The 144,179-nt window shown below is 35.6% G+C and overlaps 1 protein-coding gene across 1 annotated transcript; it reads right to left on the bottom strand.

The window, feature by feature from the left end:
• Positions 1-27,172: 27,172 nt before the first annotated feature.
• Positions 27,173-138,427, bottom strand: FAT4 (FAT atypical cadherin 4). Its single transcript, XM_070949150.1, has 18 exons — positions 136,792-138,427; positions 133,136-136,734; positions 84,434-84,565; positions 82,456-82,717; positions 80,587-80,937; positions 75,747-76,669; positions 75,078-75,252; positions 62,450-62,630; positions 59,301-59,551; positions 53,869-58,218; positions 51,590-51,694; positions 48,694-49,001; positions 42,263-42,348; positions 40,468-40,647; positions 37,908-38,032; positions 37,232-37,449; positions 35,574-35,835; positions 27,173-29,194 (listed from the first exon to the last, which is right to left on the bottom strand). Exons 1-18 carry the CDS (start codon positions 138,425-138,427, stop codon positions 27,312-27,314), a joined length of 15,027 nt encoding a protein of 5,008 aa, XP_070805251.1. The 3' UTR covers positions 27,173-27,311.
• Positions 138,428-144,179: the final 5,752 nt, after the last annotated feature.

Genomic DNA, 144,179 nt, shown 5'->3' with positions numbered 1-144,179 from the left:
GAAATATTTGATCCATGTCTTTAGGAAAATAAAAATGTATTATGTGCTAAAATAACAAATAAAAATATATGTGACTTTTATATATTTTTGAAGGCTTTAGCAATGAACATTTAGTAGAATTTTTAGTAAGAAACTAAATACTTGTATGATGTTAGGGGAATCATATATTCCATAGAAAAATACAATTCAAAATTTATAGTGTTGTCTAGATTGAATACAAAGAGGACGAGAACAGCTTGTAATACTAAAAATATCTAACCCAGAATTCTGTTTCTGTTGCCCAACAACTATTAACATTTTAATATCAAAAAAACCTGGAAGCTTCAGAATACTTGTTCCTTTTATTGAACAATATACTGTATGTCTTGAATTTGGTGTTTAAGCTACTAAAATAATAATTTAAAAGCCAGCCTAGATATATTGCCAAGAGATCTGCTTTTATTTAAAGGATTTTTGTTTGTTTTACATATGATTTTATGTAAATGTTCACTATCACTAAATGTTACTGAAGTAAGATACTTGCCTTCAAAGAAGCATTGCAGAAATCACCCTACAGGTTATCCTACTAAAATATCTTTCTATCTTTTCTTTATTTGGATTTAAAAACTGTTGAAAAAAATGTCTCTTTCACATGAAAAGCAAGTAGAGCAAGGAGCACTGACAAGAATCAGTAGTATTAGTAAAACTGTGCTTCATTGAAACTCTGAATCCAAATGAAATTCTTTCTCTATGTGAAATTTAAATGTTCAGTTAAAGCATTGCATATGTACTTTATATTACCTATTACATACAACCGAAAATATTTGCCTGATTTTAATCAGAGCAATATTTCTCCAACATCACTAGGAAAATCAAGATGGATGGATGGAAGGAAGGAAGGAAAGAAGGAAAGAAGGAAGGAAAGAAAGGAAGGAAAACACTAAAATTTCCCCTGCTTGTCAGATATTAAAAAAAGCCTACATTGTGAAATTCCAAACTTGCTGTTACAATGAAGATTGCCATCTGCCATAGTAAAATGAGATATGACACTACATAAGTTTTAATTATTATCCTGCTACTAACCCTAACCATCCCGGGGATAATGTAGTCATCATTACATTATATCATTTGTTATAATAATAATAATTATCCCTTATGTTGAATATCTCTGTCATACTGAAATATTTCAGGGTTAGATACAATTGTGCATTACAGTTAGTACCCCTTTGTACTTGGTGAAGTATTTCCTATTGTAATATTGACTTTATTTTATCAAAATTAGATTGTCAGTTTAGCAGAATTTAATTCAACTAGCACAGCATTGGATTAAGGGGGGTAATTTGCACATTGTTTACTCTGGACAGAGGAATAGCCTCATAAAGTTCCCATAGGGAAGCAATGGAGATAAATCATAGCTTTACCACAAAATAAGGGCTTAAAAGAAGAAGAAAAAAATCCCTGAAAGGGTATAATAAACAGCAATTAAATGCTAAGCAAAGAAGCCTCCCAGGAGAAAATACTAGTGGGTTAAATGCTAGAGTTTTTGTTGTTTTTGCTTCAAATGAGCTGGAAGGAAACAAAAAATTGCAACAGGTCTGATTGAGAAAATGGGTTTGTGAGAAAGAAGTAGAAGATAGCTTCACTTAATTAGTGAAGTTATGTCTGCATAACACTATTTAAGATTATAAATATGTGCCGGTGTTTACGTTTTGTTAGTAACTTTATAGTAGATATTAAATTAAGAATATGGCTGGCAAAATGTCAATACATATTTATTGTTTTGCACAGAACATTCTGGAAGTATTTTCACCAATAAACAACATCCATGAAAATTTACACTGTATAGCTTCCTTTGAGTTTGGTTGAGATGATAATTCCATGTATGAGCAAATACTCATGTGGGCATTATAGATATTGTTATAGAAAGAACAAGATGTACATATTGGAGAGAACTTAAATACTTGAGTATTTGCTCAAGTATTTAAGTTCTCTCCAATATGTACATCTTGTTCTTTCTATAACAATATCTATAATGCCCACATGCAACCATAGTATTACAGAATTAATTTCAGAAAACTTCCTTTCTGCTATACTTCTCATTATAAAAATAAAGCAAAATACAAAGTAAAACAGAATATGACAGTTAACTTGCATCTTTCCTGGAAGATAGAAAGTTAAGACTGTAATCTGTAGAAAAGTACAGATCACTCTTTAAACAAATCCTTGACTATTACTTTTCATGAGAATTTTGATGAGATTATTTTCTTATTTAAAAGAAACAATTTTCTTTCACTAGATTAAATATTTTTTTTGTACAACACTAATTTAATCCTAAACCACAAAGATGGCTGCTAATATTACTGGTCCTACTCCTTAAGTGTATTATTCCTCAAATATATATATATATATACTCTGGACATTAAGATAATTAAAAACCTTGCTTTCTGATATTTATTCATTGGGCACAACTGTATTGCCCCCAAGCTATGAAACACATTCCCTTGGGACCTGCATGAGTTTTACTTTCAGGAAAGAAGTCAAGGCCTATTCAGTTTCAGTAAGTTTTAATAGTGATAATAGTAATCTTAAGAATTTTAAGAGATTTAAATATCTTTCTTTTCCAATTGCCTTAAGAACAGAAATGAAAGACAGACATTTCATAAATAATAAATAAAGTACATTCTTATAGCCTGGGAATCACAGGGACATGAGAAGAAAATGATGAAATGTGTATTGCAAGATTATGATGTAAACTCTGTCTTTTTTACATTAGTGTTGCAATACCACACCTAATACCTACATGCTGATAGGCCCAGCTTGACACCTTTTGGCCCCTAAGCAAAGTCATAAATTGGTGCTTCCTGTGGTTTGGCTTATCAACCGATTTGCAGAACATTTTTTCCTTTTCTTTGACATTTCCACCCTCTTGTAAATCAAAATACATTATTTTAATCACATCACTACCCACTGTTGCCAAATGGCAACAACTCAGCAAAATTAAATTTAATGCTCAAACAAGTGCACAGGTACACAGAGTGTGCTATTACAATTTTTTTCTGAATATCACTTTGATAAACTGATATTCATAAGACTTACTTGCTCAATATCTTCCTATATGATCTTTGTCTTGTTTTAGTAATAATATCAGCTTCCTGAGGTCCATAGCTGAAATAATATTTGTGTGTGTTTGTGTATGTGTGTGATTTGCAACAACAAGTTTATGAACTCCTGACTACTACTCCATTGACTTTTTAAAAACAGATGATCAGATTTTATTCCTATGTTGTACATATCGGAAATCTTCTCAATTTTGGGACCACTAAAATTTGATTGCCTAGGCCTAAAACTGTCCCTCGTGCTGGAACTTGTGTCATAAAATCACACTTCATTATTTTAAAGATACCTTAGCTTGACTCCTGTTTTTTTGACTCTTGGTTGTCAATTTCTTATGGATCACTGAAATAGCTTTCCCGTCTGCCTCTATTACCTAGAGATCTCAAGCAAATCCACACATAATCATGTATAAAACACAAGCTGTTGCTTACAACATAGTAACAGACTATTGAAAAGTTGCTTAAGAGTGACAAATATGCATATTTTTGTTGTGACAATAACTGCTATCTCAAAGGTAAACTTAATTCTCCTTTTCTTAAGGAAAAAAAATAGTTCCTGTATAAATCCTTTTCCTAAACATTTCTAGTTCAGTGGTGGGTTGCTCCTGGTTCACACCGGTTCACAAGAACAGGTAGTAAAAAATTGTAGTAGTTCGAAGAACCGGTAATAACATTGGCTGGCCATGCCCCCGAACCGGTCCCAGGCCCAGTCGCCGTTCGCTTACCCCTCCCACCCTATCAGAGGCTTTTTTTAAAAAAACCTTTTAAAAGCATTTTTTCTACAACTTCTTCGGCCGAAGAGGTTGTAGGAAAAAAAAAATGCCTTTAAAAGCTCTGGCGATCCCAGCTGAGTGGCCTGATCGTCAGAGGCTTTTAAAAGCATTTTTTTCTGCAACCTCTTAAGGTTGTAGAAAAAGTGCTTTTAAAGGTAAAAAAAAAAAGTTGGCCATGCGCACCCAGTCACATTAACCCCCACCAAGCCACACTCACAAAATTAGCCATGCCCACAGAACCGGTAGTAAAAAATTTTAGAACTCACCCTTGCTCTAGTTATAAGGATGCCGAAAAATAATTACCAACATCTAAAAGGTCAATTTTGCTGGAACTCTTGTAAGAAAAAAGGAGACATTGATATTTGGAAAAGGGGGATTTAGGATAAAGACCAGAGAACAATTAGTAAACGAATGATTTGCTTGTGATTGGTTTAATTATTACAGAATTTTTGAAAGATTTAAATTTGATTTTTAAAGTTTTATTTCAGTTTAGTCTGAACTGAACGATCATTTATGTTCTAGAGATGACCACTTGATTTCTAAAGCATATAAAATGTTACTCAAGTCAAAATGAACCTAGAAGATGAATATGTTAAAGTGTGTATGGTAAAATGGGCATTTTATTTTTAGTATAATATAATTCACATGGTGACGGCTGCAAGGATTGTACTTGCCAAGAAAAAGGGATGCCGACTGTTGAAGAATGGATTTAAAAAAAAAAAAATTGAAGAATGGATTTTGAAATTGACTGAATTTGCAGAGATGGTGAAATTAACTGCTTTTATTGGAGATAATGGACTAGACACTTTATAAAACATTGAAAATTTGTGGACTTTCTACATGCTAAATATAATAACAGATGGCTAACAGAGGGATTTGAAGATTAGTGTAATATTTAACTCAACCTGTTGATTGCTTTTTCTTCTTTCTTCATGTTTGTGTGTGTGGAAAAAGGGAGGAGAATTTGCTACTTTTTATTTTCTTTCAGCTTTCCAGGGTGGATCCTATATGTTAAATGTTAAATTTAATTGATCACTTCTTCTTCTTTTTTTGCACACTATTTTTTTTTTGTTGTTGTTGTTAGGGTTGAATGTATACTTCCGTTTTGCTTCATTTTGTTCGTTTGTTTTACTGATTGGTATTTTATTTTGTAGAATAGAATATAATAACAGAGTTGGAAGGGACCTTGGAGATTTTCTAGTCCAACTCTACACCACTTCAGATAAATGGTTATCCAATATCTTCTTAAAAACTTCCAGCGTTGGAGCATTCACAACTTCTGGAGGCAAGTTTTTCCACTGGTTAATTGTTCTAACCAGGAGTGAAATGTAAAATCTGTTACTACCGGTTCTGTGGGCATGGCTTGATCGGGGGGGGGGGGGGTTTAATATGACTGGGAGGTGTGGCCACCTTTTTTTAAAAAAAAACTTTTCAAAGCATTTTTTCTAATGCTTTGAAAAGTCTCTCTGCCAATCAGGGACTCAGCTGGGATCATCAGAGAGGCTCTTTTAAAAATACCTCTCTGCCGATCAGGCATCTCAGCTGGGAGTTGCCAGAGACTTTTCAAATGCTTTTCAAAGCATTTTTTTTACCACCTCTTCAGCCATGAGGTTGCAGAAAAAAATGCTTTGAAAAGCCTCTGATGATCCCAGCTGAGCCGCGCGATCATCAGAGGCTTTTTTTTTTACTTTTAAAAGCATTTTTTCATCAGAAGAGGTTGTAGAAAAAATGCTTTTAAAAGTAAAAAAACGGGGCATTCCTGAACTTGGACGGATTGGGAAATGAAAGAGGACGCTGCGAAGCCTCCTGGCGTTGCGCTGTCGTCAGGGAGGACGAGCGACCAACCTCTTAAATTTGTGGAGAAGAAGTCGGCCTTTCCGGCAGACAAAAGTGATGGCGCCCGCCTAGACTGAAGCAAAGAGTGGAAAGCAATTTCAAGTGACGGGCAGAAAGATCCCCTATAACAAAGGCAGTAAGCAGGAGATGCGCAACCAAAGTGGAGGAGGAAAATTGGAGCTATAACAGCAGCGGTATAAAGGAGAAAGGAAAGTGGAGGAAATAATACAGTGCGGAAGAGAAAGAATCCATAGAATGACTAAGCAAAGATAGGAGACGGAGAAGGAGCGCTTGAAGAAGATGAAGGTAGTGGAACCCGAGCGGAAGAAACAGGTTGCGGAATTTGTGAGCATAGAAGATTTGTTTGGACTTTGGATTTATAACGATTTAAACTTAAAAAGACTTGAAAATTGAATGCAGAGATTGAAATATCGGGACTAGTAAAAATGACATAGATGGACATAGATCACAATTTAATAACTGAAAAGAAATTGAAGAAGGGAAGAAAAAGAAGAAGGAAAGTAAAGAAACAAAGAAATATAAAATTAATCTAAGAGGGAAGTGAATATTATTCTTGAACTATTTAAAAAAAAGAGCTAATACTTAAAAGCTAATACGTTTAATATTTAAAAGAATTACATATAAGTAATAATATATTTATAAATGTAAATTATATTGTGAAATTATAAGCGGTGGTAAGAGAAAGATAATGAATTACTGTTAGAGCGATTGACTGGAATTTTGATATGAAATAGTGAATGAGCTGATTATATTCTTGGGACAGATCGACTGATAAATTGAGCAATTGAATAGATTGGTAATTGGAAAATTAGGAAAACTAAAAACTGTGATTGATTAAATAAGTATAAGTAAATTGATTTGTATTGTGAATAGAGATTAACTGACTAAATGGGGAAATTGAGAAACAATATAAATAAGTCATGTGGGGAATAAGTGGTTTTGTGAGGGAAAAGAAAATATTAAGAAATAATCTAAAATTTTATGTTAAGATGGGAAAACTTTACACGAATATTGAAAATGTCTATAACATCCACCATAACAAAAACAGGGGAAAAAACCTACAATAAACATGACAGTAATGATTCCCCACCCCCCCACTACAACAAAAAACAATAGATAGCATGGTAGGAAAAGAAAAAGAAAAATTGGAAATGTCACCAAGTGTAATACAGAATATGTTTCAAACGATTCAGGAATCACTACTCAGAACACAAGAAAAAATAGCGGAAAATCAGGAAGAAATGAGAACATTCCATGCAGAGATTAGAAATAAAATAGGAAAAGTTAAGAAGGACATCAAGACCATGAATGAAAAAATTGGGGGTATTCAACAATCTATAGTGGAAAATTAACAGAGAATTAGGAAAGCGGAAACAAAAATAGATCATGTAGAACTAAAAGTAGAAGCAATGGAGCAAAAAACTTTACAATTAAATAAAGAAATGTCAGATTCATTAACCATGCTCGAAATGGAAAAGTCTTCATATTTTTTTGCGCTTTCAAAACATACCAGAGGAAAAAGATGAGGATTTAGAAGGAAAAGTGGTGGAGATCATCTCAGGAATGACTCAAAAAGACCAAAGGGAAATAAAAGGACAACTGGAGGAAACCTATCATGTACAAACAAATTATATAAGGAGGCATAGATTGGCGAGAGAAGTCCACATTAAATTTTCAAAAAGATCTACTCGGGATGAAGTCTACAGGAAATCCAGAGAAGAAACAGTGACTTACAAAGATAAAGAAATCATAATCTTAAAAAAGATACCCCAAAGAATAAGAAACCAATGGCAACAATACCAGTTCTTAACATCATTATTGATCAAATATAAAATAATGTACAGATGGTTGCCAATAGAGGGGATCTTAATTACGTGGGAAGATAAAAAATACAAAATAGACACACAAGAGAAGGCAAGGGAATTTCATAGCACACATTTTAGGTTGGAGGAAGAGCAGGAAAGTAAGGAGGAAACTGATAGTAGAAGTCAAGAAGAAGAGCAAACAGAAACGAACCTAGAAAAAGAAATAAGAAAGAGGCAAGAAAAAGAAAGGGAGGAAAGAGAAGGTGCAAAGGCAAAGACACGGATGGAAACAAGACACACAAAAAAACAGATACAATAGGCAATGGACGAACCAATCAAACTCTTCTCGGTAAATATTAATGGATTAAATGCTCCAAAGAAAAGGAATCAAACATTTACAAAATTACGAAAACTAGAAGCAGAAGTGATATGTCTGCAAGAAGTACATGTCCAAAAAGAGCATCAGAAAATTCTAGAAAACCCCAAACTAGGAAGATTATACACATCCCTGATCCGAAAAAAGAAAAAAGGTGTAGCGATTTACATAAAAGAAAGAATACAATCTAAGTTAGTCTATGTTGATGAGGAAGGTAGAGTGGTGATGGTAGAATTAGGAATAGGAAAGGAAAAAATGTTAATAGTAGTGATATATGCACCTAATCAAAAACAACAGGAATTCTTTAAGGATCTACATACAAAACTAGCAGAATTAGAATATTAAGATATCTGTTTAATTGGTTATTATAATGCAATAGTACATGCAAACAAGGATTATAAAACTGACAAAAAAAAAAGGATATACTTCCAAAAGAATTTTTTAATATGATTGAAGAATTAAACTTGAGAGATGTATGGAGGGAAACACATGAAGATGAGGCCCAATACACTTTTTACTCTCACCCACATAATTCGTGGTCAAGACTGGACATGGCCTGGATGACCCCAAATATCAAAACAGCGGTAGAAAAAATCGAGATAGGCATAAACCAATGGGCAGATCATAATCCACTATTCATAACCTGGAAAAGGGAAAGTAGGTTCAGGAGATGGATGATGAATCAAAGAATATGTAAAGAAAAAGAATTTAATTTGATGTTAGAAAAGGAAATAAAGATATTCTTTCAGATAAATAAAAAAGAGGAAACTTCCTTACAAAATACATGGGATACTCTAAAAGCATATATAAGGGGCCTGGTAATTGCATATACGGGGAAGAAAAATAAAGAAAAGAAACAACTAGACAAATTAGAAACAAATTAGAAACTAAAACAAATAGAACAAAAATTGTAGAAAGAACCCCAGGATAAAATAATAAAAGAAGAATGGAAAATAATTAAACAAAAACTGAATCTGATAAACCAAAAGGAATTAGCCCAAAAAATAAAAATGGCGAAACAAAATTATTTTGAATATGCAAACAAAACAGGCAGATGGTTAGCCTATAAATTGAAGAAAGAAAGGAATAAAAGAATGATACACCAATTGAGAGATGATAAAGGAGAAATCCAATATAATAGAGAGGCCAAAAAATAAAACATTAAGAAATTATATGCGAATTTATATAAACAAGAAGTAGAAGAAGAAAAGATAAAACAATATATAGAAAAATCTGAAATGCCAAAAATCACAGATCAAAGAGAAATGCTCAATAGGCCAATAACTAAATTAGAATTAGAGGAAGTACTGAAAAAGCAAAAAAAATAATAAAACTCCGGGACCTAACGAGATACCGGTGGAGGTATATAAAACAATGCAAGAAGTACTGGGAGAAAATATGTTGATGTTATATAACGAAGCCATGGAGAAAGCCAAAATTCCAAAGACATGGACAGAAGCGATAATCACAATTATACCAAAAGAAGATACAGATCTTCAGCAAATTCAAAATTATAGACCTATCTCATTACTGAACACCGATTACAAAATATTTGCAGCAATTCTGGCCGAAAGAATTAAATTAGTACTAAATACATTTATACATGCAGACCAAAATGGATTTCTGCTGGGACGCCAAATAAAAAATAATATGAGAATAATACTTAATACTTTAGAATATTATGAATTACACTCGGAGAAACAGGCTTCATTGGTTTTCCTTGACGCTCAAAAAGCATTTGACAACCAGAATTGGAAATTTATGATTAAACAATTACAAAATATGTAAATTGGGGAAAAATTTGGAAAAATCATAGAAGAAGTTTATACTAACCAATCAGCAAGGATAATTATATATAAATATAACAGATAAATTTAACATAATAAAAGGACAAGGTTGCCCACTCTCTCGTTTACTGTACATCTTATCATTGGAAACTCTTCTGCAAAAAATTAGAGAAGATCAAGGAATCGAAGTTTTAAAGATTAATAAAGAAGAATACAATGATGATGACCTAATGTTTATAACAGAAAATCCTATGGAATCTATACCAAATTTGTTTCAAAAAATAGAAGAATTCGGAGAAGTGGCCGGACTAAAAATCAATAAAAGCAAATCGAAATTAATTGTAAAAAATCTCACTAAAAATCAAGAAAAAGAATTAACAGATAGTATTCAAATCCAAACAACGAAAAAAATAAAATACTTAGGAATCTGGTTGTCCACAAGAACTTCAGCAATAAAAGAAAATAATTATGATAAACTATTAGAACAAACAAGGAAGGATTTAGAAAAATGGAAAAACTTACACATTTCACTCCCAGGAAGAATTTCGGCCATTAAAATGACTATACTGCCTAAATTTTTATACCTGTTTCAGGTTATTCCGATAAAAATAGATAAATCATTCTTTGAAAATTTGAATAAAATGACACCTAAATTCATATGGCAAGGGAAAAGGCCATGAATAAAATTTAAGCTGCTTCAGGACACAAATGATAGAGGAGGAGCTGCATTTCCAGATTGGGAGACATACTATCAAGCAGCAGTATTGTCTTGGGTCAAAGACTGGATAGAATTAAAAAATTCTAGAATTTTAACAATTGAGGGACACGAACTTCAAACTGGCTGGCACTCTTTTATGTGGGACGAAAGATACAAACGCATTCATACTTCAAAAGACATACAATAAGAAACTCAATAATACAAATTTGGCTTAAAATTAAAAAACAACACTATATGAAAATACTAAGTTGGTTATCACCGGTAGAATCAATTAGACACCCAAATCTAACAGATAAGACAAAAATAATTAGATATAAAGATTTAATTGACTATCAAGGTAAATTGAAGACAAAACAACAATTGGAGACAGACATAGATAGGGAAATAGATTGGTGGACTTATACTCAAATACAATCTAAATATAGAGAACACATAAAAATATATGAAATTCATAAACAAAAACAAGAAATAGACAAAATTATATTAGATTCAGAAAATCTAATTAAAAAAAATACCTCTCTGCCGATCAGGCATCTCAGCTGGGAGTTGCCAGAGACTTTTCAAAGCATTTTTTTTACCACCTCTTCGGCCATAAGGTTGCAGGAAAAAATGCTTTGAAAAGCCTCTGATGATCCCAGCTGAGCCGCGTGATCATCAGAGGCTTTTTTTTTTACTTTTAAAAGCATTTTTTCATTGGAAGAGGTTGTAGAAAAAATGCTTTTAAAAGTAAAAAAAAAAAAGGCTCTGATGATTGTGCGGCTCAGCTGGGCATGGGGGGGGGCAGCGCAGGGATTTTTGCTACCGGTTCTCCGAACCATTCACCGCCATCGCTACCAGATTGGGTGATCCCGTCCGAACCGGAAGCATTTCACCCCTGGTTCTAACTGTCAGGAAATTTCTCCTTAGTTCTAGGTTGCTTCTCTCCTTGATTAGTTTCCACCCATTGCTTCTTGTCCTGCCTTCAGGTGCTTTAGAGAATAGGTTGACCCCCTCTTCTTTGTGGCAGCCCCTGAGATATTGGAACACTGCTATCATGTCACCCCTAGCCCTTCTTTTCATTAAACTAGACATACCCAGTTCCTGCAGCTGTTCTTCATATGTTTTAGTCTCCAGTCCCCTAATCATCTTTGTTGCTTTTCTCTGCACTCTTTCTAGAGTCTCCACATCTTTTTAAAATTGTGGTGACCAAAACTGGATGCAGTACTCCAAGGGTGGCCTTACCAAGGCATTATAAAGTGATATTAACACAGTGATCTTGATTCTATCCCTCTGCTTATGCAGCCTAGAATTGTGTTTGCTTTTTTGGCAGCTGCAGCACACTACTGGCTCATATTTAAATGGTTGTCCACTAGGATTCCAAGATCCCTCTCACAGCTACTACTATGAGAGAGGTATCACATATACTGTACCTGTGCATTTTGTTTTTCTTATCTAAATGTAGAACCTTACTTTTTTCACCATTGAATTCAATTTTGTTAGATAGCGCCCATTTATTATTTTATAATAAAATAATAAATAATATTTAAAAAAGGAAAAAAAATAAAATTCTATAGTGATTTTGAAGGAACCAATTATTGCATCGTAATGAACATGACTTGCAGGCTGCTTGGTCTTCCATAACATTAAAAAAAAATCAGTTTATTAACACCTATATATTAGTGTTCCAATTAATTATATCATATGAGTTGGACTCAGATTAAACTGGTACATTGTTCAAAATTGTCTCAGTTTTAAAAATTTAATAGTTTAGTATTCACATTTTGAGTTTGGAGTTTTTTAGAGTTTACAATCTGGCCTGTTGATTCTTTCTTGTAATACAAATTGGATCTTTACAGTTAGGCTATAAACCCATTGTTAAGGCAAAAGAAAACACACATACTATAGTTCTTTGCCAATAAAACAGCAGGATGCATTCTGAATTGGTCTGCACTAGATTCTTAACTGGTTTCTCTTCTACTGAACAGATTTCCAAGTGTCAATGTATTCCAGAAAGACCAAATTAATTGCCTTTATACATGCAAAAATGTACTTTTTAAGAACTATATACACATTCTTGATGTGTTTTAGAATTATCTCAGACAATCAGATTTCTGTGCAATATAGTGTTACATTGACTGCCTAATCATACATAATCTTTTAAATATAATATAATCATCTTTCCTTCACTAATTGAAAATGGAGAGTGCTGATTAGACTTTCCATTTAATTTACTTTACTGCTTTGCCTTTTCATAAATTTGTTTTCCATCATTATGCAGGGATAAAGATATGTACATACAATGTAGAAGACCCATCCTGCTGCATTGTAGTTCTTCCCTTAGGGCTAGGAAGTTCAGAAACTAATGTGTAATCCTCTTAAGCTGAATGTAGTTACAGTCATTCATGAGATCAAGCATCTTGATTGCCCTACATTTCCCAATCATGTGAAGTTTTTGAAATGCATCTGTCAAGTAAGATTACAATATAACCACAGACTTTAACCCTCATAGTGGGGATTCTACATTGCAAGAGCAAAGCCAGAGAAGCTATACATTCTATTTCTTCTCCATGAATAAGGTGAATGTCAGTGGTGGGTTGTCCCTGGTTCAGTCCGGTTCTATAGAACTGGTAGTAAAACTGGAGGGAGGTTCCGCCCACCCACCATGACATCATCGGTAAGTACATGTGCAGAAGCCCGCTCACACGAGTGAAGCACACACACACACACGTGCTCCCATTGTAAACCGGTAGTAAAGGTAAGTAGAACCCACCCCTAGTAAATGTGTTAAAAATGTACAGGAAGTCCTTGAATTAAGACCACATTGAGGCTAGAAAATGTATGATTAAGTGGTGCAGTCATTAAGTCACGCATCATGTGACTGTGTCTGATTTTATAACCTTTTTGCTTATGGTTATTAAGGAAATCACCACAATATTTAAGGGGTATATAACATGATCACAACTTATGATATTCACTGCTGACTTTTCCATTGAGTTTGCTAATAGTGCCAATTACATGACCACAACATGTAATTGTCATAAGTGTAAACCAGTTGCAAGTTACCTGACCACAGAAACACTGTGATAGTTGTAAATGTGAAACTAATTGTAAGTCACTTTTTTCAGTGATTTTTTTCAGCGTTGTCATAAGAGCCCTGGTAGCGCAGCAGACTAAAGCACTGTTATTAACATCAGCTGCCTGCAATTACTGCAAGTTCAAATCTCACCAGGTTCAAGGTTGACTCAGCCTTCCATCCTTTCTAAGGTAGGTAAAGTGAGGACCCAGATTGTGGGGGCAATAAGCTAACTTTGAATAAAATATACAAAAATATGAAGGCTATTGCTTAATGCTTTGTAAGCCGCCCTGAATCTCCGGAGAAGGGCGGCATATAAATCAAATTAAAAAAAAAATTTGGGGGGGGATATTCTCTGAACAAGTGGTCAAATCTTGAGGATAATAACATATTACATACATTTGTACCATATAACACATAGCAGATTTCTTCTACTTCTATTGTTTACATTGTTAAGAATAGAATAGAATAGAATAGAATAGAATAGAATAGAATAGAATAGAATAGAATAGAATAGAATAGAATAGAATGGAATGGAATGGAATGGAATGGGATGGGATGGGATGGGATGGGATGGGATGGGATGGGATGGGATGGGATGGGATGGGATGGGATAGAACAGAACAGAATTTTTTATTGGCCAAGTGTGATTGGACACACAAGGAATTTGTCTTGGTGCATATGCTCTCAGTGTACATAAAAGAAAAGATATGTTCATCAAGGTGTTCCTTAATGTGATCCTTGTAAAGACACATAAGCCATCTTCAAAGATGATGCAGCTTTTATGAGAACAAAATGGGTAGGAAGATGGCCGTGCAGATTTCCTGAAATTCTATCCCATTGTTATTCTAAGCCAATAAAATTTAAGGGGAATTATAATCTCATATATTTGATCATGAAGACAGTTCTTCTTCAAATTACCTGTCTGAATACAATGACATTGCAGATGTGAGAGAAATAGTTACAACAGTGTTGAAAACTGCATAACAACTGTAATACTTAGCAATGGAATTGCTAGACAAGGATGTCCTGAAAAGAATTTACGAAACTATACATTTTGCATTTCTGAATCCATGTACATTTCTATAATTGAACCCAGTTTGAATGAAATGCCCCTTCTAATACCTAGCTTGTTAACAGTACTTGTGAAAACAATCTTGGAATGTGAATTAGCATATGTAATGTAGCTTAAAAAACAAAAAAGGAGAATACAGATTTAGGCTATATCAACAGAAATCATGAGAAATAACAGCTATACTTTATTCCAGTTGGCAAGGTCCCATCTTGAACAGTTTATCAAAGAAATTGGAACATATCCAGGGAAGGGCAGCATGGGAATATTAAACTATAAGAGAAGAAGATTGAAAGTGATACGGTAATATGTTGAGATATGTACAAGTATGTCACCCAAAAGAATCTTGAAACCTAATGTGAAAATATCTACAGACCCCTCACATCCTGGGCATAAATTGTTTCAACTTCTACCCTCAAAAAGACGCTATAGGGCACTGCACACCAAAACAACTAGGCACAAGGACAGTTTTTTCCCAAATGCCATCACTTTGCTTAACAACTAATTCCCACAACACTGTCAAATAATTTACTAAGACTGTATTACTATTATTCTTCTCTTCCTTACTAGTTATCTATCTCTTCCCACTTATTACTATAAGTTGCATGTTGCTTGTATCTTTCAATTATATTGTTTTATTTGTTTCCTAGTACAATTTGATAGCTTATTAGTAACCTTGACTATCACTAAGTGTTGTATCTTTTTATTCTTGATGAATGTATTTTATTCTCCTTATGTACACTGAGAGCATGTACACCAAAGGCAAATTCCTTGTGTGTCCAATCACACAATAAAGAATTCTATTCTATTCTATTCTATTCTATTCTATTCTATTCTATTCTATTCTATTCTATTCTATTCTACTCTACTCTACTCTACTCTACTCTACTCTACTCTACTCTACTCTACTCTACTCTACTCTACTCTACTCTACTCTATAATTCTCTAGAACACAGAATAATAGGCCAATGCATTCTTCTAGATCTGATGTAAGGTATCATTTTTAAAGCAATACATGACATGGGACAAAACTGTTTACAGGATATCTTGTTTCTTTGGTTTCTGCTTGTCCTGTATGATCTGGCAAAGTCAGCGTGTTTTGGGTGCTCTCAATTCACAAGTGTTGTCTTTTGGTATCCAGAAAGTACATCTTCACAGCAATGCCATCCTCCTGGAATAAGGTCTCATCTGAGATCCATATGGCTCCCATTCTGATAATAGTCTGGAAATCCTGGCTATTTACCCAGGCCTTGGGCTGCATCATCATCCTGTTTGTGATATTTTATATTTTCTTTGTTGTTGAATTGCCCTCTTATGATTATTTTGTAGCTATTTTTGTAATTTGTTTGGTTACGGTAATTTTTGTATTTTGATGTTTTAGGTTATTTATTGTTGTGAACTGCCCAGAGTCAGTTATAATTGGGTAGTATTCAAATTTGTTCTGGCAAATAGATGGGGAAGAAATAGAGGTAGTGACAGATTTTATTTTCCTGGGCTTCAAGATCACTGCAGATAGGGACTGCAGCCAAGAAATTAAAAGACGCTTGCTCCTGGGGAGGAAAGCTATGGCAAATCTAGACAGCATAATAAAAAGCATAGACATCATCCTGCCAACAAAAGTGTGTATAGTCAAAGCTATGGTTTTCCCAGTTGCAATGTATGTGAAAGTTGGGCCATAAGAAAGGCTGAGTGTCAAAGAATTGAAGCTTTTGAATTATGGTGCTGGAGAAGACTCCTGTGAGTCCCTTGGACTGCAAGGCAATCCAATCGTTCAGTCCTAGAGGAGATAAACCCTAACTGCTCTTTAGAAGGCCAGGTTCTGAAGATGAAACTCAAATACTTTGGCCACCTAATGAGAAGGAAGGACTCACTAGAGAAGAACCTAATGCTGGGAAAGATTGAGGGCAAAAGAAGAAAGGGATGACAGAGAATGAGATGGCTGGCAGTAGGCATGAGCTTAAATGGACTCCAGAGGATGGTAGAGGACAAGAAGGCCTGAGGAGCGTTGTCCATGGGGTCATGATGGCTCGGACATGACTTTGCAACTTTGCAACTAACAACATAAATTCAAACTTAATAAATAATGAAATAAGATAACAGGAAGATAGATTCACATCAAACATTAGAGAAATAAAAAATAGAATAGAATAGAATAGAATTTTATTGGCCAAGTGTGATTGGACACACAAGGAATTTGTCTTGGTGCATATGCTCTCAGTGTACATAAAAGAAAAGATACGTTCATCAAGAATCAAAAGATACAACACTTAATGATAGTCATAGGGTACAAATAAGCAGTAAAATCATGTTAGGAAAAAGTCAAAATAAACCGTAAGAATACAAGCAACAAAATTACAGTCATACAGTCATTGGTGGAAGGAGATGGGTGATAGGAACGATGAGAAGATTAATAGTAGTACAGAGTTAGTAAATAGTTTGACAGTGTTGAGAGAATTATTTGTTTAGCAGAGTGATGGCATTCAGGAAAAAAATAATTTTCAATTCACAAGACCAGTTTCATCATGTAACTCAAATGGTGGAGCTAGCTTTCAATGAACATGTACTTATGAAAAAAGAACATAATACTTCATAAGAAATTATTTAATGTGATTCCTGGCCTGAACAAGGGATTCAATTCAGTGGCCTAAATTTTGCTATAAATTATTTTATAAATATACGGAACCACTTTAGAGACAACTTCTGTGCAATGATTCTTAGCAGTCTACATAATAACAAAGACAAGTACATCAAAATATGTTCAGAGAATATATTCCATTATTTTTTCATTCTTTCCCTCCTTGAATATCCCAACAGATTTCAAAATACTTATCTTCTTTGGTGCTCATACAGTGGATGGTGGGAGGGAGGGAGAGGAGTTTGTAAGATGAGACAAAGTAGTCACGAAACAAGCATTTGACCACATGTAGTTTAATGGTTTGATTTACGGCGGCTTCACTCTGGAATCTGTGTGTGTGGTTTTCTTTTTCTTGCTGACTTTAGTTTGCTGTATCAGTTTGCAATCTTGGCAAACTTTGCGAACATTCCTCCCCCCTCCAAATAAAAGTAAATGTGCTCAGTAGGCAATTTGCATCTTGCTTCTGTCTAGTCATGAGATCATGATAATCAAGGAACAGGGTCCCTAGTAGAAATCTAGGTCATTTGGATGCAATTTATTTTTTCCAGCAAGAGGAATAAAAGAATGGCACAGCATCTTTTATAGCAGGCTGCAGCTGTGGAAACACAGAGTCTTTCATACTTTCAAGAGCTAAGTGCCACTGCAAACCCCCAAACACACTCCCTTTGAGTGATCTTATAATCGCAGCATTATTTAGATTAATTGCCTTGAAACTGCACAGATTTAGCAGAAAACTTGATTAGGAAACCAAAATTGTTTGAAGGAACAATGTAATGAGAGAGATCCTAGTGTAGTTAAAATGCGTTTTGATATCCTGTTCCAAGCAAAGGACGGAATACATTTTAACTGACTAAACCTATGATTTACTCATTTGGTCAAGGGAAAGAGTACATGAATCAGAATAAATCTAGTCAAATTTGGCGTCCATATTATTGAGGAATTATTTTGTTTCTGGATTTAGATAGTTTTTTTATTTATTTTAAAAAAATCATTATCCATTTATTAATATCTTTTCAATTTCAACATTGTTTCCTTGCTACATATTTTTAAACACAAGATTCTTCAACACACACACATTTTACCGTAAATGTCAAATATGCCTGTGTACTACACACATACATAATTTTAACAGGACCACAAATTATATACATTTTAATTTTTTTGCACAGAACTGAGATACATATAGTATTTATATGCTCATCACACTACTCATAATAACAAATTTTAAGCAAAGTTTTAAAAAAATAAGAAATAGTAATAAAAAATATTAATAAATAAGAAAAATAAAAGCTAATATACCTATATTTAGTTTATACTAAAACTTTGCAAAACTTTTGTTTTTGCAAAAAGCTTTTACTACTATGAGATTCATGTACAACTTCATACATTATGTACCTTATTCTATAGAAATTTCCCAAGAGAATGGACATTAGAATATTATAAATTGATTTAAAAAGGGAATTTTATATAATTTGGCCTTTTTCCGCAAAAAGTTTGGGATATTCTGATAATCAAAATCTGTAAAGAATAACACAACACATACATTCTGAATAATTAGATAATGCTTATTTGTTTACAATAATTCTACAAAAGTTTTCTTATTCTGATGCATTTTGTTCAGACTTTCACTAGAATGTTTCTTATATGTTTACTTGATTATTCACTCAATATTTAAAACAAATTATTTAAAAAAAGTGATTTTTAAATTGGCAATACTTCTGTCCAGTCCAATTTATACTAAACATTAATATTTTTAATTGTGGGGAAACCAAATGTGTCCGTTCAATGAATGAAAGGTGCATGGTAATTGTAAATAACTGAGAAGACTGATAGGTACAAATTTACCATTTGATACAGGACTGATAAATTATTCATAGAAAATATCCACCAAAGGCATAGAATAGGCTAAAATATGATGTGAAGAAGAAATACCATATATCCTTTTTCCAATACCATATATACATAGAATACAGTTCTATTTGCTGTAAGACCACTCTGGGAAGTACTGCATTCAGTTTTATATGATACATGAAATATATTATAGCTAATTGCTACATGAAATATAATTAAAGCCAGAAAATTTAATTATGTTTTTGAAGTCCTTATATTGTACCAGAATCTAATACAAAAATTGAACATGGATAAACACCAAAAGGCATAAAATAAGGATACATGTTGTTTCCACACCTAATTAATTTATCCAACAAACATATTAAAAGACAGAATTCTATTCAAAACTGGAAGCCTACATGTTAACAAAACAATCCATGCAGATGACACCATTAGTTGAAAGTTAAAACATGTTATAAAATATAATTATGAAAATAAAAATAGGTTACTGTTAAATGTTAAAAAACCAAAGACATGTCAATAAAACTTAAGAAGAAAGAATTAAGAATAGTTTCTTTTGTCTCCAGAATACATAAATATAGACCCTAGGATAGAAAAGTAAATTGAATATTAATGAATTAATATTAACTGAAAATGTATGCAGGATGATAGAAAATAGAACTATTTTTTATCACAGCATAGAATAATTAGAGAAATAACAATAATTCATTGTTGTGAGAGTAGACTCTTAAAAAGCAGCGGAAGAAACATACTTTTGAATCATGGATATGGAGATAGACGATACCATGGACTATAAGAAAAAAACAATCAACTAATCAATCAATCATAGATCAAGTAAAGACTGACTACTCTATTGAGATTATGATTAGCAATGCAGAAATATACAATCTTTGGACCAAAAATATGAGCAGACAAGTTTGACAAACTTGAGGGAAATAGGAGAGTTGTATTGTTTTCAGAATGGTAGACATAACTGAGTAATTGACCCATCACTCCTGTCAATGTGCAGGCAATTACTGCTGAAAAGGAATGGAGCTTTTCCCTAATCACACTCATATCTCCTTTGAAGTGAGAGACTAGTGCTGCAAATGTCCCTGGGAAATTGAAAAAGTGAAATAATAAGGTAAAGTATATGAGTCGGGTCAAAGTATTTATTGAGCTGCCCCTGGAAGATCTACGATATTTTTAACCAAAGGCAAGTTGAGAAAGTATTTGTCCATGCAGTTATCAGAGATTAAGTCTACTTTGATGGCATTAATTATATCTGATGTATATTTATCTTTCAGAAAATTGTTGTTCTGAAACCATTTGAAACAGTTGCTTAAACTTGTGAAATGTCTGAAGAGCTAAATGTTTAATGAATTCACAAAATGTCCTTGCCTTCCTCTCTCCTACTGCTGTTATGAAGGCAGAACAACCAGAGAACATTATTACAGTGGTTTTGCCTTTAATTCCTGGATCAGTTGCATGATTTTTTTTTACTTGAACCAGTGATTACATGATATCGATCTCAGGGTATCAAATATCTTCTGTGAATAAAATTTATTATTTAATTTAAAAAATCCTATTAAACTGCTTTAGCTAATGATAGCTACTGACCATTGAAATTGGAGTCAGAGAGTAACATAGAATACATTGCATTATATCACTTAGATAACTGCAGATTCAATTATGTCATAGTTGGAATGAAAAGGATCTTGTTTTCTGATGCACTTGCTGTCCTTTGTTGCTGGCTTCTTTTTAGTATTAAATGTCATCTGAAACACAACAAATTGCCTAGTGTGTATCCAATTACAGCTATCATGGGAAATCATAAAGTCAAAACAGAAGCAGCTAAAATCATGAGGCAAAGGAAACTTCAGTTACACTGGGAAAAAAACAACAACCCTTGTCAGTCTCAATTATTTAGGGCCTTGGAAACTTGTGCTCCGCTAGATTTTTTTTTTTTATTGAACAGGAGAAAATAAGGAGGAAAAGTGAGGTTTTTTTCCAAAGAGGGCAGAAAAAAAAAATATTTAAAAGTTTTACTACACAAAGAATACAACATGCATGCACATAAATCCTTTGTAATCCTTTGCACATGTATTTTAAAAAGTATAGATCTAAACGGTAGAAGATAACCCAAGGTATAAAAATATTTTGGAGCAAGGAACTAACAAAGAAGATATAGTGTTATCATTAAAACATTCTTCCCTCTATTGTTACCCTTGGGGTTACAGGAATACTTCCCAGTCGTGCCAAGTTTGTATTTAGAAGAATGAATATTAAATACCAAGCTGCATAAAATAATAGAGAAAAAAGTATATTTGATGCTTAATATTGAGCTCCTGGATGTAAGAAATAGTACACAAAATGGATAAAAGAAACAAAAGAACCACAGTATAATAGCATTATGCTAATCTTCAAAGGGGTGTTTGATTTTGGAAAAAGTTATCAGAGGAGACTTTGACATACACAAAGGTCTTTTTCAATTCTAGTCAGCTTCCAGACAGAAAGTAGTGGATGGCACCTGAGAATCATTTTGCTTTCTTTAGCTCAATGATGGGAATGTATCTCTTTGGTCATAAAATGCATCTTCATGGCTAAGCTGATTCACTTTGTATGGGATACTTAATTAAATTAGCTGCCTTCTAGGTATTTGGCATTGGTTCTAGTTTTCTCTTACAAATCTTGATGTCCAACGGAAGAAGCCATAAGAAACAAAACATGGAGGAGAAGTGAAAACTATCGCTACCTCAATATATAAACAATCAAAAACTAACTTCTCCTTTGAAACCCACGTTTTCCCTGATTTTCTTAACTGACTTTCTTATATTTTCTCATAGAACTATATACCAGGGAGACATCTTGAAAAAAACATATTAGAAATAATAAAGTTAGTTTCCTTCCAATAAAATTCAACTATTCTGATTTAATGAACTTGTACTGTAGTTTTCCAGGCAATAATATGGAAGTTGTTTGCCACTTACTATGATGTAGTCCTAGATGTGTTCAGGAATTTTTTTTTCCCTTCACACTCTAGTTTACAGCCTAATATTCTCAATTTGCCTCCCATCCAACTACTAACCTGCTTTACCCAGCTTAGCTTTCAAGCTCAAGCAATGCTGGCCAAATGCTGCCATCTGCTGCTTGTGTAATGCAATATTGAGAAAAATGTCCTTCTGTTTTTTTAAGAAAGGGGGCATTAATACATATTCCCACATATATTTTGGAATCTATTCTGGACTTGGGAGCTTATGTTGGAGTTATGCTAGATGAGAATAGATACATTGTAGTATGTCTACATTTTTTTCATTGTGGAATTTACTGGCTCCTTTATTCTTAAATGACCATTGTATAATTTGGATGTAAAACCGATTTGTCAAGGCCATTCAATGTAATGGTGGATTTTTCTCTTTAAAAAAAAAAAGCTATGATGAAACCAAAATGTAGGTTGCAAATCAGGAATGAGTCTCTCATATTCTCATCTTTTAACATTATTTTTTTAACTTAAGTCAATTCTTCTTTGGCTGTCTTCTAATGTTTGTTCTATGGTCATGTTTCGTTGTAATGTTTTTTGTTTGTTTACACAAATTGTAAAATACTATTAATGCATATGATGTATTATGAACCTACTGTCATGATATTTAATATTTACTATACTTAATTATATACAGTAATATATGTTACTTTAGGAAGCTGTACCTTTAGACATTTTTAGAGTGATCTTGACTATTTTGTATTTTCAGTCATCTTTATAGTCTGACAAAACAAAATTATGAACATAAGCAAAGGTTATGCAAGAAGAGGAAATTGTATAATCCTTCGTATTGAAAAGATGTAATATTGGAATTGACCCTATAAAACTCTACTCAACCTGTAGTTTGAATTAGGAAGACTAAATAAAATATGTATTCTAGGGTAAAATGTCCCTCGTTGAGAGGCACATCTGAGACTAGAGAGCACTGAATGCAACAGATGAAAACTTTCACAACAGATCAGTGGTGAAATCCACTTACCTTCGCTACCAGTTCAGGAACGGGAGCGCATGGGAATGCGCGCATGCTACACATACACACGCCTCTTCTGCGCATGCGCAGAACCTTCTGTGCATGCGCAGATGGTAAAAAACTGGGATGTGATGACATCCCAGAGGGTGGACGGAGCCTCCCACCGCTGGCGCTACTGGTTCGGTGAGCCGGATAGAACCAGGGGGGATTTCACCGCTGCAACAGATGGAATTAGCAGTCACATATATGTCTACTCTTCATCTTTGAAGTTAATGTTATTATATACAGATCTAGAAATTTTTCTAAAGGAAATTCTGACTCTGGCTCTCTTAAAAAAAATACATTCTTCAAGTACTATTAGAATTTTCACTTGCGCCTTCATTGGGCAGTTCAATGCAAAAATGCATTTGGCTCACATATGAAGTCAAGATAAAAAGACATAGATGTATTGTGAATGTAAAAACAGAAACACATTTCATATGGTCAATACTAACATGAATATTTTTCTTGTAACAAAGTAAATTGATATAGACATTTTCTCCAGAACACTGTAAGTCTTACGATGCCTGGGATTAATTTCAAAAACATTTGTTCAATGCACAATCAGTTTTATAAGGACAATACTTGATCCAAACAGCAACTTTTTAAAACAGATATTTAATACCTCGGGGCAGGACACCTTATTCCATCCTTGGTAAATGACTGTCTAGTCTTTTCTTGAAAACTTCCAGTGACAAGTCCTGGATAAATAGATCAGTTGATCTATCCACCATTTCATAGAAACATAGAAATACAGTAACTGCACACCAGTGGTGGGATTCAGACGGTTCTGTCTGGATCGCGCTAACCGGTAGAGATGACTGCAGGTGGCTCCGCCCACCCACCCAGATGTAATGCGTGACTACTGTACATGCGCACACTAGCTCACATTTGCGAAACGGTAGGAAAGGTAAGTGAATCCCACCTCTGCTGCACACTGTTTTATCTCACCAGCTTTCAATGACATAGTAATGTTCAACAACATCCTGATAAGATATTTTTCTTTATAAATTTATATCAGAGTATAAAATATCCTGCTCTTTAGTTTATCCACTATTATATACTGTCAAAGATAAGCACTGTTGACAATCACTAACTGCCTGAACTTTTCAAAAACCAGGTGCAGATTCCTTGGCTAGCCAAATATTTGTTACAACTAGTGATATAAACTCTATGCAGACACAGTCTTTCATGAGAAATGTAGTAAAGTTTTGTTTTAGATACTGTAAATACTAAATTTTAGGTCCAGTAAAGTTGAGTAGGAATCAATAAATAAAAATTATAGGTACCATCAGCAGCAGTTCTACCAGGTACCTAGCATCTGGTCAACCATAATAACAGGAGGCATATTAAATGACGCATCACAGTACGGGTTTTAGATTAATTGTCTGATGCCACATTGTTTGTCAAGCATTTGAACAGGACTTAAAAGTTACATTCATGGTGCTAAATGTATACTATAATATACCATATATAGTCACATGAGAAAGAAAGTACACTCTTCAAGTTCTAGGGTTTTATGTATCAGGACATAATAAAAATCATGTGATCTTTAACAGGTTTTCTTTTTGTAAAATAAATGGTGACATGATTTAATATGTCATATGTTGTTGTTTTATTTACCTTCTTTTAATGATTTACCTGTTAATGATTCTCATGATTTTTATTATGTCCTGATACGTAAAACCATATAACTAAAAGAGGGTGTACTTTCTTTTTCACATCAGATGACAAGGCTAAGAAATACTATAGAAAATTGCTATTAGCTTAACTGATGCATTAAGATTATTGATAGATTATTTCAATTTCTAGTAGATGGTAGATACTTTCCACTGGAAATGCTGACTTAAATGATATTGTCCTGCCCAGCTCAAAGTTTATATATTTCTTGTACCTTCAGGTGACTCATTATAGTTCATGATATTGGTCCAGAATGTGGTATATATAAACCTGCTTTCTATTTAACCAATATTCTTTGCATGTGAATTTTGCACTAATGAGTGGATAACTGCCTACCATCAGGAATTCTTTGGGGGGTGGGGCTGTGCCTTTCAATGCTGGTGACTGCTTGGGCTAGTTCTTCCAGTTTTCTTGGCATGATTTCCCAATGGTTTGCCATTTTCTTCTTTGTAGGACTGAGAGTGATTGACCAAAGCTCATGGTATTAGAACTAGAAGTATCTGGGTCTCTAGCCAAAATGATAACTTAGTGCTCTTTAAATATACTAGAGGTGTCATATTTGCATTGTAAAATTGCATTAGCACTTGTTTTCATTACTGCACACAATATATTTTAAATAAATATTTTAATTCTATTATTGGCATTGTACACTTAGAAAGCATATGGTCTGTTACAATTTTATCAAAATGTGAAAAAATGAATGTTACAGAAGTAACAAATGTAAAAAAAAGAGTATTTTTCTTACTTTTCCTGAAAGTAAGAAAACTATTCTGTATAGGAAAACATTGATACCAAAAACAGAATTTAGATTAAGAAACAGGCAGAAAGAAAGGAAGACAAAATATTAACAAGAAACAACCCAGTCCTAACCCCACCCCCCCCACATTTTTAACACAGTATAATAGAAGCTTCATGGAAACATAAGGGCATTGTATAATCCCCCAAATTTAAAACAGAGATGTTTTAAAATATTACCTTTTATAAGTGACATTTAGGATTCCCCTTATTACAGGATCAATTCTTAGGATAAACTTCTTAGGATAAACGTTATACTCAGTTATGAATACCTGAGCAAAATACATATATGTATCATACAAATAAAGAATGCTGCATGCAAATACTCATAGCTTTCTGCTTTTGTCTTTAAAATACATAAAAGTAGCATCAGAAACAGACTCTGCTCCCATATTTTCACAATGCATTTTAAAGATAAAAGTTATTTCTGCTGTTCATAGCTGATTCCATATGTATATCTTTCATACTAGAGTATCTGTATTGCATTACTAATAGAGCAATCATACACAGCTACTCAAAAGCAATTCTCACTAAGTTTAGATGATTTTACCCCCTGGGATAGGAAGTGAAATTACAACCCAGGCTTCAACTTTGTACATGCTGAATTTGATGGAACTTGATCTTGAGTAGACTCTTCTATGACTGCACTATGAGTACATTTTTAAAATTGGTCTCCTGTTCCAAGAGTGCAACAACTTATATTTTTAATAAATATGTTTATTTCAAATTATTCTATCACAGAATACTCTGCAGTGTAAAAAGATCACTCAAAAATCCTGCAGGAAGGCAGTGCTTAGAATAATAACCATATTAATACTTAGTATCGTGCTATATGCCTTTTTAATACTTAGGCAAACAATCCCCACTAAGCCCCCTGTGAATTAGAGTCATCATTTTTATTACTTATAGCATCTTCTCATTTCTCCAGATGACAGAACTGAAATATCAATAGGGTGGTTTGTCATTCCAAAGTTATTATTCAAGTTGGCATTAATTTGGAACCAAAAGAATTCAGTTTTCTATTCTCACTTTGCATTCAGCCACATTATCTGTTCTATAAACTCTGTTGTTTCTTCAATTTTATAATATATATCAGTTTCCATACAAGCTAAAAATACTGCAATTTGAGGAAACAAGGAAAAAAAATCATTCAGAAGTTCTCACACATCCTTGTCAAAAATAATGCAATCCTAAAGTGCTCATGAGCTTGAACTGGTTAACAGTTAACTGGTTAACTGATTAACTCCTTGAACATGAAACAATAATAAGTTTTAGCTTATCATTCTTTGAAATATTCAGATTTGAGCAACTGAGGGATAGGAAATATAGTTTCAGGAAGAATACAATAATTTCATTCCTTCATTCAGCATCTGCAAAATTGCTTCTCTCAACAAATCAACATAGTTGATATTTTTACATTTCAAAACAACATATTCAACTTGTGTACAAACACGCCCTTCACAACAAAACATTTTGCAGCCATTTTTAGAGCTAATCATTCTTAATTTAAAAATCACAAACCAAACAAGAAATAAAGGATAAAGATCCAGATGCCACATATAAGATATTTTGCTTGAAAATATAATGCATGCAGTAGAAACAAATTTAACCAATTGTAATTAAATAAAACAAAAAAAGTATTTGTCCTTTTCAGCAGCATAGTTCCGATTATTTTAAATGTGTCTAACCACTGGCCCTGGCTTAAACAAAGTGTGTCCTTTTTTATCTACACTGATAAAATGGCTTGAGTATTTTATGTATTTGTATTTTTATAATGTCAGTACGAAGTTCTATACATACTGTTCAGCTTCTCCATCTTTTGGTTGCGTTGTACCATTTCTGCACTCTTCACTTACATTTGTTGCTGTCTTTTCTGGAAGAGATGCTAAATCTTTAAAAACATCCACATAATGCCCAAATCCAGGGCCCCAGTTCAAAAGGTTGTCCCAGTTGAAGTTCCCTCCTTGTGGTCCAAGTTTCAAAGGGGAAGTATCATTAATGCTGGATGCAGGTGCAGGTGCAGGAGCAGGTGCTTGTGCCCCCACAGGACCACCACCCTCTCCTCTGCGGCCTGGATATCTCCTAGGCTTAAGTCTAGCACCATAATTGTCTTCATCATCAGCATCTGATTCATTAACTTGAGATAGTTTGGGCATTCTTGAAGTATACACCATGGGTTTTTCGCGATCATACTCCATCTCAGAACATGTAAAAGAGTCATGGGAATCACTGTCAGATGATGATTCTGGAGCTGGAATACCATCAGCTGGATTTCTTGTTCTTGACAGAGGCCTTCTGCAGTCTTCCTCAGAAGAAGATCTTCCATGATCAGCACTGCAGATGCTTGGATTTCGAGGGCGTGGAGTGTTAAGCCTTTCCACCTCTTCAATAGAAAGTCCTACAGGAGGACCACTTTCGAGGGAAATTTGTCCTATTGGTTGCTTTAAGCGACTTCCAGGCCTGGAACTATGACCTGTCATCATTTGAGGACTCTTGCTTCTTCTCCCTAGTCTACTGGGATAATTAAAGATAGCAGTTTGGCAGACTTCATTGTGCATTTCTAAAGGGCTCCCTTCTCTTATAGAAAGATGCATTTCCCTTGCTGGACTATTTCTGTAGAAAGTGGATGCTTTGGAGAATGGAGCAGGACTATGACGAGAAAGATGGTTTGGTGTAGGACAAGCAGAATGATTTAGTGAAGTCGTCCTTAGACCTTGACTATATGAAGGCTGGTAGGTTAAGCTACTTGCTCCTAGGGGCATAGGCGACTGTCTTGCAAATCCTAATGGGCTGTGCCTTTGAATGGAAAATTTAGGAGTATGACTTCTGAACTGCTTATAATGCTGAATGATGTCTGCATCTGAAGGAGCTATACTGCTTGCGTTATCAATGTCATAGTGTTCTATCTCTGCTTCTGGGGAAGCTAGAGGAGCACTGGGTATAGTCTCTGTGTTGTGTGAGATATCTGTTTCATCAAATATGAGATAAGGATTTTCTCTTTCGATTATGTCAGGTTTTGGGTTTCCTTCGGGTTGCTTCCGGATGGTCATATCATCACCATAGGGCGGTATATTATCAGGATCATCAAACGCATCATTCTCACTGCCCTTCTTTTTCTTTTCCTTTGTTTTCTTCTCTTCTTTTGGAACTTTTGCCTTCTTTCCTTTGCACTGATTGCAGAGGATCAAGCTAAGCACAAGCAATGCCAACAAAGTAGCACAGCTGCACACAATGGCTGGAACAGCCCACAGTGGTAAAGAAAGTTCAGCTGGATTGAACTGAGGGATACATACATAGGCACCATTTATTCCTGCCTTGCATACATGTCCCTGGGCACATATGACACCAAGGCACACAACTAGTATTTCACATGTTGTTCCAGTGTGTGATTCTGGACAACTGCAAATAAATCCAGCTCTTTCATCAGGTTCACAAGTACCTCCATTTTGACAGGGGTTAGATGCACAGGCTCCAGGATGAACACATTCATATGTATACCACTGATTAATGCACATTAGCTCTCCTCTACAAGGATTGCTGGCACAGATGTTGGGACCACGACATCCAATCTTCACAGAGGAATCTGATTTAGATATGGTAGCAAGGCTATGTTGTCCTGTGAAGGGAAGGCTTTCTTCACCATATTTCAGGTAAGCAATGCATCCATCAAAATCTAAGAAAATAGGGAAAAAATGAATTTGAAAGTTGCAGTTTAACTAATTTAACCATTTTAATTGACAATCTAATGGATAAAAATAATCTTATAAAGCAATAATCATCAATGGGATTTATATGTCAGATCCTAAAACAAAATAAACCTACTAAATATACCTCTCATATAAACTTTATTTCCTACCTTTTTATTTTTTTCACATAACTCAAGGTGATAAATACAGTATCCAAGACACATTCGTTCTCCTGTTTTCCCCACAACAAAAACCTTGTGAGGTGAGTTGGGCTGAGAGAGAGATTGGGCCAAAGATATTTTGATGGCTTTCATGTAACTACTAAACCAAACTGGCTCTATATTTATGTCAATTAGGTAGGGATCGGAACAACTTTAATCAACACTAAATTTGAACGTTTAGCACTTACAGAAAGTCAGTAACATAGCATAATCAGTTTGGGGTGAAGTACCAGGCTAGAAACCAGGAGACTGTGAGTTCTAGTCCTTCCTTAACCATGAAAACCAGCTAACTGGCATTGGGCCAGTCACTCTCTCTCAGCTCAACCCCAAAATAGGAGGCAGAAAGAAGATTAGGTATGTTTGCCACTTTGAGTTATTTATACAAAACATAAAGACAGGATATAAAAAATAAATAAAGAAACAAACAAATAAATAAATATAAATCCCTCGGCATCTGGTACCATCAAAAAACCATGTACACTCTCTCAAAAACTATTTTAAATCTATATACAACTCAAACTCTGATTCCTGTAACCTTTAATGGCCAAAACAGTTTTGAAGCAAAGGTAGCTCAAGTGGGTTATGTTACAGAATGCATCCAAAATCCAAAACCCATAACTCCTATAGAATTAAAATTTGACAAATTTTATAAAACATTTTATGGCATAAACATTATCAGAAATTAGTTCATGACATAATATAAAAGGTCATAAAACCCTTCCTTTTCCTGAGCTCCTGTACGGGTAGTCCTTCACTTACAACAGTTCATTTAGTGACTGTTCAAATTTACAACGGCATTGAAAAAGGTGACTTACGACCATTTTTCACACCTATGGCCATTGCAGCATTCTCATGTTCACCTGATCTACATTCAGATGCTTGGCAACTGATTCATATTTATGATGGTTGCAGTGTCCCAGGGTTGCGTGATCACTCTTTGTGACCATCTGACAAGCAAAGTCAATGGAGAAACCACATTCATTTAACAACTGTGTTATTAATTTAACAACTGCAGTGATTCACTTAACAAATGTGGCAAGGAAAGCTGTAAAATGGGGCAAAACTCACTTAACAAATTTCTCACTTAGCAACATAAATGTTGGGCTCAATTGTGGTCATAAATCAAGGACTACCTGTACATTACAGTTCAACACTGGTTATTTTCAAGGCAGATAAATCTTTGAATATATCCCAAGTTTTCCATGAAGGCAGTTACATTAGAAGCTCTTATGAAGGCATTGAGGAACTTGGTAAATAAATATTTCTGAAATTATGACCCAACAGGGCATAGGTTGCCTGGTTTACATTTATAAACAGAATAAAATGAACAGAATCTATTAAAATGTGGAAGCTATTTTTATTTTTTATTTATTTATTTGTTTGTATCCTGCCTTTATTATTTTGCAAATAATAGGTGGTGGTCAGTGGTAGAATTCATTTTTTTTACTACCAGTTCTGTGGGCGTGGCTTGGCGGGCTTGGTGGGCATGGCAGGGAAAGGATACTGCAAAATCTACATTCCCACCCCATTCCAGGGGAAGGATACTGCAAAATCCCCATTCCCTCCCCACTCCTGGGGGAAAGATATTGCAAAATCTCCATTCCCACCCCACCTGGGGCCAGCCAGAGGTGGTATTTGCCAGTTCTCCGAACTACTCAAAATTTCTGCTACCGGTTCTCCAGAACCTGTCAGAACCTGCTGAATTTCACTCCTAGTGGTGGTGAACATATCCAACCCACTTTGGATGTCCTCCTATGTTCCTCACAACAACTCTGTAAGGCAAGTTGGACTGAGAAAGAGAGACAGGCCCAAAATAAACCTAGCTGGTTTCATGGCTTGAAAGGATTAGCTGGAAATATCACCATTGCCCCGGGGACACACATGAGAGTTCCTTTCATGTCAGTATTAAGAAGCTTGAATGGATGATAAGACTTGCCCCACCATGCAGAAGCATTTGTATCTCAAATATAGGCTTGCTAACCTCCCACCAAGTGTCCTAACCACGTGAGCTATCATGCTCCATCATTGTATCAAAGCAACTCTATCAGGTTTTGAAATAAAAAAAACCACTTTAGGTTGATTTCCTGTTTCTTCAAATCATATGCATTATTTTTCCTACAATGTTGTTTTTTTCTTTTGGTTTTAACTTAGCTACAGTCAAAATGAAAAAAGTAATCCAAGCACTGTCTTCCTATTTATTAATTCTCTGGTTTGTAGCTTGAAATTAGACAAGCAATTTTGTTCACAAGCTCATTTTTGGGACAATTATTTGGCAATGTTTAATGGACAAAAACCAGTTTGAGACAAACAACAATGTAATAATTATTATTTATTAAGTCATATTGATCCTTAGTTTTTGATGTTTTTGAACTGTCTTAAATGAACACTGAATAGCCTATGTATCCAATTGTATATAGAAGCAAAAAAAGAATGCAAATTCATTTAAAGCTCTTGTAATGTAGTAGGTCACATTGGTGTTCTGTAATGATTAAAGACAATGGGTAACTTAGACACAGAAGATGGTTGCATGACTGCATCACTCATTTTCTGCCAACTTTAGGAAAATGATAATGGCAAACTGTTTGCAAAAGTGTTGGCAGGATAACTGCAGGGACTTGTCCAGACATTCATCAGGAGTCAAGACTGACTTGAAGGAACAACAGTAACAACTTACATACATTGTATGTGAAAATAATGTCACTGAGTAATTAAACTCTTTTTAGGACTGAAAAGTAAACATTATTTTATAGGTGTCCTTTCTGATGGATGGACACTTTGTGAAAAAATGGAATCTGAGAACAGAAAAGAAAAACAGTTTTCTTCCAAAAAGACAGTAAATTTGTAATAAAGTCCATATTTGAAATTTGAAAAATGCTGGTCAGAATCCTGCTGAGCAGTATATAACAAGAGAGGGAAAGAGTCCATAATTCAGTTCTTCAGTTCAGCTGTTGATCTTCCTTCAATCAGCTGTTTTTTCCATTTAAATGGGCCAGGAGCCATCATGGTGCAGTAGTTAGAATGCAGTATTACAGGCTAATTCTATTGACTGCCAGGGGTTCAATCCTCACCGGCTCAAGGTTGACTCAGCCTTCCATCTTATTGAGGTTGGTAAAATGAGGATCCTGATTGTTAGGGGCAATATGCTGACTCTGTAAATTGCTAAGCGAGGGCTGTGAAGCAGTATGTTCCACAAGTTGTAAATCATGTGAGGCCAAGGACCATGGGAAAATAAACACTATTTGGAGTGAAAGTGTGAACCGATGAAGATAGTAAAGTTACACAATTTTTTAAAGATTTGTTCTTCTAAATTGACTTTCTGTGCTTACCCTTTCCTGCAATGATAATTATGGGCCTTCAGTTCATTTTTGTGGTCATTATTTGTGACCACAAAATTAGATTTTCTCAGGATAATGTGTTCCAAGCCTGGGCCTCCATATCTTCTAGCAATGCATCCATCATTGCTGTAACTGAATTCACCCATCTTAGTGCTGACTGTCCTTTTTTCCTTTCCTTTCTCAATATTATAGCCATTTCTACAAAGCTAAGTTTGTCCAAAGCATGATCATGTGCGCCTGGTCTTTATTCTTGCAGTGAGAACTCTAGATTCACTTTCATATACAGTAGTGTCTCAGGGAAACCCTAGCCTGCATGAACTGATCTTTGGAGTTATAATCACAAAATCTGGATTTCTTTTCCAAGCCCTTTTTTGCTTCTCTGCCCAGTGCTAGTCTGTGGCCTATTTCTTGACACTTGGTTTTTTAATTGATAGAAGAGAATATATTTAGCTCAGGGATGAACTATGGGGTCCTTGGTGTTCTCTGAACATGGCTGTTTTCTTGCAATTTTCTTGCAATTTCACTACCAAACTAGGTAACATCATCTGTGCTAGTGGAGAATGGGGTTTGCTCTCTTTTATACACTACTGGTTTGCTCTGTCAATACTGGTAGGAATGACAGCACACACGTTTCCTAGAACACATTCCTAGCGGCTTCAGTTAAAACAGAAAGTTCTGTTTGTTTTAGTAAGAAAGCACCATGGATGATGACTGGAACATCTTGGGATGCTGAGGCTAACACCCTACAAGCAAACAGCCTTGGCTTTGGTTTATTCCACAGCTGAATATTGTGCCAATATGTGTCTTAATAGCGGCCAACACTCACATGGTTGATGTCCAACTCTGCCAGACAATGCATATCATACCTGGCACATTGCATCTCACTCCTGTGCGCTGGTTACCAGTACTTAGCAATCTCATGCTGCCCCACATTAGAAGACAATAAACTCTCACCCAGCTATAGCACAGGATGCTGAACAATAAGATCCTCCCTATTCACCAGGATACTGTACAGTCCAGCACAAGATTGAAATCCCATAGTCCATCATGGAAAACAGCTATTCATTTAACATCTACCCAGGATAATTCTGACAATGCCTGGCAAAAGGAATGGTTCAAGTTACCTTCTTATGGCTTGCCATTAGTGATCCTTTTACCAAATCACCTGGTTTTAACCTGCCTGTTGATATTTATGAACATACAAGTTCATGCAGTTATAACTTTCTATAAATCTTTGGCATGGAATATGAATGCCAAATATGCAATTCAATATTAAGACAACATGGTATAAAAATGGAATTTACATTTCTACATGGCAGATTCTTGTAGCTTTTTAACATGGAGCATCCATACACTGGGGGAAAAATATCCCATAGGCTTATTGCATGTTAAAGTAGGAAGTATATTTGACTAATCAATATATTTAATAGAATAATAGAGTTGGAAGGGACCTTGGAAGACTTCTACTCCAACCCCTGCTCAAGCAGGAATCTCTATACCACGGGTGTCAAATTTGCCGTGTTTCATGACATTTTTCCCATTCACAGAGCTGGGGTGGGCATGGCCTGCATTTGACGCATCCGGCCCTAGGGGCTGCCAGTTTGACACCCCTGCTCTATACCATTTCAGACAAATGGTTGTCTAATCTTAAAAATCTCCAGTGTTGGAGGGAAAGTTGATTTTATTCACATCCCATTTTATAAGAATTGAGATTATTATTGATTTAATTATTTATATTGTACCCAGTGAAAAAGAAGAATAAAATTTCAACAAATTCCTTGTATGGTAAAAATTCCTTAAAATAGACAATTTTAAATAAATCTAAAACATCATTTATTATGCTTTCGTTAGTCCTTAGTATCTGAATATTAATTAATTTGATATATTTAAAAATAAACCAGGAAAAATATAATAACAAATAAGCTGTTTTAGCACAGTATAGAAGATTAAATAACTATACCTGTGCTGGCGAACCTATGGCACGCATGCCACAGGTGGCATGTGGAGCCATATCTGTGGGCACACGAGCATTGCCTAGATCAGCTCCAGCACACATGCGCGTGCCAGCCAGCTGATTTTCTAGCCTTCCAGGCCCACCGGAAGTTGGGAAACGGGCTGTTTCTGGCCTCCAGGGGAGTGGGTAAGGCTGTTTTCACCCTCCCCAGGCTCCAAGAAAGCCTCTGGAGCCTGGGGAGGGCGAAAAATGTGCCTACCGGGCCCACTGTGGCATTGCGTACCGAAAGCAGGGGGAACGCGGGGGGGATGCAGGTGCATGCATGGGGGGAGGGGCGCATTGAATTATGGGTATGGGCACACGCACGCGCAACCCCCTGCACTCCCCCCGCTTTTGGCATGGCAAAAAGGTTAGCCATCACTGAACTATACTATACTAATATCATACAGTGATTAAAAATTACAATGTATGTTTCTGGTTAAATGAGTTATTAGAAATTGGTTGCTGAAAAGACTGTGCACTATTGAATATTCCAAAATATCATCAAATTTAAAAAAAAGTAATAGATAAATTCTGCCCCTTTTTTGGATACAGACTAAGTTTAAAAAATATTTTTGTTACACTATTATGATGCAATTCAGAGCCAGTACTTTTCAAGACTTCAATTTCCACAGAAATTTTGGGAAGATAGGAGTCTTATATAATGCATAAATAGATTTTGGAACTTTGGATGTTCATTCAGTCCCTCTGCTATTTTAAATTAAGACAGCCTTGTATTAACTGCTTCTGCATTTGTATTATTACTATATATCCCTTATCTGTGATTGACCATTCATGTTATTATTTTTCTTTTTACCTGGTTCACTGCTTCTAGAAAGCTGCTTAACTGGGATCCCACCAAGAGAAATTGTCAAGACATTTAGTCCTCCAAAATCTTGTGTGACATGTAGAATGTCTCGACTATGCATCTTGTCAACAGTGATCACTGTGGAAGTCCCATTCTTTTCAATTAACAGAAGATGCCAGTGACCATCGGAAACATAAGCTTCAGGAATACTTCTTTCCACCTTTCCACCTACTCCAGCATCAGAAACGTACTGCACTTTGCCATTTTTTATCTGCAGTTAAAAAAATAGAGACATTTTTAAGAAGTAGAAGTTTATGATGTAGACTTTAAGACCTATAGATTGTGTGTACAATGGTTTAAGGGCTACAGCAATTTTTAGTGTGATCACATAAGTCACTGCAGGACAAAACTACTCCAATTTTTCCACAAACATTATGCAATTCAAGTATTTATGCATTCTACAAATATGTATAGTAATAGCCATAACTCAAAATTGTGTTGATTTTAGATTTATGAAGAAATATTATTTCCACAAAAATGTGAATCCATATGTAGAATATTATACAAGCTTTTAAAATTGTCTTTAGCACTCATCATCATGAACATCAAGATCCCTAAAAACATTGGCTTGTGTTCCACAAGCCCTTTGTACATTCTCATTATCAAATGTCTAGTTATCTACATTACTGACATATCTATTTATGACATGCTGTGCTTTTCTATTTTTAACAATAAATTGACTGGAACAATATTTCATCATTTTTAAGCCATTTGAGGTAAAACTTTTCTTTGTTGCATGTCTGGAAAATTAAACAAAACGATGAAATGGTGAAGTGAACACTAAAACAAGTACACACACACAGAGAGAGAGAGAAACATGGACAAGAAAAAATATGTACCTCAGTCAAATTAAATAATCTTTAAAAATCTGCTTTTGTTAAAACCAGTAACCTTCTGTTTACAAGGGAAGTGTTATTACCATTGTTCTTTTCTATTGTTTGTTAATAAAGTGAACCAAAAAGCATTTTTAAAATGGCATATAAAGTAATTTTGAATTGCAAAGATATTTCCATAGGAAGACATGCTAGTTCTCTTGCAAAGTATTGCCAAATCTCTCCCCCCACACTCCTGCCCACCCTCCCTCCCTCCCTCTCTCTTATCTGAACACATAGCAGGAGCAATTTAATGGCATGGTGCAAATATGACCGAAGCCATTAGTAAGGACTGAATCCATTGGTTTCTCATGTTAATCAATTATCAATCCATTTTACTGTGTATTGATATAGATGGCTAACTAGAATCCAATATAAATGCTTTTACCGAAGACAAAGTTTGACATGAAAATTGACTTAGGTGTTGGTATGCTTAAAAGATTCTAAATTGGAACATGATGTTTTTAGAGGAATCTGAATAAGGAAGAATACTTGTAGCGTCCAACGTTTCATTAAGAATATATGTGGTTAACATTGTTCCAACTGCCATTCAAATACCTAGCACATGGAGTCAAGACAAAACTGATTAGAAGCCAAATCATTCAGCTGTTTTAGTAGCTGGAGCTCTGCCCAGCACTAGTCAACATTCTGGTATTTCTAAGCTAAAATAATTAGGATGAATTCAGAATATACAAAGAACATTACATAGCTAGCTGCCTAATCAAATTCATTTACCTTCACAGTAGTATAGTTGCTGCTTTCCTGTATATGGATTAATACTCCACTTTTACTCCTTGTCCTGAATTTCACTTCCAGACTACCCATACTTCGAGGCTCCATAATGGCATTTCCAATATAATATCTCATCATATATTCCCATTTTCTATTTTGCCTCATATGATAGTCAAGGCGTCCTTTGCCCTCTAAGGACAAGGCGGTGTCAGCTGTAAGATCTAAAATAAATAATAATATTTCATTAATAAATTTCTTGTCATCTACAGTTTGCTTTCTATCCTTTTCCTGATGAAAAATTATAGATATTGTTTTAAAGACAATTCAACTATACAGAAAATAATGATTCTATGTAGTTACAAAAAAAAGAGAAAAATATGGTTTAATAATAAAGAAAAAATAGATTATATCATTATGTTTTATTTCATAACAGTTCATCTTATTTTATATAGTATAATCAGGTTAAGTACTTAGATAAAAAAGCTAGATAAAGGTGGTAAAATATCTGCAACTATACATTGAGTCTTTTTTTAATTGTTGATTTCTTGTAGAATTACTTGTATAATATTTAACTTTCTATATGTTGATAGAATGAGTCCAATCATTATGTACATACTCATTCCATACATAAAATCAAAATACTAATTATCAGAAAAAAACAAATAAATATTATATTTACATTTTTCACAGTGTTTTCCTGTTAGTCCTTCTTTACAAGTACACTGTTGCCATGACCAATGATCTAGACATGTGCCACCATGTTGACAAGGGTTAATTGCACAAGTTCCTTCCAGTCTAGGACACCTAAATAAACAAAGTAATTGCAATTGAGCCACATATATGTACATCCACCTATCCCAGGAGTCAGCAATCTGTGGCTCTGGAGCCAGATGTGGCTCTTTCACCCCTCTGCTGCGGCTCCCTGTCATCAAAATATGCGTTACAACCGCCAATGTGCGATACCCACCGGCATGCAATTTATTGAGTTTTTCAACCCCTGGTAGGCCAACTATGGATAAATCCAAGAAAAAAGTTTCAGAAGAAAACAGAACGTTTAATTCAACTACATATGCTAGTTCTGTGGCTGCTCAGGAAATAGTCAGGCACGGGAAGGGATTTGTGGCTCCCAGTGTTTTCTTTTCTATGGGAAACGGGTCCAAATGGCTCTTTGAGTGTTTAAGGTTGCAGACCCCTGACCTATCCCATATTTTTATTCATATGGTCTCTTCTCTGTTTTCTAATATTTGTGTGATATTTGTATGTTCTATAGAAATTTGAATTTAAGATTTCCCCAAATGCATTATTTATATTCGTTCCTTATTTATTCATCCCATATCTTGAATGTATATTGAGGGAGGCTGGGTAGAAAGAAAATGAGTGTGGTTTAAAAATTGGAGGAAAAACCATTAATAAGCTATGCTACTCTAACAGCTGAAGTGTAAATGTTCTTGAAACTCTTGAAACTTCCTTGAAAATCAAGGAACATGGTGAAAAAAATGGGAATAAAATTAAATAGAAACAAAAATAATGAACAATAGATGGAGCATCCAGTCTGATATCTGACAGTGAAGTTAGAGAAGTAAACAGTGGTGAAATCCAAAATTATTCACTACCAATTCTGTGGGCATGGCTTGGTGGGTGTGGCTTGATGGGCCTGTGACTGGGGGTGGGTGTGGCCAACTCAATGCCACTCCCTCCCAGTCACATGACCCCCCAGTCACAACAGTTAGGTTTTGTGGCTCCCGGTGTTTTCTGTGGAAAATGGGTCATGTGACTCGGTGGATGTGGCCAACTTGATTGGTCTCACCCTTAGGAAACTTTTCCTTAGTTCAACTCACAATAAAATAGCAGTGTTACACTATTTAGAATAGAATAGAATAGAATAACCAGTTGAAAAGGACCTTGGAGGTCTTCTAGTCCAATCCCCTGCTTAGGCAGGAAACCCTACACCATTTCAGACAAATGATTATCCAATCTCTTCTTAAAAACTTCCAGTGTTGGAACATTTACAACTTCTGGAGGCAAGTTGTTCCACTGATTAATTGTTCTGTCAGGAAATTTGAGGGGCTACTAGAAAAATGAGGGAGTCAATCTATTTTTCAAAGCACCAAAAGGCATAACAATGGATAGAAACTAACCAAAGAGAGAAGCAACCTAGGACTAAGGAGAAATTTCCTAAGGGTGAGACCAATCAACCAATGGAATAGCTTGCCTTCAGAAGTTGTGGGTACTCCATCACTAGAGGCTTTCAAAATGAGTGAGGGAAGTACACCCGAAAAGGACAGTGCCAGAAACCACTAAAACAATGCAGAAAACTTAAAACAGCCATTCTCCTTTAAAAAAAAAATCAACCCCAAAGCAAACACAACAGCTGAGCACATTGTAAGCCGCCCTGAGTCTCCAGAGAAGGGCGGCATATAAATCAAATTAAAAATAAAAAAAACAGCTGAGAGGCAAACTAAGAGCAGCTGCTCAGGCTAATTGAAAGCCTGGGGGTGCTGCCAAAAGCCATTAACCCTTCCAACTCTATTATTCTATGTTCTCTATGTTCTAGATTGGGTGCTTCACAGCAGAAGCAATACAGTTGGCTGGACTACACATGCATTAAATTCACAGCCTGTATGATCAAGATGCATCTTTGTCCCCTCCTGTATCTTTTCCCCTAGGAAGAAACAAGAAGTAGCCAACACTGCCGCAGCTATAAAAGATCTTGGGAAATGCCAGGGAGTATCAGCTGATCACAGAAGGGCTACTTAATACTATTTATAATGAAAATGTTTGTAATCTTGTCATTCTTCCCGAAGGGAAGAGGTTAATCCCATCCCTAGATGGGTGATTGATGGGTTTCTCTGCCCTAATCCTGTTAATTTCTGTTGTTTATTGACTTGATTCAGCGTGTATCAGTTGCATTCCAGTTGCAAGTGTTAAGTGGAGCTATTAACTGAAGGGAGGGAGGGAGGGAGGAGAAAAGGGGGGAGGGAGGGGGAGAGAGAGAGAGAGAGAGAAAACCTCTCTTGCGGTTCTCCGAACTGCCTAAGCAATTCACTAATGGTTTGGGCGAACCGGTGAGAACCAGCTGAATTTCACCTGTGGAAGTAAATGCAAAAAAGGAGGGAAACTACATACAGTATGAAGTCCCATATTACTCATCTCTGATTTATAGAACAATAAAATTACAACAACTATAAAAAGCATAACTAAAAATCTGGGTTTTTTATACTTATCAAAGAATGACATACTGATCTAAGATGTGTTCAGCTGACAATGCTTGGCTTGGTTCCAAGGGACGTCCATTGACTGCAAATTCCATTATGCAACCCACAAAATCATAGCTTTCTACCTGTCCTTTTCTTTGAAGGATTTGGTCTAGCGATTTGATACCTCCAATGGTTACTCTGTTTGGCTGCACATCTAAAGTCCTATGAGTGGGGAGAATGAGTGAAAACAGAGTAATTAACCATTATACATAAGTAAATTTATAATTTTTGTGACAAAAATATCATTTACAAAAAACTATTTAAATCAAACACAATTTTTTTTCTGTATATTTATATAGAGAGAAAGCTGTACTGGACTATTTTTTCAGTCAACATAAACATTACATTTTATATATGTACATTTCATTTTTAATTTTGATTGAATTTGGACACCAAATAGAAATTACAACAAATCTTAGTAAAGAATACCTCTCTTCTTTCCAAATCTTGATTCTTGGTGAGTCAACTATGCTACAAGTCAACTATGAAAATAGTTTTGAAAGAGGAATCCAAGTAAATAATATTTTAACAGGTTTAATTTTAATTGGTTTAGCTATATTAAATTTAATTCAAGCCATTAATGACAATGACTTCAAGCCATTTTTGAGTACATTGTCATAAATATCTTTTCTTCTGAATTTAATCTATATATACTGTTTTTAAAATCAAATACCAGTATGTTGCCTAGAAGAAAAACATTGAACTCAAAAGATTCACACAATTATGTTGTTGCAATGTAAGATGAGAGCTCAAACAAAGTAAAACCCCACTTCTTTTTACATATATAATAAATAAGAGTGGAGATTTGTTCACGTTTCTGTCAACTTGTCATTTTTGATGCCTTAGGACACTTTAAAAGTATAGCCTGTCTTCCTTCTGACCTTTATTCACTCTAATGTGAACTTCTGCCTCTAAATGGCTATTGACCTATTCATGTTTCATCTTTAAGCAGAGTTTTAAAAAATATCCTTGTCTGTTGCTTTACAAATTCACTTTTCTTATGAGTAAAATTATCGATATTTGTTCGTTATTTTTAATTATGTTTGATTAGCATCTATCAAGTACCTAAGGGTCATAACTGATTTGTAGTAACATTTAATGAATAGTCTATCATTGAGTACTCCTGAGATAGATCATGCATAACAGTAATGTTGCTAATTCAAACTAGTAATGCAGAATTTGGTTAATTATATATACATTTAATATATGTAAGTAGTTGTTATAAAACAATTTTGTACTTGTCATAGAGCTTGACAATATGTAAAGTTCTCAAATTATGATCACAAATTATAAACTTCTGTTGTTAAGTAATGCAGTCATTGAGCCATCATGTGACTGCACCTGGTTTTACAAATTTTTTTTCTGCAATTATTAAGTGAATCACTTAATCATTAAGTAAATCCAGTTTCCTGCACTGACTTTGTCAGAAGCCAGCTGGGATGATCACGAATGGAGATCAAATGACCCTCGGACACTGCAACATTCATAAATACATGCCAAGTGCTTTAAATTGAAGCCATTTGCTAAACAAATGGTCATACATTGATGACTACCTGTACGTCTGCCATTTTCATGACAGATATTAACTCGAGTCATTTCTAAAAGAAAGGAATGGAGAAAAGATGGCATTTTGTTTTCTCCAATAACTGAATTAATAATTCATATGAGTTCAGATTTGTATCTTCTCCTTATTCAAAACAGTCTTTAATCTCTTGCGGATCAGAGTATATAAGATCAAAGTTCCTAATAGTGAAAAATGAAAGGAAATTATCTTTACCAATCACTAGACACAGCCACATTGCTAACAGTGCAATAGCCTGGTTCCTGTTCATCAGAGCAAGAGTCCACAGTCAAGGATGCTGCCTACAAAATTGAAATCAAGAATAGCATTTTGCTTTATATGTAACAATCATTACATATAATTATTAAATTATTTTAATAATAAATATTTCACTATTTAAGAAATGCAATTGGATTTTGGATAGTCTATTTCCAAAATGCAGTTCTTTATACATTATAAAAATAAATATTATATATTAATGTATATATATTATCAGCTGCCAACAATAAATGCAATGTTCACCTGACAAAACGTATGTATTCCTTTATTCTTAGAAAATTTACTCTATATCCTATATGTTAATGCTGGATAACAACTATTCCACAATTGTATGACGTCCTCGGGCTACGTACAAGCTCTCTCTGAATGTTATTGATGAAAATTGATGGAACATTTTTAGAAAGAAAAGAATGTGAAAACTGTAGTAGAAATTGTACAATATGCTGAACATATTTAAAAACTCAGGCATTACCTCAAAAGAAGAAAAAAATAACTTTACACATGTTAAATTATTGTTTTGTTGTCTGTGGCCGTCAGCCTCTCAGAGAATATTATATGACCTCTGGCCACTCCTATGCATGTCCATTCAAAGTAAATCCCATTAAGTTCTGTTGCTATTATTAATATTAGGTAAATGTGTATTTTGAAGTTATAGGCAGAAATGGAAAGATACAATGGCATAATTCGGCATGCCTAGTGCATAGATACTTATTAATCTTAATGATTCAATAGGCAGAAGACTATGTTCCTCTTCCAGAAACAAAATCATAGTACCTTCATAAAAAAAGTATGGATATATATTTTTCTCTCTGTGAAGCAGAGCACTGGAAGTATATAGTTTGTATCAAGGACTTCTTATATCACACATGATGATTTAAACACAAATTGAACTGATTTTGCATCAATGCAAGGATAAAAATATAAAATGAAGGGAGCAAACTTTCGGGTTTTTTTCTAGAAACAAACAACATTCTCATATTGTAGCAGTCTGTAACACTTACATGACAAAGAAAAAAAACTGATGTTAAGTTAATGTTCCATGGCTATTTAATTTTCATATCAGTCTATATGAAGCTGTTTAGATAAAGTGAAACATCCCCCTAAACTACAAATAAAAATCATGCAATCTTGTTATTCAAAAATGGTACAGTTATTTTATCATGGACCCAATTAGGATTAAAAGGCTGATTAGGATCCTGATTATCTTTTTAGTAGAGTGGTTTGCCACAGATTCATTTTAAGAAAAGGTGCAAACAAGCCAAGAATCCTAATCTGGAACAACAGTGAGCACATAATCAAGCTGTAAATATCTATGCTGAGTTTTTTAAAAAGTTGCAGTAAAATATAATGACCATATATCTTGCACTTCCCAGAAAGTTTTATGTTATTCAGTCTAACAGGAAACTATTTCAGATGGCAAGCTATCACTTACATGTTCCACACTGAAACAGGATTGCCAAAGCTGACTCAAATGGACCAACTTCTTTAATTATATTAAAGCTGTCTTTTATCAGTTCTTTTGGATGAAAAGAATAAGAGGAAATTGCTACAGTATGGATGTCCTTCCAACTTGCTGTTGGCCTTGGGCTACAAACATGCTGTATCAGAGCTCATGAAAAAGATTCAGATTCTATACAGTACAATACACTACTGAAGTTGAATTAAGAATTCTGATGAATAGCCTTAAATATGTTCACACCTTGATCTGCTTAATGGAACACTGCAGTCCCTTATTCCTCTTGCATTTTAAGTCGGTTACCTTCATAGTCAGAGACAAACACAAGATGATTCTTTGCTCAGTGATGGGTTTCAAAAATTATTACTACCGGTTCCGTGGGTGTGGCTTGGTGGGCGTGGCATGGGAAGGATACTGTAAAATCTCCATTCCCACCCCACTCCAGGGAAGATTACTGCAAAATCCCCATTTCCTCCCAATCAGTTGGGAATTGGGAGGCAGAAAATAGATGGGGGCGGGGCCAGTCAAAATTTTTACTACCAGTTTTCCAGAACTGGTCAGAACCTGCTGAAACCCACCTCTGTACTGCATGTTATCTATATAATGTTCAATTATTGTTACAAAGAACTGAACTGAATGCATGTAAATACCATATTTTTCCATGTATAAAACACCCCCATGTATAAGACACTCCCATGTTTCATATAATTTCTTGTAGTAAGCACACTATAAGCCATCACTGTGCAGAAGCCATCTTCTTAGAGCGAGTAATACAACAAGAACAGAAAATGCAGCACTGGAACAATAGAGATGAAACCTAGAGTGGCAATGTGATACAGGAAACAACTACAATAGAGAGGAATGTTAGAGCTGCATATAAGATAGAGGCTCATCTGGCATGTACAGCCTTCTCCTCAGCCTCCTGTGTATAAGACGCACCTCAATTTTCAAGTAAATATTTTTAAGAAAAAGTAGTGTTTTATACATGGAAAAATACAATATATAGATAATAAAACAAAACAAAACAGAATATTAGATGCAAAGTGGGACTATCACTACAATTAAATAATTAGTATTTATTTATTTATTTATTTATTTATTTATTTATTTATTTATTATTAAATTTATATGCTACTTATCTCACTATTCAAAGTATCTGGATGTCTATACAAATTAATAAGATTTCTCAAACAGTACATTTTGCATTTCAGTTGGATTGTCAATTTATAATGGTATGTGGAAATGACCATGGGAGGCAGGGCAATGAGACATAGCCAAGGGAATGGCCAGAAAAAAGACACCTAGCCTGACTAGGTGGCTCAGTGTCTAAGACACTGAGCTTGTCGATCAGAAAGGTTGCCAGTTCGGCGGTTCGAATCCCTAGTACAGATTTCCTGCATGAGCAGGAGTTGGACTAGATGACCTCCAGGGTCCCTTCCAACTCTGTTACTGTTAACTTAGCCGTAAGTTGTCTTTTGAATAGAAAACTGGATGGGGCAAGAGCCTCAAAACACCTTGTTTCTTGGTTTAAAAAGGGGACGGGGTAGAATGCAAGACTTTATTAATGTAACTTTACAAAAAAAGTAGAATTAACTCACCTAGCCATATTTCCTGCCTGATCTACCTTACAAGACTGATAAATGTCTGGAAAGTCTTTTTTCAGATACAAAAGTGTTGCCTATGAATTTTTATATTCATAGCTAAATATTCTGTAAAATGAATAAAATGTACCTGAAGATAGAGTTATTTGAAACCATAGTTTACTTAAATCTGATTTCATAAAATTGAAATGTCTAATGATAGTTAAATGTTCTTACTGTTTAGTTTTGTAGTTAATTTAGTGGTGTTAGCTGTTCATTTTGTACTATGTATCTCAAACCTCAATGAATGTCCAGTCATGGTCAGGTTGGACTGCAAGATGGATAGCAAATAAATTTGAAAATAAATAAATAAACCTAACAAGTTAATAATTTTATCAATTTCTCCTACAATTCTAAAGGTTTTGTACAGGGGTGAAATCCATTTTTTTTCCCTATCGGTTCTGTGGGCGTGGCTTGGTGGGTATGGCAGGGGAAGGATACTGCAAAATCTCTATTTCTTCCCCTCCTGGGGGGAAAGATATTGCAAAATCGCCATTCCCACCCCAATCTGGGGGCCAGCCAGAGGTGGTATTTGCTGGTTCTCTGAACTAGTCAAAATTTCCACTACCGGTTCTCTAGAACCTGCAGGATTTTACCCCTGCTTTTGTAGAAAATGGCAAGTGTGCATTGAAAAGTTGTGTCACAAATTTTTATCCTCTGGTGGTGAAAGTATTTTTCATGCAGCAAAATACTTTGTAGCCACAGATGAAAATGATAAAAATGACAGTTTCCTTGTATTTTGCACTTGAAAACATAGGGAAGGAGAAAAGATCTAGCACTGAAATTAAGTTAGCCCAGAAGACAAACAAACAGTGAGTTATTATTACTTTTTAATATTTCTTTGTTAAATTAAACCATGTTTCCAGTTTATAGATTTATGAAGGATACAAAGTTGTATGGAGATTATACCATGTTTGTTAAGTGAATCATTGTCTACAGTGAACATTGTGATCATGTGACCATGGAATGCTGCAAACAGCCATAAATGCAGGCTGGTTGCCTAGTATTTAAAATGCAAATACTTGATTGTGGGGGGAGGCAACTATCAGAACTTCAAATTGAAGTTGTAAGTACCTTTTTGGCGGGTCAATCATAATTTTGAATGATTGCTAAGGGACCAGTTGTAAATTGAGGGCTATCGATATACAGTTTCATAGTTATCTTTGCATAATCTGTGCATGTTTCAACAGTTGTAGATTATTGCAGAGATCTCTTTTTTCTTCCAAAGTGTTTCTTAAAGTCAAAGGCAAATTTAGATTCTATACAGATGTGCATAAGGCTTCTCAAAGATTGGTACTACTATTCTCATTTAGAAGATGTAATAATACGTTCATGGAACTGCATTAGAATTAATTATAGATCCACCTTTGTAAGAGACCAGTTTTCTAAAGGTTTACAAAAAGGTTACAACCTTTCAACAGTTATAAAAACTTTTGTAAAAGTTACTCTTTCAGTAGAATAAAGATGGAAAGTCATTGTAATCTACACCAAAAAAAAAAATCCCAAACATTTTTAATTGATATGATACTTAAATTTTGGCACTTTATGATTATAAGCCACCCGGAGTTACCTTGCAGTAAGATGGGGCAGCCTATATTTTTTTATAAACAATAAACAATAAATACATTAGTATAATTCAATTTTCTGATTTAAATATAGCATATCTATTTTGACTTGTGAAATTTCATTTTCTAAAATGCTTCCTTGATTATATTCAATTACATGTTTTTGTGAAAAGAATAATCTCTGTTATATGGTTTGTTTGTACTTGTCCTAAAATTTTAGGAATTTTAGTCTTGAGTATTTTAGAAAATATCAACAATATTATTATGCTATACAACATTCTATAATGTAAGAGCAAGATCTTTAAAAACCACCACATTTATTATGCGATTTGAAATATCATTTTTTCACTTCCCAATCATACATTGCAAGATGTCAGATTCATGGGAAATTTATTTCACTGAGATTTACATTTCATGTTGAAATTGTTCATGTTCCTAATTACATATATAATTACATTATATAGAATGTAAAGAATGTATGTTTGTGTTTTTATTTTTATAGTTATAATGTACACTGAAGATGGAATTTGATTTCGTTGTACCACGTGCAATGACAATAAAGTAAACTATAAACTATAAGACTCCATACCCTGATATAACTGAAAAAATAATAGCTTTTGCCTAGAAACAGATGAAAATTATATGATGTTCTATCCACACTTACAAGTTCAGATGTGTATGTGTGTGTCAATTTCACATACCCTCAATGCTAAATTTGGTTCAGCTAAACATGCTTTGATTTTACACTAAGATGTTAAAATTATTTATTTTAGAAAATTATATCTACCCAACTTGGTTCTAGGATACAAAGATATGATGCTGCATAATAAAATATTGGCAAACTATTATTTTTCTCTTTAATATACTATTGTGTCCACAACTGCACGAATATTCTTTTTTTTTCATTATTGAATATGTTATGATTTGTTATACTATATTTGTGGATCTTGGATTTCCTACTTGCTTTAGTTAATGGAAAAAGCCAGAACTTGTCTTGGTATAGCTTGCCTTGTATATACCATGCTTTAAAGTTATGCAGATTCCTACAGTTTACTTTTATTTTTAACAATCATTATTAATTACTAGGGATATTATTCTCTTTTAAAATAATAAGATGTGCTGTTTCATGATATGTAAAAAAAACTTTACTTGATATTCCATTTAAAACCTAATTATCCTATTCTTGCTGGTGGTGAATTTTTTTTTTTAATTTGTTGGTGATGGTTAACTTAAAGCACACCGTAAATTTAAAAGTTTCCCTAACGAAACAAATTTTGTCAAGTTGAAGTGCTTGGAAATATGATCCATGAAAAAATAGTTTATTTTACAATTTGTTCCAATTTATTATTGATTTCTTTTTTTAAAAAAAAATAGATAAATGCTAATTATATAGTCTTCAGATACAATGGTTTATGTCCTTGCATTATCCAAAGAATTAAAATTATCTCTTAATTAGACTTCAGTAATTATTCCACCCAAGTGTACTAATTAATTAGAGTAGGATAGTCATTAATCCCCTTCATTAATTATTTTCATTTTAGATTTTTTTTTATTGAAGCAGCCATTTATATGCTTGAGAACATTCTTTTAAAACAAAGAAGCTTGTCCAGTTTCAGCTATAATTCTGGTTTAAAAAAAAAACCCTCTATTTGTACTTAATACCCTGAAATAAATTGGAACTTAAATTTCCATTAAAACAATGCTTACCATTCCTGCCCTCCGAGCAATAACAGTGTGAAATTGTCCATCAGACACCTTCTTTGCTGTGGTAAGTTTATATGTCCCACTGCCAAGATTGTATGAAAATCTCAACCTTTCTTCTGTTATCTCAAGGGCCAAGAATTCTGCCCGATCACCAGTCTGGTTGTCATAATTATATAACATAAGAGCATTACTTTTGATAGTTGAAAATTTTATGTAAATATAATTGTTGTTTGGATCCATACTGGGGAATTCCATGTATGATAATTCTTCAAATCCATAGCTATTTACTTCACAATGTTTTCCAAAAACACCTGTAAAAATAACACAATCAGCATCGGTATTGTTGTACAACATTCCAGAACTAATTAAATGCCATGGGTTGGTGTTCCTAAAATATTTGGAATGTTCCAGTCATATTTCTTCCTTATTAATATTAAATATTAATAAAATAAAAACTAGCAATATTTCTTTAATATATAAAAAACAGTGATGTAGATCTCTCTATTGTGATTTTGTTTTTGTTTTTTTGCTTGTTTTTTCCCCTTAATTATAAGTATGTGAAAAATATCCAGTTAACAACTTGGTATAGTTTAAAATATACATCCAGAGCAATAATTTAAAAATTAATTACCGTAACTTGTTACGCATACTCCAACATCCATTTTAAAAAGTCCTGCAGTTCAAGTAAGATTGTTGTTGGTTGAATTAAATATATGCTTATTCATGTGGTTAATATTCATGTGGTTTCTTTTGCAGGATGTTAGTATTGTTTTATCATATTTAATTTTTTATAACTTTACTTAGTCTTCACTAGAGTAACGATACTACTTAAACAAAAATAGAACTCTGAAATAGAGGTACAAAGCTAATTATAAAATTAATAGTTTAAAATAAAGATATATTACTTTTGTGGAAACTTTGATCTTTTTATTTGAGTGCAGTAAACTTTTTTTAAAAAAAATGAATAAATTGAGTTTTGAATTATTTGATTCATTTATTTAGTTATTTAGTTTTTTTATTTGAGTTACTTTTTATTTGTGTGCAGTGAATATTTTCTGATTTGGAAAAACAAGGAAATTTATACTAGTTGTGATTACAGCCCTGGGAGAATGATCTTACAGGAATGATGTCTGTGGAAGCCTAAGTTGCTAGAAATACATCTCCAAACAAAGTAAAATTGCTATAATTATTCATCCTTTGATAACATTCCAATTAGACTATTGTAATGGATTTTACATGGGTATGCATGTAAACAAGCTTTAACAGCTTCAATTGGTATTAAATGACGTGGCTTGCATTCCCAATAGGAATAATATAGCATTCCTTAGATAGCGACTTATAGGATAAGAAAAGAGTATAAGCAATATTGGGGCAAGAGAGAATTGGTTTAAGAGTAAAATGAAGGGGTTGCGGAATACTGAATTTGATGGATTTGAGAAAAGAGAAAGGATAAAAATTGAAAATAGAAAGTCAGATAACATTAGAAGACTAATAAGAAGAAAATTAAGCCCCTTCATTATTTCTGCTCCGATTAGCAAAGGCAGGACATTTTATAAAGGATTGTTTCTCAAATATCATTTGAGACAATAGGAATGAGCCCAATTCTTCCCTCAACAATTCTATTTTATATGAACAGTGGTAATTTAACATAGATTTTAAGTTCATGCAAGACTTGCATATGATTATAACCAGATGCTGTATCTTCTTTTACATTTTCTATACATAGTAGCCTCACAGTCTAAGCTAGTAATTTCTGACTTCTTCTATAATTACTACCATGTTCAGCATTTGTCCTGCAAAATGTCTTTTTGGCTTTATGTGTACATTTTTTAAAAGAGTATTGTCTGGCAATACTTATAAATGGATGCAACTTTTGTAGTGATTATATAGTTTGATGGTGCTATATCTTAAGCCTGTTAGGAGAAATTTGTACAACTATGAAATTATAAATATTACTTTTTTTAAACATAAATCTTGTAGCAGGAGTTACATTCCTTTAAATCCCAAAGAATGATGAAAAATCAGCCCTGTGCATTTGGAATGATTTAAAAGTCAAGATTGCACACAGCAATCTCACATAAAGTTGGACTATTTGACCAGAGATAAACTATTTGTTAATGTTAATTTGTTTACATTAGTCTGTGCTGTGAGAATGCTGTAAAAATGGCAATGTTACAGGTGGAAGTAATGTTGCCAGAGCAAACTGTAAAAGGATTCCACTGATATAAAACAAATTAAGTTATATTTCCCTTCATTCTCTTATATTATGCCTTTCATTTACTTACTTGCTTGGTTTACCATTTCTTAGTCATATCTGCTCTTTAAGTAGGATTCCTTATCTTGAAAGGACAAAACCTTTTTGATTTTTTATAAAATTTGCTAGTTTGTGAAATTCCTTCCTAAAATAAATGTTTTCCTTTTACTATATTGCTTTAGCAGTCAACTGATTACTGACTGCCATTAGACTGAAACATTCCACAAAATTTGAAAATGTTAGCTTATTGAACATGATAAACATAATGTATAAAATTTAGTTTAGTACAGACAAAAATAATACAGTGAATAAATTTTCCTTTTAATATTGGACACAAATTAATATTGGAGAAATTTAGCACATGATAATTTAATTCAATGCCAGAAATTATCTTAAAGAAAGAGCTAGACAAATTGATGAGGCTGACTCTATTTACAGATTCATAATATGCAGCATGAATCTGAATATTGTTTAGTTATTGAAGTAGAACAGAGGAACATCCTGTTATGTATTGCTTATTAGCACCTGGCCTTGCACTTAGAATTTTAAAAATGCTTGGGCATGCTGTGTTAAGGACTAGAATACAAATGGTAGAATTCTCTGAGTGAATCTGAATGAAGCAAAAACAGAAACATTCTTCCTCACCAAATGGACAATGACAATAGTATCCTTCCACTCCATTTTGACAGGATCCCCTATTGAAACAGGGATTGCATTCACAATAGTTGATGCTGGAGTCACAGGTTTTTCCTGAAATATTCAAGAGATCTATTATTATAAACTCATTCTATGTATAATTATATTTGCATTCAAAACTCTCTCTCTTTCTCTCTCTCTCTCTCTTTCTACGCCCGAGTTTAATGAACACCAAATGAACAATTCAATGAACTTATGAATGGTTCATATTGCTTGTTTACTAATTTTGCCCACTTCAGTTAAAATGGGATGGACTAATTAACAGTTATTTTATAGTTACATGACAATTGAAATTGTTTTTGGACAACTCTCCCTTGGCCAAGAAATGGAGATGAGCACTATGTCCTAGAGTCAGACATTACTGATAGGGAAACCTTTACCTTTTTATTAAATATGGTCGCATTGGAAGAAACAGCCATAGTTTTGAAGAAATCAGAAATCAGATTGTTATCCCAGTATTAAGACTCAAACAGAAGTTGCCCTGAACTCAATGGCATAAGTAATCGCTTCATCCGTGCACAATGCATATGTGAGGAATGTGACGGGAATGACATTACACCCAGTAGTTAGTATGATACAAGAGGAATGGAAAAAGTTAACGGTTAAGGCTGCAATCTCATAAGAAAATAGATTTGGATAGATTTCAATCAATGGGCTGAACATATATTCAAATTCAAATACAAATTGAAATTTGAAGGGGACATTAATATATCTCAGGTGTGTGTTTATGTGTATGTGGTGTGTATATTTACCTGAAGAAAAAAAAGCTGTTGGTGCAGGAACCTTTCTAGAATTAAACTAGCACATTATAAACCCTTATAACACAATTAAACTAGCACATTATAAACCCTTGCTTCTCTGCAGTAACGGTCCTTTCAAATTTCTATTTTCTATTTTTTAACCCTATCCCTAAAATATAAATTAAAAGCACAAGTTCTGCTCTTAAGATTTATGCTTCCTATTCTTTTAGTTTTTCATGCACAATTATTTAAACTGGGAAATTTGAAAAGAGAAAATAGCATGCTCAGAATATTTGTATGTGCATATATGATATAGATCTATATATACTTCAAAAATGTATGATATGTGTTTCCCACATGTATATATATAAATATTCCAATATCTTCAATACAGATGAAGAAAATTACAGAGATATAATGTAGAAAGATAGCTGTGCCAAGAAATAAGAACGATAGTCAGGAATGGGAATCAGTACCTTCATTAACTACTATGCACGAACATGATTATTTAACCTCTGAAGCTAATGTCACATAGTTGTGCTGTGCAACTGCTATATACTGCTGGCCAAATAATCTGATTTGCTCAGTCAATGTGTAACACAATATCATATAATTAGATTAATTAAATCAGTCGATCAGTTATGAATAATTACCTACGGCTTCAGGCACAGTAGTCAATGCTGCTGGAATTTACATAGAAAAATGCAACAGGTGCTTCTTATGCCAATAATGATTTAGGCAACATATGCCAGTTGCGGCATGCTTTTTAAACAGAGATGCAGCTGACAGCTCTTGTTGTTTCACTTTTGAGATGTTACATGAAATTATGTCTATGAATTAATAGATTTCACACAGTGGCTCAATATCCTGATTATTCAACAAAGTTATCAGATGGACAGAGTGGAACTTTGCCAGGCTTGAAGCTGCTTTATGGCACATCTCAGAACTCCAGTCTCTAAGGGAAGTCTCCAAGGCCTACAGTTTATTTTTCAAATATGCAAATGATGTTATAAAACTGCATCTAAATTTCATGTGGGGACACATTTGATGAAATTGTTCTTAGTATAGTAATATATAAGATGTCATCCCTATGGAAAGCTAAATATAAGAGAAAGGCTTAGACAAAGCTATCCTTCTCCGGGTACAAACTCCTTCTCATAGGTACAAACTACTTATGTAGTTTCCTTTAAATTATACGTTTAAGAAGAAAGATTTGTTTGCTTATTATGAAACACTCAAGAAACAGATTTGTTTCTTTTTATTTGCATACTTTTATCTATGCAAATGAGACACTAGTCAGGAAAGAATAAAATTCATATTATTAATGTTGACAGCATTTAATGCTGATTTCTTGACTGATAATAACATTGGGTGTATAGCCCAACTATCTTCAACAGAACGAAAAGTTACAACAAAAATTTAAGCCCGTAGATACCATATTTCTATTTTCAGTTAATAGGAACTACACATGCAGAAACAATATCTTACCTGTATAACCAGGTTTGCAAATACAGTTGAAGTTTCCTGGGAAGTTCTGGCAAGGGGCACCATTTTTACAAGGGTTGGACAGGCATTCATTTACATCTCTCTCACAGGCTATTCCAGTAAAGCCATTGGGACAACTGCAAGAGAATCCTCCTACCAGATTATGGCAAGTTCCACCATTATGGCAAGGAGATGGGAAGCATTCATCAATGTCAGTTTCGCACAGTGTTCCATCATATCCTGGCATGCATCTGCAGGTAAAAGGCTGAAGAGGTTCATTTGCCATGATAATGACTGGCACACTGTCATAGCTTCTTAATTTAGAATTCACAGCCAGTTTCTTCAAGCAGCTGCCTCCATTTTGACAAGGGTTTTGTAAGCAAGAATCATGATCCACAGATTGTATTTGCACACCACTTTGGCGAAAGATAATTTCCTTGATACTTTCAAAGAAAGTAGTCACACTACCAGGATTCACATACTGGTAGTTGTTCCGCTTCACTGCTACCATCAAAAAAGTTTGATTGTTGTCCTCAAATATTCCATAGAGTTGTACTGTAGTTCCTAGTCCAGTTAACTGGGAGTTGGCAATCCGTAGAAAATGAAGATAATAATTAGTCAAAAATTCTTTCAAGGATGGCACACTAAGATGAAGAAGAATGCTGTTATCAAGTGTGGCATTATTGAATCCTGAAAAGAAAACTCTAATGACATTAGTAACAGAGTTGTGCAAGCCATCATTGCTTAAAACTGTCAGGTCAAATGTCCCATCTGTTGATCTTGCCAGGGAATTCAAGTCACAAGTACTTGGTGGAATATTGAAGAGGCTTGTAACTCCTGTTGTAAGGGAACATTGAAAGGTATCTAAAATATCAGGATCCTGAGGTTTTACACTGCCTAATGTTCCTCCAGGAAATAGATTTCCATAATAGTGAACAAAGATCTCTACTGTTCTAGGTTGTGATGGGTTGTCATTTTTGTCAATTACCTTTATATGAACGGTTCCTGTGGAAGACATCTGAGGAATGCCTGAGTCTCTTGTAATTACTGACAAATAGAAGTCACTGATTTGTTCTCTATCAATTTCTCTAGTTGTGGTTAAAACTCCAGCAGTACTGAGACTAAAATAATTGGTCGCTGTACCACTGCTAAGCAAATAATAAGAAAAGGGACCTTGATTTGGAGCAAGATCAGGGTCAGAGGACTGGAGCGTCATCACAAATGTCCCTGCCCGATTGTTTTCCATTATTTCTCCTTCAGTGGTAGAAAGAATGGGGCCATTGTCATTGATATCTTCCAAAGTTACTAATAAAGAGGCACTGCCTGTTGCTGATGGGCTTCCTGAATCGATTGCTAATATAGAGAGGTTGTAAACTGGCAAGGCTTCTCGATCAAGCTCTGCAATCACTGTAACTTGCCCTGTCTGTGGGTTAATAGAAAAGGCACCATTGTTGTTTCCATTACCAATAAAATAGGAGAACCTGTTCCAGCTAGGGAGGGAATCGGAGTCAAAGGCACTTACAAATGTGACATGGGTCCCCACAGGAACACCTTCACTGATTCGGACATTGTAGGACTCCAAATTGAAGATGGGGGGATCATTGGCATCTAATATTGTGATATTCACAACCACTTCATCTATATCTGCACCACGGATGCTCCCAGCATTTTTTGCAAGCACTTTCAGAGAGATCCGTTCTTCCTTTTCTCTATCAAGAGGACCTGTGACATAAATCTGCCCACTACTGTCATCAATCCGAAAACCTTTTTTTCTACTACTACCAAATATTAAGTAGTGGACATCTCCATCAATTCCTGAATCACGATCACTTGCAAAAATTTCTCCCACAACAGTTCCTTTAGAAGCAGCTTCAGAAATCTCAAAATAGTAAAGCTTAGATACAAATCGTGGCACATATTCATTTGTTCCTCTTAAATGTATGTTGACATTAGCAAAGCTGCATTTGTCCTCATCAGGAACATTAAAGGCTTTTATAGTTAAATGATAGTTCTGCTTGGTCTCATAATCTAGGAAGCCTTGAGTGGTTATAATTCCGGTGTTAGGATCAATAACAAACAAGTCACTGTCTGAAGACTGAACTGCATAGGCAATCACAGCATTATGTCCCGAATCAATATCAGTTGCATTGAGATGAATAACAGTTGTTCCACTAGGAGCATTTTCTAAAACACTGGGGAAATACTCTTCTGGGCTAAAAGTTGGAGAATTATCATTCACATCAATAACATTCACAATGATGCTACAGTATCCAGTTCTAGCAACCCACCCTCCATCTATAGCACTTATAGTAATCTCATGTTTTTGGCATAACTCATAATCAAGGGACTTTGTAAGATATAATGCACCAGTAGATGAATTAATTGCAAAGCATCCAGCCTCATTTCCAGAAGAAATATTATATTGGATTACTCCATTCATAGCAGCATCTTTGTCCCCTGCTGACATGGTCCTAAGAATCGCTCCAACAGCATGACTTTCAGGAACAGTAATACTTAAATATCTTTCAGAAAACTCTGGTGTATAGTAATTTTCCTCTGTTACTGCTATTTGTACAGGTACTTCTGATGAGAGAGGGGGATTACCTTTGTCTTTAGCTTTTATTTTTATTAGAAAGCTTTTATTCATCTCATTCACCAATGAAGATGCTACTGAAATCCATCCAGTCTTACTATCTAAAATAAATTTATCTGTAGGGTTTTTATTTGAAATACTGTATTCAATTTCTGCATTCAGACCAAAGTCTTTAGAATCAACTGCAGTTACTTTAATTAGTTGGGTCCCAATGGCCACATTTTTAGTAACAGGTGTAAAATATTGATTGGAGACAAACTGGGGTGCATTGTCATTGCTATCCACAATATTTATTGTGACTGTAGTCTCACTCATCAATCCGGGGCTGCCTCGATCTGAGGAGATAACTATAAAGCTGTGTCTGTTAAGATTGGCATGGTTAGAAGCGCTGGAGTTTTGGAACTTTAAAGGCTGCTTACTAAAAATCTCTCCTGTAGATGCATTAATTCTGAAAAATTCTGACTGAGATTTTATGAAATAGAAGACTTGTCCATTAGCTCCTTCATCTGGATCTGTGGCAGATATTTGGGTCACTCTGGATCCAACTTCATTACTTTCAGGATAATCCAAGTAGTAAGATGGTTTTGTAAATCGTGGAGAATTGTCATTGATGTCTGTCACAAATATGGTCACATCTGTGCTAACAGTCCATCCAGAGTCATGTGCTGAAACTCGAATCCTGTAGTGATCTGTATCTTCTCTGTTTAGAACCCTGCTAATTGTTATATCTCCTGTGTTAGGATTTATAACAAATGGTATATTTGTATTCCTTATTGAATATCTGCTGATTGCATTTATTCCAGTATCTTCATCTGATGTTGTGACTCGTGTAACAGTGTAACCCAAGGGTGCATTTTCAGGCACAAGAGCACTAAATATCTGAGAAAATTTGGGTGCATTGTCATTTTCATCTAATACATTGATAAGTACTTGGACAACTGCACTTTGTGTAGGAGTACCTCTATCTGAAGCTTTTACAGTTAGAGTATATTGGGTTACTCTTTCCCTGTCTAAAGGCCTGACACTTCTAATTTCACCAGTGGTATGATGAATAGTGAAGCTGTTCTCTATATTACCATTAATTATTTCATAATTCAACTGTCCATTTGGCCCATTATCCTTGTCCACTGCAGCTACAGTAATTATTTTAGAAGGTGAAAGGTTTTCCATTACTTCAACAAAGAATGGATCCTGTTCAAATAATGGTGCGTTATCATTTATATCTATCACTGCTATTTCCAGTTTTAAATAAGAAGAGAATGGTGGGAAGCCCATATCCCTAGCCTCAATCCAAACAATGTATTTCTGTACAGCTTCATAATCTAAAGGCTGGCTGATTGACAATTGCCCTGTTAATTGGTCAATCTGAAAGGTACTTCCAAGATTGCCACTAGCGATATAGTAGGACAAAGAATCGCCTCTCGATGACACCCCAGAAACAGAAGTGATGAAAGTGCCAACTGCTTGGTTTTCAGGAAACATGAATTTGTGCTGTTTAGTATGCACTTGAGGAAAATCAGCTCTGTTCACAAATCTTACAGTCACAGTTGTGGAATCAGCCTTTGGAAGCAAGCCACAATCATTGACATTCACAGTAAAGGTAATTTCAGATGTTCCAGAAAGTCTGTCAGCCACCATAATTGCTCCTCTTGATGGATCAATGTGGAATTTTTCTGAATTTTTTCCCGAAAGGGAATAGTGAAGTTTAGCATTAGGGCCTGCATCAGCATCTGTCACTGTCACTGCAAATACAAAAGTACCTACAAAGAACAATTTAAAAGTTCATATCAGTGCTGTAACAATGAACTTCAGGAATTTATTCAGTCTAGAACTGCTATACTTTGAATAACATTGAATCATCTCTTATTTCCAGAAACAAACTTGAGTGAAAAAAAAGTTATAGGCAGGAGTTGGTGAATGTTTTTGTTTTAAAAAAAAATCCCCAACATTCATGGCAGCAAACACAATGGCACTGAATTCTGAGTAATCTTTTATATTCAGCTGCCAGTTATAAGCAGATGCAGATATTTTGCGGTATTTCAAAAACTTTTGTACTAGCTTAACTGTCTCTTAAGTTATTTTATTTCAACCACAGATTGCTTTATGAAGAATATAACTTTTTTCCCCCTTCAAAACAAACTGAAATGCCTTTGACAACATTACTTTTAACCATTTTTGGTCAGGATTTTTCATGAAAATTAAACTTATTCACTAAAAATGTATTTTGAAAATCAGAACTATGAAACAATTTTAAATTTTATATATTGTAGCACATTGTGACATGGTTATTACAAGTAAATTCTGATCCCGTTCATATGAAATAAAAAGTAATTATAATTACATTGAGTAAGACCTATTTAGAATTTACTGTAGTGTACATAAATCAGACATGGCATCTTAATTACATGTAAATACAAAGGGTATTAATAAACATTAATAAAAAAATTGAAAAAATATTTCAATAAAGGAAGAAAATATTCTATTCCTCTAGTTATCATCACTGATTTCAAATTAATAATTTCTAGGCAACAACAACTTCATTATTTTTGCCCATGTAACTTACAATATATGATATATTTTAAAAAGTGTTTTTAGTAATTTAAATTGTTTACAGTCTCTTCTTGAATTTGGTAGACTACAGAAATTAAGTTTGTAGTGAACTTAAGGCATTCCTTTATATGTTCACAGATACCAACATAAATCTTTTATGCTTACCAATCTTTTAAATATTAAATTATTGTATGTGAAATACTCAAGGACTGGCTTAATCAAATTAACTTTTTTTTCCTTGTTATCTCTTAGGAGTAGATGTTTTAGTATCATGCTTGTATTATTCTCTTACCTGTACTTGTTGGTGAGGGTATATGAGTGACGTAAGGATGATGCTGAAATTTAGGGGGATTGTCATTGACATCTGCAATTGTGACAAGAACACTGGCTGAACTGGAAAGAGGAGTTGGAATGCCACCATCCTTGGCTACAACAATCAAAGTGTAATTCTCTTTAGCCTCTCTGTCCAACAGAGCACTTGTAATGATCTGTCCAGTGGAAGGGTTGATTGTGAATTGTGAATTTCCACCACTGAGACTATAGCTGCATAAATTCAAAAAGGAAACATTTTCCATAGTTACTGGGTTGTGAAATATATGGATTTATAATTCATATTTGAATAAATTGTATGATCTGCCTGTCTTCTCCATTGCCTATATAACAGAGACATTTGTACTAGCCTTATCTCACCAATATATCAATGAAATACAGAAAAATTCTACACCTCTCTGCTGCTTTCACATACCAATCCTGTGACAATATAGAGCATTACCAGATTCTATACAACAGTGCTTAAAATTTGTTGGACCTGTGCCATAAACTTAATGAGTGTCTAATTTTTCATAATAGAGTGCTTTATAATATTACAGATATAGTCTTCCACATACTAATATTTATGCTCTTATACTTATCTAATTCCTCTTTTAGAGTCTTTTAGATTCTTGTTATATATACACTTTCTGTTTTAATTCATATATTTGTTTACATGTTCTTTGTTTATGTTTCCATTTTTTTAGATTCTGATGTATCACCTATTCTTTTTAATTGATAGCATCCCACCCTTTTACTGTTCTATGAAGATAGCAAATATTTAATTTTTTAAATTAATTAATATCTTATAATCTAGATGCTATACAACCTAGATATTGTGTATACAAGTATAACAATATGTTATATTGCATATGTACATGTACATGTACAGTATATGTATATATGTATATATATATATATATATATATATATATATATATATATATATATATAATTCAGCACAGTTATAAATCAAAGAATCATAGTAGGTAAGGAATGAAAGGGATTTTTGAAGTCTTATAGTCTAAGCATCCTTGTTCACTATATAAATCCACTATGATAGCATCCTTGGCAGATGACCACCCAATTAAACATTTCTAGTAAAAGAGAGTCCACTGAAAACTCATAGAATCTGTTTCACTGATGAGCATGAGCAGCTCTTACAATTCGGAAAACAGAATCAAAGAAAAAAAATTATGTAAAACTTACCAATAATAATTATTATTATATTTACTATTAATTTTAGCTCAAAATAGGATATGAAAAGAATAGAAAATCACTAAAATAGTGTATGGATGATACAAATGGTAACAAGCATGCCTTCAAAAATGTATCATTTATTATTCATAGGAATGTATGAGTTTATAATTTTTATAATTTACCGAAACACTATTAACCTAAAATTGTGAAGAAAAGCAAAGTTCCTGTATTTTAATACACAAATCTTTTAACAATAAAGGTAACACCACTCGCTTTCTATTGCATTATCCACTGAGCCTGCATCAGCAACCAAAATTCTTAGAACTTTGCCTAGTGGCTATGCTGAATATAATCCCTTATATTTTCATGTGGCCCAGACTGTTACTCTTGTGAATTTCTTTTCATTTAACAATTGTACATGATGTCATTTTTTTTTTTAGTTGGTAGAAAACTACAAAGTGAATTCTTACATAACTGAGAACTGAATTCATTTTAACTATAATCCAATGCAACCATTTTCCATAAAATCTAACAGTAATCATGCATACCATTTTCTATGCTACCAAGAAGGACTGCCTGGTTGGTAGACTGTAGAGAAGAAATATTTGATTAGGTGAATGGTCAGTAGCAATACTTCTTTCCCTAAATATTTCACAATATCATTCTTTACGTTGATCTTGATCTAATCTCTTTTGTATCCAGAATGGCTAAAAAAAAACCAGACTGTATTTTAAGAATGAACTAGAGTAAGGGTTAAACTGATTACTATATTGAATTTGCTTCTTTGAAAAGATTAACATTTTTTCAAAAAATGAGGCAAGCATCTTAAATTCTATTTTCATGTTTTTTAGAAAACAACAAGCTGATGTTCACATTAAACCGAAATGGAAAAGAGCTTATTCTGGTTTTATTGAATGACAAAAGTTATTAGAAACAAACATGAAGCTTCTCTGCATTCTATTAAAAACACATAACCCCACTGAGAAAATGTTAAATCTGCTACTGCCACTTAAATTTTATGTAACCCTCTCTCGTTTCCTGGTAATAATAAATTATAGCGATTTTCTAATTTCCAAAAGAAAAAAGAATATCATTGTGAAAAAAATTGTAAAAAACATTAGGCCATAATAGTGCCCCATTAATACTAGCTACTAATAAGCTTTCTGAATGGGGAAAAATATTTCCTAATTTGTTGTAAACAAATTCAAAAAGTATGAACCTAATTTAATATTTTTTTGCAAGCATTTGGAACTTTTGTTTCTAATTTTTTCCATAAAATTACTACATTCTTATTAAAAGCCAATGTAGTTTTTAATGCAGAAAAGAACACTCTTTGCAAAAGATTTGTCCACTTCATTCCAAAAATAAAATTTATGTTCATCTTACAAAGGATGCTATCTTAGCACAGCAATTATACTAGTAAATGATACACCTAAGTACCTCCAAACAGAGTAAATTCCATAACTCTACAGATGACACTAACATGGCATGCTGATATCTCACACCATATACCATGGTATATTGCCATGAACTATAAATGTATTAAAATTTAGAAATATACATTTTGCATATTTTTAACAATCTATTTCAGATTAAAGTAAAGTATAGAGAAACTGTTCAGTGAAATATAAAATCTTCAGGCTCCATTAAATCAATGAAGGAGAATATTTGTAGCTCAGGATTGAAATGAGGGGTCCTTGGTGCTGTTTGAGCTTGCTTGTTTTCTTGTAGATGTTTCATTATCCTAATTAGGTACCATCATCAGTGCTAGCGGTAGCACTGATGATGTTACCTAGTTAGGGTAATGAAACATCTGCAAGAAAACAAGCAAGCTCAAACAGCACCAAGGACCCCTCTATTAAATCAGTTCCAGAATAGGACATACAAACTCTAAAGGAACTCACTGAGAGGCACCAAAATAAGTATTCATACCTGATGACAGCGTTCACAGAGCCATCAGAATCTGAGGCATTTACAAGCAAAACATCTGTGCCAGTAGGTGCATCCTCTGGAATGGTTTTAGAATACATATTAAAGGCAAACTTGGGCACGTTGTCATTGACATCATCTACTTTGACAGAAATGGTTCCTGTACCAGTAAGGCTGGGAATTCCTAGAAAAATAAAAAGGTTTTAAAATGCTGGAAGTTATGTAGGGGACAATATTATTGCTGGCTACCCCAATCTTTATTTATTATATCAGATTTAATACTTCACAATTTACCATGTTAGAAATCCAAAATAATTCAAAAAATAAGATCCCTTTCTGACAGGAAAACCACACATTTGAAACCTTTTGAAACCCTTATTATGAAGTGAAATGTTTGCCACTTTTTGCCAATGTTTGAAATTTAAAATGATCACTGAATCAATAGATACTGGCTGGCTGAGACTGTTCATATCATAATGCTGCATGCACCGCTTGTACAATTTGGCCGCTAAAACCAAGCTAGAATTTAATGACCCCAGAATGGAGAAAGGCAGAGAAAGGAAAGTTATGCTCAGAAATTGCAGACAATATGTTACTAAAGTCATTTCTCTATCCTTAGGCATAGCGAATGGATTAGAAAGTTCAGTATGTGGCTTGATAGAAGTAAGAATACAGGAAACAATAAAACTTTCTCTTTTTCCTTTCCCAAATCTTTGCTGAATTTGTCCTCTCCGGCAATATTATTTGTGTGTGTATGTGTATACTCACATGTCTATAGATATATAGACAGTGTGTGTTTAGTTGTGCTGTAAAACAAATCATAAACAAAACACAACATTCCAAAGGAATGACCTGCTGCCCAAACAATTACTTGAACATTCAAAATCTATTGAACGTGTTTGTTTTCAAGTTTTGTCCTACGCTACATTTTCCATGCCTCTCTTCACTCTTGAACATATATAGTCAATCATGATTTAGTGAACTATTTAAGCATAAGTAAAGTAAGCACATATTTTACTCCTGAAGTTGAGTACGTTTTGCAGATGGTTGCAAGTGATATTTGTTAAAAGAGTTTTAGATAATAGCTAAAATGCAATAAAATTCAAAGAAAGTTCTTAAATCATATATTTTTAACATCCAGGCAGCATTTCTTTTGTTTTCATTAAATCATTTAGAATTGTGAATAATAACAACAAATACAGAGAAAGTCTAGTTGTATATATAAGGAAGGCCCCGAAAAATTGCCTTATAATGGAGCCCTTCCTTGATATAATTTGTCTATTTGGAAGGATTATTAATAAAATTATCTAGGAGACATGTCCTTCCTGAAAACTATCTATCACTTTAATAAAATACACTGACTGATATAACTTTCTTTTGTGACATCATGGTAAATGCCCAACAACTGCTTCATAAATATGCTATGGACTACAACTGGTCTATGGTCAATACAGAGTCCTGGATTCTGAATGCAAAATAAATAGCACCAATTCTAAATAGACTTTAATTCTGCTAGTTAAGCAGGACTGTCATTTGGACTTCTAGCAACAGATGCCAGGTTCTGTTTTCTTAGTTTTAATGTGTTTTGTGTAAGAAACTGTGGTCTGCCAGAGTTCACAGAGAAAGGCTAGTCATCAGAATAGTAATGATCTTTGGAATTTTGGTTCAGTATTATTAGGAAGCCACAAGCAGAAATATCCATAGAATTCAACAGTTTCATCATTTGCCTTTGATACTGCCAAGCCAAAGACTGTAAGAACATGATCACTGAAACAAGGTTCACCCAGCATTTCAACATACTAATATCAGGAAATAAAAGGATTAGGATATACAATCTTACAAAATGAGTATAAGCTCTCTTTCTCATTGATGAGTGAATCCATTAAGGTAAGAGTCTCTGTTAGTTGCTTGAACCCCTTTTTCTAGAATGTGAAACTGAAGGGCTAGGCCCAAATAAGCCTGGAATTGTAACATTCATCTTCTCCATTGAGGGTGGAGACAGCAGCCAGACATGGGTTGTGCTCATTGGACAGAGGTTGGACTGAGCCTGAAATTCTTCTTAAATCCGGCCCCCTGTTGCTAGGGCACCCAGCTTTTTGCTCAGTCGTCAGGCTGGACAGTTGTGTGGAAAGTGTGCTCTAATTGCTAATACTTTAGAGTGATATTTTTCCTTCTAAAACTTCGATTTTGACCTTAGATTTGCTACTGACTACTCTCTTTGCTTCTGGATTTGGATTTAGGTAAAATTTCTCCTCAGCAGCTCCGGTGGAGCTGCTGTGCCAGTTTCCCCTCTTTCAGCTCCTATCACCCTTGTGTGCACTGTTTAGTTTTTCACACACTTGTGGAACTTTTCGCTCCCTTTCGGGGGTAGGAGGATACCCTTATTCAATTTGATCTAATTAAAGGTTTTTTTTACCTTAGATTGGATTACTGGTGGAGTCTTGCACTCCTGCCTGGCTGGAACGGCCATTTTGTGTATTCCAACTCTCTGATATTAAGTGGAGCTTCGTGCCTCCCAGCGCTGGCCGCTCGTTGGCTTCTCTTAGTTACGAAGCTGCGGGGCTAATTTCGGAGACCCTGTTCGTCGGAGCGAGCTGTCTCAGCTGGCTAGCGCTGATTGACGGCTCGCTCTCCTTCTGCAGCTCGGCGCCTTTGTCTTCAAAGCGGAGCTGCGGCAGTTCGCTCTCTCCTTGCCTCAGCTGTTTGGCGCAAGGCTTTGAAGCGGAGCGGAGCGCTCCCTGTCTTTAGCCGCTTGTTGGCTCTTGCTGAAAGTGCCGGTTTTGTCTCTAGCCTGGTGGAGTCGGCCTCAGGGGTCTTCTGTTTTGCCTTCACTGACCTGAAACAGTCCCCTTTACTCTATTTGGCGCCGAAGTTCTGTGGCCCTGGGTAGAGCTTCGCACTCTCTTGTCAGTGGCCGGGTGCCATTTTGGAGCGGTTTCTGTGCCATCTGACTTTAAATCGGGCCTCCAACCATTTCGGCTGGGCCTGCAAGCAGCCGGTGTGCCTCCTTCTATCCCAGTGGTTGGGAACACCGAGATTAAGGCTTAATTAGTGGATGGTTTTTTTGCCACACTTTGCTGACTGTGGCTGGGCCTCTTCTTTAACACTGCCTGATCCCAACCTTGGGTGGACTTACATATATACATATATACATATATACATATATACATATATACATATATACATATATACATATATACATATATACATATATACATATATACATATATACATATATACATATATACATATATACATATATACTTTTTTCTTACTTCTTCGTAGGGTTTATGTGTGTTTTTCTTCTAGCCAGGTTTTCCCTACGTAGCCAAGGTTTTTTTTGTAGCTCCAGCTCAGTAGAATCACATCTACTCGGTTCTGGGCTTTTTTCCTTTCTGACACCTAGCAAGCTCTAACTGCTAGGTGGGAGACCTAAATAGATCCATTTCTAGCTCGTTAGCTGTCATCAGTAGGCCACACCCATGTCTTATGTATCCTCCCTGTAAAGGTACAGTATCAATTTTCTTACTTCTTCGTAGGGTTTATGTGTGTTTTTCTTCTAGCCAGGTTTTCCCTACGTAGCCAAGGTTTTTTTTTTTTTGTAGCTCCAGCTCAGTAGAATCACATCTACTCGGTTCTGGGCTTTTTTCCTTTCTGACACCTAGCAAGCTCTAACTGCTAGGTGGGAGACCTAAATAGATCCATTTCTAGCTCATTAGCTGTCATCAGTAGGCCACACCCATGTCTTATGTATCCTCCCTGTAAAGGTACAGTATCAAAACCTGTCATCACTACTGATGACAGCTAACGAGCTAGAAATGGATCTATTTAGGTGTCCCACCTAGCAGTTAGAGCTTGCTAGGTGTCAGAAAGGAAAAAAGCCCAGAACCGAGTAGATGTGATTCTACTGAGCTGGAGCTACAAAAAAAACCTTGGCTACATAGGGAAAACCTGGCTAGAAGAAAAACATACATATATACATATATACATATATACATATACATATACATATACATATACATATACATATACATATACATATACATATACATATACATATACATATACATATATATATATATATATATATATATATATATATATATATATATAGTGTCAGACTTTGCCTTTTTACATTCGGCCTTCCTGGCCCAAGGCTCAGGCTAAGACCAAACATGACCTTCATGTTTGGAAGGCCACGGTTCGAGCCCAATCAGAGGCATCTGTACGGGAAGGACAGACCCAGGCAGCAAGCAAGGGGGTGCTTCCTCCTGTCCTTTCCACCAAGCGCCCCTCATTCCGTGCCAATGCACCTAAAGTTCAGGAAAAACCTGTAAACGTGGTTTCTAATAAATTAATTGGCATTGATCCACTGCAGGGTAAGACAGGCAGGGTGCACTCTGTGGATCCTGTGCGAGAGTGTTCCCTGACCCCTGATCAAAGGTCCTTGCAGGACTTTCCTATGTCAGTGACTTCAACTGAGGTTTGGGGTTCTGCTTCCTTAGCGGGAGCACATTCTGCTGTGGAGTCTAGCGCTCCCAGACTCATGGTGGTCCTTCCACCCACTTCTTCTGTTCCGGTCCGTGCCTCTACAGAGGCCGACCCGGCTCCAGGTCTACCTCAGATTAATTGGCAACCAGAGGACATTCAACGAATGATTTCCATTGTGGTACATCAATCGTTGTCTACTCATTTCCACCCTACCCACGGGCCGTCCTCCACGCGTTCAGTCATTTCCGAACCTGCTGAATCCATAGCCAGGTTCGAGATGGATGATGCTATTTCTCTGGCGGGTTCGGATTCCCCATCTGTCTCTGGGGTCAGTGTTCACTCCAAGGAGATGGACATAGAACCCCAGGAACCAGAGCTTTCGGAGGATGAAGGGTTACCCCCGGACCAGTCAGCCTTCACGGGCCTGTTTCCCCAAGCCCTCTTTAAATCACTGCTTTTTAAAGCGGTTAATACTGCTCAACTAGGGCCCACAACGCTGCCTGAGCCATTACCAACTGCTGGCTCTCTGAATCCTTTATTTGCGGAGCAACCTAAGGCAGTGACGGCCATCCCTACTCCCCCTCTTTTCTTGGAGGTCATCCAAAAGCAGTGGTCAGCTCCTTCCTCAGTTCCAGTGCCATCTTCCACTGACAAAAGAAACTTAATTGTTTCTTCGGACCTGGAGTCCCTGCTTCAGGTGCCCTCTGTCGACGCCCCTGTGGCGGCATTGCTCTCTTCGTCTCCCATTCCGGGAGAGCCTGAGGAAGGTCTTCGACCTGAGGAGCGCAGGTCTGAACAGGTCCTCCAGAGAGCTCACCTAGCGGCGGCATGGGCCATTAAATCAGCGGCCACCGCATCCTTTTTTAATCGAACAACGCTCCTGTGGCTTAAACAATTACAGGAAAAGATGTCTTCTGGGACTCTAGGTGGAAACAGGACCTGAATAAGATTGTTGCGGCAGTGCAGTTTTCTGCGGACACCACTCTGCATGCTACGCGATTCGCAGCTAAGTCCCTGGCCTCTTCCATCGCAGCCCGCCGCTTAGTGTGGCTCCAACATTGGCAGGCCGATGCCAGGCATAAGTGGCGTCTGGCGTCGGTACCTTTCTCTGGCTCAAAATTGTTTGGTGATCCCTTGGATAAGTTCCTTGTGGAAACCAAGGATAAACGGAAGATCCTGCCGGCAATGTTTCGTAGAGGAGAACTTCGGGTTTTCCCTTATCCACCTCGCTCTCATCTTCGTCCGGCGGAAGGGGGGATGGGCCATCCCCGCAATACGGGTAATTTCTATCCAGGGGTTTTCAATTCTAGGCAGAGGAACTTTCAGGAGAGACCAGCCAGGGGTAGGAGTTTCGGTTCCTGATGGCCCTTTCGAGGGGGAGGGGGTCGTTCCATCCATTGCCGTCGTTAGTGGTACCAGGGAACCTCCCATTGGCGGACAATTGGGCCTCTTCGCCAAAATTTGGGAGAGTACTACTTCAGATTGCTGGGTCTGGGCCTCCATTTCATCTGGGCTGGCCATTGAATTTGTTTCCACCCCCCCCTTTGTCTTTTATCCACTGTCCTCGGTCTCTAATAGCAGATCGTCAATTTCTTATGGAATCGGCTATCAACCATCTGCTGGCAATTAAGGCTATTCAACGCGTGCCTAGTGACCAGGCGGGACAGGGTTTCTATTCTCGGGTCTTTTTAGTCCCTAAGTCATCGGGTAGGTGGAGACCTATTCTGGACCTTAAAAGATTGAACAGGTTTGTAGTCTATAGAAGGTTCAAAATGCAATCCTTACGTTCAATCCTAGATGGCATACGGAGGGGTGATCTCCTCTGCTCAATAGATCTCACGGAGGCTTATCTCCATATCCCCATCTGCCCTTCTCATAGGAAGTTCCTTTGTTTCTGTTTTGCTGGGGTTCACTACCAGTATAGAGCCTTGCCATTTGGCCTTTCCTCAGCTCCCCGTAGTTTTACCAAGATTTTGGCGGCCTTAGCGGCTCACCTCCGACTTCAGGCCATTCGTCTCCAGTGTTATTTGGATGACATCCTTATTATGTCATCTTCCCATCAGCAAGCCATGTCTGATCTCCGTATTACAATTCAGACACTAGCATCGCATGGCTTCTCTGTTAATGTGGAGAAAAGCCACCTGGTTCCCTCGACTAGAATCCTGCATTTGGGGGCTATTATTGATTCGGCGCAAGGAAAGGTTTTCCTCTCCCCGGAGCGACAAACCGGGTTGAGAGCCATGGTGGCTAAGGTCATGAGAGACAAGAGGGTTTTCCCCTAGGCAAGATGGTCTCGGCCATCTCTATTGTTCCCTGGGCCAGGTTACACCTTAGAGACCTCCAATGGTTTCTCTTGCCTTTACAGAGAATGGGCAAGGGATCCTCTCCGAGCAGGGTAGCAGTCCCACGGGAGGTGCTCTCATCCCTTCGCTGGTGGCGATCTCCGGCAATCTCCAACGGCTGTCTGTTTCTGGAACCCCAGTGGGTAACCGTGACCACCGACGCCAGCAAGTTCGGCTGGGGAGCTCACTGAGGGGCTCGGGTCACTCAGAGCACTTGGTCGCCCATAGAATCTGCCCGCAGCATCAATTGGCTGGAGCTGCGGGCCATTTATCTGGCGCTTCGGGCCTTTCAGCTACAGGTGACCGGCGAGCATGTGTTGGTTCTCACCGACAACACTTCTGCCAAGGCCCATGTCAATCGCCAAGGCGGCACCAGGTCCACGTCGTTGATGCGGGAAGCCAAGAGACTAGGCCTTTGGGCAGAGAGGCATCTGGCCTCCTTGAAGGCGAGTCATATATCGGGGGTCTCGAACGTGATGGCAGACTGGCTGAGCCGCCAACAGTTAGATCACGGAGAATGGAGCCTTCATCCGCTCCTATTCTGGAGGATAACGGCTCATTTCGGGACTCCGAAAATAGACCTGTTTGCTTCCCCTCAGAACAGCAAGTTGCCTCGCTTCTTCTCCTGCTTCCCTTCCCATCAGGTGGAAGCTGTGGATGCTCTGCGCTCCCCTTGACCACAAAGCCTGCTGTATGCCTTTCCTCCGATTCCCCTCATCCCGAGGGTGATTCAGAAACTCTTACTGGAACAGGCGGAGGTTATTCTGGTGGCACCACAGGAGATCATGGTTTGCAGACCTCATGCATCTGTCAGTGTCTCCTCCTTGGAGGATTCCGTGTACCCCGGATTGTCTCAGCCAAGGGACAATGGTACATCCGGAGCCTCAGTGGCTTCAGCTGACCGCTTGGCGGTTGAGTGGGAAGCAATGCAGCGGGACTACATCTCTTCTGACGTGATACATACCATCCTGGCCTCCCGGCGAGCATCGACGGAACGTATTTATTCGGCTACTTGGTGGTCCTTTTCCTCGTGGTGTGTATCCCAAGGATTCTCCCCTCTTCGAGCTTCAGTCTTGCAAGTCCTCCGGTTCCTACAGTCTGGTTTGGACAAAGGGCTGTCTCCTAACACCCTCAGGAGACAAGTTGCGGCAATTTCTTCCATCCTGACATATAATTCTATACATTCGTTGTCTCAGCGACCTCTGATTCGGCGGTTTCTCCGAGGTGCAACTAATCTCTGCCCGCCTGTTCTGCATCGGAATCCCTCTTGGGATCTTTCCCTTGTGCTGGACTCTCTTATGGGATCTCCATACGAGCCTATCAATTCGGTCAGCTTGCGCCTGTTGTCGGGCAAGGTGGCCTTTTTGGTTGCAATCACTTCGGCGTGCAGAATTTCTGAACTAGCAGCATTATCTATTAGGGATGATTTATGTGTATTTCATGGAGATCGGTTGGTCCTCAGATTGGACCCTACATTCGTGACCAAAATTAACTCTCCATTTCATCGTTTACAGGAACTGATCCTACCAGATTTCTATCCCTGCCCTTCCAATCCATTAGAGAGCCGATTACACATGCTGGATGTCCGCCGGGCATCTAAACTCTACATCCAGAGAACTGCTGCTATTCGACGTACAGAATCACTGTTTGTTTCCTTTCTACCTTCTTCCTTAGGACAAAAGGTGACCTCTTCCACGGTGGGGCATTGGATCCGAACAACGATTACAACTGCATACGAACTTCGATCGTTGCCTCTTCCTTCTAGTGTCACAGCTCATTCTACCAGGAGTGCTGCGACCACGGCAGCTTGGGCTTCGAAGACTTCCTTGGTCAAAATTTGCAGGGCGGCAACTTGGACGTCTCCTCCCCCCCTGTATCTAGACACTATAAGCTAGATACGTTCGCCTCTGCGGAGGCTGACTTTGGGAGGAGAGTGTTACAGGGTGTTGAAGCTCGGGAGGGGTCTTCTGCCCAGACTGTTCCCGCCCTTGATCTGGGACAGTGATCTTTGGTATGTCCCACGTCTGGCTGCTGTCTCCACCCTCAATGGAGAAGGGGCGTTGGTCCTACCTGATACACCCCTTCTCGTTGAGTGGAGACAGCAGCCAGCCCCACCCTGGTTTTCAGTCTGGTCATTACTGTTATTGGTTTATCTCATTTATTGTTTCCTGTTTTTCTTTCCACACACCGAGTCTGTTTTCTCCTTCGACAAAAGCTGGGTGCCCTAGCAACAGGGGGCCGGATTTAAGAATAATTTCAGGCTCAGTCCAACCTCTGTCCAATGAGCACAACCCACGTCTGGCTGCTGTCTCCACTCAACGAGAAGGGGCGTATCAGGTAGGACCAACGCCCCTTCTCTTTAAGAGTAATGTTTTGAAAAACTCCTAACTCTGAAGTGATGATGACATCACCTGTCATTATCCATATAGTGATATAATCCATAAGCACAGTATCTGACTGGAGTCATATGGTTTTATTTTTAATATCGTCTTTCCTTCAAAATCTCATGTCAAGTAATGTAGGCTTTGAATTCATAGTACAATACGTGCATTAAAATACAATGAAACAGATACCCTGATAGTTTCAATTTTTTACCTCAATGAATCCTGAGAACTTTATAGTTAACTTCTTTATTTTTGCTAGTAAATTATATTTAGCTGTTGAATATGGATTATTGAATATTGAGTCAAAAATTAAATGGAGTAGTTAACAGATGATAGTTTCTTTTTAAAGAAATCTCAATAATTACATAATAAAATATATATAACAAACCATATTGAAAAACACAATTTAACAGTCTAATTAATTTCAATGGTTTTAATATCTTTTTTGATTGCTTCAAATTTTGGATAAAGGAACTACTTCTAGAGAAAGCTATGAAAAGGATATCATATGTTACTCTACAATATATATAACAAGAACTCAAATATAATAATTTACAATCTGACATAGTTTAAGAATTATGGAAACTAAGTCAAATAATGCTATTCATTGTAAGACTTACAAAATAGAAAGCCCCGTATGATGCAAGGGAAAGCACATAGTAGAAATATGCAAACATTTTAATTTCAACAGAATTCCTTTAAAAGGAATAGTTATTTGAAGACCACAGCATGGAATGCACAAGGGGGAAAATTAGAACAAGTTTTTTTGGAAATGTGTAATTTGCCAAACCACTTAATGGAACCAAGTAAGCTGTAACAAATCAAGATCGTGAAGCAGTATGGTTTGGGTTTATTTTAAGCCTACAAAAGTATACCAGGAAAGCATGCTGACTATAAATGTAACCCTTCCTTATACATAGAAGGACAAAAGAAGCACAATATGGTTTTGCGTGAAAGGCATTGCAAACAGAAAGACCAAAGAATAAGTGAAAAAGTTACTGAGGTCATCCTAGAAACCATATAATCTGGTTAGCAACATAGTTAAAAAAAAAAAAACAGCCAAAAATTAAGAAACAGTTCATTAAATGTGTTTCAGGTAAAATTCACAGTCATAAATGGAGATAGAAAGAGAGAAGGAACCTATATTTTATTTCTGACCCTAGGTGGGGTGGCACATTTTATTTCAAGGGTGGTACAGAACTTGGGGAGGGGGGCAAGGGTCTTCCTAGAATCCCAGCTCTGTTTAATGAGCAGGGGGTAGCTATGCCCAGGAAAGCCTTTGTAGTTTTACCTGATGCACCACTTATGTCCTTTCTTAGGTCAGGGATTCCTTCTTATAGTCATTCATTTCTTTGTCATTTCACACCTGGCTCTCTGGCCTTGAAGACCATCCAGAAGTCTTCACTGGTCCAGAATGCAGTGGCGCAGGGAAGGGATAGGCTTACCCTGGTATACCCATGTAACACCCATGCATTCTAATGTGCACCGGTTACCAGTTTGCTTTCAAACATGATTCAAGGTGTTGGTCATTACCTACATAGCCTGATTACCTGAAGGAGCACATAATTTACCCAGCATCTGCCTGATTTATTTGACCTGGCAGATGGCGTGCACTCCAGATTCTTCAATTAAACAAAATTAAATTATCGGGACCCGTAAGTCCACTTTCTGTGTATCAGAACCTGTCCTCTGGAATGAAGTCCCTCCCCCCACTAAGATCTGAAGGCCCCCAACCTGCTGCTGTTTCAAAGCTCCTTGAAGATTTGACTATTCAACCAGCCCTTTGAAGCCTCATTTTTGAATAATTCATTTTCATTTGTTCCCATCTAGTTTTGTCATTCTACCATTCTAATTTGTTGTTGTTTTAAACAAATTATAAACTGTTCAGAATCACTGGGAGTTGGGCAGCAACAATTTATTAATAAAATAAAATAAAATGTCAACATTTTAAGTCAAGATCAAAGTTTATCCTTTCTTAACAACCATTATGTATTTTCCCGTATTTTAAATTTCAATGTATAGATTGTGATAATCTTTTCTTATTCTTTCCCATCCTCCAACAGGAGAACAGAAGAAGTACTACTTTAAACAGTGTCATGTGTATCAGAACTCATTAATTTCTAAAATGCAACTGGGAATTGCATTCTAATTGCTGTAACAGTACTTCAAAAAAACTAGTGCCTGGTGCTTTTTTATAAATCACATTTCTCCTTTGTGGCTTACATAAACTAAATGAAAGAGTACTAGTGGTGTTTTAATTGTGAATAAAATGGACATATACCAAGCTTTTGGCCTTGCTAATCAGTTTCCAGACTTCAGATTAAGGGTTTATGTCAATGATGAGCAAATTTGTGATCATCCAAATTAACAACAATGCCCAACATCCCTGCCTCATCTGCAATTCAGTAACATTTGGAAACCTGCCCATTTCCCATTCCTGGCTTATATGAATCATAGCCACTAACAGCCATGGGGAAAAGTCATCTCATGCTGATTTCAGCAACATAAATTTTAGAGGCAGACTTAAGAAACCACTCACATCTGAGATTCAGCTTTTTATGACATTAATGTTTAGTGAAAACTAACTGCAGATTAAGCTCTTCGTTCTCTGGAGCAATTCATGTTAACTTTTTCAAACTTGAAATGAGTTGAAATCACAAAGGAAATGTACAGACACATATGTACACAACGTAAAGGCATGTGCACGTGGCCATGCATTTATATATAGAGCAAAAATATGATAAAGACCAGTATAAGGACAAGAACTCTGCAGGCTTTTTTTTTTTTTAAGAAATGGCAATTCTCTTTATTGAGAAAACAGATTATCCCATAGTTCCAATCACTTAAAAATTCCTGCATGTTTGCTTTCTAAGTTTTCCACGCAGTCTCTGAGCACAAGGAGATAAGCAATAATTATCCGAAGACAGTTTTGCAAACCAATGTTGGACTACTTAAGACAGATCTGCATCTAAGTCTTACCTTGCTTATACCTTCGTAAAGCAAGACGATGACAAGTTTATACCAGTAAAATTTCCTGTGAATCTTATCAACATAACAAAAAGCTACCAAATGTACATGCTTAGATGAATATTTAGATGAAATATTACATATGTCATTGTTGCATATATTATGTAGATCATCATCTGTACTGGAAACTTTGAAGTATGGAACAATATTTACAGTGTTAATATAACTATAACACTATACAACATTTAATTATTTTTGACAGAGCTAGGCCCACATTGCATTTATGCTTGAGTAAAGAAATTGAGCTTTGAAAATAAAACAAAATAAATTATATATCCATTCTTATATATACTACAATGTAGCAGATTAAAAAAACCAAGAGAATAATCCTTTGCTCACTGAACTTTTTCATGCCATTAAAATGTTAAAAGCTTATAAGTTACTTACCTGAATCAACGGCTGTGACCAACATGATATATTCCTTCTTTTTTTCCCTGTCTAAGCTCTGTACAAGGTGGAGCTCTCCATTTGCTGAGAGAGTAAAGGCACCATCTTCATTTCCATAAATAAGAAAATAGGTTAGTTTGCTATTTAGTCCTTGATCATCATCTCTTGCCACAACCTATAGGAGCAATGAAGCATGTTACTTAGAATATAATGGCTTTGTTTATGTTCTCTTCATTCAAACATTTTTCATGTTTGTGGTTTTTTTATTTGACAAAAATCTATCCATTAAAAACTTATTTACATTGATTTAAAACAAAACTTATTATATGTGCAATACATATTTAAATATTATTTTTGCTACTTAAAACTTTTCTGAACTTGCTGCTGAACAAGAATAACATATATATAAAATGTTGAACAAGAATTTATACATACACACATACACACACAGTATGAAGATGGCACAAAACACCTTGTTAAATGGATGCACAGTCCAGTTAACTGGACTTGCTTGACTTTTTCAAGTTAACTCAAAGTCAGTTAGACAATTGCTATATGCTGTTTTGTGTGTGTGTGTGTGTGTGTGCAGATCTCTCTGTGTGTGTACAATAACATATACATTCTGATCTTAGTAGATTTTATTATTATTCCTTGCTAAAATATACTAACCTGAAGAATGATCTTTGGTAATGTTTCTAGATTTTCTGGGACATTTACAGTATAGGGAGACAGCTCAAATGTAGGAATGTAATCATTAATATCCAACAAAAAAATGCTGACGACAGTGGTATCAATCCGGGGACTACTTCCACGATCAGCTGATTGGATTGTTAATGAATAGGATGCTATTTTTTCTCGGTCCAAAGGCTTTGCTATTGTTATTATTCCTGTGACAGAGTCAATCCGAAAATCACTATTTGTATTTCCATTGATTATAGTATAGCGAACTTGCCCATTGGAACCTTCATCATTATCTGTAGCAAATACTTGGGCTACATCTGTTCCCGTCAGAGTGTTTTCTGCAATCTCAACTTTGTACAGTTTTTGAGCAAAAGAAGGATTATTATCATTGATATCAAGGATTATCGCAACTATATCTGTAGCTGAAGACAGAAATGGTTGTCCTTTGTCTGTGGCAATTATAGTCAAGGTGTAATTAGAAACTGCTTCTCTGTCAAGTTCTCCAATCAACTTTACTTCTCCATCTATAGTTCCAATACTGAATTTGTTTCCTGAAGGATTTAATAAATTATATTCAATATAGCTGTTTGGCCCACTATCTGGATCAGTTGCTTGGGCTTTGAATATAATGGTGTCAATGGGCGTATTCTCTGGAATGTATGTCAGTTTTGGAGAGATAAAACTGGGAGGATTGTCATTGACATCAAGCAGAATAATAGATACTTGTGTCGTGCTTGTATATCTGAAGGCTGGAGTAGAAGCCATATCATTAACTTGAACAATCAGGCTATAGAAAGATTGGCTTTCACGATCCAATGTTTGCTTGATGCTTAGAACACCATTTTTGTCAATACTAAATTGTCCTAGGCTATCTCCAGAAGTAATACTATAGGACAACTGTGAGTTAGAACCTAAAGAAGAGAAGTTAAAAAGAAAGATTTCATAATTCCAATCATTATGAACATAAAACAATACAAACTTATACGTGACTACATTTTATATAATTTATACATAGCTACATTTAGTGGTTCCAGGCCTTTTCTGCTGTGGCAGTATGAAATATCTCCCTCAATCCCTGAAGGGAGACTAGTTTTATCACAGGTTCCTCAAAACTGGATTGAAAAGTCAGGCTTGCGGAACATTGAAAAATCAGGCCTGGGGAAACCTGGGTGAACAATCTGTCAGAACCAGTGGTGGTATTCAGCCGATTATATCCGGTTCGGGTGAACCGGTAGCGACGGCTGCGGGAAGCTTCACCCACCCACCCGGATGTCATCACGTCCCATTTTTTATGCTCTGCACATGCGTGGAAGGCTCTGCTCACATTTGCGAACTGGTAGCGAAGGTAAGTGAATACCACTCTGGTCAGAATCCAAGTGAATCCGTGTAGTCAGCCGGAACGTGGGTGAACAGTCATGCCTGAAGAACCCAGGGACTAGTGAATCATGAAGATGTTTTTTAATACTAATAATTAGCTTGGTATTTATTGTTTTACCTTTGTTTTACAGTGCCTAGAGTGACTTTTCTGCAAGAAGGTTGGCTATATAAATTTGACAAATAAATAAAAAATGAAAGATTAATCTGTCAATTGTTGAAGGATCTTGTTGACAGTATTTTGGTCCTGATTAAGCAAATGATCTGAATTAGTGTATTTTAAGCCAATATCCAGTTTTACAGTAAGAGTTCGAGGTTGTAACAAATTTATCAGATGAAATGGCTAATATTGTACTGATTCAATTTGTTTCTTTATCTGTCTACAACCGAAAACTTTTTAATGGAATGGGTTAGCAAATATTTAGTATTTACTTAAAGTTAAGACGAGTTGCCTACTGCATAATTCAGATTAACAATCATAAATATATTGATATGACACTGATTTTGTATAGGTATAATTGATAATCAGAGAGACAGGTTTTTCAGTTAGCTCTCCAGTATAAATCTACTTAGAAAATATATCCAAGTCATTTATCAATACAGTTGGCTATGTTTAGGCTGTGTGTAGCAAAAACAATCATGTTACAGCTGAATTTTTGCCTGAATCTAAGTTGAATCCAAACCATATGGAAATTAGCACTTCAGAATTCCTACCAGATTCAGTTCAGCCTAATTTTGTGCTGACAGAAATTTTGCTGGTATGACTAGAATTTGGGCATGGGTAATTCAGTTTCTTCCTTGTTCCACATATTTTCCAATCAATTGTTTCACTTCGCTAACAAAATACCCTCTGCTCTGACAGTTGATCTTTCCACTGACAAAAGGGAATTTTATGGGGTAGAAGTAAACCGGGACATGACCTTAGCTGGTTGAGGTCCAAGGCAATCATTCATGAGTGAACAACTGCATCCTGAATAATTCTGTTTCGGATTATTGTTTGAAATAAATACCCAAAGTTAGGTTTACACGGTTCCTTAAAGAAAATTAATGTCTAATTTTAACAAATTTTATTATTAAGTCAGCAGTTTGATTACTAGCAATTAAATGTGGAAAATATGTATTCGATTATATGAGTGTGCCATAGTCAAAAGTTACTACTGGTGGTGACTGGGGTTGACAGTTTATCCTTGGACACACAGAGGTGAGGAGGGGTTACTTTTGACTTGATTATTTTCATATTTTATTAGCCACCCAGAGTTATTTCTGTAGCCAGCTATATAAATTATTTAAATGAATAAATAAACTGTTATTTATAAATAAAAGAAAGAAAAGCTGTGTATACTAATTTCAGTAAGATTATAATGTCCTCTGCACAACACTGCAATAAAAGCTGGTGAATGTATTGCACATTGTAAAGCATAGGACATTTGAACTCATAATGAATAATACAGACAGCAATAACTCTGAGTCCAAATGTCATCTTATATTTTTACAAGGTATAATATATTGAATTGAAACCAATATCCATTACCTATTGCATCCTTATGCTAAAAGAAAGCATTCATAGGATTAAATAAATAATGTGGAAATATTATCTACCTAATTTAATATAAAAAAGCTCAAGTTTATTTTTAATGCATTTTTATTTTCTAGCTTGTCTTTTTTAATCATTTTCCTTTTTTTCACATTGTAATAAATATCAGATATTAAAAGAATCAATGGTTTCTCAGAAGAAGGAATATGAAATATGAATTCAGACTCTAATATTAAATTATTAATCACTGCTATTTATTATTTTAAACTTTACAGATTCTTTATTATTTTTATATACGTATATAAATGTATAAAAATGTTCTGAATACATTTTATGCTAAATACACACACATATATATTGTTCAATATTCTCTATTTAGCATAATTCTTTGCAAATAAAAATTGCACAATATATTATAGAAGGGATTGTAAGTACTGATGACATTGAAATCAGGCTGAACATTTGTTCAAAGCAGTTTCCTTCAAATATGCTTTCCCCTTGAATTAGGTTAGTTGTAAAGATACTTAGGATCATAATCACTGGCTTTTTATTTGTACTACTTTAAAGTGCTGCTTTGAAAATTTAACGTTGCCTTTTGTATTTTGGACTTAATTTACTTGTATCCTATCCAGAAAGCACTAGAAAGATTATAAATATTATAAAATAAATACAGATAGTCCTGATTAACATCCACTCATTCAGAGACTGAATATATGAAGTGCTAAATGAGGACAATTTATAATGGGTCTTTGTAGTTGTAACCATCCCCATGGTCATTTGATTGCCATTTGTAACCTTCACTGTCAGCTTCCAACAAAGTTAATAAGGTTGACTCAGCCTTCTATCCTTCCGAGGTAGGTAAAATGAGGACCCGGATTGTGGGGGCAATAAGCTGACTTTGTATAAAAAGAACACCGCTTTGGGGGGGGGGCGAAAGCCCTACTAAGCAGGTATATACAAAAGTATGAAGGCTATTGCTTAACGCATTGTAAGCCGCCCTGAGTCTCCGGAGAAGGGCGGCATATAAATCAAACCAATAATAATAATAAGATGGTATGTAGTTGCATATAATGATCACATGACTGCAGGGCCCTGTAACCATGTGGGATTTGCCTAATGATAGAAATTGGAACTACCAGAATGGCTGTTGTAAGATGATGTGGTCATGTGACATTGTGCCTTACAACTGTGAAGCTTAGCAACAGAGTTTCCAGTCCCAATAAAAGTCAGTAAGTGAGGGCCACCTATGTGTGCTTGTGTGTATATGCTACAAATATATGGAAATAGCAATAGCACTTAGATCTATATACTGCTTCACAGTGCTTTTACAGATCACTCTAAGTGGTTTACAGAGTCAGCCTATTCCCCCAACAATCTGGGTTCTCATTTTACCCACCTTGGAAGGATGGAAGGCTGAGTCAATCTTGAGCCTGGTGGGATTGGATCTGCCAAATTGCAAGCAACCAGCAGTCAGTAGAAGTAGCCTGCAGTACAGCATTCTAACCACTGTGCCACCGCGGCTCAGTGAATTGAGTATCAATAGAATGTCAATAAGACATTCACTCAAACTGTACTTATATTGTACTTTTTGGCAATGGCATTACTGGAACTAGCATGACAATTTTATAGTTTCATATAGAGAATGTATATCTAGACTAGCTACTAAGATTTTTTCAAAAAAAATGTTGCAATCTGGAATGGAAACTTCTTTCTGTGATCCTGCAAAGCTGTTGTTATAAAGAGTAAACAATATTAAACTAGCAATGACCTTGTATACTATGGGCACAGAACATTTAGTATAATTACAGGAGAGATTATTATTATATTTGGTATGCCATCTGAATACTATATTTGTGCTATAACATACATGTGTAAATATACTCCACAATATAGACTGTTAAAATATGGAAGGATACATACCATCATCTGCATCTGTAACATTGAAAATAAGGATAGTAGAGCCTGGAGGTAAGTTTTCCATCAAAGAAGTGCTATAGGACACCATGCTGAATATTGGTGAATTATCATTTACATCTAGTATATTAAAATAAACTCTGTTAATGGTGGATTGCCCACCTCCATCTTGTGCACAAACTGTAAGGACATAATACTGCTGCACTTCATAGTCCAATGTGCAGGTTAAGTTAAAAACACCAGTAACTGGATTCAAAAAAAATGTCCCATCGCCATCATCTTCACTCACAATGTATGTGATTTCTCCATTTACACCTGAATCTTCATCAGTAGCTAATATAGCTGCTACTAAAGAACCTAAATAGGGGAAGAGGGAGAAAAAAACAATAGAAAAAAAATGGGATCAGAGCATCTACCATTTTAAATCAACAACATGTCAAGTGAATGGGAATGACAAAAAGTTGCTATTCTCCTACAGCTTCCTTTCTTGTGCTACATCTCATGATGTTTGAAGCGATGGCTTAAAATCAGTAGGAAGACAAACTGGTGGTAAGGGAACTGATTGGAGCAGAAAGGAATTGGCAAAAACGCTTTGGTTTTATTTTCTCACATATGCCTCTTCCTCAAAAAAGAATGGTTTTTGTAAATGGAAATATTTTGTAACTACAAAGCCAAAAACATATACAGATGACCAATGATTATGTATATAATACATTGCATCAGATTTATGGACAGAAGTGAACAAAGGGTTCCAGGCAGAGGTGGGATTCAGCCAGTTCGCATCACTTCGGGAGAACCGGTTGTTAATTTTCTGAGCAGTTTGGCAAACTGGTTTTTGAAAGAAATCATTAGGGCAGAGAACCGGTTGTTAAATTACTTGAATCCCACCACTGGTTCCAGGGTTTATTTCAAGATCTCTTGACTGCTAATATGCAACGTCTCTGAGGTGCAGAAGACAAATTTATATAAAGGAACATTTTTTTGTATTTTTGAGATAACCCAACCTGGGGAACCCAACCTGCTTTTTTAATATAGGAAAGATACACAGAGAGAAATGGAAAGAGAGAGAAAACAAGATCTATCTGGGGAAATGAGATGAAGGAGAATATATATTCGACTCTGACAGCTGTATTTCCTGAAGTCGAATAATAGTCTTTTGAAAAATATACTTCAAAATTGGCTATAACCTTATTGGCAAAATGCCCTTTTTTTTTGGAATTTACACAGTTTCTTTAAAATAGAACATACTGGTTTTTTTTATTGTAGCCTTCTTATATAATGAGAGGTTATAAAATATCAGTGGCTGCCACTGTGCTTCCTGCCTTTGAATGTCTTTCTTTTCTTGAAGTTAAGGATTAAACTGTACTTCAGACAAAATACAGGTCTCTTTAATATGTTTTTATTGTAGTAAAAAATAATAGTATAAATTTGGATAAATTTACTTCCTGTTTCCTCATAAAGCTCCGGTAATAGAGATACATTACCTTAGATATTCAAGAATACAATTAACTATATTTGTATCTATATCATCTATATTTATAACATCTATCTGTTTATCTATCTATCTATCTATCTATCTATCTATCTATCTATCTATCTATCGTGTTTCCCCAAAAATGAGATCCTGTCTTATATTTTTTTGAACCCTGAAATAAGCGCTTGGCCTTATTAACATGCGCTCAAAAGCCCTGTTGGGCTTATTATCAGGAGATGTCTTATTTTTGGGAAAACAGGATATCTGTCTCTATCTATCTATCTATCTATCTATCTATCTATCTATCTATCTATCTATCTAATCTCATTTTAACATTCAAAAAATGATTCATCAACTAATCAAAATAGTTGTATTAATTTCATATTAAGTATTCAGTTTACCTGGAGTGGTATCTTCTGCTATATCAAAAGAATACCATAGTTTGGAGAACTTAGGTGTATGATCATTAATATCACTAACAGTAATGTTGATTCTCATATCTGAAGATTGCAGACCATCATCAGCACGAACAAGCAAAGAATATTTGGAACGGCGTTCTCGATCCAACCGCTTGGTAGCTATCAATTCACCTGATTCTGGATCAATATGAAAACTATCTTCTGCACCACTAATGATGGTGTAAGTTACCAAAGCATTTGCACCCTGGGGGAAAAAAACCCTAAGATGAGATATATTTCATCTAAACCTTCAATAAACAATGAAATTACAAATTTTGCATTAAAACAGACATATTTAAAAATTCAAAACAAGGCTTTCTAGCCAGTGAATCATTAAAGTGTTTCTTGATAAAGAACCATAACCTGAAACGTCAAGGATACTTCTGGATCATATTAGTAGATATTGCATCTCTTCCCTGGCAACAAAATGGATAGAAGGCACTGTGAAGAGGTGCCGTTTTGTAGTGAAGCAGTATTTTATCCTGTGATAAAATACTATTGGGGATCTAAATTAGTGCAAGAATTTTGTGTAACTAAGCCTAGATCCAGCCCATGGTCTATTTGATTCTTGGATGCCTTGAATTTACTCAGGAAAACTCCCGAGTATGTGCAAAGTACTGCACTGTGTGTCAAAAAGTATGTACAATAATTGGAAAACTTCTTGGAACTACATGCAAAAACATTAAGAATTTTTAAGTGTAAGATTTACCACTTGAGATTTGTATGCAACTGAAAATGTGATTTTGTTCCATATGTTTATGAACAAAAGTTTGGTGCTGCTCTGCTTTTCTTTGTATCCAAGAATTTACTTCACAATATAAAGGAAAAACTCATATGCTGTGCTTAATCATAGTTTATCATGACATAATCATACCTGACTACTGGAATCTTTTCTCTTGATTTCACAAGGCTGTTCTCATCTTATAATGAATCCGTGACAGCAACAGATAATGATAACATCAAGAATACCAGTATAAAAGATAATATTTTCATCCCTAAGGTGGCATTGTTTCATTAAAACCTTCAAGTGTAAGGCTGCCCAAAATGACAATAAATCACAAGCTCCTGATTTTACATGGATCTTAAAATTTCATGCTAGGACTTGGCAGGACTTTCAAGACTTAGCTAAATAAAAAAAAAGTTTACTGCAGGCAAGAATTAAGCCAAATGAAATAGATGATGGCCAACATGAGGGTCAAGTTCTTACTTATATCAACAGTAATTTAAACTCATTGCTTTGTCTTCTAAACCTGTCCTAAAAGTAATTATTTTGCACTGAAACTGAGCAACTCTAACACAGGTTCTGAAAACCCACAATTCTTTACCACTCCTTATTTTAGAGATGAGGCCAGTTCTCCTATTGTGGCTATGACCTGAGATACAGTTAGAGAATCTTGCCCAGTTCCCTTTGGTCCCTGATTGAATAATAATTGATTGATTGAATGAGTACCATTAACCTGATGTCAATACTTAGTGATACCTTTAATTAGTCTTGCTAATCATACCACACGTCAGAAAGCAGAGGTCAGTATAAATATCAAGAAATAACTTTTTATTCAGAAATTCATAACACTTCTTTGAAATTGCCTTCTTGGGACTGCATAGCTTCTTTGTTAATGGGCAAAGAAGCTACACAGAAATCATGATCAGGAAGGTTGGCATAAGAAAAGACAAATAATGTAAGCAAAGAGACAAGTCCTTAAGCTTCCCTACCTAGCTCAAGTGTTTGGGAGTCTTCAGCTTAACATATTTGTGGTAAATTATATCAATCTCCATTTTAATTAGTAAGTAATTACATTCCATGTCCTACTCCCCTAACAACTCTTAACTTTTCAGTTATATTATAGAAAATCAATCTGGGTATTCAAATCACTGTAACACCAACACTGTAACACTATTCAGAAAAGTAGCCACTTCCTACCTCATCAGCATCTGTAGCTGTTAGTTGCATTATTTTAGATCCATCCCCTATATTCTCTTCTACAGTCAGATCAAGCATATCTGTAGGAAACACTGGTGGATTATCATTGACATCCTGCAGAGTTATTTCCACCTACAGTGAAAGTAAGGAAAAAATAGAATTAATTGAATAAAAGTATCTCTTGCAAATTATTTCTGTTTGTATCAATTCAGATAAATAGCATCATTTAATCCTTTAAGAAGACTCCCAAACAAAAACAAGAAATAAGACAGTGTCTGTTAAAATTTCACATTGTTATTAAATCTTCCAAGAAAAGCTTCTAGCTTCCATAAAGCTAATTTGACTTGTTGATAGTAACTGAATTTAAATGGTCCTAGTCTAGTTTACATTGGACATGGTCCACTGATTGACTGTCAGTGTAATCCCCAAAAGTTGGCCTCTAGAGGACAGCTGCCAAGACCCAGGGCACAAGATCACTCAACCATTAAATGCTGCCTGACATAAAGACAAGGTGGTGTAAAATTCTCCCTGACTATTTATATATTGGCAAGTATCACAACTAAAACAAGGAATGCAACTTTTCACATAAAAATGGAACACGATAAGACTCTTCTATATGAAATGGAATCTTAAAAACTTAAAAATTAATATTAGAAGCATGTCATTTGAACATTCTTTTGGAATTACTCTCTCTCTCTTCACCTTTAACCCAAACATATTTTATTTTTCACAAGTTCTGTTTATATTCTTTGGAGACTTTAATGGTAGCATCTGAAATATCTGCTGAAGTTGTTTACTCTTTCTTCTATGTAAGCAAGTTTGTTTAGTTCTCACAGGATTGCTGATGCAGCATTTAAAAGGCTTATCCATTCTTAGGTAGACACATACTAATTATCTCCCAATAAAGAAGAGACAGACAACAGCTGGTTTATATCTATAGTGAAAGTAAGAGGGCCCTAAGCAATAACTTTACCAAAACCTGAAGACCACCAAAGAGATAATGTCACAGTTCTGATAGCGTTCCCTTCAGTAAAGACAGAAAGTAAATACATTAGTAAATGAAAAAAGAAATCAAGTAAGGAACAACTCAATAGTCAAAGACGTAGACAGATTGAAAAGTAATTGTATTTCAGCAGTGATCTACCTCTATTCACTTGAGATTTCCCCCAACTTGATTTAAAAGACATGAGTTAGAATCACTTACACACAGACATACACCAGCACTCATTATCTTGTGAACTTATGCTCTTATATATATTTAGCCTTCAAACTAATTTATATACTTTTGGTATGAGAGGCTTGGATATGATCTACAAGGCCATTGATCAGCAAATTGTCCTATAAATATATATTTTATTTCAAATTAAATCAAACCTGAATAGTTAATTCAGTTAATATGAATTAGTAAATCCAAATAGAAATATACCATACATTCCTAAATGTACAATGTTTTTATTTATTACTAATTTTGATTTCACCTTTGCTCCAGGGAATTCAAAGTAACATACATTCCTTTCTATAGTCCTAAAGGTGCTTTTTCAAGGAATAACTGGATTTCTGGTTTTTCTTTGAAGATGTTTTGTTTTTCATCCAAGAAGCTTCTTCAGCTCTGAAGAAGCTTCTTCAGTTCTTCTTGGATGAGAAGCGAAACGTCTTCAAAGAAAAACCAGAAAGTCCAGTTGCCTCTTGAAAAAGCACCTTTGGGACAACCATGACCTGGATGATTGAAAATCTCCATAGACATTCCTTTCTATATTTTAGTCTAATATTAACAAGGCATGGATATGTTAGTTTATAATTGTTGATTGTCCCAAGTTCCCAAGTATAGATACAGATAATACGCAGCAGGCAAAGTCTTTATTATCAATCAAGTTTTGTCCTTTAAAATAACAAAGAGTAAAAAAGCCTATTAAATTACAACAAATTATGTCTTAAGGTAGTACTCTCCAATTTATTTATTCATACTATACTATCATGCATAACTGATATTTCAGGTAGTCACTGATATTTTAACCAGATCCAATTTCACTATATCCCTTTTAGTCTAAAACATTTGTAGCCAACGCATAGGAGTTATTTTACGCAAAAATTCATAAGTATGCCAAGAATTAACTGAAATAAAGCCTGGATAATTACAATTCAAAATGATTTCAAAAGGATAAACATAAATACAACAAATGACAATGTTATATAACTTGAAAATACAGTGAACTTTGTAATACGTAGTAGCACTGGAAATCTCATTTACACACAGAGGCCTAACAATTCATTTGAAAGGGAAACAAAAAAACATCTTGGGTAATTATGTTTTTTAAAAACATTTTTTCATTAGGCATTTAACTTAATAATTCCTGGGTAGCATGATTAAGTTAAAAGATGGATGGATGGATGGATGGATGGATGGATGGACAGATGGGCAAAGGTTAGTTTATTTGATATTTTATTTTATATCAAAATGTAAAGCTTTAATTAAACTAAATCTCTATTTCAGAAAATAAAACTGACATAACAATTCTTCAGATGATCACCACAAAAACAAAACTATATCACAGGGCCTTGTTACTTGATGGATTGTCTCCCATATATCTGGCCAATTGATTCAATTTTGAAGTGTTGGTGTGCTCGGGGTTCCTTCAACCATCTATCCGAATGCCAGACATATAGTCTCTCTGTAGAGGCCTTCTGAAAAAAAGTTTCCTGTGATGTCCAGATGGCCTTCATCTTGCTGTTGTTTAGTAGAGATTTGAAGACCTAATAGAGATTTGAAGACCTAATTGTTCACTCAGGTCTTTGTCAAAGAAAGTGTAGCTTCTTAACGTTGTTCCTGCCTAGTGTGTCATTCACAATAACTTTATTTTTCATTTATTATAAATTGTATTCTTCTTGTTTTAGTTGCAGTGAGCGACAGAGTCATTGGGACCCATATGGCATACAAATTTTATAGATAATAGATATAGGTAGGTAGGTAGGTACTATAGCAGTGATGGGATTCAAGTAATTTAACAACCGGTTCTCTGCCCTAATGATTTCTTCCAACAACCAGTTTGCCAAACTGTTCAGAAAGTTAATAACCGGTTCTCTCGAAGTGGTGCGAACTGGCTAAATCCCACCACTGTACTGTAGGTATGTATGTATGTATGTAAGATGATAGATAGATAGATAGATAGATAGATAGATAGATAGATAGATAGATAGATAGATAGATAGACAGACAGACAGACAGATAGATTTTAAAAAAACTGGCCCAAACTCACTGCTTCCATGGTTGAAAGCAAACTTGAACCTAGGTGTCCTGGTGTCAGTCAATAACAACCATTGCTCAACAATGTAGCTTGGAAGAAGGAAAAAAAGCTTGGTAAGTAAAAAGATGGCATCATTATGAAAAATTATGAAATAAGCATTAACTTGAAACAGACCTTTGCCAAAGCTTCAATATCATATATGCTTAGACAACTTTCCTGTTAATTTAAAGGAGTTTCTTTGTTCTTGTCCAGTGAGTAATACCAGGAATGGTTTTTCTTCAGATTTTACTGAACTTGACGTTATGAATTCATATCCACAAGATCAGATGCTGCACAAGCTTTTTTTTTTTTTTTTTTGCTTTCAGCCTTCTTATGCTTTTTCATGAAATTTAAGCACTAGGGGTTTAGCTTAACTATTCTCTTGTCAATCGTTTTCTGCAGCCATTTATTATTAGATCAGTTGTCTAGTTAAAGTACCACTTGATCGTTTTACAGCTCTGACCTCTGCTTCTTCAGCTAGAAAGCCAAAGGCCCCATCGTTTATCATCTGATCTGTCACTTATAAACTAGCACTTTCAAACTGTCAAGCTGATAATTTATTCCAATGGAAGAAAATCTACTCCTTACAGACTTTCTAATTACCTAATCCAAATGTGTTGACCCTTTGTTCTCCCCAAATTGTTCATTATCCTTGAAGAATCTTGTGTGCAGCAATGTAACTAAGCCAACCAAAGCTATATTAGGACAGTGCTTAATAGTCAAGCTAAGTTCTAGTCTACAAAGTTACTTACTTAGTGGTCCATCACAAAACACAAATATACGGTATATTTTTATTTATATAGCCATAAAATTTCATCTTTTTTCATAACATAGAAGATTAATTTCCTACTATCCTACAACAATGGAATAAATAAGGCACTGATAGTGCAATAAATTACTAATCATAAGTATTGATTAATGCACACAAAAGGGGTTGGATTCAGAGAAAATGAAACCATTCATATATCAGAGTTTTTCTTTTATTCCTCCCACATCCTCTTAATCCCACCCCTCCCCCCAAAAAAACCTTCATGAATTGAAAAACCTGAGAAAGGTTCTGGCTTGATCTGCTAAGAAGACGTATCCCAATTGTTATTTCACTTCACCATCTGCCCAGCACCACAGGAAAAACAAATAACTAAAATGAGATTCCTTTTGTTTACCAGTGTTTTAAAATTCAGTCCTGAAAAATTCTCTCCTCTCTCTCTCTCTCTCTCTCTCTCTCAATCAATCAAACCCAAATTTGGTCCTTCTTTTCCATCTTTTAATGTCAACAGTTCCATAGTTTGCTATGTGCTAAGCAAAACAATGACATCCTCCACTTATGAAATAGAAACAATACTCCTTCTCAACAATATTTTCAACTGTCTTGTGAAACCAAGGAAAAAAGCCACAAATATGCTGAGCTAGCTTAAATGTGGTAAATATAGTTTGCACTCACAAGGCAAAACTCTATTTGATAATTCTTTCTTCTAACCACAGCGGTCTTATGCATGTGCCTCATCAGAGACTTACAGATGGGTTGTGACTTAAGTAGAAAGAGGTCACCAGATGTCTTACATTTATTTGTTTGTTTATTTGCATACTACTGGTATTCTGTTGGGATAAAAAAAAGACAGCTGTCTAGTTAAATGGGGGCAAATTTTGTCTTCCACTTGAAGGCCTAACCCTCCATGGCAGTCTGGCAGTTTCTAGCAAAGGTCCTTTGCACAGAATGACAAGAGGCCTTCAAGAAACTAAGAGTATGCCTAGGGAGGAACAGAAGACAATTTCAGATACCAGTATAGAATATGCTGGGCTAAGATTAAAAACAAAATGCCCAAATTTTCATTCAGCCAATGCAATACAATACAATTTATTATTACAGTCTTAGACCAGAACAAATAAAAGCATTCAGTATATATACACTTAAAAATTCTACTATAAAATAATAAATAACAACTAAAATCTATGATAAATTCCAGTGTCAATTATACATGGTCTGACTGTACAATATTTGCAATCCCTAAAGAGTGTGGCCCGTTGTAGTTTCAATGCTAAATGGGAAATGACTAAGCAGTGCAAACGGTTATCTACAATTGTTATATAACATCGCTATGGTGGAGAAGACACATATTTGCAATGAATCCCCAGTGCTGCTGTGCAGAATCTGACCACCTGTGCTGTAGTTATGGACTATTCATCCTTAAGCAGCCACTGAAGATAGGTAGTGTCGGAACGGCCAGGATACCTAGCAGTTATTGGCAGAATATGTTTTTTCCTAATCTCCGTATAAAAGGAAATCTAAGGAGCATGTGACCCACAGTCTCCACCTCTCCTGAGCCGCAGGGACAGAGTCTTTCGGTGAATGGTATCCTCTTATACTTGCCATACAGGATAGCACCGTGCAAGTGCAAATGCTTTCTGGTGGTTTGCTGACTCCAACTGACTCCAACTGACTAAGATAACTGGCAGGAGCAGCAACACAGCTAATGGCCTCTGGAGCCAGAAACAGGGGAGCTTTCCCTAAATCCACCTGCCTCTCGATGTCCTCCACCCTTTGTTGCAAGATTTGTCTTTCTAGATCATAGTCCATCTTGAGTATTAAAGCTGGGGAGAAGCCTAGTTTGGCAAGGTCTTGATCCATGATGAAGAGAATTTGTCTTGGAGGATTAATGAAACAAGACCTTGTGGAAAAAAGTTAAGCTTTAGCCAGAGATTTAAGGATGCTATACAGATTCTTGCTTCAACTTTTATCAATCCTGTCTCCAGGCGCAAAAGTGCATTTGAGACACAATGCGGCATCTGGAGAATTGTTCTATTCAGCCAATGGTTTGGGCTCAAAGGACCTACAAAATATTCCATGTTTACCTGGACAGTCTGCCTAATGCTTCCTCTAATTCTCTGTTTATCACAGGCAAAAATACTTTTATTGTCCAATATAATTTGAACTCCTTTCTTTCTGCAATACTTTTCTTCTTCTTTCTTTCTATTGTCTCAGTTGCCTTAGTACGTTTTATTGTTTAAAATTCAACTTTTTATTGTTTGTCAGTTTCTTTCACCATAAATGTTAGAACAAAACAAACAAAAAATGTATGTTAAATACTATTTCACTTATCCTAATGAAGAGAAATTTTGAATTTACTAGTTTGGAAATAAAAACATCTTCTTCGCTCATGTTCTCTTTCTTATTTTATCATTGTAGTTTCAAATAATTATTCTCAATTAAATAAAAAGCCAACAAAAAAAAAGATAAATGCATTAAACGAATGTTTTCATTTTACATATTGTGCACGTTTTGCATAATTTGCATAGATGTGAAGGCTGAAATGAAAATGTGATGGTCACAAAACACTTTTAAAAAAATTACACAAACTCAAAAGATTAAAAAGTTTATGAAAAAAAGTATTCTTGTAGCCCTCCATCTTTCTTTTCCCCTTTTTCTCCTAGTTAACAATTTGTTTATTTGTTTATATGTATTCCATTTTCAGTCAAGGCACTGAACATATCCAACCCATCTTCTTCTTCCTATTTTTGTCACAACAACCCTGTGAGATTTGCTGACAGACAGTGACTGGCCCAAAGTTACCCAGCTGACTTTCATGGCTAAGGCAGAACTTGAATTCATCATGGTCTACCACTTTCTACCCTGATGCTTAATCACTAGATGAAACTATAAATTATAAATTTATAAGTATTATACTACATTTTGGACATTTACAATTATTGCTTATTTCTAATTTGATTATTAGGGATGTTTATTTATTTTAAATATTTCAGCTTTCATTCAAAAGCACATTCAAAGTGTCTTAAATTCTGCCAAATTTGGTGAGATTCCTGTGAATCTATAGTTTTTCAATTGCCATATATTTTTCCGTTTTAATCTTTCAATTCAATACAGGTAGTCCTCCACTTATGACCATTCATTTAATGACTGTTGGAAGTTACAATGGCACTGAAAAACATAACTTACAACTGATCTTCACACTTATGATTATCAGTGTCCCCATAGTCATATAATACAAAATTGTGTGCTTGGGAACTGACCTGTACTTACGATGGTTGCATGTGATCACCATTTGCAACTTTCCCCGATGGGCTCTGACAAGCAAAGTCATTGGAGAAGCCAGACTTGCTTAACAATTACGTCACTCACTTATTGATCATAGTAATTTGCTTACTTACTTACTTACTGATCATAGTAATTTGCTTACTTACTTACTGATCATAGTAATTTGCTTACTGATCACAGCAAAAAAGTTTGTAATATTGGGAATGATTCAACTTAACTATCTCACTTAGCATCAGAGGTTCTGGTGCTGATTGTGGTCATAAATTGAGGCTTACCTACATTGACTCAAATTTACAGGTAGTCCTCAACTTACAACAGTTCATTTAGTGACTGTTCAAAGTGACAATGGCACTGAAAAAAGTGACTTATGAGCATTTTTCACAGTTGTGAGCTTTGAAGCACCCCCATTGTCATGATCAATATTCAGATGGTTGGCAACGGGTCCATACTTATGACTGTTGCTGTGTCCCAAGGTCATGTGATCCCTTTTAACAAACTTCTCACAAGCAAAGTTAATGGGGAAACCAGATTTACTTAACAACCAGGTTACGAACTTATCAACGACAATGATTCACTTAACAACTGTGGCAAGAAAAGTCATAAAATGGGGCAAAATTTAGTTAACAAATGTCTCACTTAACAACAGAAATTTTGGCCTCAATTGTGATCGTTAGTCAAAGACTACCTGTAAGGCATGCATTATTAAACCCATTCTTTATGTATTCTTTGAAATCACTTCTATTTCCAACACTCCAACAATGAAGTTAAAAGTACAAGAAATCTATTCTTTTATTTTTAAAAATATAGCACCTTATTTTCAAAGATAATATTTAGAATTCAATGGCCTTGGATCTGGATTATTTTTTTTACTGTTTCCTGAATATTTCATCATGCATCTGTGGGTAAAGTCTACTCTGATTTAAAATGATTAATGTATATAATGTATAAAGTTATAAAAATATTCTCACACCAAAATGTCAAATATGGGTAATGCAACCTTTATTTTAAGGCAAGACCAAGTTTTTCAATCCAGTATAGTTGTTAAAAAAAATAGTGATAAAAATTATTGAAAAGAGTTAATTACATTTGTGGAAGAAGCACTAAACTATTCAGGGTGAGAAAATGTAAGTGCTGTTTTTAAGAAAAGCCATAGAGCTTTGTATCTCCGTGAATTAAAAAATAAGTTATACAGAAAAAGCATTTGTTTGTGGCAAGGGAAACCAATTTATTAGTAGGACAACAATATTTTCCTTTGCAAATCTGCATAAAAAGATGATCATACTACTATTTGCATCACTTATTCCTACTATAATTTTCAGCTTGGGTATACGGTCGGATAGAATTTTGTTTGTAGTGAATTATTTTGTTTCTAATGAAACAAATATTAGATCCAAAAAGTGAGCCAAATCTTTCTACCCCAGTGTGTAATTCCTGATTTGAATGCCCAAAGTTGGACTTCCATGATGAAGCGAACTCTTTTATAAGTGTAAAGTATTCTGCCAAATCAGTTTGTGCAAAGGTTTACATGGCAAGCAGAGGAGGAAAACGCAAAACCAATAGTAAACTTAAGCACCATGTCAATTTAACATGAGGCAGCAATAAAGACAAGTTTCCCTTGTCTAAGCCTCAGGCATGGGCCAGGCATCCCTTTTATTTCAGAAACTAAGACGATTCCTTCTATGAATCACTATGCATCACAAGCAGCCAGAAGCATGTGTTCCTGCAGCTTGAGCGTATCTGTTATCAAGAAGAATGGAGCAGTGCAGAGGGGGATGAGTGGGGAAGCCCTCTGAATGACAGGCAAACTGGGCAATCGGCCAAGAACCGCAAGAACAGCCACAAGTGTGGATAAGTAGTTAGCAATACTCTTGACAGTGAAATGCCTTTGAAAGCCCACTGAGTGTGTAGTGATATAACAAAGAGTAGAGTTGTGTGTTTCTCATGTGGCTTGAAAAGCAGGAACTGAATAAGTTCTTTTTCCTTCCCAAAGTGACAGCCCCCCATACGGCTATGTTTAGCTCCCCTTGAAATTAATATGCCTTCATAATTGTTTGAATTATTTGCCAACCTTTCCAGACAACCTGCTGCCTTTTCTGCAGCACAGAGATTCTCGAAGGCCTTTTTTAAAAAATTAAGAGCACAGATGAAGACAATGGAACTCTTGCTGAATGTGGTATTGAATAGTAAAAATATATAGGATTATAAAGATTAAATCATGAATGTGTGAACACTGGGGGTATGGACATGTCTAAAACTGTATAGTGGAAGGAGCAACAAAGATAATAGAGCCATAATCCAAGATTTTCCCAGTTCAATTTTGAGAAGAGATGCTGGTTAGATTGGGACAATATTGACTAAAATTAAAACTCTGAATAATTTCTGTCCAATCAGTGAACGCAAAAGCAAATATAGGTTTCCTTCCTTCCTTTCACTCATATCTGAACATGGCTGACTGTTATATAATAATTCTATTAAGCTATTTCACAACCATTTCCTAGGAATGGGGGTTGATAAAGACTCTCATTCCTCTTAGGAATCTCATTCCTCAAATTTTAATCTTAAAATCTATGCCCAATTATTGATATTTGACCATTTGCATTTTACATAATTGTGTGAATGCTTATTTCTTGTGTAGTTGTGCAGCTGATATAAATTAATCTAACTTTTTTTAAAAATACCAATGACATCATTAAATAAATGAACCAAGTTTGCATAAATGGCACAAAAGTATAAACTACATTGTTATAACAAAGAGGCAAACTGACACAATGACTCTTACTATGTTAATTTAATTGGCATTTGGTTTTAGCTGAATTTCTCCCCAAAAGGTCCATAATATCAAAATAAATATAACGAATAAAATTTATTCTACTGAATCTATCTTATTTATCTGAAATTTATTTTCTTCTTCTTCTTCTTTTCATATTTATATATTCGCTTCTACACATATCTTGGTTCTTTCCTATCAGAATGCTTAGTAAAAATCACTTAACTTTACCTTTACCATACTTCTGCACACCTGATATGCATGTACGCCAGATGTTTAAGCATGATTTAAGCATTGATTTCGCACACTGCTGAATCAATGGCTAATTAATATTTAGCATACTGTATTAAATTAACACTGAACTTCTAACAACATAGAAAAAGTTAATGCAATTTATCTGTGGTATTATTTAAATACCCACTAATACTAATTTCTCTTTTCTTAATATGCTGCATTTCTGAGCAGCTTGTGCAGTTTGTTTCCCTGTCTGTAGAAACTCTAGTTTTAGATGACTTTCAGCTCCCAGACTTCAATGTTTTCAAAATATATTTTTTTGCATTTGAGCAAATACATCACATAATTTGTATTAATGATGTAGACGAGGTACACAAGAAATTTAGTTTCAAGAAAGTACTCATTTAATTTGTAATTTTCACATTATTTCTGAAATATGTCCATTTATAGTCCTAAAGTCTATCTTTCCATTTTAATTCTTCACAATAGGCTTTTGAAACCAAATAGTCTATTTAAATCTTTGATATTTTTAAAAAACATAAGTTTCTTATTTCAAAAAAGGGTGGCTTTTTTAAAAAAATATTGCTATATTCATAATTTATAGGCTTTACCAAAAATATCATGACAGGAGATTATATAAAAACAGATAAAGTAGAGCAATCCAAAACAGTACTAATAAATCTTTAATTAAGGTGGAAAAAATGGAGTAATAGAACAATTAATCTTACATAAAGAAATATTTGTATTAACTTAAACATTTTTTAAAAAGATTCTCACCCAATTCTTCAATCTTAATCATTACTTAATCATCCTAGAGACGTAGTATAACAATGAACCTGCTTGGTTCTTCTTTTGCTTTCCATACCATTCATTCTCAGAGCAAATTTATTTTATAAAATAGACATCCTAGCAGTGAAATGTAAATGCACTAATGATTTTTCCAAAGATCTTAGTAGATCAGTAACAAATTTTATCAGTGTCAACCTTTGAAAGAAAACCAAGATTATTGTTGAATAAAAATGCTGAGAAATTAATTATGTGAGTGAAGGACATGTTTGGCATAATTCCTGCCCTTTCAGGTATTTCTGTTTTCAAGTTACTATATAAAGTGATAAATTATTAATAGTACACATAGTAATGGTAACAAAGTTTGAAAACTAATTCTACCCAGCTGGGCTATACATTTTCTAAATAGAGGAAAACGATGAGAAAGAGTCATGAGTAATTTTGTATTTGGAAGAATAAACTGCAAATTACAAACCATATCTCAGCTCTACAACCATTTCAAAGAATGATATAAAAAAAGACATTAGAAAATCTTTATTGAATTTATACCATAGATGCATTCTGCAGAAGTTTTGCTTTTCAGGAACAAGCCTAGATGTAGCACACATCCATAAATGTAAACCGATACATGTTTTTAATGTACTTAATCATGATACTGAAACTATATGGAACCATTTTAAAGTGCATATTTAACATATAAATATGTTCAAACTTTTTAATAAATTAAAAGTGATATGTAATCAAAATACTTACTTTTCTGGTTTATATAATTTAGGAAACTTTTTTCAGAAAACTATTTGTCTCAGCAAAACAATTGTAGTTTGACTAAAACCTAAATTATAGTGAAATATTTTTTCTAGTGAGGAAACTGATTTCTACTGTTTCAGCTGTCTTGAAGATGACTGCTTTTCAAAAATATATGATTTAGAACTGATAACATTTTCTTTTAACTATTCCTACAAAACTTAAATGGATTAATATAAATATAACTCAGCAGAAAAAAAATCACATATATGCACAAATTAATTTTACCACTTTAGTGCTAAGAAATGTTTTTTTATTTGAATTTATTATATAAATGTAGATTAAGATTCCTGCTTTACATTGAAATCAGTCAAACTGAGAATAAAAATATAATTTAAAAATGAATTCAAAGTTTTCTATCTTCAAACAATGAAGAGAAAATTAATAGTTCATTTGCTGATTTTTTCTTTTAAAAAACCCTTAATTTTTTGTTAAATATATATCATATTTTTCTCTTAGGAATCACAGTAGCATGTATTTGTTTTATTTTCTTTCATTTTTCTTCACAGCAACAGTCCTGTAAAATAGATTGGGTTGAGAGTTAGTACCTGGTCCAAAGCTACAGAAGTAACTTCCAGGGTTGAAATTTCCATGCTCCTCCTTCAACTTCATCCCACTGTTTCTAAGGACAGCTGAAAAATGTGAACTGCTCTACCTTTAGATTCATATATTCTTTCTTCTAAACTGCATCATACTACAATACAATATTAAAATAATAGTAATCTGACAGTAAGCCAATATATTTTTAACAGTGATCAAAGGCAAATATTTTTAAAAAATCAGTTCAAATTTATGAATATTTGTGTGCACCTAAAATAAGCAGGAAACTATTTGTGGTTCCATTAGTCTTAGTAATAGTAGAGGCTCTTCTAATAAATCATTTGAGAATTCGTGGAGGTAGGCGGATGGAAGAAAGTAACATTATCAAAGAGACTTTAGATGCTTTCAATGACATAGGTTAAAAGGAATAAGATATACTATATCTATTGTATGTCTATATTTCTATTTATCTCTATATAATATTTATTTATTTATTTATTTATTTATTTATTTATTTATTTATTTATTCATTTATTTATTTATTTAATAAAATTTGTATGCCGCCCTATCTCCAAGGACTCAGGGCGGCTCACAACGACAGTCGACCAAGCGACTGTTAAAAATAATGAATATACATAAAAATCAAGAAAGTTTTTTTTTTTAAATTAAAATATACTACCCCATCAGTCCAGGCCAGGGGACATAGCCAGGTTTTCAATTCATGGCGGAAGGTGCGAAGGTCAGGGGCCAACCAGAGCCCCAAGGGAACTTGATTCCAAAGGCTGGGGGCGCTCACAGAGAAGGCTCTACCCCTGGGAGTCGCCAGCCGACATTGTCTAGCCGACAGCACCCTGAGTAGGCCCTCTCTGTGAAAGCGCACCGGGCAATGGGAAGTTGACGCTGGTTGCAGGTGGTCCGACAAATAACCTGGGCCTAAGCCATGAAGGGCTTTATAGGCTAACACCAGCACCTTAAACCAGCACCTTGAATATATTTATATGTATCACAGACACAAGTATACATGCACACCTGCACAGACATATACTGTATATTTTATACACCACAGAATACTTTTCAATAGTCTTCTAGTCTCTAGAAAAGACAAGAAGTAGTTTCATTACAGCGACTCTTCTTCTTGTGCCACATCTGTCATCGGACATTGGCAATCATGTTGACAATCCTATATTTCAAACTGCTAGAGAACTGAATATTGCCTGTGATTACTTTCATTTTTCATAATAATTATAGCAAAGATTAATACAAATAAAAATATATCCTTGCTTTTTCTTCTGTAGATTTTTTTCTACTTTTATATTTTGGCAGGCAATTTAATTTATAAACATTTAATTATGAACAACAAGACTTACAAGTACATATGTTCTAAGGCAATTAAAACAGTCAAGGGTATTCTCATTGTCTCTCCTCCATTACTTTAACCTTTTACCAGGAAAAAATAAAGAAGCTTATAAAATATCTCACTCAGAATGTTTCATAATTATTTATGGATTGCAATTTGAGAGCAAGAAATAGTTGAACAGAAGAAAACTCTATGCTATACAATTTGTTCTTCTGCTTGTAGTACTTATGTTTTCCAATTTATTCTTTTTAATACAGCTGGAACATTATGTTAAGCTGTACAATCTTGAACGTGTCTCTCATTCACTTTTAGGACACTGTATCTTATAAATATTTTTAAAATATTTTTAACGTGTTTGGATGTGTGAAATCACACATTTTAAACATCAACAGTCAAAGAAGATAAACTGGAAAAAAATATTTTTATTCTAAACCCATTTGGGAATACTAATCTAACTTTCTCTCTCCTGGACTCAACTATAGAAAAGATATTTGACTTATAAAAATTCTTCCCATATCTTATCTCTTATCCATAAACACATCTTTAAAGTTTCATCATTTGAATTTAGTAAAAAAAAAATCCATTAATATCTACCAGCAATAGCAACATATTGAAAATCTTAAACTTTAATTCCTTGTATCCCACACATTAATTTCTTATTTATTGTTTATTTATTTATTTATTGGTTCGATTTATATGCCACCCTTCTCCGGAGACTCAGGGCGGCTTACAATGCGTTAAGCAATAGCCTTCATACTTTTGTATATACCTGCTAAGTAGGGCTTTCAGCCCCCTAAGTGGTGTTCTTTTTAATACAAAGTCAGCTTATTGCCCCCACAATCCGGGTCTTCATTTTACCTACCTTGAAAGGATGGAAGGCTAAGTCAACCTTGAGCCTGGTGAGATTTGAACTTGCAGTAATTGCAGGCAGCTGGTGCTACTTAACAGCACTTTAGTCTGCTGCGCCACCAAGGCTCTTGCTAATCATTTTCACTAAATCATTATCATTTTCTCTTTGTCTCCTCTCAGAAACTTCTCCTCAAGTGTTATGCCAAACATGTTCTTACTTTCTATGCACCTATGGCTCTGCAATATAGCCATGACTTTTCAGGACCATGTATTGTTGTCCACAGCATATTAATTAGGAAGTAAAAAACTCCCTTTTTATGACTCTGTAATCCCTTAATACGGGCTAGAGTCAGGGCGACTGGATGGAACTGAGAGTTTACTGGCCAGATGCTCTTCCTGATGCCAAACAGTATTCATGTTTTTTCTTTGCACCCTAGGAGAAAAACATTTACCATTACCTAGGATTGAACTCTCAATTTTCCGATTGGCCATGAGAGTCTTCACCACTAGGCCACAATACCATTCATATTAGTTAGGAGGTATGTTTACTAAATATTTTGCCAGTTTTTTCCTCTTCTTGGAATATCTTGAATCTGCTAAAAGGAGAATCGGAAGACTCTCTCTAATATCAGGATAGCTGTAACCCCTGTTCCCAGGTTTTCAGTCAGTGTTACCACATTATAAATGCAATTTTTTAAAAAGGTAACATGAGGACCCAGTTTGTGCGGGCAATAAGCTGACTTTGTATAAATATACAAAAGTATGAAGGCTATTGCTTAATGCATTGTAAGCTGCCCTGAGTCTCCGGAGAAGAGCGACATACATGCTGCTCTATAGCAGTAATAAATATTTGATTGATAGAATTTAAATCTAACCAAGATGTCTTTCAAAAAATTTAAATTTGTTTGTTTTATAAATTCATGAACACTTTATATGAGCTGCAAGAAATGAAATCTGATTTGTTTAACAAATCTTTATGAGGGGGAAAAAAAGAAGAAAACAACACAAGGTCAGTTTAAGCACAGTTTGCATTCAAATTGAAAACGCTTAGCCCATCTGCAATATGTTAACAGACTAAACCCCGAAGATACAAACTTTCGTCAAAAGTATTTACTTCATTTGCAAGCACCTAGCAGCAACGGGGAACCTGCATGGCTATTGGACTTGGAAGGAAAAAAGAGATGTTTATACATGTAAAAGACCATGTATAAACAAACTAACCATAGGTAAACTAATCCAAAATAGAGATTGAGCTTTATGGAAAAACAGTTGTGAAAAGGAACTGAGGAAAGCTTTGAGTGCATCTAAAATTTAATCATTATAACATCACCACTCAATCTGGCTTACATTTGCACCTACAGGCCTGCTTGTGATTGATTCTTTCTTCCTTTCTTAATGTTAGACTTCACTCCGTTCTGGAGTGGGTTCTTTTTTTTTCTCCCTAGTGGCCACATTGTTCTTTGCTGGAAAACACACTCCAAGACAAAGCCTCAGCCAAAAAGCTCCATAGCTATTTAACATCAAGATGAGAGGAATTGTGTTTACGCAGGAATTCTGCCAAATGTTCCTTCTGAGTTTTATTACAAATAAAGTTATTGGGTTACAGTCACTTCTGTACATCTTCTGATTCATCGTGACCCTCTAAGGATTTACCTGGTTATAGATGCCTGTAACAACAGACTGCATATTATTCATCATGGCCAGTTCAATCTCTCACTTCTCCAGGCTGTTAAAATATATGTCTTATAACTTGCAAACTAAATGGGAAGTTTCTGTTTCCTAACCTTTTTAACAGTAAAATCTATATAATTATATTAAACTGAAAAAAAAATTGAATATATACCACTATTCATTGTGGACTTCTCCCCTCAGTCCACAACTACAGGCATGAATAATCATTTTCCTTCATTTAATTTCTCTGAACTAATTTTATTTACAGCTGTAAGAACCAGTTTATATCTATGAATATCTTTTATCTTATTACTTACGAATATTTTTCCATATTCTCTTTTTTTTTAAGTAATTTTATTTCAGTTTTAACTACAACAGTAAAATATAATACAAACTAAAAAGAAAAACAGAAAGGATAAAATATGTTAGAAAGAAAAAAAAGAGGGAAGAAAAAAAGAAAAAACTTATCAGACGTATCATAAGTACAGACAGTTTTACTGGCTTTTTACTTCCTCTTAATTAACAGACATAAAATTCTTCATTCCATAACTCTTTACTATAAGCATACGCAAAATCTTTTCCAAGCCAGGTATAAAAAAATTGTCCAAACAGAACTCTAAATAATACTATTTAATTAAGTATAAAATTTCCATATCTCAACTCTTTACCAAAGCCCTTCCATCTGGAGGTAGATATTTCTTATTTAATATTATCATTTCAAATCTGAACCTTCAACAATAAGTTATTTAAAACAATTAAAGAATGCATTTGACTGGTGCTAACATGGGACTCCTGAACTAATATTTTTTTTACCGTGTTTCTCCAAAAAGAAGGTCGGGTCTTATTTTCTTTTGAACCCCCCAAAAAGGCTAGGCCTTTTTTCAGAGGGTTCTAATTATTGACTCATCTCGCAGTGGTGGCACCGACAGCCCTGCCCAGCAGAAGCCTGCTGCTGGCTCACTTCTTCTGCGGCCACTTGCCGCCACTTGCACTCATCGCCCCGGCCTCTGTTTCGCCTTCAGATGCCTGGCATCTGTAGCCGATAAGAGCTCTGGATCCGGGTGATGCGTGTGAGTGACAGCAAGCGGCCGCAGAAGAAGAGGCCACAAAAGAAGGCAAGACAGGTGTCGGGGTGAGCGAGACCTGGTAAGTAGGGCCGCTCCACCACCCCCATCCCCACCCTAGCTCATTTTTTACCTGTGTGCCTCGTTCCACCCTCTGCACCTCTGAGGTCTTAATTAGGGCTAATTTTGTGGGTGGGGCTTAATTTGATTGCATGTGCTCAAAAACGTGATAGGGCTTCTTTTCAAGGTGGGTCATCTTTTTGGAGAAACATGGTAGTTTGATTTCAAAAAGTGTAATTTGCAGTAATCTGTGCAAATGCAAATTAGACATTTGTGATCATTAATTTTTGTTTCCATATATTAGAATATCAAACATCTTTTTAAAGAACTACGTAGGATTTTTGTAGCTAACCAATAATCTGTTGGTATATTGCCTCAGAATTTAGAATAGTTATTTATTAATCAAATGTACCTAGCCGCCCAGCTCACAAAGAGTGAGTCTCACAGCATACAGCAATCCAGTAAGAAAAATAAGACAATCATTAATTAAAAATATATAATTATAATTCAACTATTATATAAAAATATATAGTTATATAATTCACTTTATATAATTATATAAACCAGGTAATACCAAAAGAGATACAGAAAAAAAGAAATATAGGGAGAAAAACACAAATTATTATATCTAATTTCTTACAAGTAATAACAAAAGTTTCCCAGAAAAATACAATTCTGTTTTTAGTGCAAACCCATTTTAATCCCATCTCCAGGATATTGGGGTATTAGTCGCTATTGTGGTAGATTAAAAGTAAGTACAGCAGTTAGAAGCAGGCAGTAGGCTTAAACAAAGCCTATCAAAAAAGATGAACATTCAGCAGACTTTTCATCCCTAAGACTAAAATCATTCAAACTTTATTCTACATATGGAAAATTTCCACAGCAGGGAAGAAAGAATGCAACTCACTTTATGCTAAATCCCATTCCAAATGGAAACCTTAACAACGTAACACCATTTTCAAATGGATAGGCAAGAGAGGAAATACATTTTTCTGTTAACAATATTTTGTTTCTTGTAGTCACATGATTTTTTTCATACTACTTCCCAAGTACAAATTTCATTAAGTATTTAAAGTACCTAATACTGAATAGAATAGAATAGAATTCTTTATTGGCCAAGTATGATTGGACACACAAGGAATTTGTCTTTGGCGCATATGCTCTCAGTGTACATAAAAGGGAATACAAGAATCAAAATATACAACACAGTGATAGTCATAGGTTACTAATAAGTAATCTAGGAAACAAACAGAACAATATAAATAGTAAGAATACAAGCAACATGGTTATAGTCATGAGTGGAAGGAGATCAGTAATCATAAGATTCAACACTTAGTGATAGTCATAGTTATAATCAAGTTGCACTAAAGGCAGAATTATGGTGATAAACAGATTGATAACCCATGGGCCATAGCATGCCTGGAAAAGACATTCAAAAGTGAATATTGGCACACAATGTAATTATAGTAATATGTTAGGATATTGACTTTAGTAGCTGAAACAGTAAAGTGTGCAAATTGTAATTGATTAGTTAGAGAGTACTGATTCATGCATGATAAAATATAAACTGTGATTGGTTGGTCTAAGTACAACAGCAATAGCACTTAGACTTATATACCGTTTCATAGTGCTTTATAACATTCTCTGAGTAGTTTACAATGTGAACATATTGCCCCAACAATCTGGGGCATTTTACCGAGCTTGGACAGATAGAAGGCTGAGTCAACCTTGAACTGGTCAGGATCATGGGAAGAGTTAGCCTGCAATACTGCATTCCAATCACTGTTCCAACACAGCTCCTATTTAGTTCTTCAGTTATTTATTTGATCATTTATATGATTGTCTACTTGCAAGGTGACTTTGGATGGCTAAAATTGAGTACAAAGGAAATGGTAAATAATAAAGCAAATAAAATAAAACTTACTAAACTGGAGATGAATTGCCCAAATTATTACAGTTTTAATTATAACTTCATTGTAAATGAGATTTAGGTTCATTTATGCTAAAAATATGAGTCGTGTTAGATCAATCAATAGACCTATCTAATTCAGAAGCCACTGGATGTATTTGGGAAGTCCACAAATTTGATTTGGAAGGCAATATGGTCATTTCCCAGCAAACACATTAAAAGCATGCAAATAAGAAGGAAGTAAAGATCCATTAGAATGGAGAACCACAGATAACCTGATCGTCCATGAAACTGTATAATCTCCTTTTCAAAACACCCAACCTGGTTGCTGTTACAATTACTGGAACAAATTAATAGATTAATGCACTATAGCTGTGCACTGAATATAAAGAACTATTGTCTTCCATCACCTTGAATCTCCCTGAACTTGGTTTTAGTGAAATTTTGAAATTGGATATAGTGAGATAAGAAAACTTATCTTTGTTCATGTTACACATGCCAGCGGTCCCCAATCTTTCCGGATCAGTGGCACTGACAGCAGGGGGAGAGGAGATAGTTTTGCACACAAATGTAGCCTTGTGCGCTTGTGCGCTCACCCGACTCTTGCACTGGATGTTAAGAATCCCTGAATATGCTATTTTACATATATTCATGATTTAATCTATCAAGATGCCCTAGGGAATTATCTAGTAACCTACCCCCCACCGTCTTTTTTTACTCCTCTTCTAGAGCTAGTATTGTTTTTAAGAATTAATGACTAAAGCTATACAGAACATTTCAAATATGGTCTTACCACGTTATTGATGATTAGGTTATTATATGTATTATTAGTAGTAGTTTTATTTTTAAATCTGTTAATGATTCTTTTAATTACAGAATTTGTTTTTTTTCAACCCACAATAATACATTAGGTTTGACCGTTCTATTAGAACTGTCTACTGAGATTCACAGAACCATGTTCTGATCAGTCACTATGAGTTCAAGTTTCATTATTGTATGGCAGAATATGTTTTTTAGGCAAACAGGCATCATACATATGTTTTTTTTTTATTTAAACCTGGCTAACAATGATTTTCTTAATCACAATTTGGAATCAAAATAATTAAACAAAGAATTGATATTTTTCTTTAAAATATTCTTTTCTTTAATCTGTTCTCATATTGCTTTGCACAGAATTCTCTTTTTTTTTGTCTGAGATTTATATTCTCTTTTCACCTAAGATTGTCTAATTATAAATCATAGATAATAAATGGTGGACTTTGTACAGGTAATCCTTGACTTACAACCATTTTTTTACTGACTTTTCAAAGTTACATACACACCACTGAAAAAAGTGACTTATGACTGGTTTTCCTACTTTTGACCATGCATCATTGCCATGGTCACATGATCAAAATTTAGGTGCTGGCAATTTGCGATCACCATTTATAATTCTTCACAGTTCCTTCTGATAAGTAAAATCCCTGGGGAAAACTAGATGTACATAACAACTGCATGACTTACGTAACAACTGCAGTGATTTACGTAACAACTGTGGCAATAAAAATCATAAAGTGGGGTGCAACTCACTTAGCAACTGTCTTGTTTAGCAACAGAAATTAGGGCTAAACTGTGGGTGTAAGTCGAGGAATAACCTACATGTGGATACTAAAATACTTTAGTATCCTAAAATAGTAAAGTATTTTAAAGTAAAATACTTTAAAATCCTCTTTTAAATACGGTTTAAAAGAGTTGTTTGTCAGAATTAGGACATTTTTAAAAGCAACATTTGCAATATTCATATTTTATAAATTATGCTAAGATTTGACCCCAATTTCATGGCACATAATCAATTTTATAAAATTTCCATGTAATTACAATAAAATAAAATGTTATGTCTATAATTTCAATATCTAATCCAAGAATTATACAAATGGTTAAATGATGACATCTTTCCAGTCACAATGTTCTAAATTTGAAATTCAACATGAGTCTGGGGTCAGACTGAGATGGAAAAAGCAGCCTTACGTATGACATTTAACTAAGTACCATTGAATCATAGGTTGTACTTGAGGCCTAAAAATGGACCCATGTACTTAAAGCTCAGTAATCTGATTCTCAATATATATCCAGAAGCTATCAACATTATTTGTTTACTCAATAGTTGCAAACGATACACCTGCCTCCCTGTAGAATACATTATGTGTTACATGAATATTTTAGCAGCCTTTGCTAGCTTGGTACCTGATATGTATTTAGTAGCTTTTATATAAGGTATATTAAGACCTAGGTTGCTTTTCTACACTACTGTGCATCTTGCTGTAATCAATACAGTTTTAGAATTCGTAATTCAGTTCAGCTCTGCAAAAAAATGTGATTAGAAATAGCATGTTTTAGTAATTAGATTAATATTTGGTTATATAATATTTGTTTTAGAATAATCATACACACACACTTAATACTATGTAATAGATTGCTTAATTTTCAATAGTTGACATAGGACTTATTTTTGGACAAGACATACATTTTCAGTGGAGTCCTTGGTGAATTTGCTTGTTGCTTGCTGCCAACTAAGTAATATCATCCAACTAAGTAATATCATCAGTGACTTTAGGGTTTATATACAGTAGTTTTATATACAGTAGCTTTATATATAGTAGCTTGCCCTATCAGTGTTGGTGAGAGTGTGGTTTTCTACTTGGTCGTTTCTTCATTAAGGTACTGTGTTCTACTTAATATATTAATTCCTGCTTATCTGGGTATTGGTTGCTGGTCAAAATATGTCCTGTTCTTTTTGTTTCCTTCTTAGCTTTTTAATTGTCTTTTTCAAATAGTATGTAAATGTGGTTTATCTCTATATGTACAAACACACTGCAGCAACCCAGGACACCAAAAAAAGGAAAAAGTCTGCCTACACAACATCTTCCAGCAAAATGGATACCCACACAATTTATCAAAAAGTGCCTGATGATTAGTACAACTGCTACAAGTATGAAAAAAGTAACATTGGTCTACATCTACAATGCTATGACATTGCTGTAGCACACAAACCAAGTAAACAAAATATCTTAAGCATACCAAAAGATCCACAAATCCAAGGGGAAAAAAACAGGAGTCATCTACAACATTTAGTCTAAGAACTGTAACAGGCACTATTTGGGACAGTCAGAAGACCAGCAGAGTGGCTTTGGATTTTAATGTGATGTCTTATCAAGTTATAGACCAGCATGGAAATCAATCAGCTGATATGCAAGTTCTAGAAAGGCAACTAGGATGGAGATCTAAACCACAAAAAGCCAAGAAAAGAAGAAGCAGGTCCTACAAAACTAAAAAAATTTAAACTAAACAACAGTCTAATGCCAGTTACTTAAGAGACAACTAAATATAATAAGCGGGATTTATAGAAGGCTGATACATGAAAATATCACTGAGGCAAATTATTGACTTATACTATTTTGAGAAGAATAACAGATCTCTGCAATGCTGGTGCTTTTGGGATGTGGAAGATGGCCTCTGATTGAGTGGATTGGAACTTTCTATTTTGGACTCTTTGAAAAATGGATTACGTATATGTTGAGTTATGTGGCAAGAGATCTATGGGATTGGGGCATGCAGAAGATCTGGTTGTTACCCCAATGTGGTGGTTGGAATTAACAATCTAGATAAAAGACACTACAGAATACTACATTAGTATTAATACTAATAAATAAATAAATACATGGAATATAAATATAAAGTCACTCGGGTGGTTTTTTATATATGAAAATATTTATTATTGATGGGGGCAGATGGTAATTGAAGATACGGAATATACTGTTGGAAGCTGAACTTGATATTACCCTAACATGGGTGATGGGATTAATAATCCAGTTGAAAGAGATTACAAAAGATATTATATGGATTACAAATTTAAAGTCATTTGAGGATTTTATTTATATATGGAAATATCTTTTAGTGGTGTGGTGTGGGCAGAAGAACAAAGATATTAAAAATATTATGTATGTTAGACCTGTAGGAAAATGGGTGGAGATAGGTTATTGATTGTTTAGTTTAGGAAAAGGGATGTTATGTTTAGATATAAATATATGCAAAAGATTTGAATTAAGAGATATATGTTTGGGGGTGGAGGAAATGGGTAGATTATGAGTTGAATAAATACCAAATTAGGATTTATTATATAGTTTTATAGCTGAAGGTTGCTTTGAAATGTATAGTATAGTATAGGGGGGATATAATAATAATGTTAGAAAGAAATGGTTAGCATGTGGGGGGTGGTGTAAAAGGATGGTAAAGTATTATATAATTTGATGTTAATTTGGATTTTATTTTGGAGAAGCCATGGGGGGAGGGGAGGGTGAGAGGGGGTTAGGGTGGAGGGGGAAAAATGGAGAAAAATCTGTATTTGAAAAAAATTTTCAATAAAAAAAAAAAAGTGCCTGATGACTAGTACAACTTCTACAAGTATGAAAAAAGTAACACTGGTCTACATCTACAATGCTATGACATTGCTGTAGCACACAAACCAAGTAAATGGCTACAAAATATCTTAATGATACCAAAAGATCCACAAGTCCAAGGGGAAAAAAACAGGAGTCATCTACAACATTTAGTCTAAGAACTGTAACAGGCACTATTTGGGACAGTCAGAAGACCAGCAGAGTGCATCTCTAAAAGTTCGACATTTAGACAAATCAGTCATTAAAAGACAAATAGAGATCAAACACATTTATGCACTATTCTAATGAAAGAATAAAAACACTTTCATTTGCAAGCAAAGAGCACTTAGAGAGCACCGAGGACTTCATAATTCAACCTCGAGCTACATACAGTATAGCCTCTTCTATTAAAATATTTTATTCCTTTTCAGCATATTGATTAGCAATATTCTACATACAGTTCTTAGCACAAAAGAAGAAATGCATGAGAGCAGCAATGTTTATAACTGATTTCAGATGTATATCACAATAAATAATATTCAGACTGAAGAGGCTTCCTAGTGAGTCAATTTCTCACTTAGTGGTTAATTTCAAAACAGTATTATTTAATCATTTACATTTAATCTGTGTAACAAAAGAGCTCTGGATATTTTCTTTAGAGCAGAAGATAAACCAGCAATATCACTGACATTAATTTGTTTAGACTAGATCTATTTTGTTTTTACTGTATTTATTTATTGATCGTTTGGTGATATATATATCAGCAAATTATCAATAAATAAATACTGTAATAACATAAATAATATAAAACTGTACACAAATATTGTACATCAAAGATATGTGCTATCTATATCTTTTGATATATGATTCATAGAAACATCTCCCATTATTAATGTAGGTAGAACTCTCTTAATATTAGCTTGTTCAGCAAATATTTGAAATTATGATGGTGTGGCACAGATGTGGCTTTGATGAATACTTGTATTTATGGTCAACACAGCATCCCCACAGTTATGACTGATATTCAGATGCTTGGCAACTGGCTCATAATTACAAAGTTGCAGCATTCTGCAGTCACATGATCAATATTTATGACATTCACTGCTGGTTTCCAACAAGCAAAATTAATGGGGACAGAACATTGAAATGGCAATCTGGTGCCCATGGGATGCTGCAACCATGCAAGATCTGCCAAACAGTGGCAATTGGGACTGCTGGGGCTGCCTTCATAGATTGGTGATTTGATGTCCTCCTTAGCTTATCTTATTTTAGCAACAGAATTCTGGGTCCCACGTATTACTGACAAGCAAGGCCTTCCTGTAGTTCCTAGAGCTATTGAATCCAAAATAACCAAAAGACACCAAGTTGCTTATTACAGCTACATGCATTTAAAAATTAAAAATGTAAATAAATGTAAGGCTTGAAGTGGCTGACATAGGAACCAAATACCAGAAAGAAGTGTTGTTTAAACACTGAACAGATCTCCACAAATGTCAAAGCTAAACATTTAATGTTTAAAAGACTGTTGACTCAAAAGGACAGGAGGAAGATGCTTAGGATTTAAACTGGGGTAATATCAATACACACATATATTCAAATACTTATATACATTTGTGTCCTGAAGTGACAGATCTTTTCAATGTATATGACTTCTTTATTTTGGACTATAGAATAACTTCATGAAGTTAGGCAGTGACAAGTCAATTTCTCCAGTTAGCTACCAAATGCAGGGCGTTACCTGGAGAGCTGAAAGTTTTAGTTGTAACTAGAATGAAGACTAGTTATAAAGGAGAGAATTATCATTTTAATTATAAAACAAATCCCTTATACTAATTCAGTCATCTTCTGTAATCACATTTGAAATATTATGAAGAGGCTAAGACAACATAAAAACTATTATCTAGAAATTGAAAGGTAGAAAGGAACTTAACCATAAACTTAAGTTGTAAGATATTGTTCTATTTGAAAAGCAGTTCAACATATAAAGTATTATTTTAACACTAAAAAAAAACCCTTCTATGTATGGCTATCTGGCTTAGAGAAATAGAACTCTGCAAGTTCAATAACTTTTTATTCATATAGTGCCTGCTCAACATTCCTAAAGTTTTCCTTTTGGCATATGATCGGCCTTCTGCAAACACATCTGTAATCTATTTGGCCTATGCTATGGAGACCATAAACTAATCCTAGAACATTGGAAAAAAACTATGAAAATAAACAATGACCCAAGATTAACAGCCAAACAAACCAAATAACAATTATACATTTGTATTATTGTAGTTTTATCCTTACTACGTATTTACATTCATCACAAATACATGTCATTCTAGGATGGGATGGCAAAGAAGCAGAGTACTAAACGCAGAGTAAACTTTATTGTAAGAATTTCACACTATTTTTAAATGTTTTTTTAAAAAATCACAATGTAATTCTATGAATACCTAATTAGAAATCCTATTATAATTATAATTTGATAAAGAGGATGCTAGCCTTTCTTACAAAAATCAGGGACTGTCCAAATTAGGAATATGCAAATCAGTCAGTAACATTAATCAGACCATTTTTCTGCAAATTAGGCAAATTGACAAATGAAACAAATAAAAATATTTCTATAATTATTATCAATTTCAATTCTCCCTACCATATATTCTGTACTATTTTTTCTTAGTATATAAAATGTGCATATAATACATCCCACAATGCACACTTCAATATAACTTTATGAAATACTTATTCACTCTGCAACTTTGTTTGAATTTAATTAAGATTCCAGTCGTTTTGTTAGACTCTCTAGCTAACTCTAAATAGCACATCCACTTATATCGTAACATGTTCTACTTTTGGCATCCATATTTTTTGGCTTGAAAAGAAGAACCAGACGGATTTGTTTTACATTTCTAGTATGAATGTCAATTGCTATTATAACTTTCTGTTTCAGCCTTAAAAAAAAGTTTAAGGTATGGTTAAATTACTTATTATTTTTGAAAATACAGTTGTAACCATTGCACAATAATTAAAACATTCAAAAAGAGGTGTCATAATACATAATCCAAAAATGAATAACAAATGAAAAGCAATCAAATTGATTTCTTTGGATTAATGTTTAATGCATTTTGTTTTAAAACAGAGGTTTAAATTTTCTGTTTTCTGTTCAGTCACTGAGTAGATAACTATCTCAATTCATTTATTAAACAGCAAGAAACCAATTTTTGCCAATATACTTTTTTCTCTCCATTCATTATTTAATGTGATTTAAGGCACAGTGTTTTTGATTTCATAAAGACACTATTCCCTAAATCCCAATGTCTGAATCTAGAATCCGTAGTTTGAATACTGGTAACATTTGTGGATCAAACTAGAAAAAACAATATAAGAAACTGTGAAGTTGACAACCCGATCACACAATGCATACCATTAAACAGTATTATGACCTAGCCATCAAAATTAAAGATGAAGCAAAGACATAAGAAGTTTTTACTATATGAGATTTAAATTTCTTTTATTCTAAAATCCCAAATATTTTGGAGTTTGGATAAGCAACTTTCAGTTCTTTCAGACACCAGTCTGCTATAAAGCAAACAATTCTTCAGCACTCACTGTTCTGGATTTCTACTGTTTAAACTATATAATTTGCACAATGTGAAAATTCTGAAAGTCTGTGATCATCAAACCAAACAGAAAAATGCTAACTTTTTTCTTGTATTTATAGCACAGCTCAATACTGGCTGTTTCTACTGGAATACAAAATCTTCATAGATGTCACTAAATTAATGTAAGAAAAACAAGTAACCTCCCGTCCAAATTGTGTGCATTGCTTTGAGTCCCACCACTTCTTGCTGGCAGGCAAGATCATTGGTCTCATCTATGCCTCTAGAACAGCAAATTCCATAAAAATTGAGCTGTTCACAAGAAGGCCAATTGCCTGGTTCACAGCCCTTCTATCTTATGAAAATGATAGACCTGCAATAGGCCCATTCTCACACTATGTGTAAATTTGATTCTGGTAAGTATTGCCTGATATATTTCAGTGCTATGCTATACAGATATAAAAGATTATAATCAATAGTTGAATTGGGTCTGGATTCCTTGATTCCTGCCTTTAGCAATGTAGCAACTTCTAGTTAGATCTTATTGTAATCTGCTTGAGTTCAAGTTGATGGTAGAATACATAAAAGTGCAGTTTTGGCATTAAATCTACAATAAAATAATAACTGGTGAAATTTGATTCAGCTAATGTTCATCGATGCTGACAACCACCATCAAGACTACATCCCAAAGACAACCTGGAAAAAAGGAACCTATACTTCAAACCAAACTGCTCAAGCTAAAGCCCAGAAGCATATAAATAAAAAAGGAACTACTAGAGAAAACACATAACACAACTAACAATCTCCACAAGGACAGGAAAAAAAAACAACACACTGCCCATGGCAAAGTAGAAACACAAGTCTATTGTAAAACCATTCAGATCAACCAATTGTTCCACCACCCAAATAATAACCCTAGCTCTAGATCCAACAAGAGGAGCTTCTAAATACCTTATTTAGATGATCACAAATGAATGTGTGGTTTATTTCTATGTACAAATGTACTCATTAAAAACAAACACACTGCAGCAGCCCAGAACACCAGAAATAGGAAACAGACTGCTTATATAACATCTTCCAAAAAGGAGAAAACTAGCAGAAGACATCATGAACACCAAATAGTAGTGACAAGACATGCTCAGTCACGAAACGTCTTAATTGAACAACACATACTTAACTACTGTATAGTTTCAACTGGGAAACAGCATCCCAGACCAAGTTTAATACAAAATAATAGGGAACTCCTAGAAGCATGACATCATCAGTCAATTAACTATTTATTTATTTATCAAATCTGTATGCCTGCCTATTTCACAAAAAGTAACTTCGGGTGGTGTACAACAATTGAATAAAAGTATATATACACACACATATATACACACATATACATAATGCAGTACAGGTAACCCCCAATTTACAAGTGTTCCCTTTGTGAACATTCGATGTTACGTGATTAGTGCCCCCTAATGTTTATGAACAAGTCCTGAACCTACAAATCTTGCAACACCATGGCAGTTGTTTGCCCTTACGAACAACAGCAGAGGCTCTGCAACATTCGTCTTGCTCTTTGCCAGCCAAAATTGAGGTTTGGAGGGGCAGGCCTGCTGTGGGAATAGTCGTATAGAAATATACTTGCATATTAGAATTATCCGTAGGCCTTGCCACAGCAGGGAAATAGGATGTTGAGGTCATCTGGAAAGTCCCGACTGCTCAGGCAAGAAATACCTACATTATTATTCTCGTACCAGCCTGGGAAGGGTCGTACCAGCCTGGGAAGGGTCTACATAACTAATATAATATGAGTGTATGCAACCCGATCATGTAACCACCCCCAATCCCGCCTTGCTATGATGCTGTATAATGAGTTTTATGAATGTCTAATAAAAGGGGGTCACGGAGTCAACTCTGGGCTCCCATCCCGAGATACCTGTCTGCGTATCTCATTTTTCTCATGGGAGACCACCCCAGCCTGCCCTCTATTTTGACCTGTAATGTGCTGGGTGATGCCTATGCAGGCCTAATTGGAGATCTGTTTTGGACAGCAAACTTCTGGGCAAAGCCTGAGGAAGTCTAAATGGAGCATCAGAGAGGTGAGTGCAGCTAAGAGGCTGGAGAAGACACAGTTTGCTAGATCTTCACATGGTAAGTTACCTGGCAGGGCAGGTTGGGTGGTGGAGAAAGCAATTGTGGGGAGCATGAGATATTTCAGTGGGTTGGGGAGGCCTTGGGTGGTCTTAAGCAAGTGGCCTGTTCCATCACTAGCCCCCACCCCACCCCAGCCTTTTCCACCCTGAAATGCCTCATGTGCACTTAATGAGCCATGCATTTGATTAGCAAATGCATAGGCGAAAGGAGGGAATGATCATGTTCAAGGTACGAGATTCACTGTCATGAATCCTTGTTACAAATGGAATGGGCAAGGTCCATTCCATTTGTAACTCGAAGATTGCCTATATAAGACCCAGCCTCAAAGTTGTGTTCTACAATCATCTGTAGATCTAGCTTATTTCTTGTATTGATTCCTCTGGGTCATATTTTTGTTGCCAATTTATGATGATTTATTTCAAGATTACTGACAATGATGTTTTTCCAACTGTGAGAAGATTAAAAAAAAACAATCTGTATCCAAAAGATTAAGTTTAGTTTATTATTATTGAGAAATATGAGAAAGCATATTCGGGTTGCTGTTAAGAGCTACAAGCTATATTTGTTATAGCACTTCTAGTTAGAGATGGGGATTTTAAGGAAGGCAAGGTATTATTTTACAACTGAATGAAAGAATTTTTTTCCCTAAGGAGAAAACAGGATTAAGGCTAATCTTAGTATCCAATTTTAATTGACCTTTAAAAATATTATAGTAATTTCATGCATATGCACAACCTGTCTTTGTAATACGTTTACTCATAAAGCATCTAATGCTCAATGGAAGGAAGGAAATCTATCATTTGTTATAGTAAAAAACATATACAAAACCTGGATGTGGGATTTCATCACAGAAGCTATTTAGGAGATTCCATTTCAGAAATTATTTCTGTAAGAAGCAATAAGTAGTTTTACATGCAGCTCAGCATTACACAACTGAAATTAAACATTTTTCATAGTTTTCCTTGCTTTTTGAGTTTTTTGTTATTTTTACTGGCTATTTATGAAAAACATTTAACTGCAAAGACAAGGAATCTAAAGGAAAACTAAATCTATTAGAAACAAGGATGTTATATATCTTTTTTTTCACATGTCTATTCAAGGAAATTTCACAGATGGATGTATACAATTCCCTAATAAGTTCACTTTCATGTTTTTCTTCTATTGCCTAAATTACTTTGTCATTCTTCTAATCCAAGCCACACCTGCATCATAAGCAAAAGCATGAAGATTATTATGGCAAATCATTAAGTTTCCCTTAAAGAGTAAACATGAATAAAACATTCAAATGTACAAGTATTTTCATGCTTTTCAGAATGAACAGTTTAGTCTGAAACAAAAAATGAAGACATAAATGGTACCGACTTACTGCAGAATGAGTAATGATTAGTTTTGGAGTTTAGATTATTTTTTAATATATTTTGTATAATTTGTAGCATATAGAACACCAGATTTCTTCAGATGGTTGCACTTCATTCTGTCCATCAACATTAATCAATATAACCAATGGTGCTATAATTCTAGTCTAGTTTTTGGAAGACTCTGCAGCAGCTATCAGAATTATTTTCTGTGCTTTGAGGTTATGACATAATTTATTTTACTGATTTGCTATCAATATCAAATATTACCAAAAATGTTTGCTTATAGAGCTCCATAAAACCACTTAAAAATGGCTTTACTTCTGTAATCTGTGTTATATAAGGCGCCAGACTGATCTTCATTATAATTCAAGCAGGCTTGGGTATGACTAGCACTTGGATAGAAGCAGTGGTGGAATTCAATTTTTTTTACTACCAGTTCTGTGGGCATGGTGTCACTTGGTGGGCGTGGCTTGGTGGGTGTGGAAGGGTACTGTAAAATCTCCATTCCCATCCCACTCCAGTGGAAGGAAACTGCAAAATATCCATTCCCACCCCACTCTCGGGCCAGTCAGAGGTGGTATTTGCTGATTCTCTGAACTACTCAAAATTTCCGCTACCGGTTCTACAGAACCTGCCAGAACCTGCTGAATTTCACCCCTGGATGGAAGGCCTGATAGACCTTAAGGATATAAAATAGACAGGAAAGTAGAAAAAAAATCTGGGAATAAGGCATGAAAAGCCATTTGTTAATCCAACAGTCCTCCAATATCATAATATTCAGTAGAAATTCTTTAGTATCTTCTTCCTTGTACTTATTATTATGCATTATTAATTCAGGTCTGTGCCTGGGAGATGTATTGTATGTAATTATTTTTCTTTTCAAAACAGAATAGGTTCATACTGTGCTTGTTACAGTAACGATATTTCATCTCTGAATGTTTCTTCAAACATTCTGGAGCTGTGACAAAAATTTGTATTTGAACAGAAAAGCTAAAAAACTATATGGAAACTAAGAAAGCTATATGAAAGATTGACTAAGTTACCAGAAGTTGAGCCTGATTTGAAGGATATTTTTTTAAAGTAGCCCATTTTTAATTTACATTCTTTTGCACTGTGATAGTGCCAGGATGGTCATGGATTTTACACTGTCATTAACATTTAGGTGTTAAGCTAACCACTAATGCAATGCTTTGCATATTTATCAGTTATATTGTATAAGTCCACACAGTGACTCTGAGGAGCTTACAGTATATCACAGAAGTGAGTACACCCCCTAACATTTTGTAAATATTTAAGTATATCTTTTCATGTGACAACATTGAAGAAATGACACTTTGCTACAATGTAAAGTAATCAGTATACAGCTTGTACTCAGTTTTGTTGGCAGAAATTTAGACTTTAATGGCTGTGTGTTGTGTTATTTTGAGGGACAGCACATTTACACTGTTATACTTTTATTACACTTCTGTGATATACTGTAGCAAGTAAAAAAAATAATACAAACCATAGCATAAAACACAGCAACACATATGCAACAGCCAAGAGACCAAATCAATCTAAACAACATTGTATACTATAGGTTCCACTAACACTCCAATCTCCACGTCTGGGAACATAACCGTATCTAAGAGTTTTTGAAAAGGCTGGCAGGGTTGAGGCCAATCAAATCTCAAGGGAACAATGGTGACATGGATTTTGACAGTCTACTGATTAGCTACTTGGAAAAATGTCGCTGTCAGAACATAGTACTGCACTGAACAAACATCCATAGCCCAGGGGAATAGGAAATTGCCGAGTAGCCTTTATGCTTGTGGTCAGAGATTTGTGTGCTCTTGCTGTGGGAGAAGAAGCTACCACTCTTTCTAGGAGTCTCTAAACTTCCTGATTATAGTTTACCATTAGAGTGTAGGAGAATCTACCACTAAAAGGCTACATATTTTTAAAGTCACAGATTGTTAATTTTTCCCTTTTATATTGTATCCTCAAAATCATAGTTTTATTTATTCAGCCTATTTTAAAATGATAATCCAGATCAATTATCCCATTGTGCATAGAAATTTCATCCCCAAATGACTAACTCTGTTACTAATTACTGTTAACTTAATAAATTAATTTCTTCATGATATTGACACTATTTAGATTATATAGCTTAATTTACATATATGTGTTAAACTTATTTGTACTAAATTCCAACTGGAATAAGTACATACTCTGGGAATAAGCTTCACAAAGTGTGTTTTAATTCTGAGGAGACATGTATAGAACTAAAATTTCATATTTTTACAATGTTAAGCACATTTTCCTTTTTTGAGGAAAAAATGTAGGAAGATGTGAGTGTTGTAAAGTTTGTAATGGATTTAAGGCTTTTCATCTTGAAGTCAATATTTCAAATCTTGCTAAGGTCATTACTCATACAAGGCTGTTACAATTTGACAAAAGAGGATATGTAACTTGACAACTGGAGATATCACCCACATTATTTGAAAATACCTCAGTTCAAATGAATTAAGAATATAATAAAAAATGATCAGTGAACAGCAGCAACAACTATAAAAAACAATTACACAAAAAGGCAAGTTGTTCACCACAGAAATATAATCAACTGAAAAATAAGTTTAGTTTTTGTTTTTAGAGAAGGAAAGGAGGAAGGGGCTAAAGCAGGTAGGAAGGATTCTATGACCAAAATGAAAAGATAGCACCAATAAGATAGTTCATAATCTCTAACAATAATGACAGGAGTATATTATCTTAATGATGTATTGGATATAGATAAAAAATAACATCAATAGAACAATGACTTTTTATTCAATTTTTCTCTTAAATTCATATTAAGAAATAATTTCATTATTATCTTGAAATATAATTTAACTGATATTGTATTATACCAAAACAGTCATTCCAATTGTAAAAATGTATTAAAATTTATTATTTCAATGTAACTAAATTTCATGTGAATTAAGGATTATATCTGACAGTACAATTAAGACATTTAAATATAATTCAACTCATGAAGTCCAAATAAATTTTATTCATTCATTCATTCATTCATTCATTCATTCATTCATTTTTCATACATTCATTTATATTTCCTATTTCTTAACAGTTGTCTCCCTCAGAAAGAGTTTCTGAGAGGTATACAATATAAATAATTTGTCACCTTTACCCATATAAATAATTTATCATTAAAAAGTTTATAAGGAATTGTTAACACATTCAATAATTCTTTATCTGCAACTATTACCACATAAAAGGAGAATGTGGTTGAAGTAAATAATGTCAGACACCACTTTGCTTAAGACAAATTTTTCTTAAGACAAATTATTAGCTTGTGCAAAAATAAGACCACCCTTGATGTCCCTGTAAGCAATAATGCAGCTGTCACCTTGGCCTTTGAAAAATTCAAAGAGAGTTACAGTGACAAAGCAGCTTTTATCAGCAACATTTTTGTGCCCCCTGGAAGAAAGTGCTGTAGATATACTGCCGACACCCACATACACACAGTTAAATCAGCAGGAACACTCATTTTATGGAATTACTGTGTCAATCAGGATACACAGCTGTACACATATAACTACTTAAGAATGTCAGGCCATGCTAGATTTACCTTTAGCTAAAGTATGCTCTGGTAGAAGTATTTGAAAAATAATAATAACAGGTTTTCAGGAAGTATTTTCTCTGTAAAGACAAACCTCTGTTTCTCCAAATGAAGAACTGTAATAATACAGATATCTTTGAATGTACCAAAAATAATGAATAGCTCTGCATTTTTGTTTCATTCTACTGTTACATAAATGTTTCCTCTGATATGTTTGATCTAGGAATTTTTACATAGAGTAACTTAACCTTCATTATCACTGTGTTTGATTATCAGGATCACTTTATAAATAATTTTTAATAAGAGTTTTGAACAAAAATTAACAAGAAATAATATTTAGAATGAAAAGGAAGAGAATACCAAATACCAGTGCTGAAATCAAAAAAGAAAAAGAAAAAGGTTTTTAAAGAGGTGATTTCCAATTTTTATAGCAATTGTAAGTATAAATATGTTAATCTCTTACTCTATAGGTTACAGCATTGTTTACATTTTCTCAATATTATTTTTTAATTAGCAAGATCACTTGAAGGTTCACTGATTCCTTTCAGAAATTACCAAAATCTCCAGGTCTTATCTTTTACATTTGTCATAGGTATATATATAGATTGTAGAACACTGAGTTATAACTGACTGCTGGGGAAAAAAAGATATTCATTAAGTAAAAAAGATCAGAATTACTTAACTCGTGTTTTGTAATATGCTATTGTGTATATCAAATAAACAGACAACTTGTCAAACCAATTCTAATTTTTCAATATTTTCTTGCAACAGGTATTTTAGAATAGAAGAACAATGTCTGGCTTCTGTACACTACTGTAGTCAAATAACATATACTTAGAACTATTTGCATGTCTGGTATCATCAATGATATATGAATAGGACATTAATTCTGGCAGCAAATGCAAGAAAAATAAGATTTGGTTTTTGTTGATAGAAAATGATTTAGTAGTCTCTTTTATCCTGGGAAGTTCCATAACTATTTGAACACAATAGACAGAAATACAAATACTGGCTTAGTTCTTTATACTGAGTTATGAAGTATGAAAAGTGAAATACTGAGGTGTTTTTGACACAGTCATTTTTCATATATAGTAGGCAGATTGATTTATTTGATCAAAAATAAGGAATGTCCAAACTGACACCAAATGCTGATGGATAAGAATTCATAACTATAAATAAGAATAAAGGTTAATTCATAAAGTTTATATTTGTGAGTGTGAAAATTAATTATATTTAGAAACATTAAAGTGAGGAATGTACGTGAAGGAAATCAGATTTGTTCATGAATGAATTAATGTGACTATCTTGGACTAAAAAATTGGGTAACCAAATACTGCAAGAAATATTTTATAAAAACTGCTTTATAAAATAACATATACATATGCACATGCATAAGCATAAGCATACACACCCATATATATATATTTGTTGTTCCATGTCTTTTTTAAAAAACTTTTTAAAAAAATTGGATAGATTTCAACTTATTCATCATTTCTCTTTTTCAATTCAGTTAATTAACTGGGATATCTCATTTTAATGATTAATATTTCTTTTGTCAGTATGCTAAATAACATTTTCACTAAGAAAACAGAAGTCCAATTTTGGACACTAGAACTATTGTTCTCCATTCAAATCTTTCTTTTAAATCTTGCTTTACTTTGCTTCAACGAACCACTGCATAATGCTGCACATCACCCACCCAAACCCTGACTGTCAATATCAGGTTGTTTAGTCACCAAGTCTGCGAGCAAGCCAGAGTCAGTCTTCCCATGAAAATCAAGTCAATGGCCTGCATCTCTTGATCCTGTGAACCAAAAGATGGCTATAATTTTTCTTTTTCTCTCCCCCAACCTTACTTTTCACATGTTGCAATCATTCCCTCAAGTCATTAGGCAATATAAAAATGCATCAATTCCTGCAAAGTTAAGTTCTTTCTGAATGACTGCATTGTGGCTGATTAGGCACAGTTTTCTTATTTTGTCAAATTAAATAGAGAGAGACAATAATATAAAAGAGAGGAAAATCAGGGAATGTTAAGGTATTTCTTCACTCAGACGATGTTCGCCTTACTATCTAATCAAGTGGAAAGGGCCTTTATTTGCTATTTTCTATTGTGAAAAAGTGCAGCAATAAAATGTCTAAAGATTTTCCAACACTTTTGTTACCCAAAAAGAGCAATGTTAGTCAAGTGCTTTCTGATTTAAAATAAAAAAGATAAAAAGAAAACAATTAAAAAGAAAGAGAAATCAACTTCTAGTAGTTTGAAAATTCAGACAATTGAAACCCATCTATACCCAACAGCCTTTTAACTTTCCAAAAGTTTCCCTAAAAAAGTTTGTAAAGAGGTTTGAATAAGGGTTTCTTCTTTGTGACCAGAGAAACATTATAAATGATGGAAGAAGCGGTCCACAGAACTTCAAACGATTTTATTTTAAACCATTACTAATCAGCATCTTGAGTTTGAGTGTTAATGCCAAATAAGAGAATAGTACTCCAAAGTCTAATGACCTTTTAAGAACATTTCTTTACATACATTTTGTAGAAGGTTAAATATTGTTACAACATCACATCATCTGTTTATAGATATTAACAACTATTAGACCATATGCATGTAAATAAACTATAATCATTTTTTGTTCGTAATATTCTATAGTCTGCGATGGGGAAGGAGGAGATAATGAAAGAGGGGTGGAGGGAATGAAGATTTAACAACCCAATCTATTAACTAAATTACCCATTTCATGATCTCCAGTGCTATAAAACACAATAGAAGAACAATGAAAGTGAAGTGCTCTTTGGCTCCACTAATTTTAATAGGGGAAAGCTAAGCTGCTTAGTTTTCCCTTTAAATTAGACATAATAAAATTTGTTAATGTTAGAAACTAAAAAAAAAATTGAGCTTCAACTGTAAATGAATGCATATTTCTTAACTAAATGGACCATCTCCAATTTGGGTTTGATTATCTGAGGGATGTTTTCTCCTGCTATAAACATCCTTGATTTCCTTGGATCATCAGGATGTGCCCTTTTAAGGTACCTCCACTGTCAGAATCTTATCCATCCAGTGCTTCTCAACAGGCATGTTGCAGCATACAGTTGTGCCAGGGACTTGTTTCTAATGTGCCACAAGATTTTTATCTTCTTTTCTATGGCTGAAATGTATAACTTAAAACTATGTAGCTTCCCCTTGAACTATGTCTTACACATTTAAAATATGCACATATGGTTAATAATTTTCTGGTGAGTCACTGAACCAGTACTACAGTATATTCAGTTCTGTGCCACAGATTTTAAAAAAGGTTAAGAACCACTGATCTAGTACTGATTACAGTCTTCTGTAGAAACTTATTTTACGTTAACCTTGTAAATCTGCATCAAAATCCTAGACAATATGATTTGAGGTCACTCAAAGCAGCCAATAGAAAGCATTACATTGCAGGCAACACATGTGAATCTCTTTCAGTCTGTGATGCTCTTAGACTTGGAAACAGCAGATGAATAGATTGCACAACTTAGAAGCTGTAGCAATGTCCAAGAGATTTTGGTCCTCTGCGGAGTTCCCATTGCATATGGTTCTGAACAAAATATATTTATGCTAACATTCAATGCCAGTTCCATTTCATTTATATTTACTGCATATTGTACTGTACAGTCTTACAAGTACAATTACATTATTTATTAAAACATCCATGAGCTACTTATGATCTTTGTCAATGTAAAGTGGGTAATACCAATCCCAAGCTTTATAAGCTCTAAAAGTAGATTTAGCTTAGTTTTTCAAAACAAATGTGTTTTTTTCCTTTTATCTTCCTTTCCCCATCACCCCACCAAAATGGTATTATTCATTTATCTGCTGCATGTTTCTCATCCCTATCACTCTTGGTCATCCACCAAAAGACTGTCCATGCCATTAGTAGAGACTGGAGCAGAACTATTATTATGGAATTTGTTAATGTTGTTTTAAAACATCTGTAGCATGCCACAAGTTTGCATATTCTCTCCACTTCTTATCTCCAGTGAATACAGAAAATGTAAGGTTTTATGTTATTGTTCTTGCTATTACTAGATGCTATTTTTTTAAAAAAAGTTATTAATTTTTCAATAAAGCATCAGATCCTTCAACTGGAAACCATGATAGGTAATATACAAGGCATCCCACAATGACTCTGAAGTATGTAAAACCACTCATGATCCAACTAAAAAATGTAAATTAAAACCATCACTATTCCCCAAGCTATGTGGCAACATTCAAACCAAACAGAACATCAGTCAATCTTCTCCAAGTTCTTTCTTTAAGCGGAAAGAAAGAACTGAACAGCCAAAGTTTTTTAATACTTGGCTGAACAATCGGTGGACTCAATAATGAATATTTTAAGCCAAAGATCATAAAAATGAAATTATTACATGATAGATCTATTAAGAGTGATCAGGTTCTCAAGTGTTGTTCATATACACAGTAAGGATTGTTCTGGGTATATAGTATATATAACCAGATATAGTATATATACTATATCTGGGTATAGTATATATATCCAGATATAGTATATATACTATATTCTGGGTATATAGTATATATACTGTCTGTGTGTGTGTGTGTGTGTGTGTGTGTGTGTGTCTTTATATATTATGTTTTAGATTTCCAAAAACATGATTATTTTTAATATAAGAAATCTGTGAGCCCTGTACATATATATGAAGGTATGATAAATCCAAATGCTATAGATAGATAAAGGTTTTCTCATAAATTTATCTGCTGATTTTGATAAAAGGTATGTAATCCTAAACTGAAGTAAGAAAAATCCAGTGGTTCAACCGGCAAAACAAGCTTCCAAGTATTTTCAGGAAGACAAATTAATTTTGGATGACAGAAGGCGGTGTTTCCACAATGGAAAATCCTTCTTTCCAAATTGATTGCACATTGCAACATGCTTTTGCTCATATTTTAATGAAGGATTTTTACCCAAGGCTCTATGATTACTAAAAAAAATTAAGAAAATGTTAAAAATTAGAAAGGAAAAATATTTGCTTTTTGATATATTTCATACATAAACCAAATCTACAAAAATCAACATGAAGGGTTCCAATTAATACAATCTGTCAAATACACTCTTCTCCAATTAACTTTTTCTTATGTATTACAATAGTATGAATGCATTCACTATCCCCCCAAATAGTTCAATTTTCTGATTCCTTATATTTTTATAAAAGCTAGAAGTAATATCAGCAATATACAATTTCAAGACAAAAATAGGTAATATGCATTTTCTAACAGCTTTACAAATATATATACCCTGTTTCCCCTAAAATAAGACATCCCCTGATAATAAGCCCAATCGGGCTTTTGAGTGCATGCATTAAAATAAGCCCCCCCTGAAAATAAGCCCTCCCCAACAATATTTAAACACATGCACAGCCAGTTTACACAATTTCTTCTGGTTTCCTCCATGCGCCCCAAAATAATAAGACCTCCCCGAAAATAAGGCCAAGCGCTTATTTTGGTGTTCAAAAAAATATAAAACAGGGTTTTATTTTCAAAGAAACATGGATAAATTGAATTGTAGTCAACAACATTTGTCATGCTCAGGAATTAACAGTTCAATTTTTTTCTTATCCAAATATTGGAATCTCCATGAAATGCTTTAGAAAAATGCTCTTGTGTATATCAGATTTCAGTAAAAGAAAATAAAATTTTAAAAGTCAAATAATTTGTAGAAATGTGGTACATGAGATTTGAAGTATGGGTGTTCATAAGTAATCAAGACAAAGTATTTATTTTCATTGGATTTTAATAAGACACTTGAAGTGTCATTTTATTTATATTTTCATGATTAGTTTCAAGATTAGTATGAAGATATTGCAAGGTTAAGATTTAATTTTAAAACTTAAACTTTAAAAGGTAGAGACAATACATGTTCGCTGTTTGTACAATAATGGCATTTAGTTATTAAATAAAATTAATATAAAAAAACTTTATGAGTTATTTCTTATACAAACCAAAGTTGAACGTGGATTTATGATGGTGATAGCTGTTTCTGATGAGGAAATTCCTATTATGAGAAATATACCATAGTATCTAATGGGCTCATATTAGCTCAGATGTTTGAAAACAAAGAATTTAGTTTTCACGAGTTGCTCTTTATTTGTAGCACCACTATATGAACTCTTTACAAAATATAAACATAAGGGAGAAAAGCTAAATGGATAACTATCTTTCCAAACAAATAAGTCAATTTGAAAATGTCTTAAGAATATTAATGTAAAAGACCATAATTATGCATCCATTTAATTGTAAACAAATGGATGAGATGTTCTCTCTAGTCCTCCTATATGGTTCCAAATTCAAATTACATTTTGTTTCATTTTAAAGAGTTGAGCTTATTTCCAAGCAAAGTGTTAGGTTGCAGCAATTCACTATTTTTATTTCCATAAAAAGCTCCCGAGACTTAGCATTGGAGGTGGTGATCTGTTTTCTATCATATGGTCTCTTATTTAATTATAATGCAAGAGACATTAATATTACTTTGTTACAAATTCAACCTTAATTATATATATTTTTCATGGAGTCTTAATTTCAAGTAAACAAACTTTTAAACAAACTCCTGCTTGTTTGTTAAAGCAGGATTGTTGTACCCCTTGTTAAAGTCACAGCAGAACAATGGTTTCTGGAATGTGTTTATCGTTATTTATTTTGTAATTGCTTTTTTATTATTTTATAGTTTTTCTACTGCATACATATTATGTAGACATATGCAAAGAACTGATCAGAGAAAAATACTACTACTACTACTACTACTACTACTACTACTACTAATAATAATAATAATAATAATAATAATAATAATAATAATAATAATAATTTTATTTCTATACCGCCCTTCTCCCGAAGGACTCAGGGCGGTGTACAGCCTATTTAAAAACACAAGACAAAACAGCAATTAAAATTTAAAATGATTAAATAATTTGGCTCAATTAAAACCCCAGAAATTTAAAATACCCCAATTTAAAACTATTATGTTGATAGCCCGGCCTGGCGGAACAACAGGGTCTTCAGTGCGCAGCGAAACACGCGGAGGTCAGAGATCTGACGTATTTCCGGGGGCAGTTCATTCCACAGGGCTGGGGCTCCCATAGAGAAGGCCCTCCCCCTGGGTGTCGCCAGCCGACATAACTTGGCCGATGGCACCCTGAGGAGACCCTCTCTGTGGGAGCGGACTGGTCGGTGGGAGGCTATTGGTGGCAGAAGACGGTCTCGAAGGTACCCGGGTCCTATGCCATGGAGCGCTTTAAAGGTAGTAACCAACACCTTGAATCGCACCCGGAAGACCACCGGGAGCCAGTGCAGCTCGCGCAGGAGGGGTGTCACATGGGCACAACGAGTTGCGCCCATAACCACCTGCGCGGCCGCATTCTGGACCAGCTGGAGCCTCCGAGTGCTCTTCAAGGGGAGTCCCATGTAGAGAGCATTACAATAGTCCAACCGGGAGGTAACAAGGGCGTGAGTGACCGTGCGCAGGGCGTCCTGGTCCAGAAAGGGCTGCAACTGGTGGATCAGGCGAACCTGATAAAATGCCCCCCTGGCCACGGCCGTTATATGCTCTTCTAAAGACAGCCGTGCATCCAGGAGGACACCCAGATTGCGAGCCCTCTCCGTGGGGGGCAAAGATTCACTCCCAATAGTCAACGATGGCACCTGTTTACTATATCAGGGCGCCGGAAGCCACAGCCACTCGGTCTTGGAGGGGTTGAGTCTGAGCCTGTTCCTCCCCATCCAGACCCGCACGGCCTCCAGGCAGCGAGACATCACATCAAGGGCATCGTTGGGGTGGTCCGGGGTGGAGATGTACAGCTGGGTATCATCAGCATTAATACTGTTAATAGTAACAGTAACAATAATAGTAATCCATATTTATCAGTTACTATTCCTCGTTCATGTTTTTTTTTTTTTTGAGGCCAAGTATTTTGGCAAGCACATATATTTCTTTCACTCTCTTTTCTCCACAAACTGTACATTTTGCATTATTTTTTACAATAAATTCATTAGACAATTTATTACTATAATTATCCCAGTCAAGGATATGATTAAAATAGCTTAGTATTATTTACTCTTGTTTAATTATATTTAATTATGCATTATGAGTTGGTAACTGAAACTTTTATTTCTTTGACAGATAAAGGAACTTGTGCCAAACTACATTTCACACACAATTGTATAGTTATTTTTCCCAACCTTTTCACAAAAATGAAGACAGTCTGTAATTGAAAAAAGACGTCTGACATTTCAAAATGCTCTTTTTCCCCCCATAAAACATGTTATTGAAAATTTACATTATTTTTCTGTTGAACTTTAGTTGATATAACCTATTTTCCTGCTATAAATAACAACCTTTAATTATCTTGCCTCTTCACTCCTATAAACTGCCATTCATCTGCTTAGAAATTTATTTAAACACACTAACATATTTGTGCAGACTTCAATCACATTACACATACAAACACACACACACACACACACGGGACTGGGGTGAAAGAAAAAGAAAGTATATATAGATTTCCAATCTAATTTAAAATGATCCTATTTTATTAATGTTAACATCCTTAGCCTCTTTTTTTTTTTTTTTGCCATCTAGAGATGAAAGATGGACTAGAACTAACATATCTATGCTTTTAAAAATACAAAACAAAACTAGATGGGGGCAGACTTTGGAGGTTCTGTACCACTTTGCTGCCATCTAGTGGAATATTCGATTTTGCAGCCCAGATCAGAAAACCTTAGGTACCTGGCTTCCAACTAAGACAGGGGTGGGCAAATGTGGCCCTTTTTACAACATGTGGACTTCAACTCCCAGAATTCCTGAGACAACCATGTCTCAGGAATTCTGGGAGTTGAAGTCCACAGGTTGTAAAAGGGCCACATTTGCCCACCCCTGAACTAAGATAATGGAAACGTCAAACAAAGGAAGTTTTGAAAATCTCAGTAACATACCAAACCTTCTCATGTTTGACAAAATATCTTTAAGAACCATATAAAACTATTAAAAATTTCAATCAAAACTCTCCAGTTTAAAAAAAAATACTTTCACCTGACCTCTAACTTATTGTATGGATTAATCATAGCTTTTATCATATAATTGGAGAAGGTAAACCAGTTTCTAAATATGATAGTCCAGAATAACGATGTCTAATAATATCTTCCCTATGACTAGCATATTGCTATTTTTGGATTCCAGGCATCTCAGCGGTATAAAAAGAAAAACTGAGAGGGAAACTAAGTCACCCAGAAAGTATGCAAATGAGTTAATTTGTTGCTTCTCACTAATCAGAAATATGAAGTTTTCACTTTGAACTATGGATTGACGAAGATACCTAGACCCAAGGCTTCATAATCTGAGAAAAAAGTCTTATCCTGCTACATTCAAACTGTAATTCAGTTAAGGAGAATCTGACAATTTCATGAAAAAATGAACACGTTTCAATTTACAGGTGAACAGAGCCTATATTATGTAGGATTAAATCCCATTGAATCATGCTTGTATCTTATTGCACTGCTAATAAAATTCCTCAAATATGCCAGTCTTTGGTATATTACTTTCTTTCCCCTTCTTGAAGTTAATTTTAAGAAGTTCTAAAGTATCGGTACTAATTAATGCTACTAACAATCAAATGCTTTTTGTTGACCTTGCAAGGAAAGACTTATGTCTAGGACCCAGTAGAAACCAATCCAGATATAAGCCAAAAGGAGGAAGCCAATAAACAATTGAGAAGTGAAGGCAATCTGGTCCACCTGTGGTGGAAATATTTCTTTTCTCATTCACACAGCATGAGGCTTCATGATGGATTACAGAAACACCAGTGAAGGAAATAAAATGGAGAAACAGACAAATCAACGGGGTATCTAAATTGTTATATGAAAACTCCAAGAAAAACATCTATCTTAATCATTGCAGAGTACTTTTGAAAATTCAATCATTTTAATGAACCTCCTAGAACATCATAATAAATTTTTAATCTTACCCACTGTAAAGTTAGACCAATAAGTTGTATACAACTAAGTTACACATGCCTTTACAGGGGCATAACTCAAGACTAAAGTTACCACAAAGACGGGGTGCAAAAATTACCACAATAAGTATGATGATCATCCAGATTTTTGCAGCCCAGATATGGTAACTCTACATAGTATATTCAGTTTTACACAATTACATTTTATTCAGTTGCTCGTGAATAGATTCCATGACCTCTTTAAATGCAGTATTCATTTTCTATTCCAAATAGAAAAGATCTGGGCAGAGGGGGAGAGAGGGAGGGAGGGAGAGAGATGGAGAAGGGGGAGAGAGGGAAAGAGAGAGAGGGAGGGAGGGAGGGAGGGAGGGGGTGGAGTCTTCTTTGGAATCATCTTCTTTCAATTAGTGCATAGAGTTGCAGATGTATGCTGATACTTATATTTCAAAATCAATGAAAGCACATATCACTTAAGTAATTGCTCTATATTTATCTTTGTCTAATAATTACAATAAAAATACGCGAGGAGTTAACAAAACATTCAATTGTGTGAAAAAAAAGGATGCTCCAATACACCCTGCTAAACAAACCTAACACTTCTATTGTGTAAGCAGCTAAAGATAACATTTGAAATTCCTAAATGAGATTAGTTTTCTTCAGATGAGTTTAACCAAAATGTTTCTACAATTTAACATTATGGCCAAGTGTTTGTTTAAAACATCATCAAAAATGTATCTTGTTAAAATAAAGAAAGTACAGCAATCAATTCCAGTTAATAAATGCCTGCCTAGATAAAATTGCAGAAGAATTATTCTAAATGGATTTGGGATGGAAAATGCACAAGAAAAAATCTTGCATACATGTTTGATCAGAAAACATAAACTTTTCTGTTGCAGAATCTTTCAAGCCAATCCTGTTACCATATGGTTGCCCTACTTTTAAAAAGTGAATTTTAAGGAAATAATCCTAAATCCTTAAAATAATCTTTTTAAAATAATTATTATTTGACCCTTTACCCTAAAGCACACAGTTCTTGGGAACCAAACCATGCATGAAACTCTAATCCTAACAGAGGTTCTAAAATTGCCATGGGAGATCTTAAAAAATTCTGGATCAAATATTTCCCAATCAAAGACCGATATGGGTCTTTATATCTCTTTCCTAGTTTATATTCTGTTGTGAAACATTCTTTTCTCATTAAGTATAGGTGCATCAGCAGTGTTCCTTATGTAATCCAGGAACCAGTGGCTCCAGCAGCAACAATGAGTGGGTCTTTTCTTTTCTTTTCTTTTTTCATACTTTACCACCTTACTGTAAAGATGTTCAATAAAGTTGCTGATACTGCCATTTACCTAAAATTGGTATCATGCAGTTTCTCTTTTATCATAATACTGGGACCAGTTTTTTGAAAGTTAAATATCTTTCTAAATTGTACCCTAATTTCAAAACATGAAAAATCAAACAAAGATCAGGCTGTTACCTTTTGGAGTTCAGAACTGCAAGTTTTATTACTGACAGAAGATTAAGCGCCATAAAGATCTTCTGTTGCTTAAAAGAGTATCAATTGAAATCAATGATAATGAAACAATTATTAAGTATATAAGTCCTGCAAATGGAGACAGGAAATAGGGGAGATGACAAGTCTTTAGACATGGCATTGGGAAAATGGCATTCCTTTGTAATATTTTGTCCAAATTTTATAGTATCAGCACATTTAGGAATATAAGAGCCATGGTGGTACAGTAGTTAGAATGCAGGATCACAGGCTAAGTCACTGCTCATTCCAGGAGTTTGATTCTGGCTAAGCTTTCCATCTTCCCAAAATAGGTAAAATGAGGTCCCAGATTGTTGGAGACAATATGCTGACTCTATAAAACCACTTAGAGAGGGCTGTGAAGGGATATATAAGTCTAAGTGCAATTGCTATTGCTATATTAGAAACAGTCAGAAAATAAAGAATGAAATAAAAACTTACATGAGCTTCCTCTTGTTATATGTCAGTTCTAAAGTTGCACCTTGATCCATTTAATATATTATTAGGGTTTGGAATTCTATGCTATGCAAGCTTATGCAAGTATGCAAGTCAATAGGACTTTGTTCTAAAAAAGCATCACTGCCAATATAACGTAAGCATAGTCTAGCACTAACAACAAATACTAGATTTGGGCATATACAATAAATTCATTTTTCATATAAAACTGTGTTTTTACTGTTATAATATAAAATGTGCTGTTTTCATAGGAATTTCATTACTCAAATAATTCTGATGCCTCACTTAATGAACTATTTGCTATACAATCATATATAATTTCATTAGGATTCAAATAGCAAAACAAATGAATAATTCCATATAGTTTTATGAAATGTTAAATCCCATTAAGTTCAGTAGGACCAAGATAATATGAATGGATATACAATCACAATCCATACTGAAATTTAAAGTTTATTTTGCTTTAGCTGCCTTGTATTGAACTTGAGGATAAAGAAACCAGTTGGTGTCATCCTTTTTCATAATATTATACAGTAGTATTCCTTGAATATATAAAACATGATAAGATTCCTTCCAATAACAATAGTTAAATTACTATTCAGTTAAAAATGCATTGATTTTTAATGAACTTATAAAATGAAGCACAAAGTATATGGTTAGACTTGCAAAATTTTTCTCCTGATAAAATAAATAAATAAATAAACCTTTAAGGACAAATTAAGTTGCTCTAATTCAGCATGAACTATGTAAAATCTCCATAGAATCAGACTTGATTTCTAGTGACTTCATTGACACATCGGGAGAAAAAAAAACCAAGCACATACTAGGCAAAGAAAAAATGAAGTCCAGGGACTACCAAAGAGTAAATAATTCTGTTACATGGGTTCATCAAGCAACTAAGATCTCAGAATTTTGTAGCTTCAAATACTTAATCAAGAATAATGTTATAACTGGTATCAAATCACTGCATATAATAACAAGTATATACCATGCTTACTTCAATTTAAAATACAGCATTTTTACATTCCAAAATAAACTATGTTTATGAGGAGGTGAATTCCACGTGATCGCTTAATTAAGTGAGACTATATGCTTAAGCTATTATTCCTTGGATGCAATTTTTATACTGTCCGATTCTGTTTGAGTTCAGAACTCAAGTTCTTACACCATAACATAAGCCAATGAGTCACTCTCCACTTCCAGCATCCCCTGCTGACTGAGTGTTCCAAGTTTTTGTGAGCAAAAACACAAGTCAGAATACTATGCAGGAATGAGGACTCAAACAATGTCAAACGGAAAAAGAAAGCCCCCACCTTAGCTGGCATTGTATTTTCTTTATGTCCCCAACAGACAAAGCAGGCTCTAGCTTAGGAAAGTTATGTAAACAAATATATCCATGATACAAATTGCCCATTAGGAACTTAATACAACATTTTGAAACAACAACAATAATAATAATGTCCTTGTAATGTTTTGGAATCCATGTAGCCTCAACCACTGTAATAAAAAAATCATTCTGATATTCGCCATTTGGCTTCTGTAACTCTCATCCTCTTCGTATGTTTTTATAAAGCTGAATATTGGCAAGGCTAGAGAAATAGAAACTGGAAAGAATGGTGAAGGGAAACTCATTTGGAAGAACCAGCTAAGTTTCCCTGGGTCTCATCCAACACTGTATTATTGTATAATGATTAAGAAGAAAAAGTCACAATGTGGTACAGGAAGAAAAATATAACAATTTAAGCTGAAATCAACCCTAAAACAAAATTTCTTTCCTCTAATTGCACTCTGCCTACACTTAGAAATATCAGGTATAAAACAGATAATGCATATTAAAGGCCAATAGAGAGAGAATTAAAAAAATTACTTTAATGAGTCAGTCAAATACAAAAATATTCAAACCCTACTCTTCAATTCAAATCTAGCAAAATATTTAGGCCAAGTACTAATTATGCAGAAAAATCTTTGTTCATATGCCATCACACAAATTACTTCTAAAGTGTGACAATACCTTGTTAATTCTAAAGAAAGTAACACTTCCAAGATTGAAAGTGTTTATTCAGAAGTCACAATGAATTCAGAGAGAATTAGTGCTAATAAATACTGCACGCAATGACAGTTTAAGTTGATAAGAAAAAACAAACATCAGTGTTGTATTTTATAGATTAAAAGCTATATGGAGAGAGAGAGAGGACAAGGACAGGAAAGAAAAATAATGAAATAAGCAAAAAAATCTTTACCTCAGCTTTCTGGGTCCGAGGCGAAGCTGCAGATTTTTCAATGGCATAAACATCCACCAGATACAGGCGTGCTCCTTGCTCCCTGTCCAAAACAGCAGCAGTCTGAATCACTCCAGTGTGGCGGCCAATAGTAAAGAGGCGGCCAAACTTTTTGTCCTCACAATGTACTGATACAATGAAATATTCCACTAGAGTTTCTGGCCCTCCAGGACTAGCTGCTTCAATGGATATCACATTTGTCCCAATAGGTTCACCTTCTTTTAAAATGGTAATATATTTTGGTTGAGTGAAAATAGGGCCATCAAGTCCTTGTAGAATTACAGTCATCTCAGTGGTTGATTTTCTTCTCTCAGGGCCAAGGTCTGTGGCTGAAATGATAAAGCTGTACATAAGCTGGGATGGCACTAAAGCTGATGACACTCTCAGTTCTCCACTGTAGCGATCCAGAATAAATATGTCTGTGACCCCATTAATTATTTCATACTCAACTTCTCCATTTGCTCCTTCGTCAGGATCGGCAGCCACAATTGTAGTTAGGACTGTACCTATTACAACAGAAGGTTCTACAGCCAGAGCATTTGGGGATACAAAAGTTGGAACATTGTCATTTTGGTCAGTTATAAGAACTGTCACATTCTTCAAAGCAAACCTTCTAGATTCAATAGGCACAGCCTGATCCATGGCTTTGACTGTTAATTCAAAGAGATTAGCAAATTCACGGTCTATTTCAGCACTTGTATATATTGTTCCTTTGACTTCATCTATATGGAAATGGTTTCCCCTTGGCATCTGCTGAATGATTGTATATGCCAACTGCCCATTAATATCTGCATCCGGATCGTGAGCCACTACAGAAATGACCGAGGTCCCAACAGGAATGTTTTCAACAATAGACTTAAATATGTCTCCAGCTGGAAACACGGGTGGGTTGTCATTATAATCCCTGACATATATTACAACTGACATGGTAGAAGACCGAGGAGGCCTCCCTTTGTCTTTTGCTGTTATGTTTAGTTTATACAATGACTGTGTTTCAAAATCCAACTTTTTTGAAAGGAAAATACTGGCAGTATTAGGACTGATGCTAAATGTTCCATGATTATTTGTTCCTGTAATACTATAATTAAGGTCAGCATTGTCACCTGAATCTGAGTCTGTAGCAGTGGCTGAAGTTACAAGTTCACCAATTCTCATGTTTTCCAAGATATCAACAAATAAAATAGTTTTAGGGAATGAAGGACTATTGTCATTTTCATCCAACACATTGATGTTCAGCATAGAAAGGGAGCTAAGGGGATCTGTCCCAGAATCCACTGCTTGGATAGTAAGTGAGTAAAATGCAGTAGCTTCGTGGTCCAATTTCCCAATTAAAGTCACCTGGCCAGTGCCAGTGTCTATCGCAAACTGGTTTTCTTCATTTCCTTCAATTATAGAATAGTGAATTAGCCCATTATTACCTTCATCGACATCTGAAGCAGAAACTCTTAAAACTTGTGTTAGGTTTGGGGCTAATTCTGATATTGTTGCTTGGTACAGTTCTTTCAAAAACTTTGGCGCATTATCATTTATATCCTTCAAGTACACCTGCACTATTGCCTGATCTCTTAAAGGCTTTGGCAACCCTTGATCTACTGCAATAACTGTAAGTGTAAATACAGCAGCTCCCCTTTGTCTCATCAGAGATTCTCTGTCCAACTGATGAGTACTTGTTATTTCCCCACTTAGAGCATTCAGTTCAAAATCAGGCTGCATGTGTGCAAACAAATATCTGACTTCCCCATTAGATCCACAATCTTTGTCAACAGCACTTATTTTACCTACAAAGGATTCACCTTTCTGTTCCTCTTCATAATAAAAAACATAATTGGTGCTGTTAAACAGTGGTCTATTGTCATTTACATCTTGCAGAATAACAGTAACATTTACCGTGGCACTGAGTGGTTCTACTGCTCTGTCAGAAGCCTCAACCAGTAGTGTATATCTGTCCTGAACTTCACGGTCTAGTTCACTTTTTATGTACAGCTGGCCATCTGGAAATACGCCAAAGGCATCTCCTGTATTTCCTTCAATTATGTTATAAGCTATTTCACCATTTGTACCTGAATCCTTGTCAGAAGCATGCACGCTAAAAAATCTGGAATTCACAGGCTCCGTTTCCGAAATAACGACTTCATAAGAAAGTTGGTCAAATACTGGTGGGTTATCATTTACATCATGAACAGAGACAGTTAAAATGAAACTGGAGGAACGTTCTGGAACTCCCAAGTCAGAGGCCATTATCTCCACTTGATAAGACCCATCGTTTACATCAAGAAGCCCTGTCAAACTGATAGCACCACTTTGTTCATCAATACTAAACAGATTTTTAGGATTTTGCTTTAGATTGTAAGCAACCATGCCATTTGCACCTTCATCAGGGTCAACAGCTTTGGCTTGGAAAATGGTATGCCCCGTATTCCAATTTTCAACCACATTCACACTTTCCACTGCATGAAGAAAGTGGGGTGAATTGTCATTTAAATCTCTAACAGTTATATTGACCAGAGCATCTCCAGTTATTGTTCCACCACTGGCTACTACTTTCAGCTGGTAAAATGTTTGCTCTTCCCTGTCAATAATACTAGCAGTGGTGATCAAGCCAGTCATTTTGTTAATTTCAAACATACCCTTTTGGTCACCTGTAGTGATCAGATATGTGATATTGATGTTGAGATCCATAGTGTGGGCAGAAACACTGCCAACATGATAACCTAGGGCAACATTTTCAAACACCACAAAGCTGTAGATTTCCTGGGTGAATACTGGGGGATTATCCTGAGTGTCCAAAACAGTGACTGTTACTATGGCCTGATTCTGTGATTGCAAATTGCCACCATCACTGGCTACTACTTGTAATTGGTAAGCAGTTTTTTCCTCTCTGTCTAGGGTGGTTTTCGTGGTGATGACCCCTGTCTGACTATGAATTTGAAACCTGGAAGTATCTCCTGCTGAGATACTATACCTAACTCTGCCATTGAGTCCAAGATCTGGATCACTAGCAGACACAGTGACAATGTAGCTGCCTGCAGGTTCGTTTTCTTGGATGTGAGCAAAATACTGGATAGGGTAGAATAAGGGGCTATTATCATTTACATCAAGCAAGCTCACATTGACCAGAGCCACTGAAGAAAGAGCAGGATTGCCCAGATCAGTGGCCAAGACATGCAGTGAGTAGTGTTCTTGTTCTTCCCTGTCTAATTGTGAGATTGTGCTAAGTCTACCTGAAACAGGATCCAAGCGAAAGGCTCCCCAACTAACTATTGGAAAACCACCTGAATTTCCCCCAATTTCACTCTCTTGCAAGATGAATCTCACAGTCCCATTGTCACCCACGTCACCATCCACAGCAGTGAGGACTAGCAACTCAGTTCCTGGAGGTGTATTCTCTGCTATTGAAACATGATACCCATCTGGCTTACTAAATTGGGGCTTTTCATCATTAACATCCAGGATATTTACTACCAGTTTTGCAAAGGAAATTTTAGGTTGCACACCCTGATCACGGGCACTAATGTTCAGCACCACTTGTGAAGCTATTTCCCGGTCTAGCCCACCAGATGCTGCCATGCCTTGACCAGCAATACCCAGCAGAGATGTAGCCATGACAGTATCAGCGCTCTTAGTAGTAACTAGGCCACTGTGTTCACTAATACAAAACCAACCCAACTCATTTCCAGAAACTATGCTGTACTTCAGGTTGGCATTAAGACCAGAATCATGATCTGTAGCACTTAAGCCCTGTACATAGCTGCCTGGTGGTACTTCCTCACTAATATTGACTTGATATACTGACTGCCCAAAAACAGGTGGGTGATCATTGATATCATTCACAAAGATGACAAGGCTGGCCACAGAAGAGCGGCTCACTGGGGCAGGAGAGGCCCCATCTGGACTCAGAGAAGAAGGGATTGAATCAGGTGATGGAGGAGAACTCCCAAAGTTGTCAGTCACAGCCACGGTGAGATTATAGGTAGGAATGCGTTCTCGGTCAAGAGCAGCTGCCACTTTGATAAGACTGAGATTGGGTACTTTGCTGCTCTGGACCTCGAAATGGCGCTGTTCATTCCCACCCAAGATGGATACAGAAATATTCCCATTGGCTGCTGGTGAATCAGCATCACTCACAGTCAGCAAAGCCACAACTGTGCCAGGTGCTGCATTCTCATCTACAGAAGCAAAACGGGAGGTGGCTGGGAAGTATCGAAATTTGACCCTTGGCTCATTATCATTCACATCAAGCAGATGGATTAACGCTTCAGCACGGCCATTCAAAGCTGGTACTCCACGGTCAATAGCCTGAACTGTTAATGAATACTGCCGTTGAGATTCATAGTCCAGAACCTCCCGGATACGGATGACCCCACTTTCAGGGTCCACCTCAAAAGGAAGCATCCCACTTCCATCTCCTCCACTACTCTCTGCCCTTTCCAGACGATACTGGATGTCAGCATTGGTGCCCTCATCAGCATCTGCTGCCGTCACCTGAAGAACACTGGCCCCAACTGGTGCATCCTCTGGCACTCGAGCTTGGTAGAGGGTCTGGCTAAAAACAGGTGGGTTGTCATTGATATCCTGAACAGTGACATTGACTTGTAGGAATCCATGTCTCTGAGGTTCCCCTTTGTCATCTACCTGCACCAGCAGCTGATAGGCAGAAGTAGCTTCCCTATCCAGCCCACTACGAGAGACCAAGTGCAGGAAGGCCCCTTCTCCACTAGGATTAAGAGTGATGTTAAGTCGGAATCGGCCCTCTTCATTGCCATCCACAATGCGGTAAGAGCTGTGGTCCACCCCATTGGTCCCACTGTCTGCATCAGTAGCCGTGTCCAAGATAAGCTGTCGGCCGCTACCTGTGTCCTCCTTGAAAGTCACCACAATAGAAGGATCTGGGAAGACAGGTGCATTGTCGTTGAGGTCAAGCACCATGATGCGCACTTCACTCGGATATGTCGGCTGGCTGGAAAGTACCACAAGATCCATCACATCATTAGTCAGGCTCTCCCGGTCAATAGTGGCAAGTGTGTGCAGATCTCCGGATGTAGCATTGATGGAGAAAAGAGCATGGTGCTCACTTAAGCGATAGGTGAAGCCTGGACGGGTGGCAATGGTACCTATCCAGGTGCCCGGCGGCTGCTCTTCCAACACCTTGAAAAGCTGCCTGGGCTCAGTAGAGGCACGAAGCGGCAGCATCAGGAAGACCACAAGGCAGGGAAGCAAAGTAGAAGAGGCGCTGCCCACCTCCCAGCAGCCCATGATGCAGACGAGGGACAACGTGGGAAAGTGAAGCAAATCCGTCTAACAGCCACAATCCAGGTCGGCCCGCAAACCAAGACAAACCAACCCAGCAAGGCGGAAAGTCCAGCGAGCGTCGGGCCAGCAGCGTCAATCCACATTACCAGGAGCGCTCAGGTGGAAGTGAAGGGCTGTCAACGCCTCAGCCACCGCGGGCATCTCTCGCCCTCTCTCTCTCTCCGCTGCGTACGAAGGCCAGCACAATGCGAAGAGTCGGCGGAGGGTCCAGGAGTCGCCGCCGCTGCCTCCTAAGGAGAGGCAGGCTGATCCCGGGTCCCCTCCTCAAGCTACTTGTGCGGGCGGGGAGCGTTTGCATGCCCGACAACACTCCGCAGCCCCCCCTCCCTCTCGGCGCAAAAGGACGGGTAGCCGGTTCCCCTTCCACAAAATGCCCGGTGAGTGGGAGACTATTTGAGCCGAGTTCCCTCCTGTCTCCCGGCTTTGCTGGCGGGCAACTGAAACCGCTTTCCAAAGGAGAGAAGTGCCAGCAGTCCCTCCTTCACTTACGGGCTGCTGCTGCTGCTCCGTAGCTTACTTTTCTCTTTCTCCGTCCGGCCGAAGCTTGAGTTGCCGCCGCCGGTCGAAGACTTTGGGGACGTACGCGCAAGTCCAGGCTGCTGCCGGGCATTGTTAAAAACAAAAGTTCTCGCCTCAGCTAAAGCGAGCCGCTCCTCAGTACCTCCTTCGGCAGCTCCAGCTCGGGTCCAGGCTGGGCTCTTGACAAGCGAGAGCCGCTTTTGCAAATTCGCTGAGCTCAGCGTTTTCTCTCCGGGAGGAGGGAGGGGGGGGAGGAAAGGGAAGAGTGTAAAAAAAGAAAAGAAAAGAAAAAGAATGAAAGAAAGTGACGGGCAGGGCAGGGATCCCAACGAGGATGGCGAGAGAGCCAGACAGAAAGGAAGCATGAAGCGGGGAGGGAAGGAAAGCAACCGGTCCTTTACTCTGTTAAAATCAGTTGCCCACTTTTGTAATCCCGAAGGTTTGCCTTGGAGGGCATTAAATGCAGCCTCCCGCTTCGGCGTTGCGAGCCCCTTCGGACCCTCAAATGAGCTGCTTGATTCCGCGGGAAGAAAAGAAAGGAGGCGCGCGGGGGGGGGGGGAGCCTCCTGCCCGCACACACCGCACAGCAGCGAGCCAGGCAGAAACTTTGTACGGTACTCATTGAGCTCTTCCCTCTTTACTTTCAGAGGCGACTCCCCCCCTCCCCCTGCGGGTCCGCGCTATCTGCATCTCCGCCTCCAATTGGTCTGTCATCTCCCACCCCGCCCACCTTTCTTTTCATTGAGTCGGAGTAAATGGAGTCTCCGCCTCTTCGTCTCCTGCCTTCGAGAAGCTCTCCCCTTTTTTTGACCTGAGCCCCAATGGCTCTACAGGGTGTCAATCAGATAAATTGGCAGTCGTGGGGGGGAGGGGGCACGAGGCGGAGACGGGGAAATCTGGTCTGCTAGGGGTTTTTTTTTTGTTTTGTTTTGTTTTTCGGCAGAAGCGGGGCCGGGAAGCTGGGGAGTCTGTCCGCGTCCCTGCTTAGATGTCAGCTTTGCGCAGAGAGAAAAAGAAAGGATGGGGGGGGGGGGTAAATCCACATTGAATGGCCGCAATCAACAATAAGTCCGAAAGGGATTATTAAGCAAGCATGTCTGGGAAGGGGCGACGCGGATTTAATTTTAACTATTTCCTCTCCGTTGGAAAGGGGTGGATTGCTTTAAATAATCTCACAGGACCCGCTCGAGAATAAAAAGTTTGGCCGAAGTTGCTTTCTCGAACAACGCTACAAGTTTTACCTAAACTGCTGCTTCCAGATGTGTAGGATTTCAGTTCCCATCATCCATTCCGTGCATACTGTACACTCTTCTGTTGGTCAATTTTTTTTCCCTGCAGACGAGGATCAGTGCTTAAGGGAGGGAGTGAAAGTTCTGTCTTTGGTGGAGGGGTCTCCAGTTCTTCACAGCTCCCAGCCTCGTTCTGTTAAAAAAAAAAAGAAAAAATCAGAAGGCGATGGCTGTAGTTGCCTCTAAAATCTGGGGAAAGAACCTTTCCTAGTAAAGACTGTCTTCTTTCTTGTGAGGTGCTGCAGTTTGGTTTCTCCAGATAAGAGTAATAGAGAAGAAGACACCAGGCAGTCTTCAAAAGCTTCTTCGGTGGCTTCATAGCATATTCTCCCACACCCTTCTTCTCAGAAGGTGAAATGAGTGTTGGGAGGCCACTGCAAGGACTAGGATCTGCACGAGAGAGACGATGGATGGTGCTTTGGCTGCTGTGCCTTCAAGTGGGTGGCCCAACAGCAGGTGTGATGCCAAAGAACAGCTGCTGGTGGCATTTGAGCACTCCCTCTTTCCCACAGTGCCACTCAGTGGGAGAGTGGAATAAATAAATGTTTAAGAATGCACCTGCTCTTTTGATTGTCACTTGACCGCAAAGGACAGAGCTAGCTTTAATGAATGGCGGGAATTTCCACCATGCTCCATGGGGAGATAGCAGGTAAAGAGCAGCCTTGATTGCTCCTTTAGTAGGGAAGGGAAGGCATGAGGTCAGTAATGTTGTTCCCCCCAACTCTGGTGTGGCTACTACTGCTCCAAAGCAGCTGGTAAGAAAGCTGCATGTTTATTTCAAGGAGAAAGATTTAAGGATATGTGAACTCTCCATCAAATTAATCTGACTAAAAATTCTCCTTGGGCTGGTTCATATATTGTCTCTCTTACTACTTTATGATTTATGAAGTTGAGCTCAACTGAAAGCAGAGACTACAAATGAGCTAAAAGACTGAACTTTAACCAAACATAGATACGGAAGAGTATCAGGAAATCATGTAGAAATTTCCAAATGGGTTGTTGGTCATTGTGTATTGAAGTCAGTGACCAATATTATTGTGTGGGTGTACACACATCCCCATCATTTTAGGAACTACAAGTATTTTTACAATTATAATTGGTGTGTGTGTGTGAAGTTTAGACGGCATATAAGAACAAAAACAAAAAATGGAAAATATACTGGACGGTTTTATCTTTACAAGAATAAGAATAATAACCTTATGAAATAAAAAACGCTGCTGCAGAATAATTTTTCAAAGGAACCCTAACTTGAATTGAAGGGGAGAGAGAATTGGCATCATAGTCTAACAAATAAATGTTAGGACTACAGTCAGCAGCCACAACATACATCACAGGAGATGATAACAGGCAGAACTGGCCCAGTATCTTCTGGGCCAGTTGAATGGTGAGCCAGTTGAACGGTGAAATGATTCACCGTTATAATTCCCCACTTGAAAATTGTTGTTTCTTTCCATTGCAGTTTCCTTCTTCCTTCCAGTTTATTGGGACTTTTTTTTTTGAAACAAGTAGAACAGCAATAGAATGAGAACAATTATTCTACTTCTGCAAAATTCTCTGGTTGCTTTTGTCTGGAAGGAGCCTTTTTATTTAGAAAAGCACAGTCAAATCAGCAACTGTAAGCTAGATAGAAATAAAGTTTCGTTGGTTTTCAACTTCTTTGCAGATATTTATGCACAGGGTTTCATGCTCGGCAACTCAACAGCAGGCAAAGAGCACCCTCTGGTGTTCTTTTATACCATTAAAGCCTAGGATTTCACTTTTTCAACTTGTCATTTGTTGTCTGTGTGTTTGTGAATTATTAATGACATATTTTGTAGTTGCCTTGGGACAAAATTAGTTGGAAGAAAATATAATTTGGACAAGGTATCTTTTGTAGAAAAACTTCAAATTGTATTCAATCAGTGGCATAGGCATCCATGGAACAATTGACCAAAGTATAGTAACATCATGACCCGAATTTTGTGACTTGCATATCATGACAAAAGTATGAAAGGTCAAGACCTCTACTAGTGTGACACCAGGTTCATCATTTTCTTGTCAATGTAGTTGACACTTGAAGGTCCTGGTTCCCGAAGAAACTTCCAACTTTAAAAGTGCAAGCTAAATTGAAAGCTCAAACTGCCCAAGGAGCTGCTGATACAGTTCTACAGAGGAATTATTGAGTTTGTCATCTGCACCTCTATAACTGTCTGGTTTGGTTCTGCAACCCAACAAGACAGACACAGACTTCAGAGGATAATTAGAACTGCAGAAAAAACAATTGCTTCCCACCTGCCTTCCATTGAGGACCCATATACTGAAAGAGTCAAAAAGAGGGCTATGAAAATATTTACAGACCCCTCACATCCTGGACATAGACTGTTTCAATTCCTACCCTCACAATGACACTATAGAGCACTGCACTCCAGACCAACTAGACACAAGAATAGTTTTTTTCCGAACACCATCACTCTGCTAAACAAATAATTCCCTCAACACTGTCAATCTATTTACTAAATATGCACTACAGGGGTGGGTTCTACTTACCTTTACTACCGGTTTGCAGCGGGACCACGCGCACTTGCTTCACTCGCGCAGAAGCGTTTTGATGACATTGGGGTCAGTTAGAGGAGCCTCCCGCTGGTTTTACTACCGGTTCTATAGAACCGGTGCGAACCGGGGGCAACCCATCACTGCCGCACTACTATTAATCTTCCCATCGTTCCCATCACCCACCTCTTTCAACTTCAACTATTGTTTTCTGATTGCTTATTTGTACCCTATGACTATCATTAAGTGTTGTACCTTATGATTCTTAATGAACGTATCTTTTCTTTTATGTACACTGAGAGCATATGCACCAAGACAAATTCTTGTGTGTCCAATTACACTTGGCCAATAAAAAATTCTATTCTATTCTATTCTATTCTAAATAAATAAATAAAATCAGGAAACATCAGCAAATTAAATATCTAAATAAATGCAAATACTAGTAAAAGAAATATTTGTGAAGCATTTGGCTTTTTCACATGTATAATAATAAAGATGCAAGATTGTAAAGTCTAGATTTTTATTTAGGAACTGAGGAAAAAAAGCTTCAGCCAAATTAACCCGAGTTATATCTTTAACTTAGTCAATTCCATATCAATAAGAATAAATAGCATTAACTAATAATAGCGGTTATTATTAACGAAGGTCTGGGTCCGAGGGAGACCACTGTGCCACAGATTGCCGGGTGTGAGTCCCTCTTTGTGAGATGGGGTCATGGGGTTCAGATGGGCTTGCTGCTTACGTACCTGGCTCCCTGCCGCGTGGCAACGGCCCTGCCCGAGCTACTCGACGTGATAGCCACGGTGGCAGTTGATACACCCAGGCTTATGGTCATGGGTGATTTCAATCTGCCGTCCGTTGGTGAAACGTCAGAGATGGCTCGGGAGTTCATGGCTTCCATGACGGCCATGGACCTGACCCAGTTAGTTCATGGCCCCACTCACAGGGGGGGGACACACGCTGGACCTGATTTTTGTCTCTGGCCAGTGGTTGAGTGGTCTTATTATAGGGGATATAGACATGAAACCCTTGTCATGGTCAGATCACTCACTCCTTCGTCTGGACCTTCGAACCGCTACACCCCGCCGCAGGGAGGCGGACCCAATTAGATGGATCCGCCCCAGGCGCCTGATGGATCCTGATAGGTTCCAGACGGAGCTTGGGCCAATTCCTGAAGATCTGGCACACGACTCGGCCGAGGACCTGGTAGCTGCCTGGGATCGGGCGGCTGGTGGGGCCTTGGATCGAGTCGTGCCTTTGCGGCCTCTGACCCGGTGTCGATCCCTCGCGGCTCCTTGGTTCACCGAGGAGCTGAGGGAGATGAAACGCCGGAAAAGACGCCTAGAGAGTGGTTGGAG

Source organism: Pituophis catenifer, unplaced genomic scaffold (assembly GCF_029215685.1).
Source record: "Pituophis catenifer annectens isolate HBS135680 unplaced genomic scaffold, rPitCat1.0.hap2 SCAF_8, whole genome shotgun sequence".
Taxonomy (NCBI): Eukaryota; Metazoa; Chordata; class Lepidosauria; order Squamata; family Colubridae; genus Pituophis; species Pituophis catenifer.
The sequence above is the reverse complement of the archived record's forward strand: the minus strand, read 5'-3'. Positions and strand labels throughout refer to the sequence as shown.

Coding starts and splice junctions, on each gene's coding strand:
- FAT4 (XM_070949150.1), bottom strand. CDS start 138,427: ATGGGCTGCTGGGAGGTGGGCAGCGCCTCTTCTACTTTGCTTCCCTGC. Junction 76,670..80,586: donor TGTTACAGATGCAGATGATG/GTATGTATCCTT, acceptor TCTCTTCTTTAG/GTTCTAACTCACAGTTGTCC. Junction 42,349..48,693: donor TTGCTCGGAGGGCAGGAATG/GTAAGCATTGTT, acceptor TCAATTTTGTAG/GCAGCATCCTTGACTGTGGA.